This window comes from Gymnoscopelus braueri (assembly GCF_963280865.1).
Source record: "Gymnoscopelus braueri genome assembly, chromosome: 20".
NCBI classification, from domain to species: Eukaryota; Metazoa; Chordata; class Actinopteri; order Myctophiformes; family Myctophidae; genus Gymnoscopelus; species Gymnoscopelus braueri.
This window is the reverse complement of record NC_137622.1, coordinates 32653843-32797682: the sequence shown is the minus strand read 5'-3', so window position 1 is coordinate 32797682 and position 143840 is coordinate 32653843. Positions and strand designations below refer to the sequence as shown.

The 143840-nt window shown below is 40.9% G+C and overlaps 9 protein-coding genes across 17 annotated transcripts in view; 6 read left to right on the top strand and 3 right to left on the bottom strand.

The window, feature by feature from the left end:
* Positions 1-19545, top strand: part of xpnpep2 (X-prolyl aminopeptidase (aminopeptidase P) 2, membrane-bound) — a 20242-nt gene extending 697 nt beyond the window's left edge. Inside the window, exons 2-21 of the mRNA XM_080415844.1 lie at positions 2433-2491; positions 4985-5095; positions 5490-5553; positions 6596-6700; positions 7180-7260; positions 7435-7578; positions 8098-8199; positions 10615-10696; positions 11343-11544; positions 12415-12504; positions 13165-13274; positions 13664-13741; positions 14096-14167; positions 14722-14782; positions 15263-15332; positions 16500-16604; positions 17237-17296; positions 17622-17698; positions 17856-17945; positions 18984-19545. Of these exons, the coding sequence (XP_080271970.1) occupies positions 2433-2491; positions 4985-5095; positions 5490-5553; positions 6596-6700; positions 7180-7260; positions 7435-7578; positions 8098-8199; positions 10615-10696; positions 11343-11544; positions 12415-12504; positions 13165-13274; positions 13664-13741; positions 14096-14167; positions 14722-14782; positions 15263-15332; positions 16500-16604; positions 17237-17296; positions 17622-17698; positions 17856-17945; positions 18984-19184 (1964 nt within the window). The 3' untranslated portion in view covers positions 19185-19545. The remainder of the gene's footprint in view (positions 1-2432; positions 2492-4984; positions 5096-5489; positions 5554-6595; positions 6701-7179; positions 7261-7434; positions 7579-8097; positions 8200-10614; positions 10697-11342; positions 11545-12414; positions 12505-13164; positions 13275-13663; positions 13742-14095; positions 14168-14721; positions 14783-15262; positions 15333-16499; positions 16605-17236; positions 17297-17621; positions 17699-17855; positions 17946-18983) is intronic.
* A 3880-nt stretch (positions 19546-23425) lies between these two features.
* sash3 (SAM and SH3 domain containing 3) lies at positions 23426-42013 on the top strand. Its single transcript, XM_080416514.1, has 8 exons — positions 23426-23674; positions 26741-26842; positions 29245-29382; positions 30450-30594; positions 31608-31765; positions 38988-39200; positions 39627-39771; positions 40840-42013. The coding sequence occupies exons 1-8, from the start codon at positions 23582-23584 to the stop codon at positions 41121-41123; spliced, it is 1278 nt and encodes a 425-aa protein (XP_080272640.1). The 5' UTR covers positions 23426-23581; the 3' UTR covers positions 41124-42013.
* Positions 42014-42065: 52 nt separating this feature from the next.
* On the bottom strand, positions 42066-73938 carry zdhhc9 (zDHHC palmitoyltransferase 9). Of its 3 annotated transcripts, XM_080416512.1 has the most exons (10): positions 72935-73938; positions 64408-64568; positions 59892-60050; positions 55896-56033; positions 54475-54521; positions 53706-53810; positions 49768-49871; positions 48609-48708; positions 46186-46593; positions 42066-42613 (listed from the first exon to the last, which is right to left on the bottom strand). In XM_080416512.1, exons 1-9 carry the CDS (start codon positions 73099-73101, stop codon positions 46198-46200), a joined length of 1377 nt encoding a protein of 458 aa, XP_080272638.1. In that variant the 5' UTR covers positions 73102-73938; the 3' UTR covers positions 42066-42613; positions 46186-46197. The 3 variants fall into 3 exon arrangements, with proteins under 3 accessions (XP_080272638.1, XP_080272637.1, XP_080272639.1); XM_080416511.1 differs by having other exon boundaries at positions 42066-46593; XM_080416513.1 differs by having other exon boundaries at positions 42066-46572.
* A 3120-nt stretch (positions 73939-77058) lies between these two features.
* On the top strand, positions 77059-84181 carry trmt12 (tRNA methyltransferase 12 homolog). 2 transcript variants are annotated; one of them, XM_080415486.1, is made up of 7 exons: positions 77069-77198; positions 78983-79148; positions 79545-79743; positions 79832-79982; positions 80080-80189; positions 80493-80650; positions 81837-84181. In XM_080415486.1, the coding sequence occupies exons 1-7, from the start codon at positions 77146-77148 to the stop codon at positions 82212-82214; spliced, it is 1215 nt and encodes a 404-aa protein (XP_080271612.1). In that variant the 5' UTR covers positions 77069-77145; the 3' UTR covers positions 82215-84181. The 2 variants fall into 2 exon arrangements, with proteins under 2 accessions (XP_080271613.1, XP_080271612.1); XM_080415487.1 differs by lacking the exon at positions 78983-79148 and having other exon boundaries at positions 77059-77198.
* A 1822-nt stretch (positions 84182-86003) lies between these two features.
* On the top strand, positions 86004-97754 carry sytl4 (synaptotagmin-like 4). 3 transcript variants are annotated; one of them, XM_080415482.1, is made up of 17 exons: positions 86004-86335; positions 88467-88633; positions 89727-89942; positions 90330-90439; positions 90807-90918; positions 91031-91207; positions 91289-91403; positions 91527-91632; positions 91734-91834; positions 91993-92085; positions 92762-92940; positions 93610-93712; positions 94478-94639; positions 94894-94996; positions 95085-95193; positions 96173-96381; positions 96803-97754. In XM_080415482.1, exons 2-17 carry the CDS (start codon positions 88515-88517, stop codon positions 96949-96951), a joined length of 2163 nt encoding a protein of 720 aa, XP_080271608.1. In that variant the 5' UTR covers positions 86004-86335; positions 88467-88514; the 3' UTR covers positions 96952-97754. The 3 variants fall into 3 exon arrangements, with proteins under 3 accessions (XP_080271608.1, XP_080271609.1, XP_080271607.1); XM_080415483.1 differs by having other exon boundaries at positions 86005-86342; positions 89727-89786; XM_080415481.1 differs by having other exon boundaries at positions 86005-86342.
* Positions 97592-107484, bottom strand: srpx2 (sushi-repeat containing protein X-linked 2). 2 transcript variants are annotated; one of them, XM_080415484.1, is made up of 10 exons: positions 107228-107484; positions 103202-103288; positions 101797-101988; positions 101493-101669; positions 100417-100540; positions 100209-100330; positions 99442-99621; positions 98982-99115; positions 98714-98835; positions 97592-98606 (listed from the first exon to the last, which is right to left on the bottom strand). In XM_080415484.1, the coding sequence occupies exons 1-10, from the start codon at positions 107268-107270 to the stop codon at positions 98426-98428; spliced, it is 1362 nt and encodes a 453-aa protein (XP_080271610.1). In that variant the 5' UTR covers positions 107271-107484; the 3' UTR covers positions 97592-98425. The 2 variants fall into 2 exon arrangements, with proteins under 2 accessions (XP_080271610.1, XP_080271611.1); XM_080415485.1 differs by lacking the exon at positions 107228-107484 and adding an exon at positions 104989-105095.
* Positions 107485-109137: 1653 nt separating this feature from the next.
* On the top strand, positions 109138-115660 carry tspan6 (tetraspanin 6). Its single transcript, XM_080416034.1, has 8 exons — positions 109138-109399; positions 111766-111954; positions 112035-112109; positions 112192-112287; positions 114106-114261; positions 114674-114757; positions 114930-115014; positions 115194-115660. Exons 1-7 carry the CDS (start codon positions 109313-109315, stop codon positions 114996-114998), a joined length of 756 nt encoding a protein of 251 aa, XP_080272160.1. The 5' UTR covers positions 109138-109312; the 3' UTR covers positions 114999-115014; positions 115194-115660.
* Positions 115661-118549: 2889 nt separating this feature from the next.
* Positions 118550-120840, top strand: mid1ip1l (MID1 interacting protein 1, like). Its single transcript, XM_080415846.1, has 2 exons — positions 118550-118677; positions 119387-120840. Exon 2 carries the CDS (start codon positions 119465-119467, stop codon positions 119951-119953), a length of 489 nt encoding a protein of 162 aa, XP_080271972.1. The 5' UTR covers positions 118550-118677; positions 119387-119464; the 3' UTR covers positions 119954-120840.
* A 13148-nt stretch (positions 120841-133988) lies between these two features.
* The window catches only part of bcorl1 (BCL6 corepressor-like 1), an 18768-nt gene continuing 8916 nt past the window's right edge, over positions 133989-143840 (bottom strand). For all 3 annotated transcript variants that reach the window (XM_080415742.1, XM_080415743.1, XM_080415741.1), the window contains exons 3-12: positions 141518-143840; positions 141077-141206; positions 140321-140770; positions 139669-139856; positions 139114-139380; positions 138835-139001; positions 137716-137861; positions 137497-137574; positions 136237-136411; positions 133989-136054 (exon numbers count right to left, since the gene is read on the bottom strand). The exon at positions 141518-143840 is cut by the window's right edge and continues 275 nt beyond it. In XM_080415742.1, the coding sequence (XP_080271868.1) occupies positions 135688-136054; positions 136237-136411; positions 137497-137574; positions 137716-137861; positions 138835-139001; positions 139114-139380; positions 139669-139856; positions 140321-140770; positions 141077-141206; positions 141518-143840 (4291 nt within the window). In that variant the 3' untranslated portion in view covers positions 133989-135687. The remainder of the gene's footprint in view (positions 136055-136236; positions 136412-137496; positions 137575-137715; positions 137862-138834; positions 139002-139113; positions 139381-139668; positions 139857-140320; positions 140771-141076; positions 141207-141517) is intronic.

Here is a 143840-nt window from a genome sequence, read left to right as displayed (position 1 = left end):
CTCCCATTGGCGTTAGTCAAAGCCTCAGATTATGGAAAACAACAAAATATGTTACCATAGACGACACACACATTTACATAGCAATATCAGGACTATGGTCCAATACAAGCACCGAGTGAGTACAGCACAGATGTCAATCCAGGACATATACAACGGATATTGTGTCAGCAAAGCTCGCAAGCTTATGAAAGACCTTTTCAGATGCAGCCAGGTAGCAAGTGGCTTCGTAGCCACAGAGCCGCTGGCAGTAGATTGCGGACAATCAGACTTAATAACGGACAAGCCAGGAAAAAGACAAAATCAGTTTGTGAAACGCTGACGAACTCCCAGAAAACTGGAGGTCTGCTACAGTTATCAGTTCTTTTTTTATCAAAGCAGAAAACCTTCAAGATTCAAGAGGGTTTATTGTCTCCGCCAGGCCGAAAGGCATGGCGAGAGAGTATGTTTTACCCCCTGTCCGTCCGTACGTCCGTGTGTCCGTCCGTGTGTCCGTCCGTATGTCCGTCCTGTCCGTCCGTTAGCAGCTAATCTCCGGCACCGTTGGCCCAGTCGCTGCGAAACTGTTATAGGAACACATACCTCCTCAAAACCCACAAGGCAAAGCTTCGTACCATGGGCGACCGGGCTTTCTGCTCGGCCGCCCCCGAACTGTGGAACGCCCTCCCTGTCCACCTGAGAGCTCCACAGTCAGTTGATTGTTTTAAGAGAGGACTAAAGACCTACCTTTTTAGCAAAGCATTTTTGTAGCTGGTTTTATGTTTTAATAGTTCTCTTCTAGTTTCCTAGTTATTGTTTTCTTTTACTGGTGTGATGTTTCTGTTTTTATGCAATTGCCTTCTGTAGCACTTTGAGATTTCCTGTAAATGTAAAGTGCGTTATAAATAAAATCTATTATTATTATTATTATTATTATAGCGCCACCAGGAGGCCGATTTGTGCAAAACCCATTATTTCCCATTACTCCTACAGCTTTTAACCAAACGTCTTGCAAATCGGTACACTGTATCTCTATACTAGTCATGTGATCAACCCGGATCTGTCGGATTTCCCATATTCCATCCTCATTGGCTAAGGTTGGCTTCCAAAGTTTGCAGGATTGGTCCGTTTTGAACAAACTGCCTCAAATCATGAACACAGCTTGCCATTTCCATAAAATTGTACACACACATTCCCACTAGGCCGAGGAAGAAATGCCACTTGAAAATGTTCAAATCAGCCTCATGGTGGCGCTATAACAGGCCGATTTGCATTTTTAACTATAACTGCACGGATCTGCGTGAAACTTTGCAAGCATTCTCCCTAGAGGCCAAGGAAAAACCTTTGCCATGCATTTTTCACATCTGCCTTTTAGAGCGCCACCAGGAGGCTGACTTTTGGAAAACTATTTTTTGCTATTACTCCTTCACATTATGTCCAAAAATCACGCAAATCGGTACACAGTATCTCTATAGTCATGTAATCAAGATGGAAGTGTCCGATATTTCATATTCCATCCTAATTGGCCAACATTGGCTTCCAAAGTTTGCTGGATAGGTCCGTTTGAACAAAATGCCTCAAATCATGAACGCAACGTGCGATTTCTGTGAAATTTTGCACACTCATTCCCACTAGGCCGAGGAAGAAATGCCACCCTTTTCACATTGGCCTGTTATAGCGCCACCAGCAGGTCTAATTTAGCTAAACACATTTTTGGAACAAAATGCCTCAAATCATGAATGCAGTGTCCGATTGCCATGCAAGGCCTAAGAAGAAATGGCACCATTTTCACATTGCCTTATTATAGCGCCACCAGGACGCCACAATAACCTACCTGACCTGGTGGAGACCTGTGCTCCGAGGAGCACTTTTTCTAGTTTTTCACTCACACAGGTACAAGAAGCACAATGTTTGTTGTGGCATGCTCTGCAAGACAAATTCCTTTTGCACAACAATGTGCATTTTTGTTTATCTTAATGATTAAGCATTAATGTTTTATGTAAAGCACTGAAGTGACTTGTTGTTCAAATACACATTCACGGCAAGGCAATACGCATTGCCTTGCCGTGACTGCTGACATCTCTCAGTTCAACTTTTCTTTGGGACAGAAATTTGCTATCCTGGCTTTTTGCTGGTCACAATGGCAGGAAGATGGAAAGGGAAGGGAAAGGCACTATTTGCTAGACCCCGGAGAGGGGAAATTGCTAGTACAGTTTTACCCAGCAAATCGCTGCTCAGATGGCTATGATGAGCACATGGGGGCTATTAAGGGTTAAATGTCTTGCTCGGGGACACTATACGGAGTGAGCCGGAGGTCAAACCAGCAACGACAGCCCCCAAAAATAGAGTATAAGTTATGACAGTGGCGCTTCACTTGATCTGGGAATAATGCTTACCCAGCTCAGCTCAGGCGCGGTATTGTCACTTTTCAAGGTCTTTTCCTTGTTCCTCCCCAGGAAAGGACGCTGCTTTTGCTGATACGAGAACTGAGAGGAACTGCTCTGTCTCCCCACCGGTGAGTCCTGTGGGCCAACATGTGTCAAAGCACTGGGAAGGAATGGTGCGTGCAATCAGGCACGTGCGCACGTTATAGAGCCAACCAGTGCTTGAGCACCTGCCCCATTGCCTTCCATCTATGTCTACATACAGTGCACTGTCATTTTTTCTCATTTTCAGGACTCGATTTGCTTGGGCGGGGTGGGTAATGCAGGCGTCTGCTTTTGATGTGTAATTCTATGCTCTACTCTACTATGCTACTGTATATGATGGCTACCACCTTTCTTCTTCTTTCTTTTCTTTCACCTTTATTTATTCAGGAAGGACAATTGAGAGCCAGCTCTCTTTTCCAATGACGCCCTGATTACAGTGTACAAGCATACAATTTAAACACAATACATTATATTACATTACAGGATAATAAACATTTCAGAGTGTACAAGTACAGTTAGAGCTCAGAGTATTTCTCATAAGTAATTTAAAGCGATCAAGTGAGATCAGGTTCTCCAATTTTAGAACCGATTGTAGAGAGTTCCACATGTGAGGGGCATAGTAACGAAAGGCTGTCTTACCCAGTTCAGAATTAGCAGAGGGAATTTCTAAAATAAAGTAAACCTGAGAACGGGTGTGGTGATGGCCAATTTTGGGTTCTAATAGGCTGTTAAGATAGTTGGGTAATTTCTTGAGTAAGGCTTTGTAGATATAGATAGTGCAGTGTTGTTCTCGTCTTATAGCCAAAGATGGCCAACCGACCTTTTCATAGAGTCTACAGTGATGGGTAAGAAACCCATCTCCAGTTATAAACCGGAGGGCTGAGTGGTAGACTGCATCAAGTGGCTTTAGTGATGAGGGAGCAGAATGCATGTAAATAATATCGCCGTAGTCTAGAACTGATAAAATTGTGGCTTGAATTAACTGTTTTTTACTGTTGGAGTCAAAGCAGGCTTTGTTTCTGTAGAGAAATGCTAATTTTGGTTTTACTTTAGTGATGAGTTCTGAAATGTGAGTTTTAAAGGATAGTTTGTCATCTATCCATATACACCTGATGTCTGCAGTGGTGTAAAGTAACTAAGTACATTTACTCAAGTACTGTACTTAAGTGCAATTTTGAGGTATTTTTACTTTACTGGAGTATTTCCAATTTTCAGTACTTTTACCTCTACTCCACTACATCTCAGCGGCAAATATTGTACTTTTACTCCACTACAATTATTTGACAGCTTTAGTTACTAGTTACTTTTCAGATATACATTATTACATTATAAAATGTACATTAACCATTTTAGCCTTAATTTATACCTAGGCTATTTGAAAATAGCCGATCTACAAGCTCACAATGCGACGCGTTGTGAGCTTGTAGATCTGCTATTTTCAAACATTTTAGTACTTTTACTTTTGGTACTTTAAGTACATTTTGATACCAATACTTTTGTACTTTTACTAAAGTAAATTTTGCATTCCAGACTTTTACTTGTAACAGAGTACTTCTACATTGCAGTATTGATACTTTTACTTAAGTAAAACATTTGAGTACTTTTTACACCACTGGATGTCTGCATATATTTTGTAGCATTTGTCTATTGTGTTTGTGCTTTTTCTTGTACATATTGTAAACAATTAAAATGTATTGACGTTTCCTGTCTCAGTAGACACTCGTTGTAGTCACTATAGGTCTAGGTCTACAATTTCTTTGATGTTGACATGGCCTCTGTAGTACACTACATTTGGGACTACAATTCCCTTGATGTCTATCTAGTCACTGGTATGTTGGACACGGGTGTCTTGCATTGGCTATGTGATGACACTGCTCGAACCCTTGCATGCCTGAATGTCACGTGACCAAAAACTTTATTTTTATTTACTCATTCGTTTTGAGTGTGCGGCTGCTGTTTTGTTCTGTTTTATACTGTTAAGGGTTGCTGACATTCATTTATTTTTTTACAAATCGAACCCTGCTCAACTAAAGTTCTCCTTCTCTCATTCAATACAAAAGCTTGATTAGGTTGTTTTGTTTTCCCCACCTGATAAGAAAGAAAGAAACAAGGGAACTGGTGTCCTCAACTCAAATCCCCAAAGTATGATGTGTGCAAGCCCAAAAGCCAAACAATAGCAAAGGTTTAAGTCATCAGCACTCGCCAATAAGTATGTAACACTTTTAATAACACTTCAGCAGACGGAAACAGCCCTAGGTCTTCCTCAGTGTTTCGGAGACATTATGCACACCCAAAATTGCGATTTTGCTATAGTAGGTTCCATTGATAGGCTTTTTAATGGGTTAATCTGTAAAAAATCATATGCTTATCTATCAATCATTATCATTATTATCAGTTAGCTTTGTCTTTGTGTGTTGTGTTGTCTGTCCTCCATTCAAGCACAAGCTATTCTAAAGTGTTGTTAGTGTGTGTGTGTGTGTGTGTGTGTGTGTGTGTGTGTGTGTGTGTGTGTGTGTGTGTGTGTGTGTGTGTGTGTGTGTGTGTGTGTGTGTGTGTGTGTGTGTGTGTGTGTGTTGCAGTACCTCCCCCAAACTGTGGTGAACACCACTCTCAGGCTGCAGTCTCTAAGAGAAGCAATGCGGTCCCATAACATCTCTGCCTACATCATCCCTGGTACTGATGCTCACCTGGTATGACTGTCAGACAGACACAATCATTTAACCACATGAACCATATACTGTGTACTTTGTTGACCAGGCTACCCCAGGAGTCCATCCTTGGACCCCTCTTCTTTTTTTTTTTGCCTCTACACCATATCTCTTCACTGAATCTTCAAGCTCACAAAGCGTCTCACTCTCAACGCGGCATGTTAGCTTGTAGATCTGCTATTTTTGCCAAATTTTCACCTATTTTGACATGCCCAGAATAGGGCCGCTAGGGTTCAAGTGGTTAAAAGCATATCTTGTTATGTGGGTGCGTGGAGATGTGTGTGCGCATGTGGATTCACGCACGTGGGTGAGCGTGTGCACGTGTGTGTTTGTGTGTGCACGCAAGCGATACTGAAGCAGTTCATCTCTCTGACAGAGCGAGTACATTGCTCCACGCGATGCCAGGATGGCCTTCATGACTGGTTTCACAGGCTCTGCAGGTACAGTACACCTCCTCAAATCCTTACTCTTCCTCTTCTCCCATTCATCAGCTCTAGCTCACTCACTCACTTATACTCATGCAGCCATTGGTGGTATGACTAATGTCTGGTGATTCAGGGTGGTTCTGCTTCCACACAGATGATCATGAGATCTATTACGGACCGTAGTGGTGACCAGAGTAAATGATCACAGCTCTGCTCTGATACTCTGCACTCATGTAGTTGAATGGGATTTATGAAGACCGATCGCTCCCCATAGGCCTGGTGAATTGCTCCCGTGCACTCGCCCAAATGTTTCTAAGCACTTCAGTTGGCACAATCTATAAAGCCTCATGGCCAATGTATTCTCAGTCGTACGACGAGGTATATACATCATGCTTCATTTATATCTCGTTGTATGACGCGTTGCTTGCTAGCGATGTGTTGCTCAATGCTCTCGCTGATGTCACGACAACCATTCGTCGATGTTATGCAACATATAAAGGGTAGAGTTAAAAGAACAGGGAACTGGCTGACAGCGAGATTATTATTATTTTTGCATCATGTATTAGTTAGTCAGCATTAAAAGGAGGAATTGTGTGTTGGAGAAGGGTTGTGGAAAAAAGCATATGTACAGTATGATTGACTGGCACTTCAAAGAAGCTGAAGCGAGCTCAACTTGTCACGCAGTGACAAGTGTTGGACTTCAGTTTGTTACTGTATGTCACTGGCATTCCACTGTAAATGGCTTGTAGCCAGTCACATTGTCGCTGCTAGTGTAAATGCACCATCACAGTACAATAGCAAAGTGACAATATCTTGTAAGCAAACGACAAGCTCTTATAGAAATCCACCGCACATGGTTGGACCGCCAATATCCCTGTGTATTGTTCTTTAACCTTGCATGTGTCGCACACCCAAATTAACTTGCAGATTAGCCGGCCCCATCACGTAGCGCTACGTCAACTCTGACATTTACAGTCACTTGTAATTCAATGTCACTGCCCCACGCCGCCTACCTGCCAACCCACCATGATACAGCCCGCTGTCCTCGTTCCTCCAGGCACTGCTGTAGTTACCCTGACCAAGGCCGCGCTGTGGACAGACAGCCGCTACTGGGTTCAAGCGGAGAGACAGATGGACTGCAACTGGGGCCTTGAGAAAGATGGTAGGGATGTAACTAGTCATGTCAATTAAAGACACACCAGCAGGTTTGCATGGAATGATTATCTGGCCATCCCTCCAATATGGTGTCAGTGTTTTAATTAACATGAGTGAATAAACTGCTCGTGTAGATGTAAAATGTAATCAAATCACTGTGCTGTGTGGTTTGTCATAAGGTATATCACTGAAGTCATAATGACTAGTCACTATACTATATTTACCTATACATAGTTCATTTTAATATGATATTTGATTAAGCTGTTGTACTGGCCCACCGACTCTAATATCCACATAATCCATGCTAATTTGTGTGCTAATGTTTATGTGCGGTATTAATTACAATAATGATTATACTATACATTGTAAATTCAAGACACATCATTGATAGATCAGAATTCTGCACTGTAACATTCATAGCATCACAACGGGTGCAGTTGATAACCTGTCACTTTCTCTTAGTCTGCCATTTGTGATGTTCCACAGCGTCTACCTTGGCAGACTGGCTACTCTCCCAGGTTCCAGAAGGTGGAGAGATCGGCTTTGACCCCTTCCTCTTCTCCCTCAGTAAGGAAGCCCCGACCTGCCAGCCAGCCTGTCAGTCTAGCTTAGCATCAATAAAGTGCTCACCCAAGTAGATGGGGAAAGTATTGACACGAGCATCGGCCCTCTGTGCGGACTGTTTGCTCGCGATTGATTTTTGCTCCCAGTGCGTAATCGACGGCAATTTCCCCCCATTAGAAACGCACGAGCGCTACAGCATGGACCTGGAACCAGGAAACCGCATCCTCAAGTCCATCCCCGAAAATCTGGTGGACGGAGCGTGGACGGACAGACCTCCCGTCCCTCCCCATAACCTCACCCGCCTGCCAGACCGTGTCATAGGTGTGTGTGTGTGTGTGTGTGTGTGTGTGTGTGTGTGTGTGTGTGTGTGTGTGTGTGTGTGTGTGTGTGTGTGTGTGTGTGTGTGTGTGTGTGTGTGTGTGTGTGTGTGTGTGTGTGTGTGTGTGTGTGTGTGTGTGTGTGTGTGTGTGTGGTGTCTGCCAGTGTTGTGCCCCTTATCGGTGTGTGCTGATAAATACCTGCAAACTGGACAGAAAGCAGCCGGCCACGACACAAACACAGCCATAAACAGTCCATTCATTCATTTTCTTTTATGGCTGTTTGTCATATTAAGCAACAACATCAAGGGAATGGAAAAAGCAACAGATAGTGAATATGTCTGGAGGCACATTGTCTCTCTATCTACATATCCGCCTCTTTACCCTTTGTCATGGGCAGGGAGTAGCTATGTTTATTGTAGGTAAATGGAGAGGACCATAAAGTTAATGGTGTGCGTGTGTGTGTACGTACGTGCGTGTGTGTGTGCGTGTGCTTGTGTGTGTGTGTGTACACTACCCACAGAGCGGACCTGGCAGATGAAGGTGGATCATATCAGGACTCAAATGAAGGACAGTCCTTACCAGCCTACGGCCCTTCTGCTTTCAGCCCTGGATGAGACTGCCTGTAAGAACCCTGACAATAGAGTACCGCAGTCCTGACGTCACTCCCGCTGGGTCACGGAAGTATTTTTTTCTATTGAAATTCCCATCAGGAAATCTTAGAAATCTGAGAAGTCATATAAGAACTGCGTTCCAAAAATAAACAAATCAGCCCGGCGATTTTGTCAGCTGTGTGATTCTGTGTCGTTAATGATATTACATTTACATTTGATACACACGTCTGTGTTTGGAGATTTTTCTTTTTTCGTACTCTTTTGATAAATTAGTACTTTTTCACCGCCAGTTGATGCTTCATATCCATATGAATAAAATCGCCCGGCTGGTTTGTTTATTTTTGGAACACAGTTCTTATATGACGCGATCTAAGATTCCCCTACGGGATTTCTAATGTAAAAAATAACCTCTCCTCGGCAGTGTTGTCAGACTTCAGCGTTCTATGGTTGCATACAGTACGTAACTCAAACCCAGTGCTTGAGTACTCCTGGTTAAATATCAAATTTGTACTTGAGTTATAGTACTGGAGTACTTGCTTTAAAAAAATACTAAAGTATTCAAAAGTAGATGCTTTTAAAATATTCAAAAGTACAAATTACACATTACAACAAATATCAATAATAATCAAAATAGCAGATCTACAAGTTGTGAGCTTGTAGATCGGCTATTTTTACTCTATTTGAAATAGAGTGTAAGTGGTTCATTCATAATGCACACTCTCCCTTCCTGGAAGTGGAGTCAAAAGTATGTCTATTTGCCATTGAATTGTAGTGGAGTGAAAGTCATGTACGAATACTCACGTAAAGTACAGATACTCAAAAGATTTACTTAACCCATTTAAACCCGAGGACGACTCTAAAAATGCCTTCTAATAATACGTTTTCTGAAAAACGGAAACCGAGCAGCCTGTGTTGAGAGATGCTCACGTATGGTGTCTAAAAAATTCTAAACAAATTATGGTGCTATATATATATACTGTATATAGCATCAGCTAATGTGACAGAGAGGTGTTCCCAGCTTGAAAGGTCTAACAAGGTGTTCCAGGTCTAAATGGGTTAAGTACAGTAATCAAGTAAATGTACTTCGTTTACAGTCCATCACTGTGTACAACAACGTTTGTGAGCACAAATGATGCAATCATGTCCCTTTTAATGACGTGAATAAAAGTCTTGATTGCATCTGTGTGCTCCAGAGCTTTGTTTTTAATTCTTTGCAATCTCTCATTGCTGTTGAATTCTGTTGCTATATTAAATGTAAATCCTATTGTTCTATTGTGATTACATCATAATCTGGGGGGAAAAAACGAACAAAAGAAAAACACTTCCCAATGTGTTCAGTACGGTGTGTTGCCAGCTTACATAAAACGACGAGCTTCAAGTTCATATGCTTTAAAAAATACAGATTGCCTCTCATTGGCTAATCCCATGATTAGTTATTCTGCCATTCTAAATAAGGATTTAATGGCTTAGTTTTATATTATATATTTTATATTCTAATCACATCAAAACTGAAGAGGGATATTTCAGACAAGATACAACAAATTATTAAATATTTAACCATTTGAACCCCGGCATCCACATTCTGGGGGGGGTGGGGGAACCCCAGATCTACAAGCTCATGTGACGCATCGTGAGCTTGTAGATCTGCTATTTTTGGCGAAGAGATTTGGTGTAGACGGGAAAAGGCGATCCAAGTACAGTAGTAACTCGAGTCCGTTTCTCTAAGAATAGAGGGTTTAAGTGGTTGATTTCATTTTGCAATGCAATATGTTCTGCTGACGTCATGCAGTCAGGAGGAGAGGGTGTTTATCTAGGTCACAGCAAGAACGTACTAGGTTGAAACCCAACCTTAATATACACTATTTTACACACTATTTTACTATTTGCGTTTTACTATTTCGCATTTCGGCTTTTCAAAAATAGCTGATCTACAAACGCACGGCACGCCACGATGTGACACATAGAGACACATGGAGATCTGATGTTCTCGACAGATTTTGACAGATACCGAAAAAACTTCTGTACTTTTACTTTTTGTACTAAAAAGTATATTTTGATGCCAATACATTTGTACTTTTTGTACTCGCAGAAGTTATTGCACCTTTGTTCTGTTTGTTGTGTTTGTTCTGTTGGAGCTACTGTAGGTGTTCAATTGTTTTGTGGTAGTGGAGTAGGACATTTTCTGTCCCTTTTGTTAATACCACCGTTTATTAGGTTATAATAAACTAAACAAGAAAAGAGAGGGTGCATGTTATATTCTTTCCTATGCCTCACAAGAACACAGACTTTGTCTGTGGTCTGTGGAGCACATATGTGGGGAAGCATGCAGCCCTGTTCAGTATAGGAGACGGATGCACTGTAATAAATCATGTGAACGAGACTACGGACGGCTCCTGACAGCACGAGATGTCTGTGTTTTATTACAGGGCTGTTTAACCTGCGTGGCAACGACATCCCATACAACCCATTCTTCTACTCCTACACTCTGCTGACACTGGATCAGATCTGGCAAGTCCTTTTGTGCTATAATGTCATGTGAACTCTGGACAAGTGCAATGCAGATGGTTTTGATGAAGCAATTTCTGTTTAAAGCCAGATTTTACACTGCACGCTCGTTGGGTGCTTGAAGATCAGCTATTTTTGGCACCGTTGTATGGCAAGTGTAAAACATTTTCTGCTGTGTATGCTGTACAATTTAACCCGATTAAGACCTGAGGCTGATTAAAAAATAATTATTTTAAATCCAGTTTTAAAAGTGGTGCTCAGTGGTGCTCAAACCTTTTCATGTCAAGGACCCCCCAAAATGATATGTATTTGGCCGCGGACCCCCATCTCAAAAAAATTGTGCCAGGGACCCAGAGAAGCAAAGATTTGGGTTAAAAATGTTGTCTTTAAAAATATATATATTCAAAGATTTGCGAATCTATTTTTCCAAAAATAGCAGATCTACAAGCTCATAGTGCGGCACGAAGTGGCGCGCTATGAGCTTGTAGATCTGCTATTTTTGAATAGCCAAAGAATAAAATAAAATCTAAATCTGATTACTTGTATATCTTCTCAGAATTTTCATCCCATTCTTTGCCGCACTTGACTACTTTCAAACCAATGAAACCTTCTCCACCTGTAAATGTCCTTCTCCCCGTCCTTTTCTCAGGCTATTTGTACACACAGAGAGAGTCACGGAGGAGTTGAAGGTCTATCTGAATGCATCCTGTAGCCTGAGCATGTGTGTCCAGTTGAGAAGTTATGACAGTGTGCGGACAGTCCTCACGGATTATGTGGCTAAACCTGGAGCGAGAGTATGGGTTGGCACAGAGTACACAAACTACGCGCTATATGAGCTCATTACACCACAGGTAATGGATGGGATGGAGGTACAAATTTGACTTTAAAATATGGAATTTATTTAGCCCGGTGGGTTCCCAACCTTTTCCGGATCAGGGACCGCTTGACAACCATGAAAGCGTTTGCGGCCCACCCATCCAACCACTTTGTTCATTTAATAAGAAAAAGAGGTTGCGCATCAACAATGGGTTTTCTCAGTGGAGTGCTAGACCCAAAGTCCAGTATACATGGAATTAAAAAAAATCCAAAAGGGTAGCACATCCAAAACTTTCAATTAAATGGAGGATTATGCTCTGAGAACTCATAGCCGAAACGCTTAAGCGTTCATTTTATTGGTGTGCCAATAAAGAAAGTGGAAATGTGAGTAATTTGTCCTCCATTTAATTGAAATTTTTGGATGTGCTACCCTTTTGAAATTTGTTTAATTCCTTTTTTTTATATGCACTTTGTTAATTTGTCAGATGGGTGGGCGGGCAGAGTTGTCTGTTTTAATGATCTATCAATCAATTGTGTTCCGACTCCTTTAATCAGGAGCTTTGTTTGAAGTTGGAAAATAAGACAATATTAATTTACTTTATTTATCTCTGGAGGTTAGAAAGCCATTCAATTCATTTAGAGTTTTACCAGTTTAGTACGGTTCTAATAAACATGTTACGGCATCAGAATACTATACTACTAGTACTATACTGTACTATATACTATGTACTATACTGGATGCTGTCATTACTTGTGGTAAAAGCTCAGATGCAATTTTCTAGTGTAGATGCTATGAGATGATAGATAAAACTATTTTAAAGTAACATTTATGCATTCAAGGCACAACTGAGCAGGCGTTTCTGTTTCAAAAACACGTTTTTGACTCGTCTTTGTTCATGATGCAGGAAAAGCTGCTGACCAGCGACTACTCTCCTGTGCTGACCACCAAAGCAATAAAGGACCGAACTGAGCAGCGTGTGTTGAGAGATGCTCACGTATGATATCTAAACACACACACACACATGCACGCAAGCACGTACACACGCATGCGCACACACACACACACACACACACGCACACGCACACACACAGATAACACACATACGCATAAACCTTTCTGAAAACACTTTCAATTACTATTTATGAAGCCATAAAGTTCTCCTACTGGACGCCAATGCCTCCCATTATGTCTGTCTGAGAGCACCCTCATCCATCAGTCTATCCTCACTCCAAAATAGTGGGACTTTTATGAGTCCAGCTAAATTGTGCTGGCGTTGTCATTTATACATTGTACACTTTTAAAATATTGTATTAGCTAGTGAAGAGCGACAGGAAAATAAGTGGTGGGAAAGGTGAGATGATGCAGTATGCAGCAGGTCACAAGCCAGGAGTCAAATCAGGGATGCTGGAGTTATGTTGTCAGTGCATAAACCAGCTATTAGTGCCGTATTTAAGACCTAAAGCAAGACCGAGTCAAGACCGAGACCCTGGAGGGGTGAGGCCGAGTCAAGACCGAGACCCTGGAGGGGTGAGGCCGAGTCAAGACCGAGAAAATCACCCAAGGGTTTCATGCCCATTTAATGTCGATATAAGTGATTATGTTTGATGTTAATGGTAGCTGAGATGTGCATATGTGTCCTTCTGGCCCTGTATAGGTGAGGGATGCGGTTGCAGTTATCCAGTTCCTCATGTGGTTGGAAAAGGCCGTTCCTGAAGGCAAAGAAACAGAGCTAACTGCTGCGCAGTATGTTAATGAGCTTCGCAGGTGAGAAGCATGCTGTGCAGTATAGCAGAGTATTGAATGGTTTTCGTCAAGCTCATTTACCTCAGTTAAAAGTTAAATGTGTCATTATACTCTAACATTTAACCACATTATCCCTAGTGCCTCTATTCTGGGTCTTTTAGACGAACATCTGCAAAAATAGGTGAACATTCAGTGAAAACAGCAGATCTAAAAGCTCACAACATGTCACATTGCGACGCATTGTGAGCTTATACTGTAGATCTGCTATTTTTGCCTAAAAGTATATACTGTAGGCGGTATGCATGGAACTGTTTGAAACAAACCTAACAAAAATGCTAAAGAATAATGATCAGCGGAAAACAGAGTAGGCACCACCATCTAATGCATAGAAATGATAAACTTTGTTGTAGCCACCAGAAGGACAGTAGAGGCCCAAGCTTTGACACCATCTCTGCGAGTGGACCCAATGCTGCTCTCGCCCATTACAGGTACTGTATATCCATTTAAAAGTTATTTCAGCTATTCACAGCTTCATCTTTATTCTAGCACCATGTTTATTCATCAAAGTGGATCTCCAGCATCATAGAGCATCATATTGCTATCGCAATTTACAGTATATTACTATTTAATGATAATATTAAGCTTTATTTATAAAGCATTTATGAAAAAAAGGTTACAAATTGCTATAATTGCTATATTGCTGTACATAAAATAAAATCAGCAACAGAATAAAAACATGATGACATGTACAGTATAGAATATAAAGTACAGTGTGAAATAAAAACATTAAGGGAATCAAACAATTACATGTGTGTGTTTTGGTCATGACTTCTGTGTTTCAGCCCTACAAATGAAAGCAGCAGGAAGTTGACAGTTGATGAGATGTACCTGGTGGACTCTGGTGGCCAGTACCTGTAAGTAAATGCACTATTTCTAGTTTAGTAATTAACCACTTCAAACCTGGCATCCCTAGTTTGGGCATGTCATTAAATATAGGCGAACATTTTCAAACATTTTCCAAAATTTCAATTCAATTTCAAATCTTTATTTCTGTATTATCCCCCTCCCCCCTCCCAAAATAGCAAAAATAGCCCATCTACAAGCTCACATCGCGACACGTTGTAAGCTTGTAAATCGGCTATTTTCTCTATTTGTCATAAAACATAAGAAGGGCTTAAGTGTTTAAGATTTAAGCAGGTTGGAGAGGCTTATTGTTGGTATCAGCCAGAGTGCGGGAGTCTATCCCCGTCTCGCAATGCACTAGACCCCTGGGAGATGGATTGCTGAGATGGAACACCTACCATCAGCTCACAGTACTTACCGCATGACTTACCACACCCAAGCCGTGCTACTCATACGCTGAGTTGGAGGTGCCTGGGATAGTTCTCTACCGACTGAGCTACTGTACTGTACCCGGACACTAAACATTTATCTTGATTTGACTAATCCCTTCTGTCCCTGCTCTTAGGGATGGTACCACTGACATCACTCGAACAGTTCACTGGGGGACTCCCACAGCATTTCAAAGGGTACAGCTTTTCATATTTCACTCAAACATACGTAGTTATATTTGTTACTTTTTGACTTCACTTGAGTGCTCAGCAGTAGGAGTTGCGTTAGGGTCCGGTCCACACAACCCCTTTATATCCAACGCTTTCATCCACTTATTTACACCTGTAAACCTGTGAAGTTGAAGAGTGCTTCCAAAACGCATGGAGCATGTTTGTTTGTTGACCTTCGGCATAGAGGGGAGGGGATGACAGTTTACTAAGTATGTAGTCTTCCTCAACTACGATTGTTCGGTCTAAAACAGTGACATTCTGCAGCTAAAAAAAATACGCTTTCTATGGACACAGCCCCACATAGTGGATTGTGATTTGTCTTGATTTGGAAGATGGGTATCATGACTCCAATCAATGGGAATTAAACAGATATTTAAATAATGTATGTTTAAATGTGTATGTTTGTATGCAATTTCCTCATCGTCAGTCATGTGCAATGTTTGACAGGAGGCCTTCACTCGTGTGCTCATGGGAAATATTGAGATATCTCGAACTATCTTTCCCTCAGGGACCAGAGGTGGGTGAGCAATAAAAGCCTGGCTTGGCCAGACTAATATCATTGCGCAGAGCTATTTTTTTTATTGCTCTAGCAGATTTGTCTGGTTTCCAGGCTAGAGCAATAACACCCTAACACTCCCTTCAATTAAACTTTAGTAGAGGTTTGGGCTGTGTTGTTACCTTCCCATGACTTAACTCCAAATATTGTCAAGATACTGTATATCGTCGCTGTCGGGCAGAAACCAGCTATCTCCATTTTTCAACTTTTTTATTTATTTTTATAAATCAGTGCTATTGAAAAGTCTGTATGTGGGTTTTACAAATATTGAACCAATGAAAAGTATTAAAAAGTACTTCTGACTAAACCTCCTACGCAACTCCATTGGCTCCTCAAACTGTCTGTCAAACCACCTAATCTCCACATTAATAGTCAAAACTCCACTTGAGCAGTATTTGGGTAAGTGATGATAATATAAGGACACATTCAAGTATCTGACAATGTATAACGTCACCATACCAACTTTGATGAGACAGTATTGTGTTGTTCTTTTCACCTGAAAAGTTAATATTTTGGACATAGCTGGTTATTCAAGAGATATTCAACAGTTGACACTCTCAGAGTTTCATCTTTTTACGATGATGAATGTGGAAGAGGTACTATCGTAATTACAAATAACAAACCTGCAAACTTTGCAATAACAAACATCATGATTTTTTTCTCTGAAGCATAAGATACCTGCCAGATCAGACAAAATGTACCTTTTCATTTCCAAAAACTCGAAACCGGATTTGGATTTTCTTTTCATTGGCAGAATCCACTTAGTTCGTATTTGTTGGTGCTAAAGCTGCTACTTTGAAACCTGTTTTGTTTTGCTATGCGATGTAAGTCAATTGGGAGCATACAGTAAATTGGAATATTAATATTTAATAAAATGAACAACTATTGAGGTAATCTCACAAATATATCGCGTTAAATAATGGCAAAGTGTTGTAATTACACAAATCAAACCTCTACCAAAGTTTGATTGTTCTTTAAATCTAATGATGTTTTCCATTTAACCACTAGAGGACGCTATTTATACACTTGCCACTGCTTTTAATGTCTTTCCTCATTAAAACGGAAAGGTGTGTTTGTCATTTGCTGCAGGGTGTTTGACTCAAATCTCTCTCTTTCATCAATGAACAGGGGCCAACATGGAGATGCTGGGCCGCCGTGCACTGTGGGCGGTGGGGTTGAACTACGGCCATGGCACAGGGCACGGTGTTGGAAATTACTTTGGGGTTCATGAGTGTATGTTCTATTTTTCCACTGATTTTAATTAACATTATCTATATCGCTATTGTAAACCTTGTGTCTAAATAGTTAAACTTTGTATGTTTTTTTTTGGTGAATTAATTCCATACTTCATCATACTACAGTAGTGTCACACAAAAGTGGCAAAAAATTGCCGATCTACAAGCCCACAACACTCTGTCTGTCTGTCAGTTAGTTAAAAACCATTTGATACCCGTGGAATATAGTATATCAAATGCAGTTTTAAAGAAAATGTATTGCACTGTGCTGTTCACAGATCAGCACACATTTATAACTTAACAAATACGCTTTTCATTTTGTCAGGCAATCCTTTCAAATCTGACCATCCTCAAGCCATCCTTGTTTGTAAATGTGAAATCTTATTAGCTTATGAGTATTTATTGGTGGTGAGGTATAGTTACTGAATAAAAAAACAAAAAACAAACAGCCAATCCTCTATAATCCATCTACTATAGCCTACCTGTAGGACTTCGCTTAAGCACTTTAACATGAACACCATAGCTATGTCACACTAGTTGGCTGGGAATTACAACACATGTACAGTAGATTTCACGTTTTAATAGTCCTCTAATCCTCTAATACTGTATCTCTGGGATGTTCCCTTGCAGGGCCAGTTGGCTTTCAGAGCAACAACATTGGTTTCAGGGCAGGCATGTTCACCTCTATAGGTAATATATAACATTAACCACTTAAGCCCTATTTTATACTTCAGCTATTTGAGGATAGGATATCTACAAGCTCACAACGTGTCGCGTTGCGACATATTGTGAGCCTGTAGATTTACTATTTTTGAGTTTTCTTATTTTGTTTTACTTGTAACATTTTCGGCTATAATGACATGCCGAGAATAGGGCTGCCAGGGTTAAGGTTGAAGATAACAACACATCCCCCCTTCCATGTTTCCATTTAGTTCATGTGTTTCAGATGTGAGCTTCTTTTTCACATCAAAGAGTGAAAAATGACAGAAACATTTTTGTAACACCTTTCTCTCAGAACCAGGATATTACAAGGACAATGAATTTGGCATTCGGATTGAAGACGTTGCTGTGGTTGTACCCGTCCATACAACGGTAAATGTTGTTGAGCTACAGTATAAGGGGGATGCCTTAATGGACAAAATTAGATAAACATGACTTGTTATTGGTTATCATTGACTGTACCAGTGATCTATTATCAATCAAAGACTATGTGAATGATTTCTGGCCCCTTGTGGTTTTCTCTCCTCAGTACGGTAACAACTACCTGACCTTTGACACTGTGTCATTGGTACCATATGACAGAAAGCTGATTGACGTCGCTCTCCTTAGCCATGAACAGGTAAGATAAGAAATACGTGTATTTTAGTTAACTGTATTTAAACTCCATTTTGCTCCTGACAGCTTCTTATTTTGTATTATGAATATTAATGTTCTAGCCAGGGTTATTATCGTGAAAGAAAACTAAGATGAAAACTAAAACTAGCAGTGGAAAATTTTGTTACCTGAAATAAACGTATAAATGAACGTATAAATCTGAATAAAAACAATAAAACACAAGCTAAACCAAATTGAATTACAGGTCAAATCAGTTTTATTACCTGGTGGGGCTTGACTGCAGGGGCATAATTTGGCGTCCGAGGGGATGGCAGTTGCAACCCCCTAGCATTCACATTTAGTCTAAAATAACATGATTTTATGCATGTTTTTTCCACTGTTTTTGAAAAATAATCAGATTTTAGAACAGCATTGTAATGGCTGATTGATTAGGAGTGCCCCTGTGTTCACTGGTTGTTCCCATTACATTCTGTTTAATACTAAAAAGGTTTCTTGGGGAAAAGTTTACATTTCCTATTAAAATCCCCTGTGCATGCAGCGTCTTTCAGATTCTTGTCTCTGCAGCTCAAGCTAAAAAAAATCTTCTGAGAAAGTAAAACCGTGGTGTTAAATGTACTGCCAGTCCTTTGTTACGTGGTTCCATTTCAGAGAACCGAAGAAGGCAGGTCTTTTTACTATTCTCTATGTCCTAAATAATTATTTTTGCATCAGAAGCTACGAGTGTGCAGCAACTCGGTAATATTTGTATACATTTTGTGGAAAACAGATCATCTTGTCATGCATTATGCAACCCTCTCCTTTTGAAATTAGATTGCCAAAGCGTTTGTAACAGATGTACGTGTGTACATGTTACATCGCTTATTAATTCAGAGTAAAAATGTAAAATTCTTACTCTCAGAGTGAAGTTGATGTATAAATGGCTAATGCTGTGTATGCACGTGTGTACGTTTCTATTTCTGTGTGCGTGTGTGTGTGTAAGTGCACACAGCCAGCCACACGTGTGTGAGTTTCACTCTCACTTTCGTGGTCTCTCAACTTCCAGGTGCAATGGTTGAACAATTACTATGAGACCGTCCGTAAGGTGATGGGGCCAGAGCTGGAGAGGCAGGGCCTGTCCAGTGAGAGGGAATGGATGCAGAAGCACACAGAGCCCTTCCAAAGTGCTGGCTCTAGAGCCGTCCCCACGGTCCTCTCCTCGTCCTCTCTCATCCTCACTGTCATGGTCACTGCTCTCCTCTATTAGTTTCTCATCCCTCCATTAGTCTCACTCTTTATGGCAGAATTGCATAACAGATGTTGCCCTCTATGCAGTCTCTATTGACAGTAACTGAACCAGGTTGAAATATACAGTGGTTGGTGTTGTTTTTTTTCTGTTTTTTTTTTTGGTTTTGGCTAAGGGAGATTTGCATTAGATCTTGTAATTAGGTAAGTTTGCTTTTGTGTTAAATGTGTGTCAATTATCTTGTGATGGTAAAAGTATTTAAATTTGATTTATTTTTTTGTATATCCGCCTGAAAAGGGCCATTGCCAGTTGACAATACAATATGATTCATGTTTTATTAAAGTAATGCTCTTTTAAAAAAAACAAGCCACCGACTACTCTTGTCCTCGCCTGCTTGCATATTTTTTTTTAAGAGCGACTTATCACAGAAATTCACATATACCACATTCAGCCACCGTACATTTAAATTCTTTAATATTGCCCAAAACCATGATGATTTGTTTTTTCTGCCAGGATTTTGTCCAACAGTGCCAGGTAATTGGGGTCACCGCTGCATGCCGCGACCCAGCAGCCATCTCTCTCACCACCCGGTGAGAGAGAGTTTTAACATGTCATACGTGAACAAGCTCTTGAGGTTCAGCTCTGCCACATGAAGATCCGTGCCAGAGGAAACTCGGTTGCCAGGCAACTATTACTGTCAGAGCCGTGTGAAGGTGTGAAAACACTGTTGTTGGTTTTTTTTGTTTCTGAAGATTGAAGGTTCTTCTTTTCTCTCTGCGTGTGTGCACGCTTTCATTAACAAGGATGTCACTTGCAGCAGGAAACTAGTTAGTTTTTTACACATAATTAGAAGGCATTGCATCCATATGCCGTCAGTCTACATGTATGTGAAAGGTGAATTAAAGACAGAAAGCTGTTTAGAAATGGCATATTCAACCATAATGCAGGCTTACAATGATGTGGTTGTGGTAAAGAGGCCCCTAAAAGAGGAAGAATAATATGACTATTGTTGAAAATATGAGATCATTGTGCTGTGTAAGGAACAAACTTGTTTTCTTCCCCTTTGCATTGTTTAATCAGTTACTGTTCGAACTGTGTATCTTGGGGATCTATTAGGGGTGTGCCGATATATCGTCCCGCGATATATCACGATACGTTTTCGTGACGATACAGTATGTATCGTTTTGGGGGAAAAAAATATCGTTTTTTTTTACAATAATAATAATCAGGCATGCAAACAGCCCCGAGGTGAAAAGGGTGAGAACATGTTTTTTTTTCGGGTCAGGTGTCACTATTGCCCTATTTGGATTCAAAACGGCTATTGTAGCTGAAAAGCTACAAGTTTGCGTCTGAATTATATGTTTGCATTTGCTTTTTTTCTCCCCCATATATTTTCATAATAAAAAAGTGCGTATCGTATCGAAATCGTATCGAAGTTGTGAGCCAAATATCGTATCGTATCGTTTGGTGAAATTAGTGTATCGGCACACCCCTAGGATCTATGTACAAAAATGTAAGGCCTCCATGATGTCCTTATGAAGTGTCTATTAACTCAAACTCACCATGATCAACAATGTCACTCTGGTTTTCATCAAACAAACTGCTATACAACATTTTTCAGTTAGTTATCACCTTGTTGAAAGTCAAAGTTGTCATCAACCTCGAAAAGAGAAAGACAGGAAACTAAAATAGGGCACCGTCATTTCATGTGGCTTGCCACCACTTGAACATAACATGCTAAATTCATCTCACATTTCTACTTCCCTCTCTGATCAACTAATGTTTGCCTTGTTGACTAGAATAAGTGCATGCACATTTCTATGGGCCATGGCACTCAATTCACTGTCAGACTTTGCGTAGTTGCGTGCAATATCAGCAGGGGTCTCTCTCACTCTCTCTCTCTCTAGCTCTCTCTCTTTCTAGACAAAACTTGCATCTCATTTGGAGGGTTTGATTTGTATTTTAGCAAAAAACAGGAGAAGGGCGCACACCAGTATTGATGAGGTGTTGCTGAAATAAGTAAATAGGTCTAAAAGTGAAGAAAAGGCTGCACACTCATAGCCACGATGCAGGATCATTTATTAAATGAATACCAACATTTCTTCCAGGGAAGACCTTTCTTCAGGGATTGAATCAATCCCTGAAGAAGACCTTTCCAGGTCGAAACGTTGGTATTCATTTAATAAATTATCCTGCACCGTGGCTATGAGTGTGCAGCCTTTTCTTCACTTTTTGATATGTATATTAAGCATTAGTTTGGAGTTTTCCCCCCGTATATTGTGCAGGTCTGTGCTGCAGCTGCCCAGGAACCGTTGCTCGGTTTCTAAATGTGTCATTTTTCGATGTCTTTCACTTCACTGAACCATCTCATACAACATGAGTGACTACAAGAGTTAAGGTATTGCATCAGTGTTGTTACCCAATGGTACACCAAACTTGACTTCTGCTGAGGTTAAAATAATAGGACTGAAATATGTTGTAGCTGCAAGGTTTCTTTGTTAACATATTTAGAAGCACAAGGAATGAAAGCTTTTCAGCAAATTGAATGGTAAATATACAGTAGTCTATAGGAGACAACCAGTCTTATTTCTTGAATATGATATTTATTTTCAGGTAAAATTGTCAAAGCCAGTCTCCTCCAACATATCCAAGGCACTCTGTTGTAGAACATTGAATGCCTTTATTTCACATGGCAAAGTACATAGAAAAGGACCAATGCATTGGAACTTGCTCTGGACTAGTCTTTTCTTAATCTATTGCGCTATGTTGGTCATTTGTATTGCCAACGTACAACTTAATATATTCTGTACATATGGAAGACAAATTAAAGGAAACATTAGAACAACTGACTGGACAAACAAATAATGGATCTGCTTACACACAGGTGGACTGCATGATTCAAATAAGCAATTAACATCCTATAATGCTCTGTGGAATGTATACAGTACAAATGCTGAGCTGCAGGACCAGTTGACCTCAATATGCCAAGAGGAAAAGATCTAAGTGACTATGAAAGAGGATTCTTCATTGGAGCAGAGGGCATGAGCTGCTCAACTGGTTAGTGTTTCAATAGGATTTTGATTTAAGGGAAATGCATCAGTAAATAGGGCTGGAAATTGTGGTCAAAAGCTCACATTCAATGACCTTGATGCTCATGCATTAGTGCGATAAAACAAATGCATAATTGAGAGTTCAGTGGTGAACAAATCAAAGGCATTGGTATACAGAGATGTGGAAAAAAGTGATCTGGTCAGATGAGTCATCCGTCACCATATGTGGGCGAGTGCATTTGTGGCATATACCAAGCGAACGGTACAGGCATTAATGCTTGAGCCCTAGAGCAAGGGTTCTTTTCAGGCAGCGACCCCCAAAATAATGTTTGAACTGGGGACCCCCCCCACCCTGACAAGCACTTGGAATTGTAAGCATTACATTTAGTTTGACTCAGTTCCATAGATAGATATTGTGAAAATAGCCGTCACAACGCTACACAGCTTGTAGATTGGCTATTTTCACATGGTTTGACTCTTTCTTACGTAATATTTGACAATTTGGCCAATTTGGTTTTTAAAAGGTCTTAAAAGTCATTAAATTGTAATTTGAGAAATGGGCAGATACCCTGTATACACTTATACTGTACGTTGGTTTGTTTACTGTTGAATGAGAAAACAATGTTGCACATTAAGCTAATCATCTGGGGACCCCCCAAAATAATTTGGCGACCCCCCTAGTTTGGGAACCACTGCCCTTGAGAGAGGGCTCTGTTATGATGTACGTGGGGGGGGGCATTTTCCTGCCATGGTTTCGGTCCACTTCCCTTAGAGGGAAGGGTCACTGCAAATCAATACAAAGTTATTCTGAGTGATCACCTATCCTATGATGAAGCACTTCTATCCTGATGGGAGTCGTCTCCTCGAGGATAACAATGTCCCATGCCAGGAAAATGCCCCCCATGTACATCATAACTGTATTAAAAACCTATGGGGAAACACCAAATGATTTATTTATTTATTTATTTATTTTGCCTATTGTACTCATGATTACATAAGATTATCCAAATGGTGGCCTTGTGCTGACATACTTTTGAACTTTTGTGTGTAAGACTAAGTCTAACTGGCATGTAGCCACAGTGTTGAGAAATAACCAGCCCTGGGATGAGTGTAGACTGACGGTAAACCAGCAGACACAAAAAGTTGCTCCTTTACTTCCTGTGTGGCCATGTGACTTCCTCTCCGCTTTTATGCACCACTCCACTGCAAAAGGAAGGTACAGCAGTTCTACCTTCCTCTGTTCCTCATGACTGCAGCGGCTGTGACAAGAGAGTGACAGGAATCCTCGTCCTTCTATTTTGCGCCGGTGCCCGACACCTCCTCACTGTTTGACCGCCACCGAGAGCTGAACACCAACCAAGGAAGAAGATGTTGAGACGAAGACCCTCCAACGCCTCCGAGAAGGAGCAGGTGCAGAAGAAAGACCAGGCGCAGAAGAAAGAGCCGGGGCAGAAGAAGAAGGTGAGCATGAGCAGGGTTATTGGTTGTTGTTGTTTTGAGGGGGGCAAGTGGAGTGGGCTAGCCTGGATAAAGATGGGGTCTGTGGACTGCTGTTTGGGAACACGTCCAGTTTAACTTGCCACACTATTGCCCTCAACCACTTTAAGCAACAAACGTGTATGGATTGAGTGTGCAGCTGCCCTTCACAGGATGTGCTGCAAAAAACCTTTGCGGTGACACTGAACAAAAACAAAAAAAAAATCATACGGTGAACCTGGTGAACCTTAGTGAGCACAGAACACAACGCAACGGAGCTCTCCAAGGCAATGGGACCTTATAAAACAAATGTTTATGTCAGCCATTTGTTAAATTACCTCTCAACTTGAGAAACAGACTTGTTTTTGAAATATGTACTTCAGAGAAAAGACAAGTTCCTCTAATGTGGAGTGAGTCACTTGCTGCAGACGTAGTTTGGGTCTGAATGTTCTTTGTGGTTGTTTCTCACTGCGGTGTCTCTGGCTGCGTAAGAACCTCCTACGCTTCACACCAGTTGTTTTTCCATCTGCATCTCTTCTTCTGCAGTAGAAGCCAGGCCTTATCATTATGCATCTCATTACCTTCCTTTCCCCCACTATCCTTGACACTATATATTGGCAAAGATGATGACTGGGAAAGGTCATTGTTCCACTGGATGTGTCTGTGAATTGAAGCCAAGAAACGTTTGAAGACAGCTACTGTATTTCTTTTTTAGGGAGGAGAACTGTGATAATAATCATCATTCTTCACTAAGATTGCTTCAAAACGCTCGGGTGGCGCAGTGGTAAAGTCCCTGCCCACCACCATGGAGGCTGTGGGTTCGAATCCACTGTGGTGCATCAGGCTTTGTCGGGTGTCTATGCGATAACAATTGGCCCGTGTGCGGGGGAGGGAAGCAGGGCGCGGAGGGTGAGATAAGTCATTGCATGTAGAAAGAAAAAAAAGATTGCCTCAAAACAATTTTTCCTATTGGTGGTTTAATTCTTAAACCCTGATGCAGACACTCATCCCCCCATGTTGAAAAAATACAATATCTGCAATGATTGTTTGCCTACAGTTGCTCAAGCTGGTGTCTGCTTCCTGTGGTTCTGACCAAGGATTGAGGAGGATGCCTTGAGATAATATGATTTACATTAGACCAGTACTATGAGGGAAATCATATCTAAGACTTCCATGCAAACTGGTAGAAACAGTCAATACACACGCACACACACGCACGCGTGCGCGCACACACACACACACACACACACACGCACACACACACGCGCATGCTTATTGGCCAGATCTGTCTGTATATGAATGTCTTACATACTGAGAGAGACGTACTGTCACTACAAAGCGTAATTATAGACAGGCTACAGTACTTACTATGAGATACACATGTATACTGTAGACACAGTTCATAAATAGGAAAAGGAAGTTCTGTTTCAGTGACTCATTTGTGTTCTGCACTTGGTTGAAGACGCTTAGTTTGTGAGGTCAAATCCCCAACATACTGTAAAAGCATGTTTTGAGTCCTAGGGGAAAGCTAGAACCACTCTGGAGAAGTAGATCTACTGTAGTCTCTCTCTCAGTGTGATTAGGACTAGCTGAAGACACTCCGGTGCCTTCAGGTAACGTAAAAGTGCAAAGGTTGTGTGTTCAAGCCCTCCACCTTAAATGTGACCTTTGAGAGCCAATTTCGAGAGGAAAGCTTGAAAAGATCTTGAAGGGCTCACGTACTTGGCTGAAGATGATCAGGTTGTCAGTCTCAGTAGCTAGTACAGGTTATATTTGTTATTGTAAAATGTCTGCCCTTTTTTATTTTTGTAAAATATTTAAGGTTATTATTGGTGCCTTTTCAGCTGTATGTTGTACCTGGAAGAATGTGCTTCTTTTTGTCACATAATTTTTTATATATAAAATGTATTGAAGGAAGGCACCTGGCCTGGTCTCAACTACTGTATGCAGAAACACTATTATAACAGAGGAAAAGGTTAAAAACCCATTGGAACTGGTCAGCATTCAGAGACTTGATTTGCAACTTGCTTACAAAGACTCAAGACTTTAATTGTGGCCTGCCCTGAAAGACTTGAGACCTGAGAGACGAGAGACGTCTTGGATTTGACTAAAATGACTTAAGACTTGACTTGGATTGAAATGTACAATGTAGCGTATTCAATTATTGAACATTTTGAATGATCAAAATGATATACTGTAACACACCATTAACATAATTGAATACTTTATTAACAAGTTTGTTAACAGTGCAGTTAGTACAGTTAAAGGTTATGCTAAAAGGATAACACAAAAAGCCCCAGGTGGCTTTTTGCCGTGAGTTTCCATGAGTTGCTATCATCTGCCATCAAAATGTTATAGTTGCCACAAATGGCAGTCAAGTACTGTAGCATGGTCACAAACATTGCAATTTAGTCATGCAAAATTATCTTTGCTTTCATCGATACTGTTTCAATTATGAAAAAATAACTCCCTTACACAGTGTCGGTTGTGGACAGATGCAAATAGACTCATGCTTTTATGGTTAAAAAGAAGTCAGATCAATCTCTACTCAAGTCACAGTCAGATTCATCATAGCACTGTTTTCTTCCAGCAAACAATGACTATTTGCAATATGATCTCTCTTGAACTGCCATTTTGCCCTCAATCAACAAAATGTTTCCATGTCATATTGCATTTTAAAAGGTGCTCAGAACTTACCATATTATTTATAATATTGTATAAAAAATGTATACAAACGATAGAAATAGAAAACAATTACAGAAATAATCTGCAAGAGTACATGCAGCATGTACAACAGCAGATTTAGTAGTTCTGAGTAATCTAAGGATATGGAAATAAGGTCACAGACTGTGTTGCTATGAGATCAGTTTTATCTAACACTGAGTTTCAGAACAAGTCAGACTTTCACTGTCTGCATCTCAGGTCTGCTTTGACTGATTCTGACTTAATGTTTTGATCAAGTTGCATCATGGTGGTAGTGGGCATATTATTGTACATTCTTCAACGACTATGATTTAATTAAAACACATCAAATCTACAATGTGTCCACAGCTCAGTCTGCAGAGGTCCAGCAGCTTCAAGGATTTTATGAAACACAAGCCCACCTCTCCTGCGGTGTCAGACAAGGAGAAGGAGTTCACCCTTGATGAAACAGTAAGTTGGGCTTATGGGAAAAACATTAAAGCCTCACTACAGTATGTAACTTTTTTCAATGAATAAAATTAAATTTTGACCAATCTGTATGGTTGCAAAGTTACATACTGTAGTTATGCTCAGTGCTAAAATTATGTAATGAACACACTGGTTTTGAGTACACCCAAAGAAGGACAGTAAAGGGAATAGACACAACTCTTGCTTTGCCAGCAGAGGGTGCTTGAAGTGCAGTAAGTGCAAAATGGATTAATTCAATCTATGTTCACAAATCTATTCACAAAACATCTGTATTTAAGTAACACAAAACATTGTTGGGAGATATTCTTTTTTCAATTAAATCCCTTGATGAGACATCAGCCATACGGCAATCCAGGGGCTCTGAGGGTGTAACGGGACTGAGGGATGTTATGGAGCTGTCAGGTGTCTGATACGCGCTGATAGAGCCAGGTTTGACGAGGGTACACACTGGGCTGTTGGACCCTCATTGGTATCACTTATAGAACTGTATGTTTGGTATCCAAGGGTTGTTATACAGTATGTCTGATGGAAATAACTCTGAGACAATGTAATGTCATTTACAATCATCAAACAAGTTGATTTTGGGGTCCAACACCTGCCATGACTCATCATCATACTACAGTATAGTACTGCAGAGATGGACAATGTGATTGACTATTAAACAGAAGGCAGCAAGATAATTAACTAACTCAACTCGATAACGTTAGTTTACCACTGTGACAACTTGGTAAAGACGATGCCTCACATGTTTTGTGATAAGTGGTGGTGATTAGCTAGCCAGCTAATAAATAGCTATGACCACAATCATATTCCCTTTAGCATGTAATATTAAGTCATCATTTTCTCATAATACTACTGGGTGAGGGTGAATTGCACAACGTGAAGAAAATAACACCTTTAGTTGTTTTTCTTTTAGTTGATTAAAAGAGCAAACAGTTAGCCTACAGTATACAGAAACATGTTATACTGTATAAACACAGAAGATATACGTACATTATACACCAAGATTACAGACAAGGGAAATTGTACAGTTAAAAAGTCCCAATTGAGCTTTAATCAAAATCTCACTGTAAACTGGTTCTCAAAGTGGGGTCCGGGGACCCCCAGGGGTGCTTGAGGAGGTTCCAGGGGGTCCCCAGCTAAATTTGTCAATGCAGCATCACAATCCTTTTAACCCCTTTATCCATGTTTTATACAGTATGTTGGCTATTCAAAAGTTGCAGATATACAAGCTCACAGCACGTCACTTCGTGCTGTGCTGGGAGCTTGTACATCTGCTATTTAACACTAATCTTCTCTTCTGGGGGTCCCTAGCACAATCAAATTTAGGATGGGGGTCCGCAGCCAAATATATATCAATTTGGGGGTTCTTGGCACGAAAAGGTTTGAGAACCACTGACTTGGGACACTGATATTGTTTTCCACGCACTGAACAGTGGCCAGTGCACATGCAGTACAAACATTCACTCACAGATGTCTTGCTCGCTCCAGCACACACACCCAGACACCTGTTCTAAATGAGACACGTTTGATCAAACCATTTGGTTTTCCTCGACTGCACAGTGTTTTCTATATGAATCCAGAAACAGCCAGAATCAAAGTTCAAACAGAAAGTGACCATTACAGAAGTTCACAGATGAAGCTTCCTCAAAACCCACCTTACAAAAGACAACGTAATTATCATAATACTGCAATTAAGAGAACTTGAACTTCCCAGCAAGTTTGCATGGCAATTTGACAGACAAATGAGTAATGGGTTTTAAGATGAAGGGAGGAAGTCAAAAAGAGGATGAAATTGAGCATTTACAATGAAACCCCGTCATGCATGCTTATCATGCTGAGACTAAATGACAGAAATACTCAGACAGGATGTATTCTGGGAGTGCTCATGCAGAGAACCTCAGTCCTCCATCCTGTCTGTCTCACAGACAGTCAGGATGATTGACAGTCTCACATATTATATTTAATGAAGGCACCATCCTTTCACTTAGATTCTCAATCCACAGTCAGGGTTTTTTATAAAATCTGTAGTCTGAGTCTGTTTGTTGAAGTGTGTGTGTGTGTGTGTGTGTGTGTGTGTGTGTGTGTGTGTGTGTGTGTGTGTGTGTGTGTGTGTGTGTGTGTGTGTGTGTGTCTGTGTGTCTGTGTGTCTGTGTGTTTCTGCTTCTGCTTCTGCTAATACACTGTGCCCACTGGTCCACTGAGGAACTAATTTTTGTATGCTTGCATGGACACATCACACGTGTGGTGACTGAATGCTCTAAGCAACATTTCATTGACATCTGCCATGTGCCATTTGACGTTGCTTTATGAAAGCAAAAAAAAAAAGCAAACCACCTAAAATAGATATTAATTAAGACCATAATTATGCCTTGTAATCCTAGGTGATGGAAGGTTTTCCCGTGGAGGAACACGAGAAAAGTGGGAGCAAGCTGTGCAAGAAATCATGGCGCAATGTCATATCCCGTACCATGTCCCGCAAAACATCCAAGATGGTACAAAAAGCGCTTGCTGAGGAGGGGGTAAGGCTTGTTATACCAAAATACTGTGTCATGATACAGTCAAACTAGTATAGGTTATGCAAACTGACTGTGTGAGCAACACTGTATGCAGCTACCACAAAAGATTGAAAAGGCTTCCACCTAGTGGACATATGCATGAATTGCTTAGTACAAACACATTGAAAGTTCTGACTTCAGGTGTCTCAGGGACCTTGAGACACCTGAAGTCAGGGTTCCTGTCAGATAATGCTACATTCCAGGTTTTTTCTTTGGCATAAATAGTTCCCTTTAACTTATTTATAGACAACAATCATTATTAACGTCTTCATTAAGCAGTGGTGGAAAAAGTACTCACATGTTTTACTTAAGTAAAACTATCAACACTGCAATGTAGAAACACTCGGTTACAAGTAAAAGTCCGGTAATCAAAATTTACTTGAGTAAACGTACAAAAGCATTGACATCAAAATGTACTTAAAGAACCAAAAGTAAAATAACTCATTATGCGGAATGATATATCATATGTCTAAAATGTATACAAAATCTTTTGAAAATAGCAGATCTACTTTTGATTGATTGATTGAATATTTTATTAGGCAAAAAATGTAAAACAGCACAGTTACATTTAAAATACTTTGTCTAACAGGTCCGGTCCATAAAAGTCCTTGCGGACTTGTTTCCAATGAGGGCCTTGGTATTCAATTCATAGGCATATATAGTGGCACCACAGTTCAAATATCATTACAAGATAAACAGCAAAAAAAAACACTATACAAGCCCACAACGCGTCGCATCGTGACACGCTGTGAGCTTGTAGATCGCCTATTTTCAAATAGCCAATGTTTAAATGTTTGTAATATTAATCAACGAAGTAACTAAAGTTTTCAAATAATTTTAGTGCAGTAAAAAGTACAATATTTGCCTCTGAGGTGTAGTGGAGTAGAAGTAAAAGTACTGAAAATTGGAAATACTCCAGCAAAGCAGAAGTTCCTCAAAATTGTACTTAAGTACAGTGCTTGAGTACATGTATACTTTATAGTTACTTTCCACCACGACTGAAGCGTGCCGCTGTCCTTTGTGCATCACAGGGGATGAGTGGTGATGAGGGTTCTCTGTGTGGTTCTCCTGTCATTGGTGGGCTTCCAGATCTGCACGCAGGACAGAGAACCTCTGTCTGCTCCACGGGATCAGAGGACACCACACCCATCCCTGTAACCAGACAACTCTCCGGCAGTAAGTCACCCCTTTAGTGGCGTGTTAAAGGGATATTTCACTTTCAAAAAAACTTTTGGTCATTTTATCGTCTACTCAGGCTTTTGTGAGCCCCCCAGACCATTTTTAAGTTGCTTGATTTAGTATTTAGATATTTGATAATAATTTTATCAGACACGCCCCCTTCCTATACAAACCCATTATAACTTCAAACTCCATTTTTAACCTGTTAGATTCATCAAAAACACCCGTCCTTGGTTCTGCTGACTCACCCTGCCCTCCTAATACGTGAGGGGGCCGTGTTTTTTCGATTACTTTTTTTTTTAATGTACTTAATTTTTTTACATTTTCCAAAACGAATATTAAAAATAAAGTTATCAAAAAAACACGGCCCCCCCCCCCGAAATGTTGCGGTTATTGCGCGGATTGTGGCCGTTTTGGGGCGTTTCTTTGTTACTTTCTTTCGGTTTTAGGGTTAGGGTTAGGGTTAGGTTAGGCTTATGTTATTTAATAAAAATAAATAAAACAAATGGGTGCATTTTTCGGCCCCCCCCCCCGACAAGACATAGGCATTTGCCTACATTGCCTGTGCTTAAACACGGCCCTGGGCGCAGGGAATAAGGGTTAAGGCATAGTTTTGCTGAGGTTAAGTTCAGGAATAAGGTTAGGTGTAGGCATAGTTTTACTGAGGTTAAGTTCAGGAATAAGGTTAGGTTAAGGCATAGTTTTACTGAGGTTACGTTTAGAAATACCTGGTGCCACTGGATTTGACTGGGGGCGAGTAGATTTGGGGGTGATGTTTCTTGTATTTTTCTACCTCTCAGGAAATGGGGAAAAAAGTTCCACTCCTACTTTAGCATGAAACTGTGATACGCCCAAGTATAAAATAGGGCATTCATATGTGAAAAAAAAACATGAAAAGACAAGGTTTCTGCCCGACAGTGATCATATGCTGCTAACCCTTGGTCATAATGAAACAAAGTGTCTGCAATCATTGCATGCATCTCAGAGCCTCTCGTACCTGTGTGTCTCAGGTAGCGACCGGCAGAGCCTGGACAGTGGCTACAGCCAGAGGGACAGCATGAGACTAGAAGAGAATGGCCTTTCTTACACTGGACCGTTCTGTGGCCGCGCCCTGGTTCACACCGACTTCATTCCCAGTCCCTATGATGTGGAATCACTGAAACTCCAGGTGAGCCCCCTGGTGTCTCTGCTTTGAGTATTATTACTGTTATTGTCTCTGCCAGGCCGGACGGCAGAAGGCCGAAGACTATGTTTTCGCACCTGTCTGTCTGTCTGTCTGTCTGTCTGTCTGTCTGTCTGTCTGTCTGTCTGTCTGTCTGTCTGTCTGTCTGTCTGTCTGTCGGTCTGTCCCTGTGTCTGTGTCTGTGTGTCTGTGAACAGCTAATCTCCGGCACCGTTGGACCGTTTGGCACACATACTCCTAGGATGCCAAGGAAGAATCTCTGCCCCACATCACTGCAGTTATAGCGCCACCAGGAGGCTGATTTTTGCTAAACACAATATTACTCCCACAGATTTTGTCTAAACCTCTATGTCTATAGTCATGTGATCAAGGCCTATCGGTCAGATTTTTCATATTCCGTCCTGATAAGGGTTAGGGTTCTGGGCTCTAAACTCAATACAACTAAAACAACTATGAAATCAATTGGTGTGATTAAAAAACTGGTTCAATGCCCAAAAAAAAAGAAAAAGAACACCTTTGTAAGATCTTCACTCTGCATGTAGTATGCTGGCAACATTTGATGAGGGAAGTTAGATTAGAGCTATTCTAGTTTAATGTGCTATTTTCTTTGATTTTTATTATTGAAGCCACATAATATTGTTTTGTTTTTTAAGTATTAATAGTAGGCAAAGTTGTGAAACAGTTTCTGTAAATAAACACCTTTCACTGCATTCTTACCGATGCAGTGCTCAAGCCTTTCCAGTTTCCACCCAGATAAACTTAAAGTGAGCTATCTAGCCTACATAACAAAGAACTTGTAAGACGACATGAATCTTAGAGATTGCAATGGTGCAGTGGTAAAATATGTATTTCTTTAAGCAGAGGGTGAGAGTTCAAACCTCAGCCTCACGTTTTATCAAGTTTGCACTGGCTCTAATACTTCACTGAAAAGCATACCAGAATGCGAATATGCACAAAACGTATTGTGGTCGATTTTTTATTCCATATCTCTGTAGCACAATGGATGTGTTAGAGTTTTGTAAACACAAAGTTTGTGGTTCAAGATCACAGTTGGGAACATTTGCACTCTCAATCTAAATTCTAAAAGGTAGGGCTCATACGTTAAATCAGGGGTTTATAATCAGAAGGTTCTAGGTTCAAAACTCAGAAGCAACACACAAAAAACTGGAACATACATCAAAACAAAAACTAAAATGCAGGTTCAAAAATGCCTTACCAAGGTAATTGAATTAAAAAAAAGAAGTGTAAAAAAAAAACAGTATAGTTATAAATCAAATGACAAAAAAAAAACAGTATGCTGTCATACTAATGATCGGAAGCACTAAATAAATAGCGTGGTTCAAGAGATAAATTAAGGGTTCAAAAACCAAAGGCTTAGGGTTCAAAACTTAACTAAAACAAAAAACAACCAAAACAGCTTGCAAATCACACTAATGATGTATTACTATTGATTGATTGATGTACTTTATTTAGTAAGACATGAGAACAACAGTAGTACATGGAAGTACAAATTCACAATACAAGGTCTACTAAACTGGAAGACTCATTAAGCACTGAGCTTGTTTAAGATGAGATCCCCATGCACACAAATCATGATGACTACAAAACTTAAAAGTGCCTCAATAAAAAATTATAGAACAGTTATCAAACTGGTGTTAGGAGAAAAAAAGTGTTTAAAAAGAAAAATGCTGAAGAACATTTTTTACTCTAAAAGGTGGGCTAAGAATTATATTTTCTCTTGCATTGTCCATGCTAGTGTGGCTGAAGATATAAATCAGGGTTTTATCAACCGATGGTTTAGGGGTTCAAAGCTAAAAAAAAAAGAATTTATTTTTCATCTAAATTGTGAAAGGTGGGTTAAGTATTACATTCTCAGTTGCATCTCAGTGGCTCAAGAGATAAATCAGTGGTTTATAAACTGAAGGTTTAGGGTTAAAAAAAAAAAAAATTCACTCTCCATCTCAATTTTAAGGTGGGTTAAGTATTACATCCTCAGATGCATCTTCTATGCCAGCGTGGCTCAAGAGATAAATCATGGGTTTACAAACCAAAGGTTTAGGGTTTAAAACTTAACAAAAAACAACAACAACAACTGAAAAGACTTACAAGTGCCCCAATATAACACTAAAACAGCAATCAAACTGGTGGCAGAAAGAAAAACTGGTGGTATTAGTGTTCAAAACTCCTAAAGAACATTTTTCACTCTCCATCTAAATTCTAAAAGGTGGTTTAAGTATTACATTCTTAGTTGCATCTTCTGTACCAGTGTGGCTCAAGATATAAATCAGGGGTTTATAAACCGAAGGTTTAGAGTTCAAAGCTCCTGAAGAACATTTTTCACTCTCCATCTAAATTCCGAAAGGTGGGTTAAAGGAGGAGTTCATATCACCCAAAAAATGACTTATTTTCTACCAATTGCACACCCTATGAAGCCTTGAATTCATGGATTTATTTTTGTTTTCGTGGCATTCCTAAGCCAATAATTTGATGACCGGGTGTGTATCCGGTAGGAGACACAAATAATCTACTTTGTGTCTCCTACCGGATACATTAGCCGGTAGGAGACAGGAATCAAAGTATTGGCTTAGGAATGCCACAAAAACAAAAATAAATGCATGGATTCAAGGCTTCATGGGGTGTGCAATTGATAGAAAATAAGTCATTTTTTGGGTGAACTACTCCTTTAAGTATTAAATTCTCAATTATATTGTCCATTGCCTGTGTGGTTCAAGATATAAATCAGGGGTTTATAATCTGCAAGATACGAGTTCAAACCTCCTAAAGAAAAATGTTCACTCTCCATCTAAATTCCGAAAGGTGGGTTAAGTATTACATTCTCAGTTGTATTTTCCAGCCAGCGTGGCTCAACAAATAAATCAAACGTTTATAAACCAAAGGTTCAGGGTTCAAAACTCAACTAAAACTAAAAGACAACTCAAACAACCAAAAGAACAACAACAACAAATCAAACTGATGATGCAATACAAAAAAAACTTGAAAGTGCCTCAATACAAATCTAAAACAATGATCAAAATAATGACAGCAATCACTAAAACAGCAATCAAACTGGTGGCAGAAAGAAAAACTGGTGGTATTAGTGTTCAAAACTCCTAAAGAACATTTTTCACTTTCCATCTAAATTCTAAAAGGTGGGTTAAGTATTACATTCTCAATTGGACCTTCCAATGCCAGCGTGAGATAAATGTTCCAAGAGATAGGAGGTTTGGAGATCAAAACTCCTACAGAACATTTTTCACTCTCCATTCTATAAGGTGGGTTATGTATTATGTTTTCAGTTAAGTATTACATTCTCAGTTATATTGTCCATGCCTGTGTGGCTCAAGATATAAATCAGGGGTTTATAATCCGCAAGTTACGAGTTCAAAGCTCCTACAGAACATTTTTTTGCTCTCCATCTAAAATCCGAAAGCTAAGTATTACATTCTTAGTTGCATCTTCTGTACCAGTGTGGCTCAAGAGATAAATCAGGGGTTTATTAACTGAAGGTTGAGAGTTCAAAGCTCCTGAAGAACATTTTTCACTCTCCATCTAAATTCCGAAAGGTGGGTTAAGTATTACATTCTCAGTTATATTGTCCATGCCTGTGTGGTTCAAGATATAAATCAGGGATTTATAATCCGAAATTTACGAGTTCAAACCTCCTAAAGAACATTTTTCACTCTCCATCTAAATTCTAAAAGGTGGGTTATGTATTACATCCGCAGTTGTATTGTCTGTGCCAGCGTGGCTCAACAAATAAATCAGGGGTTTACAAATCAAAGGTCCAGGGTTCAAAGCTCAACTAAAACAAAAAGACCACTCAAATGACCAAAACAACTATCAAATCAAACTGATGATGCAATACAAAAAAATTGAAAGTGCCTCAATAAAACAATAATACAAATGTCGACAGAAAAAAAATCCACTAATAATATCAAAATAAAAAAAGAAATTGTTAAATAAAAACAATTGCTTTCTTAATATGTAAATTTCTTAAGCTCCTCCCTCTGGAGGTGGGCTCCATCCATGCCCCTCCCTCACCTACCGGAGCTAAAAGAGAGCAGGGGAGGGACAAAAATAAAATGCTTAAATAATTAATAATAATAAGTACGTTTCTTAAGCTCCTCCCTCTCCTACCAGAGCTAAAAGAGAGCTTGAGGAGGGAGTTGGCTGCCTCCATGCTCCTCGCCTTAAAAAGACCAAAAATAAGGATTTACCGGGACCAAGATTCAAACCCCCAACCATTGGCTTGTGAAGCGTCTCCTTTTCTCTTATGCCACCAGGCCTTTCACACTAATGAGGTGCTCGAGGTAATATTTGTTGTTTAAGGGAGGGTGGCTGGTCAAAAGTTGAAAATCCACAGCAAACACCTCTTCCCCCGACAGAATGACTGAATTTACAGATACACCCTCTGATGACACATCTGAGAATTAGGTTGTTTAAAACCCTCTGTTAGAGCATTTTTTCTCTGCACCCAGATTTACACTTTCATTGAAAGCAAACAGAGAGATATTTCGTTTTAGCCTAAGTAATGTCATTAAAATTCATACCCTTTTTTATTACTTCTTTAACTTTCTAATGATCAAAACTATAGCAGTTTTAAACAAGCAGTCCACTAGATGTTTAATTTCATTAAGTTAAATTAAGTAGGCTACATTTGCTGTTCTCACTTACAGTGCTGTATTATGACCACAGCTCCTCTTTGATTAGCTCAATAAAGTTTGAGAAAATACAATTTTACACTCATAGCATGCAGCATATCAATCAAATCAATAATCAATTATAGGCCGAGCCCCAACTCTTTTGAGCTATTCTAGTGAATCGGGGATAGCAAAGTAGGTAAATTGAATCCAACCACTTCCATTTCATGTATTTATTGCAACAAACAAACAAGAATGAAATACAAAATCAAATAGCTGTGCAGTGAACAATTTAGGCTAACAACAACAAACTATTATGGCATTGTATAACTTATAACGTTTTTATTTTATTTACTGCATGGCATGTTTAAACTAAAGTATTGCATGACTTCCATTTTTTTAATGACATAGTATGGTATTTTGCATGTTCTCCATGAACCCAATTACATTCTGCCTCCTGGAATTAACATGCGACTACCACACAAAATAAAACTTTATTTTAACATTCACATTTCAACAGTAAAGTCACATCAGACAATGAGCATGAGCAAAGAAAAGTTATCCTTGACTGGGCATCTCCTTGACTGGGCGTACCTGTGGTGTGTTGCTCTCAGGAGAACAGATTCTCCTGGGAGCAATAAGCAGCGATGGGGAGAGGAGTGAATGACATGGTGGAATGAGTTTCAGATTTACTAAAGCAGTTACACCGTGCAACTACAGATAATGACCGCCAGCCACAAATAAAACGATGCAGCTACAGATAACCGCCAAATGACCACACACGCACACCTTCTGTTATCCCCATTGATATGACCTTATTCTCAATTGATATTATCCATTGATGGCGGATTGGCTGTTATGACCTTATATGGAGTCTAGAGGCTAAGGAGTAACACAATGTACCACAAACACAGGTAACGAAAAAAAGTGTACATTTATTACCAACCAAAGTTGAGGTTACAGAAATTGGATAGAAAATATAATATAAATAGGGAAAGCGTCAAACTTCAGGGTGACCAAGGCCAAAACAACAAACACTCCACCCTACCTGAAAAGGAATCAAACTAAACTACACCAACCAAAACAAAAATGACAGTCTACACCTAACACTCCCCAACTAAACATAAATATGTTCAAAAAGGGTAAAAGGAAATGGCAGCACACCCCTCGCACCAAGCATAAAGGTTTGGCACACAGCCTACACTCAGAAAACCTGAATAGATGCTACAGTAGCTACACAAAAAGGGTTCAGCACATGGAGGTGACGGATGGCAAAAGGGATGAAAAAGAGCTTCTCCCCGGGTTTTATCCTGGCTGTGGCTGATTTAGGAATGAGGCCCAGGTGTGTCTCCAGACACCACGCCACTCCTCCAATCTGTACTCGACCCTCCAATTACCATGGGGCACTGAAAACACTTATAATATTGTGAAAACACAATATGAGGCCATGTAGGGCCGTAACAATGGCTAATAAATATTGTGAAACAAGCACAGTTAAAAAAAACTCCTCATTACGCAATTATCTTATGTGTACGGGGTGTGTGGGCATGTGTGACTCACCATGAATGCCAGACTCCACAGTAGTGGCAAGGAGCTCCTGGTTGTACAGGTTTACGGGATGCAGCCTGTGCTGAAATGTCACACACACTTTCTTCTCCTCCAGGTTCTTAATTTGGTGACAACATTTACCAGATTATTGAATTTATAAGCAGCAACACATAAATAAACATCACTGTTTTCACCTGTTTCTCTCACTCATAACCTGGGGGTTGATTGACACCTGGCCTGGCCCCCCAATGATATTGTGTCCATGAGTTTGGTAAAAGTGTAACATGTGCAGTATAAGAAACCAGTCTGGATACTAGTGGCCACTTAGTGCTGCTGCCTGTGATATGAGAGATCTGGGTTCAAATCCCCATCTGCATGCTTGTCTTTGTTGTTTTGAAATATAATGAATGTGTCAAATCAAATATTTTTCCTCTCGTTCAACCTTTTTTGTCTCTATAGGGAACTTGTTTATAGTCTTAAGTAGAGTATCATTCATAGTTGCCCATTTAACCACATCCTTGCCTCATAGGCAAACATGTGGCAAAAATAGGTGAACATTCAGCAAAAATATCAGATCTACTGTACAAGCTCACAACGTTTGTAATTCGGGGACCAAGTATAGACCCCTGGGTTAAGTAACTTTGGGCTGTTTGATCGCTGAGTAAATTACAGTAGGCTATCTGATTTCTCTAGTAGATGAGTCAGAAGAACTGCACACAAGATAGAATGATACAATAACATAATATTATCAAAATTATATCAGTTGGAAATTTTGTTCAAAGCGTGGTGAAAAACGAACAAACATATTTGTTCCCTAGCATCCAAAATCTGACTACAGTCAACCAGGGGGCTTGTTAATATTTTGCTAACAAAGGGGGAACCATAGAATCACTTCCTCAGTTTAGTTCCCTCATGCCGCCGGCTTTGAACTCACAGGGTTTGGATGACATCATACTAATGGATTACATCACTATATAGTCCAGGTTACAGTATTCAGCATGATGTCACCTCTGTTCCAGAAAGGTGACGTCATCCACATCATTGACAAGCCTCCGGTGGGGACCTGGACAGGGAAGCTCAACAACAAAGTGGGCTCCTTCAAGTTCATCTACGTTAACATTCTCCCTGACGAGGGCCCACCGGCCAGGAGGAACCGCAGTCACAGTAAGACCCACCGGGGCGGAGGCAAACCCAAAACCTTGGAGGAGGTGTTGGAGACCATCGGCCTGAGTGTAAGATACATTCAGTTCTAATGACATACATACTGTACAATGTATGTATATACATACATACTGTACAATGTATGTATATACATACATACTGTACAATGTATGTATATACATACATACAGTGTGTTAACCCGGGGTGTTAATTTAACTCTGAAAGGGTCCATTTTCACAGGATCTTTGGAAAAAGTTGTCAATAAAAAATGTATTCATTCATCCATTTATTTATTTATTTATTAATATTTTTAACACATTTTCTTACACATTTTCAAAGTTAAATTAACACACCAGATTTTAATGTGTTTACAGTATGTTGTACTATAGAAACTGGACACTACTTTGACCTCTTTTGTTCATTCAGCATTATTACATTGATTGATTATAAATTAAGCTGTATCTGTTAAAAAAACGTGTGGTTTTGCTGTGCTGTAGGAGCTCTGCTCCCTGCTGTCCATGCATGGCTTCCAGACCCTGGAAGACTTTGGGGGGCTCAAGGAGTCCCACCTGAACGAGCTGAACATCACCAACGCAGACCAGCGCGCCAAGCTCCTGAACGCCACTGAGCTGCTCGGAGACTGTAAGTCCAAAATGAGAACAATTTTTTTGCAATATTGAAACAATACATGTTTATTAGAAACTACAAACTACGATGACAACTCTAGGATTAAACGTTTTAGTCATATCGTGGTGCTCATATATCAGATTGTATTAAAGGACGACTTCACCCATTTTCAATACATCTTAGAATTTTTTTTTATCTTGTTTGAAAAAAAGCAAGTGTCCACAGCTCTCCTATGAGACACAGTCTCAGAGTAGAATTTTCTTTTACCATTTTATTATGAACATTAGTGAGGACCAATTATCTGAAGATACGTTGAAAATGGGTGAAGTCGTCCTTTAAAGCATAGTAGTCATAGTAAGATAAATAAAAGCATCTGTGGGGATAATTTGATGGTGTCATAAACATGAAAAAAATCAGTCACAATGCTAATTAAGTACATTTGATATGGGTTATGTTCCATTCATCTTGCAGATACTGTATACTCACTGGCCTACAGGAAATTCTATTTAGTCCTCAGAGAGCCTTTGATATACGAGCTCTTTTCCCTCAAGACAGATCATTAGCTGCAATTTAAACACCTTTCCTGTAGCGTGAGCTGTGCTTTGAGTAGAGTTTATGAATACATTGTATGCCCATTAGCCCTGGAGCTACTATGCTTTCCTGAGCTAATTAGAATGGAACTTCTTACAACTGTTTTTCTTTTTTAATTATTATGCTTGTGACTTTGTAATACGTTTTTCTTAATCATTTTTTTTCTTCTATACTCTTTTCTTTTTTATCTATTTTATGAACTGCCTCTGTGTAAATGTGCTATATACAAATAAACTTGCCTTGCCTAGAAATGACTCCAAGCGAATAAACACTACAAGATTGGTCATGACGAAGACTAAAAAATAAGTAGCTATGTGAATGCTTAACAGGATTTAAATATCAGATCTGGGCAGAATGACCAAGGAAGATAAGTCTTATATATACACACAACCTTGAGAATATATCTTGAATCCAGGCTGGAGGCCTTTTGAATTATTAGTGCATTGTGGAATTACTTAGTTTCTTACCACATCTGTGTTTGCACCTGTTCAGCTGAAGACGAATCAGGCCCAGACGAGGAGGAGGACAGATCGGATGCGTCTGAGGAAGATAAGGACAAGGAACCGAGGGATTCAGGCTGTTTTGAGAGCTCAGACAACCTGGAGAGCGGCCGCGGCGAGGAACCAAAGGCAGAGGGAGAGCTCCAGAACCACACACCAGAGGAACAAGACCAAGAGCCTGGCCAACCGAACGAGGAATCTGGGGAGCAGGGGGAGAGCGACACAGAGCAGCTGGAGTCTGTCCAGGAGCAACTGGAGGAGCTCACTGTGGACTGACGTCTTTTACGAAGTGAGGGAACAAAACTATATAATATGCTAGAACATCATGCATTCCTGGTCCTCAGTTAAAAAAAGCAAATTGTGGGGGCCCCCTGAGGTTGGGGGCCCGTTTCAATTGAAACGGGTGAAACATAGGAAAGGCCGCCACTGCACACACATTCAGTATATAAACATTTTTTTGTTACTTTTTCCGTCGTTTCTATAGACAGGACAATATACAGAAACAGGAAATTAAGGTTCATAGAGGGAAAAAGACTTGCAACATAGGCCTCCAGCCAGATTTAAACCGGGCTCAGTGCAAGTATGTTGTTGACACACTGTCCGGTCAGCTACTGAGTGAATTATATTTTATATTGTATGGACTATGAACTTGCTACCCTCAATGCTTACAGAGCTATGATAGATATAACAGATGTGTCATTGTTTGTGGTTGCTACTGGCATGACCATATCAGAGTATAGTATTTTCAGTGAATTACATTTTTATGTTGTATGGACTATGAACTTGCCATCACTTTTCACGGAGCAATGCTCGATATACAGGATAACAGAAGATGTGTCATTGTTTGTGCTTGCCAAAATATCCCTCATCTCATTGTTAAAATGTGTGGTGTGTAATAGTATCTCTCGGATCTCTGATTGTAAAATGTTTTCATTTTTTTTTTAAATATATTCCTGCTTTAGTAGATAGGCTACAGTATGTGTAAGTATAAATTCCTTTGCCATGTGTATATATTTTTCTTTTTCAACAAATGCGATTGATGATTGATGATTTACATACATTTTCACCGTTTTTGCAAGAATATTATTTCATTTGTTCTGTTGTTCTATGAGTGAGGAAGTCTTGTGACTTTGCTGTAAATACAATAAAGAAAAGTCTCCAAAACATTTCCTCGTTGTAAATTTAGTGTCGTTTAGGACAACAAGTCAAGGTATGAAATAATAATAAGACAATATTGTTTATTTAACAGACACATCGATCATGTAAAAAGAAGTGAGGGAATCTGAATGAAATACATGTAAATCACAGTGTTATTACTAAACAAAGTGAACATAAATAAGAGTTCCATCAATGGTATAGTACTGTAACTGTATACTGTATGATGCAACATGATAGACTGAACAGGGAATTCAGATCTGACCCCGACATGTTTTAACATAGAAATCAACATGTTAAGCAAATTTGGAATTTCCTTGAGCTCAACATGGTAACAAATAGTCATCTTACTAAACTGTAAACTGATACAGGTAATATCTACGGTCCAATAGTCCCACTAAATTTTTACTTTAAAACCATCATACACGGGATTCCAACATGAACATCCCGTCTTTTACAGACAATCACTTTGTGCGTGCATTCCAGTTTATCTGTGACAGCAACGTAGACTGAAGCTGTCGTCATTATACTTTACTTCTGGAGAAGGCAAACTCAACAAATCCAACTTTAAATATGGATCTTGGCTTGGGACAGCTTTAGATCATGAAGAGCTGCAGGGCAAAATAAAACATTCCTGTTCAAGCAAACGTTGAACAGTTACACTTCCCAGACACAACACTGCCAGCCAAATTAAAGCATCTTTCAAAAGGAAAGATGACATTCTTCTTTCCACTGTCTGAGAATAAACAAAGGAAATGTGCATCAGTCTGACATGTTTTCTGAGTGATTCACTCAAATTATAATAATTAAAAATAAGATACATACAGCTGCCGTGTCTCCCAGCAACTGAACTTAACATTGCATTTTTAGCATTCCGTTTGTTTAGAATTAGGTCACTAGGTCATATAATATCCTATTATACAGTATTTATGGAGACCATTTTTAACGACCAACGTTACAATGAAAGCAAGACACGTCTTGGGCAAGTATCAGAGTCTAATCAATAGTGAAGCGGTTGTTATACTAGAATCTCTATTTCTAAGTTTAATGCACAAACATTTACTCTCTTGCATACAACACAATGACAAAAACACAAACTCTCTAATGGCTAGCATCGAATCAACAGCAAATGTCTTGGCCGTCTCTCGCTTCCTTTGTGAATCCTGTCCCTTTGAGTTTATGTGACCTGAAAGCAGTGCTTCAATGAATCCTGCACTCCGTTTGATCTGGAAGCACAGATGTGTGAAAAGAAGGAGAGATACTCGTCTGATGTGCGTCTCACTATTCTGGGTGATAATGAGTCCACCACGGACAACTTAGATCAGTGGTTCTCAAAGTGGGGTCCGGGGACCCCCAGGGGTCCTTGAGGGAGTTCCAGGGGGTCCCCAGCATCCGAATCAGTTAACCACTAGAGCAACGAAGTCTGACGTCACTGCCGCTAGAGGGCGCTATCCCACTGGGTTGCAGCGTTATTTTTTGTGTTGAAATCTCCATAGGGGAATCTTTGATCGCCTCATATAAGAACTGTGTTCCAAAAATAAACTAATCATCCGGGCGTTTCTGTCAGGGTGGTAGCTCTGCATCGTTTATGATCTTCATTCATATTTGATACAGCCTTTTTACTGGAGAAAATTGAATTAATTCTGCCCTAAAAAGTCTTAAAAACTACACTTCCGTCGTCTGAAATCACTGTCCCTACAGCAGCCGCATTCATGGGAAATGTAGTCTTTGGGTCGTTTGACTCATTTCTAGCGTTTATTGTGTTATACTCTTTGGGTAAATTTGTACATTTCCACCTTCAGTCGATGCTTCATATCCATAATGAGTAAAATCGCCCGGATGATTTGTTTATTTTTGGAACACAGTTCTTATATGAGGCGATCCAAGATTCCCCTATGGGGATTTCAACACAAAAGATAACACCGCGACCCAGGGGGATAGCGCCCTCTAGCGGCAGTGACATCAGGACTTCGGTGCTCTATACACAAAGGCATAAAAAAATCTTGGATTTCTTTTGAAATGTTTGTAATATTTTTAAAACATTTTAACAACACAAATCTTGTACGGGGCCCCCTGGCAAACGTTTGAGAACCACTGCCTTAGGTAACAACTACCTATGCCTTGGGCTTGAAATACCTGTTACAGCAAAATAGCAGGCATAAAAAAAGAAAGGGAGACAAGATAAATACGATTCGACTTAAAAATCAGTGGGTTGGAGTTTGGAGGGGTTAAAGGGCAACAGTAAGAGGAAGGATTATAGGAACAAATAGCTCAGCCCCTAGGTCAGCGGTTGGACTTACATTATAGTATGGTGTTTGAGCTGACAGGCGGAATTAACACTGGCACTTCCTTTATCAGTTCAATGGGAGGTTTTTAGTATCTACCCCAAACATAAACTACAGTATGTACAATCGAGCAATGGCTTCGTTCTCTCTTTTTTTTTTTTTGCTTCCCGTAGTCTAATTGGTAGTGTATAAAAAGTGACATTTCCCATCAAACACTTGTTCAATGGGAATGTAATTGTGTTTAGAAGATGGCATGTAACTGTGTTTAGAACGGAATCACAGGGCTTCTTCTGTGGTTGACCTTTGCTGCATTTGATAGTGCAACTGTTAAAGATAAGGCACTGTTCCTAGTGTCTGCTATCAAGAGCCATCAGGCCTTCCTTCGCACGCACTCTTGGACACTGGCGAAAGCATCTTCCTCTAGACACAGAATAGCCCTGGAGACAATGTTTGACACTGTTTGGATCCTCAATTCCACTGTTTAAAATCAAATTCTGAAGTGATGGTCTTACAAATATATTATACATGTTTTGAAGTGTGCGGTTGCCCAATTTCCACATTAAATCTTACTTTAAAAGAGTCACACACAGAGAAAATAAAAGTTCTGTTTCTGATCAACTGCACAAGAGCATAATGATGCCATTTACATTTTGAGGACACCTAGTTTTGGAAGGTGCTGCCCACGGACTGCCTGTATGAAAGTTATTATTATTTTCACTAATAATAATTATACTAATTATCCAAATACTTAATAAAACATGCTAGGGCTGTTGATCAGAAAAAGGACTTTGAATATTCTCAGCAAGCTGGCAAACAATTCTAAAGTAATGAAAATTGGGCAACTGCACACACTTCACACAACAAATGGATAATATGTATTTATGTATTGATACAAACCATCGATTCAGAACAATTCAGCAGAACGGCACTTCCTGGGAAATCTGCTAGTGGAAGAATATACTGTAGGATTGCTCCAGGACCCACGGTATGTTACGTGTCAAACCGTTTCAAACTCCAATTGGGTCTCCAGGACTAGACACAGAACTGTATTGGAGGTACCCTGCGAACAGTGTCTGAAATCATTTCAACTGACTCAGAAAACTGATGCCGCTCTGCATATTTGACAGTATAAAAATGGAAGGACGGTAGCTTGATTCGAATTAACCAACAGACGCAAATGTACCACAGCACTGAATGCAGCAATATCAGATTACCAGGTAGACATCCTCTGAGATCGTACTTGTCTCAGAAGATGGTTTGCATGTTATCCTCTTATGTAGCTATTACTGATACACATATGATCCTTAACCAGCCGCGTATGAATTGCATAGGGCGTGTGCTGGAGAAACTGAAAACTGATCGAATGCATGATAGGAGATTTACAGATGTCCAGAAGAAATATCGTCCTCTGTTTGTCACTTGCAATCCTAGGAGTATATTTGGAGGAGGATTTGGATGATTTTTTTTTCCCACAATAAAAGTCTTTACAGCTATATTAAATAAAGACAGAGTAGCATCAACAGAACAAGCCCATGGGTAGCCTGTGGGGATGTCCACTACTTGGGAGTGTTTTTTGTTTTGTTTTGTCTTTTCCATGCAACGTTCAGGGGATAGAGGAAGCATCTGAGTTTCTATTAGATTACACCCCATCCCCACAGAGGGGTTTAGTGTCAATTACACGATGCCGCATCCACAGGTTTGGAAGAAAGGGGAAGAGAAGGAGGATGCAGTATCTCCGCATTTGTAGTGGAATGTAGGGCAAGAGTTCAACAATAACTGAGTCTCCTCGCGCATTAATCGGACACTGATGATTCATGTTCCACTTCCTGACAATGCAGGGGTGTGTGTGGGGGGGGTTAGGTGGGCAGCAGCTGCCAGACGAGCCAAGAGAGACTCACGCAGGCATGCAGCTAGTGGGTCTTGTCCTTGGCGATGGACGTTTCTGCGTCAGTCTCGGGTGAGGCCAGGGGTGGGACTTTAGACGTGGGCGGCCTCTCCTCCTTGGGGGACGGGATCTTCTCTGTTGAGGATGCAATGCTCTTTTCTGTTGAGGATGCAATGCTCTTCTCTGTTGAGGATGCAATGCTCTTCTTTGTTGAGGATGCAATGCTCTTCTCTGTTGAGGATGCAATGCTCTTCTCTGTTGAGGATGCAATGCTCTTCTTTGTTGAGGATGCAATGCTCTTCTCTGTTGAGGATGCAATGCTCTTCTCTGTTGAGAATGCAATGCTAGGTTTCACATCATCGGGGGTGTGCTCGTTAGGGATGAGTGGGGCAGTGGATTTCTGTAGGCAGAGAAGTGAACGCTGAAAAGAGGAAAACATAGCAAGAAATATTTAGGTAATTCTGAACCACACTAAAGCCATTGCGACATGGCCGTCTCTTTTTTTTTTAACAAGAATTACCCTTAAATATGTCATTATTTAGACTGTGTGACTACATGTAGAATAGGACCATTTAAGATAATTAGATTCTTTACTATCTGTGAATCTCTGTGAACTATAATTGTCTAACCTAGGGAAAGGATATTGAGGGGCAATTATGGATATTATCTCATCCTGTCCTGTGGGTCAAACAGCTGTTCCAATATGTCTCTCCTTAATTGATCTGCACTGATTAGAGAATGTAGACCTACTGATGGTGTGTACCTGTTGTTATTGAACAGTTTTTACGTTTTTACGTTGTGTTTTAGGTGTATTTTTTTTTATTCTGCCTTGACCAGGACCTGGGTAACAAATTTCATTCTGCATGGAATGACAATAAAGCTCCTTACCTTACCTTACCTACCTGGTCCCTGACTTAACAGCCTGACTATTTTATGCTATTTTATGACAGCACAAGAGGAATGACCAACCCTCTGGATGGTAAAAAAGGGACTCTGTCCTCCTACCTAACTCCTACATCTCCTTCAGAGGCAGAGAAGACACAGCGGAGGCGTGAGGCTTAGGCCGGGCGGGTTAAGCTCTCCTACTGCTTATGCTGTGATCCTCCTCAATAAAAGACTCTGTATGTTTTCACGCTATTGCACTGACTGTACCATATAATATCGTCTTGGCTGTCAATGGGTACAGTCATTCAAGTCCTCCCAGGTGAGCATTGACATAACCGCAGGGCAGAGTTGTTCGTCCTCCATTTTAAACTAACCTTACTAGCAGCAGAGGCTCTGAATCAGTAGTGGGAAGAGGCTTTCTCAATCAAATCAGAAGACCACATGGCGGAAGACTAATCAAACTGGCTAAACAGTTTGTTTGTTTTGCCCCAGCTCCAGACATTTAACTATGGAGTGTTTTATTCATTTCCTCTTAAAAAGGGAAAATCTTTTAAAAGGTTTTAATTTATAATAGCATTATACTTAATTTTTTACAATTGATTGAAGCTTCCCTAACCAACAAGACATTTCATACTGTATTGTAGCTGGTGAATAAGAGTGTATTCTTCCATATATACCCATGCAATCTTTCTGAACCCATTGTTTTTCGAAAGGGTCAAATAATGTTCCAGTGTCTATTGGCTGCACAGGGGATAGAAAAACTATACAATTCATCTCGAAGCATGAAAATGGGTATAGCGTGGTTATGATTCATGACCAATTCACAGGAACGGACCAAAAAGAAATCCAATGGCAGCCGTGCAATGAGATGCACCAAGTGGCTCCATGTCAGTGCATCACAAGGTGGATTATTAAAAGAAATGGAATATGGAAAGCGCTCACACCTCCTGTGCTCGCCCCTTTCTCCCTGCTGCTCTCTATAATTGGTTTAGACTCTCCTTCATGCCTGCTCACTGCACAATAGTCAGTGTCTGGCAGGCTGGAACCATTTTAGTGCCAGACACACAAATATGACAGGGCACAGTGTGTGTGTGTGTGTGTGTGTGTGTGTGTGTGTGTGTGTGTGTGTGTGTGTGTGTGTGTGTGTGTGTGTGTGTGTGTGTGTGTGTCACAATTATTACATAATCGTCTAATCGCAATTATTTTTTGCATAATCGGCATAATCGTTTCCATGTTGAAAAATATTCCCATTTTCAAATATAATTATTAAATATGTCAACAATGTATTTGTATATTTAAGTTATTTGTTATATCTGCCCAGTGCAATTTTTGATTAGGAAGCCTAAAAGGCAAAACAGAAAAATAAAATGTATTTACACGTTCCAATGTTCAATGCCGAACACAAAATGTAATTGTTAATCGCAATTATTTGAGTGACAATTAATCGACAACTTAAATGTGTAATCGTGACAGAGCTGTGTGTGCGTGTGCGTGTGCGTGTGTGCGTGTGCGTGTGCGTGTGTGTGTGTGTGTGTGTGTTCCTTGGCTCACCGTGGTCTGTGGCACTGGGTTGCTGCTGTCGGAGGAGGGAGCAGTGTCGTCTGCGGGAACAGGCGACTCCTCGTTCATCAGTCCTCTTCTGTCCAAGACACTGGTGAGTAAGACAAGGCTGTCAGTCACTGAAAGCACTCTGTTCTCTATTCACCATAGAGGGACGGAGAGAGATGGTGCTTGGGGAGCAGCAGAGGAGGGATGCTAGCAGTGAGGTGTTCAGATAACCGACTAGAATTTCGAATTAACCCATTCAATCCGGGAACACATCTGTCATTTTCGATTTCTTTGGCTTTGCTATTTATTTTAAATCGTGAAGATCTTTGTATACATATTCTACTAATGTCTTCTAAATCCTAAAGTTTAAAAAAAACATATGTTGCTATATCAGTGGTTCTCAAACTTTTTCATGCCAAGGACCCCCCAGAAGCAAAGACTTGAGTTAAAAATGTTCGCTTTCAAAACTGAGCTGTTATTTTTGAATAGCCAAAGTATAAAATATGGATAAAGTGTTTACACAGTATTTAACCCCTTCGAACGGTGAACGCATCACCCTTTATGTCATATAAACACCGAGTTGTATCACAGAGGATACAGGTTGAAGGTATATATGACATTACCTTATATAACTTAATCTTATTTATCTCCATTTTTACTTAAAAACATAACTAACTTTAAATATGGTTTCATATTGTCATTATTCACTGTAAATGCACCAACGTTACAAGACTTGTATTGTGCAGATATACCCCAGGACCCTCATAAATCCTTGAGGGGGTTACAAATGGACTCTGGTCTTTAGCTCAGAGAGTGTACAAATGGTTCCATTTGTAACTCTTATGGTGCGTTCACACGGGCAGATTAAAAGATACATACATGCCACCTTTCATTTTCAACGGAAACCAGCGACATGAAGATACAAAGATAGACCTGATGTTTGCAGCTGTAGCTCTAGTGACAAAGATACAAAGCTACACATTCAAGTTGAGCTGGGTTCAACTTCCAGATACAAAGATTAAACTACAGCTGTAGTTTAATCACACGTATATTTTTGTATCTTTGTAGCTTTTAATCTGCCCGCGTGAACGCACCATTAGAGTTATGGGTGTTTTTTTTTAATTAAAACGTTTGAGAACCACTGGTCTAGAGGGACGCTTACCTGGGGTACGCAGGCCCACACAGCACCTCACAGCAGTTCTTGATGAAGTTCTTGTGGCTGTAAGGGTTCTGAATTCTGTTCTTACCCGACCACGAGCCTTTGATCTAGCCAACACAAAAACAGTGGTCCATTATAAGAGGGCACATTCCATACCAGGGTTATTATAGTTAACTATAACTAACAATATAACTCAAATTAGAATGGAAAAAGAAAATGTAATGATTTTAGTTAACTGAAATAAAAATAGAAAAGAGGCTATACAAAACAATTGATAACTGACGGAAACTGTATTGTGTGTGTACAAAACTAACTAAAACAAAATCAAAGACATGTTTTTGACCTAGTTTCAGTCTGTCACTTTATCAGTATCAGTTTTTGATATCAGCATATTACAACAAAAAATATAACTAACACTAAAATAACTAATAAAAACTAAACTAAAACATAGGTTTTTCACAAAATAAAGACTAAACTAGCAAACCCGCTTTAAAAACTAATTAAAACTAACTGAAAATGATAAACAAAGTAAAAATGAAATAAAAATAAAAACTAATTAAAAATTCAAAACTATAATAGCCTTGATCCATACAGGGTCTAGCCATTCCAAACCACCGCCCGTTTTCAAAGTCAACCCCTTAAAAATATATTAAGCACCCTCAAGCACCATAACTGCGTACAATCTTGCTGAACACAGCAGATTGCCTGCCACGTCTTCTGGGAGAATTTTCTTACACGCTACAGTATATGCTTTATGCGTTATTCAAAAGCACAGCACCAATTTTAGATGTTACTCCCACAGGCATGTGCTTGACCTATATAAAGGGCTGTGATGATTCCTGGTTTAAGATTAATAGTATGTGGGTGAAAGCATGACAACCCTGGGAGTGACTTTATTAATTCAGTGAATAACAATTCAAAGAAACTGTGTAAAAGAGTCCTCCATATTCCTACATGAATAACTCTTTCAAAAATATGTATACTGCCAAGTCACGGTAGCCATGTTAGCTGGACCACACAAAAGGTAAATTCAATTTAAATGAAACCCCTACACAGTATATCTCTCCATATAGTAGATTATATGATCAGTTCATGTGTATGTACGTATATTGAGCACAGCTCAGCCCTCAGAGAGGACATACCAGTATATAGCAGGCCTGGGGCAGTATGGATTTTTAGGTACCGCAGACAAAAATAAATCACAGTTTTCGGACCACACAACTGACAAGTGTCACGACTGTGACCGCAAGTGAGAAACTCAAAGTGGGTAACGTTGAGCTGTTTAAAATACAATGCAAATATCAGCAGGAGTTTGGATTCACCTGGCTGTCATCCTCCTATAATTAAGGAAACCTCTAACTGTCTGTCTGTCTGTCTGTCTGTCTGTCTGAACGAACATGTTTTTGTCCTCAGTGTGTTGAAAAATTGATCTGAACTTGCACACAGGCATACGATCATTACCATGTGCAGACAGGAACGATATTTTAAACTTTTCCCAAATTCAAGCTGTTTAATAGCGTTTTTTGGAAACTCTGTGTAACTCTACGGCCACAGTTTTCGCCGTTACTGCACATGCGTGGCCACGTGCAGCCGTGGGCATGCATGCTCGGCCACAGGGTCTGTTGTCACGGTCCCCCAGGCTATGGGATGTACTGTTAGCTCTTAAAAATAGAAATAAAGAAAGAAAATAAACGAAAAGAAATAAGTAATTGAAAAAACACTGCCACTTAGAAACACTTAGAAGGACAATATCAGTCACCAGAACCAAGGACGGGTGCTTTCAATGCATCTAAGACGGTTTAAAATGGAGTTTGAAGTTACAAGGGGTTTCTATAGGAAACCCATGATAAAACTAGAAAAAGTTCTCCTCGGAGCACAGGTCTCCGCCAGGTCAGGTACGTTATTGTGGCCTCCTGGTGGCGCTATAATAGGCCAATGTGAAAAGGGTGCCATTTGTTCAAGGGCTTTTCACTGCAATCGGACTCCGCATTCATGATTTGAGGCATTTTGTTCCAAAAATGTATTTTGCTAAATTAGACCTGCTGGTGGCGCTATAACAGGCCAATGTGAAAAGGGTGTCATTTCTTCCTCGGCCTAATAGAAATGTGCGTGTGAAACTTCACGGAAATCGCAAGCTGCGTTCATGATTTGAGGCATTTTGTTCAAAACGGACCAATCCTGCAAACTTTGGAAGCCAATCTTAGGCAATCAGGATGGAATATGGGAAATCGGATAAATCCGTGTTGATCACATGACTATAGAGATACTGTGTACCGATTTGTGTGATGTTTAGACAAAATCTGTAGGAGTAGTATCAATAAATGTGTTTTGCACATATCGGCTCCTGGTGGCGCTATAACAGGGCAATCTAAAAAGTTTGGGCCAGAGGTTCTGAATTGGCATCAAGGGAGTGTGAGTGCACAGTATCGCAGCGGCCGGGCCAAAGGTGCCAGAGATTAGCTTCTAACGGACAGGACGGACACACGGACGGACGGACGGACGGACGGACGGACGGACGGACGGACGGACGGACGGACGGACAGGGGGTAAAACATACTCTCTCGCCATGCCTTTCGGCCTGGCGGAGACAATAAATATCAATTATCTACTGACTGAATCAAGCAAATTAAAAACTGTCTGGGTTGCTCACAAAAGCGTAAGTAGACAAGCCATCGTATTTTTTTCGACAGTGCCGTCAGTCGATGACTGATGGCAAATATGAAAATATAAGAAGAAATTGCGGTTATGAACTCGACCCGCGGTATGGCGGTGATGCAGTTATCGCCCCCAGACCTAGATAGATACCAGCCATAGTTCAAGGTGCCCTCTCTCTCTCTTTCTCTCTCGCTGTCCCTCATCACCGTGACTACGCTCTCTTAGCTGCTCTCCACTTTCCCTCTCTCTCGCCAGCATTGCTGCTCTCCCTTACTGCCAGACCAGCATGCCTGGCAGCTTGCCAAGCCCCTGCAGGTATTGACGTGCCTATTATTAGGCCAATCACAGATATAGATAGAGCCAGGCTGACAGCTATTGTTCTAACTAACCAACAGCAGCGTTATTGCTGCATTCACATGGCTTATTACATGTTCAAAAACCAAGCATGCCGACCCTGAGGAAATAGAGAAAAGGAATGTTAAATTAATCATTACAGTAAAGTATGAGGGAGCGCTCTGAAGCTTTCAACAGTCGTCTAGAGCCTCCCATGACCACTGCTGTGCTTGTGCACTTCTTGCCAGAGCCTCTGCAGTCAAATGTGAGCTAGCAAAGACTCAGATGATCTATGTATGCCATTACCATGGTATATACAAAGACAACAAGAATTACTCCTCCAGTGGGTTTGTCCAACTGCACTGGCACTAGATGTCATCTGCTTTCCATCAAGCGTGTGTGTGTGTGTGTGTGTGTGTGTGTGTGTGTGTGTGTGTGTGTGTGTGTGTGTGTGTGTGTGTGTGTGTGTGTGTGTGTGTGTGTGTGTGTGTGTGTGTGTGCATACTTTGATAGAATAGCTGGCCAAACAACAATGGTTGAATTAATTTATACATTGTGATCCAATCCCTCACTGTAGACCTTATCTTCTCCCACACAGCCAGCCTGGGAAAGCTTCTTAAATCCAACTGAGAACTGAGTGAATTTAATGAGTTGACAAGCATCTTCTTGCAAGAACAATTTGTTCTAAAATGCACATTTTCTTCAACGTAAGGTACACACACACAAACACATGCACAAGTATGCATATACATAAACACTTGCAATGACAAAGACACATAAAAACTGTGTGTAGGGTGGTGTGTGTCTGCGTTTTGTGTGGGAGTTGTTATATAACCTGCACTACAGATACATAATCACACTGCATTATCATCATTGCACGATTGCGGCTATGGACATGGCGACGTTGGAATGCACTGTACTTGAGGGGGCAAAGGTTCAGACCATATACTTACATCTTCATTGGTGGTCTGGTTGAGAGAGATCAGGTACGTGTGGAAGCCAGTCAGACCCACCACAGACCACAGCGTGAAGAAGCACACGAGCACCTCCAGCACAGTGAACTAAAGAGTTAAGAAAACAACACAGGTGCGATCTGCCTGCCTCCGTGATTACTGAATTAACCACTTTCAACCTGGCATCACTATTTTGGGCACATCATTACAGGCGGAAATTTTTTTAACACAAAAAAATGTTTGCGTAAAAAGGTTAATTTCCTGTTTTTAGCTTTAATTTTCTTTTTGAAAATAGTGAAAATTGACAACCTACAAGTTCACAACACTTTTGTGTTGTGAGATTTGCTGTGAGATTTCTGTATTCCTTGTACAACAAAGTATACAGGGCTAAGTGGTTAAACGGCTAGCACACTTACATACAACCATTTCATAACCCAAGTGGTCCACAAAATCAAAGAAGGAAAGGTCTAATTTGAGAGAACATGGTAGATGCGGGCAGTCAAAGCCCTCCTAAACGCACCCTTTAGCTGACATTTTGAGAGAGTGCAAAAGGAGCATGAAACAGAGCGTGAAACGGGACGATATCGTTTCACTTGTGGTGTCATAGTAGTAGTAGTGGTTTGAAGGTCTTTGTTAACGACTTTGGGAACTTTATTATTATTTTTGTCCCAAGAGCAGGGTAAAAATATCATGCACACACGCATGTAGGCATGCATGGCAGCTGGGGGTTTTGTAACTTGCGGAGGTCAGTGTGTTGGAAAGGATATGTTCCAGGTGTTTCCTTCAAAGTGTTCAAAAAGCCAGAATCCACTGAACCTGTGAAGAAGCACACACAAGAGAGGACTTCAAAAGAGAGAACCTCTGTAGAATCTCTGCACGCATGCACACACACATATCCTCCCCTTCTATACCTCTGTAGAATCTCTGCACGCATGCACATACACACATACATATCCTCCCCTTCCATCTGAGATGACAAGCGCTTGCATATTCTCCTTGTTCATTCTTTAGCATGACGTTCAAAGAGTGGTGCGGCCCTCAAATGAAGATCGTACGCCCATGAGGCGATAATGATCCTGACTGTAATGTATTCTCCTGGTGCCCATGGCTCTGTTCTCCCGCCGTCTACATGCAAGAGAATACTGAAGCAAATGCGATGATGAGAGGGAGAGGATGTGATGTTAGATGTCAAGTTACGCTCTAGTCTAGGGAATGCCTTGGGCCAAGCTGTGTGTGTGGGTCGGGGGTACTGTAGTTAGTTAGTTGTTCTCTGTGTGTCACACAAACTGCCCCTTCCTGTTTTGTCACATTCTGTTAGCAATCAGCGTGTCACACTGATAGATGTTGCACCAAAACGAATGTCAGCCTAGATTTCGGAGAAAATGCACAAACGTACATGCTGCACAACAAAAATACTGAGCGTTAAAATGGACCCGTAAGTGCAAGAGTGTGACAGTGATGTTGAACTTTGGTAAAACCTTGGGTTGTTGCGATACAAATATTGTCCATCATCTTTATCCGTCGTTTCTGTGCTCTGTGATCGAGGAACCAGTAGCGAGTAGTAGTAGCGATACCACTCTCATTGTATGATGGACAGGTCTCAAAATCTCATTTTAATATATAAATGAATGGAAACTAAGTCAACATATTAAAAAAGACCTTATGGTGGCGGCACTTGCGTAACAAATAATTTTTGTTGCACTAAATAACTTTAGGTTACAAATTAGGTACCAGTACTATTATTCATGTAAATGTGCTAAAAGTATGATTTTGAAAACTGTTTGGCCATATACTGTAGTGACAGAATGGAATCACTTCTGGTTCCTTGACCACAGAGTACAGAAGCAACTGATAAAGCAACTGATAAAGACGATTGGCAATAACTGGACTTCTTTCAAACACTCTCGTCAAGAAGAAAGCTATTTATTGCAATGATACTGCATTGTATTTGGCTCTGAGATCACAACCCCCCCTCTCCCCCCCCCAAAAGCAGCACCCTAAATATTAACAATTATTACATGGACATGATAATAGACATATCGTCGCTGTTGCGCAGAAACCTTCAATGTCCAAAACCATAACTTTTTGGGAAATGGAAAAAAGGTAGATTTACAACTCAGGGTTTTGCTGCGTTACCTACAATATGCAACACACACACACACACACGCAATCTTTCCACTGGATACTTACGCATGACAACGTGGACAATGTTGAAGGTGAAGATGTAGATAGTGAGCAGGGAGAGCGACAGGGTGAACAGGTAGAAGTATCGGTAGTTCCTCTTTCCCACGCAGTTGCCAACCCAGGGACAGTGGTGATCAAAACGGTCTGGAGGATGACAAATGAGAGCACGTGTTTAACTACTTTCAACCTGGCATAGCTATTTTGGGCATGACATTATAGGTGAATGTTTAAAAAAGAAAAGATCAGAAATGTTCAGAAATAGCTGAAATTGACAATCACGATGTGATGTGAGCTTGCAGATGGGCTATTGTTGTCATTTTAAAATACAGAATAGGGCTTAAAGGTATCATGACATTCATTTTCACTTTTTTTATTTTCAATGTTTTATTTGGGGTTTTATGACCTCAATTACACCCAAAAAACCTGAACTTAGAACATTCAGTGGATTTTCTGTGGTCTGGGGTTTTCTGAATAATTAGGCTGAAAAGTAATCTGAGCTTGGCCCTTCGACAGTGAGGTCACAGTCGAATAATCCCGCCCACTCTCCTCCTCGCCCCTCCCCTCCCCTATCCTTTCCTTTGGGGGGGGCGGAGCAGAGGCGATGATTGACAGGCAAAATCCCTCACCAGCGACACCCGCAGGCAAAGATTTCTTTTTTCATTGCAGTTGAAAAGGCTTTAGAAATGTGAGAGAAAAACACCTGCCATGGATCACTGGAATGGAATTTTCACTTAAAACTTTTTGTACACTTTTGAAGGACCAGGACAAAGACTTTGAATGTGGTGTAAAAGTGAATGTCATTAAACCTTTAAAGGAACGCTTCATCCATTTTAAACTGCATCTTCAAATAACTGTCCTCGCTCATTATAAGATGGCACCGTTCACTCTCCATTTCAGAGGTTGGCTGTGGAGATTTCAGAAACCTGCCTACCAATAACATCATTGGTGGGGATTCCAAGCTAATAGAAACTACAGTCTCTCTCTTCCTGGAACGTTAAGCATGCTGAAATAGAAGCCATTGTTCTTGCATCAATACAAAATGAAGTTTGAAATTACCACTGATTATGTCATCGGTAGGCAAATTTTAAAACCATCCACAGTCCACTTCTGAGACTTCTTATGCGTGCATAGACAGATAGAGCCCGGTGCCACAGTGAGCATTTTGTGAGGTCCCATATACAGTATGAGATGATGTTGAAAAAAGGTGAAATGTTTCTTGAATACAAACACAAGTTGAGTCAGTGGACATTCACACAGACCCTCCTACAGCAACACATTAGAGCTTTAAGCAGGCTCAAGCAAGTTGAGCCAGACAAAAATTACATACATTTTTTAAACACCAACCCAATTACATGACATTCGAACTGACCCGAACCTGTCAGCTCTACACCACATACTGCAGCTTTGAAAAGAAAATACGTTGTCTTGAATTTGATCTTTTTTTCATTCTTTCTCAAAGACACAGGCAGAGCATTGCAGGTAATCAGAGCTGTTTTTCTATTCCTAAAGTCTAAATATAGGAAGACGCGTCTCCATGCCTGCCCCTCCATTTGGACCACTGCCAGATGAGAGCGGACCAGGGTCAGGCGGCCAGCAGAGGTGAAACATCTTGCTTTACACGTTTCCCCGTGTGTGGCCGACAACACTGTACATCCGGGATGAGGTTTCACGACAACATAAACATCACAGACAAACAAACGGGAGGCGCTTCAGTTTTGATTTGAGCCATTTCGCTTTGATACGTACAGTAGTCTGTCCAATTGTACATCGTCGACCAAAAATGTATCAAGAATCCACAGCAAATATGTCAATTTTCACTAATGATAATTGTATGTGTAGATCTTCACTTCATATTGTATGACATAAGGCTGATTAACCACAATCCTTGCCACATTTCGCAGTACAATCCCCAAAATCAGACGTTTGTCTGTCAGGTCTGCTGAAGCTCTTAACTCATTGAGTGCCATTAACGTGTTTCACGTGTTTTAGCGCTATGGTGCAACGTGCCATTAACGTGTTTCACGTGTTATTGAAAAAAAAAAAAAAAAAAAAAAACAAGATATCATTATCTGAAGATTTGCAGCTCCATCCACTCCTTGTTTAACTTATAACTGAAAAAGGCTGTATCTCGCTTCCTAAGCACTTTTTTTTTACTTTAAAATAAATCGTACTGGCCAGAAATAGCCAGAAATAATTTGGGCATTCAATGAGTTAATATGATCTGCAAACTAGACATGGACCATGTCGGTTCTGTTGCCGCAGGTGAGAGAGATCACAGCGACAAGAGATCCTGTCACACTGGACAGCACTGCTGTGCTAACGCACCCAACCAAACATGAATAAAATATATTTTGTATCCTTTTCCTTAAAACATCCAGATCACTGACATCAACGCATTTGTCGAGAGACAGTTTTAAATGATGGATCGATCAAAGGAAACGCTGCAGTTTTGATCTCATCAAAAGCAAAATACAAGTGAAGGAGAACTAAAGCTGTACATGTCAGGAGTTTTACACCTCTGTAACCTACTGTACTAAAAGAGAATGCTGTCCATTCCAATAAGAATACAAGTTCCAGTACCAAATCATCATAATTCTTCCTTTCTTGCGTAAGATGCTTGTTTTAAAGCCTGTTTTTAAACCCGTTAGAAATAACATAAGAAATCATCCATACTTGTTTACAGGTAAATAATTAAATGTCAAATCTGAAATCCAGGCATTTAATAATGGATTTTTAAATAATAATTATTACACACACATCTCCATGTCCTGCGATGTACCATGTTTTGCTGTCCTGCAAATTATCTGCCTTGATCTGGTAACCGTACAGTTGAAATTCACAAACATATATCATGAAGTAATTCTTGGTGAAACTGATCTAGCTTTGACTATAATGACATGCCAAAAATAGGGAAGGCAGGGTTAATGTGTTTCAAACAATGGAAGGTCAACATGGCAAATATTTATTATTTACAGTAAGATTAAAACAGGCTGCTGGATCATGCTCTCTCTGTGTGCATGCACCTGTGCACGTGTGTGTGTGTTCGTGTGTAGCAGGTGGACTTCACACAGATAGCCCAGTGTTCACAGTGACGGTGCATACATTCCCTCACTGTGCTTCGCCTGTTCTACTCATATCAGCTATGACGCTACGCTGCCTTCAAAGGCATTCCTCAATCACCAGCAGCCAAAATGACCATTCTCCAAGACTAAGATGACATGGCTCTGTATCCACACAAACATGCACAAGCATGCATGCACGCACACACACAGCGAATGCACACACACAAAACTGCGGTCTGTGTAGCTATTCACCCATACAGTAAAGTATTTTGTCAGCTTTTCATAACTTATTTTATAAGCCATCTATTTACTCAATTCAGCATTTTTTTCTTAAAAACTGTGACGAGAGAGAGAACTGTTACAGAGAGGAGAATGAGGTCAGACTCCAGCAAAGAAGCACCCATCGTCGCGTCAATATGCCGCTCTTTACCATTCCTCCGGCTCTCAGAAAAAGTTATTCCTGATTTATAGTTGCACACCAGTGTCGCACGCCAAAAACAGCAGGTCTACAAGCTCTTGTAGATCGTCTATTTTCAATGTGTGCGACACCCGCACACAACTAAAAGGTCTACACACCGGGGGCATGACGAATAAGTATTTTGCATCAAAACCATTCATACAGGTTGATGCCTTTATTTGTGGTGAACACTCAACCTTGCTCCGTATAAAAATGTATCCCCAAATAATATTGTTTATGTTCTCATGAGTTATGAGACAAACAGTTCGAAATAACATATTTTCAGCCTAAATAATGGCACAAAATAAACACCCCAGGTGTGCAAGGTGTAAGGACCTTAAGTATAACACAGGCTTTACCCTCTCTGTTTCTGAAAATATTAAATGAAACCATTTTACTGACTTATAAAAACATTTTATCTGTACTATATTTTACCCCTACAGTATGTCAGCTGAGAAGGCATAGTGAAAAGCGGTTTCTCACCAACACAGTTGTCACAGATGCTGCAGTGAGATGCACGAGGTGGCCTGAAGATCTTGCAGGTGTAGCAGTACTTGAGCTTGACTATCTGGTTGTTGATCTGGACGTTGCGGATTCGAGGCGGCGGTCGCTGTCCCGCGGGGACGTTCCCGTTGGCAGCCTCTGTGGAAACACAACACAATGCAATGCTGGCCTCAGTCCATGTAGGATGTCTTACCACTACCACACATACGCCTTATTTAGACAATCTACAAGCTCACTATGCGTTGCACTGCGACACATTGTGAGCTCGTAGGGCAGCCATATTCGGCGCGAAAAGTATAGTAAGTCTGGATCATGTCTACAGTATGCACAAATTGCACACTGATATAGCCTTGTTCCCAGCCTTTTCTGATCTCAGAGGAGAAAAGCCTGGTCACAACCTAATTCAGAGTGTGTCTATAGGGTGGGACTTCCGTCGTGTGTACTTCCACCGGACACGGTCTCTTTCGACTAATCACAACACGCGTTTCATGCACAGAGAATGTAAGCAGATCTGTAAAGCCTCAACATAACTTCCTTGGGTGGTACTTCTGCCAAATTCCAGTACTTCGGTTTAAACAGTCAACAGGCTAGGTCTCGCCTAGCATGCACTGATAACACAGCTATGAAGTAATAACTAACTGCAGTGTGAAAAGGTACAATTGAGGCGACTGGAGGATGGAAGATGAAGGACTTGAAAGCATACACACATAAATAAGGCGAGTTGAACCTTGAGAATGTCAGTGAATGACAACATTGAATCAGTCTAAAGTCCCATACAAGACAACCCGTTATTTATGATGGTCTGTCAACGCTTGGTGGACAATAAGATTGAGCTAGACCCTGATGCAAGGTATACCCTTATTTCAGTGTATATCGAATCACACACCAATGAAAACAATATATTGTATATATTTGCGAGAAAATATCTTATCTCTGTCAGTAAAGGTGTTTAGTATCACCAAATGAAATGTCTGTACATTTATTATATTTATTCCTGTATTTGATTTGATTTGATTTTATTAGACGTTACACACGAGAAAAACACATGTTACACCATGTTCATCATAGAAACGTCAAGGATACAGACACAGAAAAGTCTTGCGACTTGTTTTCATTGTGGTCCTTGGTCTGAGACAAACAACACTGCAACAAAATACATACAGGTAAACAGTACAATAATAAATAAAACAATCAATTACTACACTACCTACAGCATAAATACATATAATCACATTGCTAACATAAGTGACCCTACTATTCGGCAACGTTTTCTAATAGCCATGCTTTGACCCTTGTCTTAAAAAGGAGATGGCTGCTGGTGCTCTTTATGGTCAGGGGTAGCGAGTTCCAGTTAACTGCTCCTCCAAATCTAAATGAGCGTTTTCCCATTTCAGTGGTGAACGTGGGCATGGTCAGGTCTGCTATGCTGGCTCTGGTTAGGTGGGAATGGGCTTCGCTACGCTTCTGAAAAAGATTACATAGGTACACAGGGGCGCTGTTTATGTAGATGTTATGCACCAAGTTCAGCTGTAGTTGAACTGACCTGGCTGCCAGAGGGAGCCAACCCAACTGCTGGAAATGATGTTTTCCAACATGGTCCCTTGCAGACAGCCCCAAGACAAGCCTGACCAACCTATTTTGAGAAACCTGCAACTTCTCTTTTAGGGCTTTGGTTAGGCCACCGTACCATGAGCCAATGGCATAGTCAAAACAACATAAAACCAGTGAGTTTGCTAATAAGCGAAGACTGGCAGAGTCCAGAAACTGCGCTTTCCTGGCTAAGAATTTGGTTCTACCCTTGGTTGTACATTTATTATACTTATTATACTTACTATACTGATTCTGTCATTTATATCTGGATACGTTTCTGCATAAACGTCCAGGCTGGTTAAAACATATTGTGCAGTAGGTGGAATTAATGTCACACATATATCTTGTGCAAAAGGGCTCGTATCAATGTGCTGTGGTGTATATTGCAAAAGGTTTCCCTGCCTTGATACAACAGTGAAATTAACACAAGATTGCTTAAATGCCTGTGTGGTAGCCATTTGTGAGAAATGGGCAGATCAATATCTGGAAAACAGTGAAAACGGCTTTATCAGATTGTACCAAATCCAGGACAAGAGAAATATTGGGTAATATAATTGCACAGAATATCAAATAAGTGGCTTTCAGGGCAAAAGACTGTATAAATATAAATATAAATTAATGAGTCACCACTCACAGGGAATGAGGCCACTCCCTTGGGTAACGAGGATGGTCTGCCAATGCTATTATGTATTCCAAGAGGATGCCTCTCCTCATATTAGCATCCCCCCCCCTGGAGGCAGCCACTAACTGGCTGAAGTGACAGAGCACCAAGGCAGACGAGGCTTTATCAACACATGCCTGAGTTAGCCGAGTCTCAACAGCCTGCCTGCCCTGAAGACCGCCTGGTTTCTGTGAGCACACCTACACACCACACACCACTGTTTTAGCAACGGCACTTAGCTAACCAAGCATATTTACACAACGTGTAACAGATCTCAGTGAGGGATGGGGGCCATTGAAATAAATACATTGTCTTTAGCTGCTGCTGCTGCTGCAGTAGTGCATGCTTCGCACAGCTGTGTGGCCCATTTTAGCATCAGTGTGATGAATGCTTCGCTGTGGCGGAGACAAAGACAGTCCCAAGGTGTAGAACAAAGCAGTATAAAAATAGCTTTGTTCCGGCAGCAATCACTCAGATGTACAAGACGTGGCAACATTCCGCAGATACTATAGAAGTACGTTTGTTTATCGATAGTTTTTCCTGCATTACCTTATTTATTCTACTGTTTTTATTTTTTTATTTTTAAGTCTATTGTCGGTGTTGTTTGTACAATGTCTCTCAAGTTTGATGCCTTGTCTGCCACAAACCAAATCTACCTACAGGTACTCATAAAGTAACCTGAACCGGAACCTTTGCCTGAACCTGACCAAGCCCAGGCTTGCTGGCAGGTGTGTGAAATGGATGCCAAAATGGCATGAGACCGGAAGTAGGATACCACTGAGGGGTATTTGAAGGCTACCGTCTAGTCTGTGGTTCACCATATGTTAACCGAGGATAAGGGACACGGGGTACTGGACAACATAAACAAAACTCAATCTGCGCGGCACGTGTGCGCATGCGAATCCACGTGCAGCAGGTGCGTGTGGTTTCCACAGTGTGATTGAGAGGCATTGCTTTAACCAAGTCCACTGCTTCCTCATGTAAGCACACAGCTACGACTCTCCACTCGAAAAGCCATATCCAGTCAGTTAACCATTTAAACCATAAATATATTTAGTTAAACGGGTGGCCCAGGGCTTGGTCCACTCCTTTTTTCCCTCTACACCAAAGTTCCTCGTGACAATTGCCGATCTACACAACACTTCTCAATCTGCTATTTTCTGTGAATGTTTGCCCCAGAATAGGGACACTGGGTTCTAGGAATCATGTGATTGCCTTATTTTTACAGCCATCCTCTGCCTAAATGCCTCTGATCAGCTGCCCCCAACTGGCCCTATTGCCCGGAACGAGAGAGGGCATGTGATGGCTGAAGGACACGGTGCTACAGCACTACAGTGCTGCACAAAGACGAGCCGCCGCTCACAATGAAGGCAGGGATCAGACAGGAGGGAGGGAGGGAAGAGTGGAGAGGCAGGCGAGGATGTGGCAGAGATACTGCAGACCGGCTTATCCCTTCAGAGTGGTACGCAGAGTCTGGACAGCCCAGGAAGTGGTCATAAAAAATCCATTAAATACGAGCATAACAAAACATGTTCTTTGTGTCTCCAGTATCCAGGTTTATCGTCATTACTAAAACATATGGCTTGCTGTCAATGACACAACCAGAGCATTTATTAGGAAAACCCAATATCCTTTGTGTGTGTGTGTGTGTGTGTGTGTGTGTGTGTGTGTGTGTGTGTGTGTGTGTGTGTGTGTGTGTGTGTGTGTGTGTGTGTGTGTGTGTGTGTGTATGTGTGTATGTGTGTGTGTGTGTGTGTTATAGATAAGACTTCAAAAGCAAACAGGGACTAGTCTCATCAGAGCATCCACGGATGAACAGCCCCAACCAAAATAAAGCATAACAAACATGAATAAACCAAAAGGACTGCTACCTTGTCCCCATTGCTTAGAGGAACTCTAAATTTGCACCAGGGCGCCTCATCTTCAAATAACAGAAAGGGGTGGAAGATGAATCTGGCACACAAACTACAATAACCATTTAACTCTGTGAAGTAATGCTTGATTAGATGAAGATGAAGGATTGGTGGTTGTTGGCATTACAAAGTTACTTTCTACTGTACAATGGTAAACGTCCCCCCCCCCCCCGCAATTTTCCAATAAACAGACAAATCCAAATATAAAATAATAAATGTGAGTATAATTAGAATGAATGGAAATACTTGTGCGAAGGCTTTCTTGTTTTCCACTGAAACCAGTTTGATTTGATACATGATTTTAGTAGCGTAAAACATCCCTTTAGCTTACCAATTTCCATCTCGATGAAGGTGGCTTCCTCTGGCAGGGCCCGTGGAAGCACCCCTGGGTCACTGAAGCTGGTTCTCAGCAACATGGCAATGACGAAGAGGAAGAGCACAGCTGCGAAGACTGGGATGGAAGGGGACAGATGGATAGCCAGGTACGGGCATCTATAGAGGGGAGGAAAAGAAAAACCTTATAGCTTAAAAATTCAGTAAAAAAGGCTGGACAAACTGTGACAAATTCATTCAAGGAAATTGCTCTTCCTTCAGTTAGCAATAAACAAGGGCATATGCAATATCTAGGTGCGACTAGTAAAACAATTACCTCTGCTTTGAGCTGTTAATTATGGGCACAAAGCAATCATGTGTTGACCTGGTTTAATTCCACAAACAAATACTCGCTATCTGGTTTAAACATTTATACATTATTTATTTCTTTGCTACAGAAAATCCACTGAAGAGATAACAGCCAGAATAGAAACCGCTCCCTTTCAAATAATCAATGAGAGACTAGACTAGACTTCAGTGTTTTCTAATTGTCAAACAAACAGGGCAGCATGTGCAGCTGGTGGATAGGAGAACAATATGATACACAATCTGTAGTGGTGTACTCTGCATGAGGTCATGAACCAGCCTCTGTCAGACACTATGCTCCTTGATCTGACCTGTTCTGGGCTAAGCTGGAGTGCATGGTGGTGAATACACAACACTTTTGGTGGGGCGACTGGTGGTGAGACACGGTATCATCACTCCAATCGCCAAGCCCAGCTACAGCCAACATTGCAAAAAGGCCTAGTCTTCATCAATGGTGGCCCGATGCATGCTGCAGCACAAAGCATGGCAACACAGACTGGAGGCTTGTGCATGCAGTTATTAATAGATAAACTACACAGTCCCCCCCACACACACGCACGCACGCACACACACATCTGCATCCCATGCGGAGGGATCATACATTCATAATGCAATGCTAAATAGTGCTACGGGATTCGATCGTACTGTGCCATAGCCTGTTGTACAGTATATGTGACTAACTGGGTATCGCATGTCATACATGCACAGCTGATATCATCGTCAGAATACACTAAGCTGTGTGATATGGGGTATTGTGTCTGACAATAATTATGTTATGTGAAGTAAAAATGTTGTAAAAATGCAGATTTGAAGATACATGCTATGTAATGCAAGAAACAAGAAGAAGAATGAAACTGTCCTCGTTTGGTTATCAACAACGTTTTTGCTTTGTCTTGTTTGGATGGCGTTTCCTGCTTACACCACAATACATACAGCTCAGAGGAAACGTGGAAAAGGAATGGGAGTAGAGAGAGAGGGGGGGAAAAAACATAATACAGGATGGAACGAAGTCCAACTATTCCTAGTACAGTATCGCAGCATCTAGACAAGCCAGGTAAGTCAGCATACCTAAGCATACTGGCACAAATGGCTCACTACACCTGCCGGACGGGTCTGATTAGTTTTTTCCAACGGATGCTTTTTCACACCAACGGGGGGAAAAATGTCAGCACAGATTAAATCGATACAAACCTCCACCGCTTCAGATCAAAAGAATGCTTGTTCCATTTGTTAGCATAGAAGACAGCAGAGGACAGCCAGTCAATTCAGACAGAGAGGGCGGGGCGGGGGACTCGGCCTATGGGCCCCGCAGTCAGTCGGTAATGTGTAATTGCAGTCCTGATGACTGGGTAAGTATTCAAAGCACACTCACATCATCGCTTCCCATCAGGAGGACTCGACATCCTTCCTGGACGTGGCCGTTTCCCTCAGGGTGGCAGTGACACTGTGGGTGTTTATCAGTCACCGCAGCCGTGACAAAAAAACTCCAAATATTGGAAGAGGCCCCTTTCCCCCACACAGCGAAATCTGTTTCTGCCAACCAGGCCATCAATCAGCCCTCAGGGAAATTATTTTCTCTAGTGTCACCTGCCTGAAACTATGGAGTAATGAGTACATTTCTAAGGCATTCTTTACTTTATTCTTCCCCTGTTTCTCTGACCTTGCCATGCAAATAAAGAAGGCTGTGTGATCTATATTTAGCTCAGACTTAATGGACTGCCACAGCGACTGCTGTAAAATCATTAGACAGTGGACTTTCGTCATATCCCAAGCATGAGGCCTACTCCTAAAATGCAACCGTATGTGTCTTCTTTGAATAAACAGAAGAGATAAGATGACCGTCACTTTTGCTATATGCAAAGTCACCATCACGGTCTCTGCCATGGGACATTAGGTAAATTATGTGGGGTGTAAAGTTCACCGCAAACTGTCTAGTGTCTAGCCTCTGGGGCAGAGGTGGGGATTCTCAGTAAAAGGTCTGCATTTCCATAGCACCTTTATCCAAAGCGCTTGCGTTAGCTTCACATTCACACACCGACATCAAGAGGCAACCATGCAAGATACCACCCTCATCTGGAGCAGTTAAGGGTTCCGGGTCTTTCTCAAGGACACTTTGACGCAAATCCAGGAAATAGCCAGGATTTGAACTGGGAAGCTTACGGTTCCCAGGCGGCCACTAGGAACCTCTAATCTACACTTTGATCTGTGGGATTTCCCTCTCAACACAGCATGATACAAGCTTGGAGATAGGAAGCTTCTGAAGGATTCTTGCCGAATTCAAATCATCTCTATTGTAGTATGACTAAACCCAAGAGCATATCAACGTCAGATGTAGGCTTATTCCTGAGCAAATCCTGACTCTTTGCACGTGTTGAACATTTCATGCTCTGCCTTTTTACAGGTGCAAGCCATTGGAGATCTGTGAGAATCAAAATGTAAATTAATTATGCACTTGCTGTGTAAGCACACAGAGACACTCTGTAACTTCCCTTTGTTTTAACAACATCTGAATTATCTGTGAGTCACGCTCCCTTTCTACGTAGCAAAACAATAATGTAACTTTGTTGTAGAGCACCGCTTACACAAATGCTGGAAATGTAATTTAGTTCCCCACCCACAGCAAATTGCTCCATCCATAACCCCAGCAGAAATTCTGATAAAAAGCTAGCTTCATCCATCCCTCTGCGGCAGATATTCCTTCTCCCCTAGTCGGATGCATGCAGACCACTACTGTAGCTACAGTATGAGCAGTTTAGCTACAAATATCTGGTCAGAGATACAACATTTTTACCTCTTCAATACCCTAATCCGGATTGCGAGTGCATTTCTGAATGGATGTATTAAAGCTACAATCTGTTACCTTTAAATCCTATCCTATCTTTATTATGCAACACTTAAATACTGTATGATATAACTGATGGACCAAGTACTGTGCCATGAAATACAGGAATCATCAAGCAGCTGGGATTAAAGAAGGTTACATCATGAGCCTGAAACAGCTGAACTGCTAAATACAAGGGCAGAATGAAAAATAATAGTGAATCTGATGAGAATGATTTGATTTCAGGCGCATGAAACACAACACCAGTGGCCTGGCAGCTAGAGGGAAGGGCCACATAATGCGCTTATGGAAAAATCAATACATGCATAACAACACATCCCAGTACCACAATTATCTACAAACCGAGTAGAGTCCGAAACCTTATGCCCCCTCCTAAAAAAATGAAATAAATAAAGACTAGATATGCAGTGAGTGCACACCAGTGACCCTTATGAGTCTATTTTACTTGAAATCGTGTACTTTGTTGACCGGGGTCCCTCAGGGATCTATACTTGGCAACCTCCTATTTTCCCTCGACGCATCTTTGCTGAAAATAGCAGATCTACAAGCTCACAATATGACACATCGCGACATCTTGTGTGCTTATTTTCACAGAATGTTTGCTTATTTTCGCCGAATGCTCGCCCATTATGACATGCCCAGAATAGGTACGCATGTATGTATGGGTTCATCTGGTTAAGTGAACACCCCAGAATTGACTGTGTAGAAATTGATTCCCTACCTGCAGGGCACATGATAATATGGGTAAAAGCATCTCTTCCTCACCAGCAACAAAAACAACACACCCTCTACCAGGGCAGCTCGCGGAGAACAAAGACAGTATATCATGGTTATTGTAAATGGGGCATGTACTGTCAGCTGGGCATAAATCACAGGTCCTGGCTGGTAAACTGCAGCCAGGAGCCGCTGTTTGACGGGCTGACTGGGAGGCAGGGTGGGGTGGAGGTGGCTGGGGGAACTCAGATCTCTGTTACCAGATCTCCCCTATGGCCACAGACACTCTGCATGGTCAGCACTGCACCTCCCCTCCTTACAACCCCACTACTGGAGGAGGGGGCCACTCCATCAGCAACCTTACGCACACTGTGTCCTCCACCTTATGACACCATAATCTAATAAAGCACACACACACACACACACGTGGCCTCGTGAACACCTGCACACGACAACACACAGACAAAACATGCAGTCTTCCTCACTACATGCATGCACCTTCCCTGCTGGCATGGCTCGTCATCCCAGGTGACACACTGCCAGTAGACTCCTGTTCCTCTGGCTAAGTTTCATGGACGCTAACTACTGCACGCACGCACGCACGCACGCACGCACACACACACACACACACACACACACACACACACACACACACACACACACACACACACACACACACACACACACACACACACACACACACACACACACACACACACACACACACACACACACACACACACACACACACACACACACACACACACACACACACACACACACACACACACACACACACACACACACACACACACACACACACTTTTGATATCGATACTGTGACGATATCGTACTGTGTGATGATAAGACACATAATGCCATATCACGATTCCACAATATTAAGATATCTAAAATCCCAGACGATATCTAGTCTCATATAACACGATCGATATAAATGTATATTAATATATTGCCCAGCCCTGACACAAACATAGAGAGACACACTATGTATGTACTGTATGTGTTACATGTACTGTGTGTGTGACATAGGATGTGAGTAGCTCTAAGGGGACATCAAATGCAGAATATGAGCCAGAGGATAATCAAGCCTTCTTCCTATCACAGGCAAGCTCCCGTTTACAGCATACAGTACAGTAATAGTCATGTAATGAAAATATGTGAAATCCAATTAAAAATAGAATCACTGCTGAGTAGAGGGGGGGCAAAACACAATCCTTGAATTAAATCTGCTGAGCAAGTAAGAAAACAGACTGGGTACACCAACTCACACACCCATTTGTTTGGCCTTCTGTCTGATTGTGTATTCGTAGCTCATTTCCGCAATTTAGCGCTAGTTCTTGCATAGTGCCGCCTCTCGACATGGGCTGCTGATGCCCGGCGATAAGAATGAGACGTCTGCTTGGCTGTTGTTGGAAGTGCTCCAGGCTACGCTGACGGACACTGGTCTCTCTGTTCTTCCATCTGTGCCCCAGCGCGTTACGGCTCACCCTGAAGCCAACACCAAAGCAATGAATCCTCACATTCAGAGAGTAGTGCTACAGGCAGTGCGTGTGGTGGAGCTAAGATGATGAGATAAGAACGCATCATCAGTACTTTGCACGGTCTCAAACAAATTGACTCGCTGGAATCGCTTTAGAAAGACCAGCGGCTCAAAGAAAGCAAGAGGTTGGTTCTCCTCCAGGGATCATGGTTATAACAATAGTATATCACAATAGTGGTACTTTTTTCTGACAGATAATTAAGTCCTAATTATAATATAGGGCTTAAGGCGTTAATATAGAGGAAGTCTATTTGTCACACAACAACATATATAGTACTGCTACTGCTATATGACAAAAAGACAATCAAACTTTAGAAAATGTTGGAAAATGTGCCCAAAATAGCGACACCAAGGTTTATGAAAATTAACATGCTTATCTTCATTCTTTATCTTCAAAACAATGATTGTTTGTACCATTACACCCAAATAATAATGGTTACATATCACAAGTAAGACGCGCGAACGCGGTAAGCGAACGCAAAAAAAGAAAAAAAAGAATGAAAAACAATATTAAAAAAAAAGTAACCAATAAAAAAAAAATTTTTTTTTTTTAAAAAAAATCTGCGTTAAAAGGAGCATCTTAGAAAAATACAAATTCACAAAAAAAAAACTTGGAATGTTTTTGAACAATTCAACAAAGTGTTTGAAGTGCCTGTTTCACCCACTTCCGGGGGGCGGAGCCAAAATCCGAGCCCGATGTATTTGTTCGTAGACCCCCACTTAGGGGGGGTAGAAAAAGTTTGGGAGCGATTCGGGCACTTTTCATTTAACATGGGGTTTCAATGGGGAGTTTTTAGGAGCCTTCTCCGGGGCGTGGCTTCCGGGGGAAGGGGCGGGCTTAAACGCAACCTTGACAGGTGTGTTCAGTTTTCAAAGACCTTTCATTTGATGTATGGTACGTCTAAATTGGACATTTACTTATCTCAGAGGAGCTGCACACAGGCAGTGCACACAGAGAGACAGACAGACAGACAGAGACACAACCCAAGCAGGGTTACATAGTAAGCTCCACTTGGTCGGAGGCGCGGCTTCGCCGCGCCTCCTCCCGCGTTCGCAAAAACATAGGGGTTGAATTGCTATTGGTACAACTAACCAGTTGTACGATTTTTTGACAAAAATTGTAAATATAATAAATAAAATGAATAATAATAATCATGTATATTATATAATATTCTCCTGCTTATTTGCCCAAAGGCCTATTTAACACAACACATTTGCTTATTGGTCTGGTACAGCTACAATAATTATTATATCAAATGTCAGCAATGCATTTAATTCATCATGCATTAGATGCATCCAAAACTCAGAGCCTTATCGCAGAGTATGGCCACACTCTGTCACGCAGGGGTTTCAAATCAGATAACGTCTCAAATTGCCCTGTAATGGTTGAGTTTAGGATTACCCCACCCCTCCACCCTGATCCCTTCCTCCCTCTCTGGCTCAATCTCCATGTTGATATGTATGCCCCTGGAGAGATCATTCTGGGCTGCAATATAAACGTATTGTGCTATCGAGCCTCCAGCCAAGAGCCACTGCAAGGCCTCCCGGAGCCCTGGCGCTTGGTATCAGTCTCGCCCAAGCCGGACAACAGCTCCTTCTGTCCAGGCTAAATAAGAGGAGAGCACACTGCCATAACAGTACAGAGGAGACAGGGATGGGATGGGCTTGTGCTAATGCAGGAGCAGCAACTAGCTGGCCTGGCATTGGCCAGACTGATAACGTGGATTCACTCTCACGTTCCTTCCCGGTATCTGGACTTCGGCCCATAGGGAGCGAGTATGAGAAATCAGAAAATGATCGGGCCAATCAGTGACTGCGTTTCAACATGCTGTCCGTACAACAGTGAAAAGCATTTAAAAAAATCTGATTTCTCATCCTCGCTCCCTATGGGCCGAAGTCCAGACTGATACCGGGGGGGGAACGTGAGAATGAATCCACGTTATCAGTCTGGCCAATGCTAGCAACTAGCTGGTTCGTTCAATTTGTGCCGGTAGCTGTCGTGTGGCCCACCTATACTCAAAATACGGTTACAGTGCCATGACTTTGATTGTGCCTGATGTGTGGGATTGTAGAGTTGAGAAAAGGAGAGGAGGACAGAGAGTAAAAGGGAAATGGGGTGGGTGGGATCATGGGGTAGCGTTTTGTTGAGAAATTGATGGACTATACTGTATATTGATAAATAAAAACAAGTGTTCTCTTAAGACAAAAAGACAAATCCTTAAGAGTAGTTTGGGAAAACACATGCTGCAAATGGTGAGCCGCTGATGGTGTGTGTTCTAATGGATCCATTGGGTTGTGCTAGTGGGTTGAGATAGATAGGAGAAATGCTGAGACAACAAGAGGCCCTTTCACAGAGCCAATTAAATATTAAACACTACAGGAGTAGTCAATAGTAAATCCCTGCTGTCCCTTGGAGTGAATTTTGAGCGAAGAGTACTAGACACAGACCACAATCCGAAACGGTCCATATTGCTGACCATGATGGGGACATAATATTGGGCTCCAGTTTGAGTGTCTGACAGAATGTGCCTTTATGAATGTAGAGCAAGCATCAGAATAAACAAACAATAGTCTACTGATGGAAGACATGCTACAGGGCCCCTTCAGCAGAGCTGCTGGTGTGAGTGGGTCACAATAGCTGCACTATTTTGACAGTAAGCCGCTATTGACCATCCACGACCAGAGATGTAAGGCAGTGCAGTGGTTCTCAACCTGTGGCTCTGGACCCCCAGGGGGATCCCCACATGATTTTGGGGGGGTCCCCAGATGACAATTTAAGGACTTTTAATACCTTTTGAATACCTATAAAATGAAAATAGCAGATCTGCAAGCTCACAATGTGTGAGCTTGTAGATCTGCTATTTTCACAATATTTATCTGTGGAACTCAGTCAAACAAAATGTAATACCTCAACTCCTACAATTCCAAGTGCTTGTACGGGTGGGGGGTCCCCAGTTTAAATATGATTATTTTGGGGGGGTCTCCAGTTCAAATATGAATATTTTGGGGGGTCGCGGCCTGAAAAGGTTGAGAACAACTTATGTATGAATGACTGTCACTTACTCGAATGCAAAGAAGAGCGAGCAGGTGCCGACGATGAGGAACATGGTCAGATAGAAGACGCCCTTCTGTCGGGCCATCATCACTCGTCCATCGCAGCAGAACGTGTTTTTACCCGGGAGCTTCTCCCATTTTCGCACCTTGCGCGTTATCATCATCACCGCCGACATGGTGATGCCTTCGTTCGGTTTCGGGCCAGTATATAGGTGTCCTTTTTTGCTAAATGACAGGATTCATTAGCTTTAAGATAAATACAAAAAAAAATGATCAAGTGTAGCCTAAGCCTTGTCCATTCCGGTGGTGGTGGTATTAAATCAGTCCATGATCTAAAATAATGATAGGCCAATAAATCGCTGAAGATGGTGTGGTCGTACAGCCTGGGGTAGAGTAGACTAACAAATACTGCTGAATAAGAATGTCACACAATCCAAAGACGCATGACAGGTTCAATAACAGCCCGAATATAAATGTATCTCAGCGCGACGAATGTATATAAAGCGTCTTTATCAATGTATGTATATGCGTCGCGGTCATATCTTCACTAACGTTTCATCCATATTTTTTTAGACAAGTGCTTCTCTTCTCATGAATGCACCAGCTCATTCCGATGATATCCAGCTCCCATGCCTCGCTCTATTAAAAGCTGACAATCTCGATTCGTTGCTGCTGTCCCTTGAATATTGTAAAATTGTTGTTGATTGAAATGTATCCAAATGCTTGCGGCGGATCTTTTTGGCGACGAGAAAAAATATCCAGTCGTGGTGGTTCCTGCATTTGAAGACTGGACCTTGGCCAGTTGACATTCATATCATCTCGATAAATCATAAATGATCAAACAGGCGCAATGTTTCATGTTCCAATAAATTATAAGGGAATGAGATATACTGGAAGATGGCGCATAAGCCTGATTCTTTACGAAAAATAATAAAAGATAATTCCTCGTTTCGATTCCGAGCAGGCAAATAAAAATAGTCGTTGGCCTGTATGATAAGGTGTATTTTGCTGTGCTTTCCCGCAGGATGCAATGCTTGCTTGGTTTAGTCAATGGTAGCAGGAAACACGCCTAGATTGAACTGTCTAATCTTAAAGGGACAGAACAGGTAAAATGAAATAAAAAAGAACAAAGGAAAAAACATAACATGTAAACCACATTCATCTAATAAAACAACTTTGTTTTCTAAAAAAAAAAAAAAAAAATGTAATCAGCTACAGATTTTCACATTTTTCTGAGGTTATACCCTCAAGTGGTCACTTTAAAGCCTATACATTCCAATGACAAGGGAATATTTTCCAGTTATTCCTACCTTTCGTAACAAAACTACACTAGTATATGGTACATGACTGTTTGAACAAATTCTGATTTATTGAATTATCTGCATCATATAATTGTTATCAGTCCACCAAATGCTGGGACCAAATATTCCAAAGTATTACCACTTATATAATAAAGAAAATGACAAATTAAAAGCCACATTCTTTAGCAATCATCAGAGGTGGCTTTTCCAAAAATCAGCTAGTCATCTATCCATCTTTAAATTCACAAAACCTGTGTGTGTGTGTGTGTGTGTGTGTGTGTGTGTGTGTGTGTGTGCGTGTGCGTGTGTGTGTGTGTGTGTGTTCATTCTCGAGGTTGGCTGTACTTTTTATTACAGCTTAGAGGAAGCCTTCCTAACCAAAGTGCTAAAATATCATCAGCTAGAGCAGACCATCTCACAGCTAGGCTACAGATGTAAACTTTAGGTTTTTATCTTTGGTAGCCTATAGCCCTATAGGGCACGCACGTGCACAAGTTGGTTGTGAGGGGCCTTCAAATGCCTGGCCTCTCCAAAAGGAGGGCCAAACAGTTAGCCGCTCAATTTGGAGGAGGCGTTGTTTCCTTTACCCATGATTGTTGTCTGCTGTGTTTGTCGAGTATGCCAACATTATTGTATGTACAATGTTCTGCCTTACATGCACTTTGTAACTGGCTGTTTTCCCATTATCTGACTGCACTTCTGCACTTCTGTTTATGTGGACATAAATATTTCAAATGTGTGTGTGTGTTAGTTAGCCTGGAATGGCCAGACTAATATCACTGCATTGTCCGGAATCTCTGTGCTTTCTCTCTCTGCATTTCCGGACAATCCGGTGGTTTCACGGATTGGCCGAGCTTTGCTTCACCTTGTGCTGCTGCACCAAGTGCTAGTAGCGTGTACAATGGAACTCCATTCGTGTATGCCCATGCATGTACATCATCAACACAACGTCTGCAGTTTTTGACGACATCGGGGATACCCGTATCTCAACGTTTAGTCGATCGGTCATATGGAAGTTCAAGTGGGTACTGCGCTGGGTAGTAGGCTACAACGGATATTGCATAAATGGGTGGGGCATGCATTGCAAACTTGCATCGTTCCCAACTTGCATCGTCATGACCATAAAACATTTGATTCTGTGTCAAAATATTTGAATATTTAATTATATTATACTATATTTAACTTTTTTTTGCAGTTTAAGTATTTTAGTATTTTTTTTACACAGAATCAAATGTTCAAATGTGGGCGTGGATTCCCAGCTTGCATCGTTCCCGATTTACATCGTTCCCAACTTGCATGGTCCCCGAGTACGGGCACCAGTCTAGTAGTAACAACAAGAAAAATAATAATAATAATAATAATAATCAACTAGTTTTTATGTTTAACACATGCATATAAATAATGTGTGGGGGGGAAATCACCTATTCTCATACTTAGCAGAGGCCTTTTTTGCACTTCTTGCTTTTGTGTACTATGTCTGGGGGCAGCTCAACTGTACTATTCAATGAAGCAGAAGTTATATGTATATTTGTGTGTAGGAAGATCAGATCCAATATAAATATCAATATATTAGACTAAGTCATAACACTATAAGTAAAGTATTTACAACCAGACGGTGTTAAGAAAAAACGTAAAAAGGAATATTATGAGAGTAAAATATTTTTGTTTTAAGGGTCCATTTTTATACCTTAGTGTGCACACAAAGGACTACACTAATTGATGACATGTACAGTAACATTACCATGAGCAGCAGGTTGGACAAAACCATAGATGACCCAGAGTGGATAATAGATGTCCTTTCCACTAATGTACCGGAGGCTGTAAAGTAGTAGATATAAGATAGCACACATCACTCACCATCAGCTGGAGTCTCGCTTTTTACATCAATACCCACGGAGGGCCATCAGTGATTAAGGGCTTGTCAGGCGTATCCTCGGCTGAACCGTGAACTCAGGCTGAATGCCAGGTGTACTTGCAGGTAAAAGTCATACATTTGATATTGTGTGCCACTTTTATGTGGAGTGGATGGGAATAGGTGATTGAAGTAGTTTTTTTAAATCTCAGGTCTGAAATATAAATAATAAAAGCTGTGTGAGGAGAGCTTGATGAATCCAAAGTCAAGTGTGTAAATGTTTCAAATACTAGAATCTTAAAATTCTGGCTTCAATAACTAACAGAATTTTTAGTTCTGCCTCAGAGCCTAGTCTAGTGGTCATCACATGTTGTTGGACAGTGGGAACAGCTTGCCTTCATGCCCTTCATTTGAGTATTACAATCATAGTGAATTTGTTTTTACTCCATTAGATTTCCGAGCAAATATATTATGTTGTTAATACATTTAATAAAGATTTTACATGTTAGTGCAACAGGTTCAGCATACACACACACCGCTCATAAACAAAAAAAAACATTTTTAATTTACCATAAATTAATTTACCATGTGAGGATGTAATTCATACAGATCAGTGCTTTGAAGAAGGAATTGCTCATATCACGGAAATAAACGTGGTTTAGCTTTTATGATGTAACATGCCATTATTAATACAAGTTTGTGATGAATGTAATCTTTTGGCTTTGTCTCCACCTATTGGTACATGATGATACCTTCATCAACAGAGTGGCCGACTGGCCGTGAGCTTGGGATATAATTTAGTCGCTGAAGTGATGTCCCATTCAATTTTTGCATTTAAAAGGCATCTTTGTTTGAGATTCTTATTTGCAATCATGGATGTACACGACCTACAGTCCATCATAACTTGTCTGTTTTTTTTACAATAAAGTTTTCCTCTTCAAACTGTCCGGTCATAATAATAGTCCGACAGGGAACATGTTTAAGATTACATTGCAGGTCTTCTTCCTGATATCCTTTTTTCACGATTACTTTTGTTTGGTCAAATATTGTATTCGTGGGCCGTTGAAATGGAACACGTCCCGTGCGTCCGTGTCCCGCAATGCCATGCACAGAAAATGAGGTACCCCGGTTGAGAACGTATATTTGCTTAAATATACTGTAATTGCAACGAAATCGCTTAGCCCTAGAATGTCTGTGATCTTACGGTACATACATTTGGAATACAGTAAATTAATGTAAGATCATAGACATTCTGGGGCTACGAAATCGCTAGCTGTGATATCACATACATTTATATACACAGCCATATATCTAGCCTTAGATCAAGACAATCGTAGATGTATTTTATCGAGTCTGACTTTTACTTTCTTATCTACGTGAGTAAGATACTAAAGTTTACCCAGGAATGTCATCAGTAAAGCTCGTATTTCTCCAAACATGTACAAATGCAAAATATAAGGTGCTTACCCGCTTGCCGCAAATGTTCACTAGGTGTCCGGAGTATTTGTGCAATGTATTAGTCCATATTCTTCAATAAAGAAGTGTTTTAATCCCGTCTGTCGCCGAACGCCATTTCCCCCCCTCTTTTACTTCCTGTTTACATTTAGTGTAATTCTGGCTTTCACCGGATGCGCCCCGCCACTACCGCCCATTGGGAACTTCCGACAGAATTGGCTACAGACGGCATTAAAACTCTTCTTTATTGAAAAATGTGGACTAATACATTGCACAAATACTCCGGACACCTAGTTAACATTTGGGGCAATATTGCATTGTACATTTGTTTGGAGAAATACGGGCTTTACTGGTGACATTCCAGGGCAAACGGGGGGGGGGGGGTCGCTAAGACTCGTAGATATAAAAATGACAAAACGATCAAATACATATACGATAGTCTTGATCTAAGGCTACCATTGATCACTCCTCCTATGCCCTCCTGCGTTGGCGACTCATTCATAGCGCCCCGTTTGTACTCACCCAATAATGAAATGCTGGGACTTGGTTGCCAGTTGCCAGTTGCCACTTGACTTGGTTATTGCGGGGTAATTAATATCACCTGTCGATTTGTGTGCCCCATATATATGCGCTCACTGCACTGGAAGAAATGTATGGAATACATGAAATGTATGTCATATCACCAGTGGTGGATATAGTACTCACATGTCTTCCTTACAAGTATCAATACTGCAATGTAGAATTATTCTGTTACGTAAAAGTAAAGTAAAGTAAAAGTACAAAAGTATGGTATCAAAACGTACTTAAAGTAACAAAAGTAAAAGTACTCATTATGCAGAATGTCCCATTTCAAGTTTTCAAATGTATAAAAATCTTTTGGAAATATTTTCAAATGGCCGAAATGTACAGTATATAGGGCAGAAGTGGTTATTGAGTTTTTGTTTTGTAATAATCTAAATCTATTAAGTAGCCTAACTAGTAACTAAAGTTTTCAAATAAATGTAGTGGAGTAAAAGTGCAATATTTGGATCCGAGATGTAGTGGAGTAGAAGTAAAAGTATTGGAAATTGGAAATACTCAAGTAAAACTTTACTTAAGTAAATGTACTTAGTTACTTTACACCACTGGCTGTGTATATCGAATACATGTATGTAATATCACAGCCATTCTAGGGCTACGAAAGCGCTACTTTGTTTAAGATAGTTTAGGTGATCTTATGCCCATTGCGATTGATTGATTGATTGATTGAATACTTCATTAACAGTTTGCAAATAGTACAAAGGTACGATTTTACAATGATTATTACAGGGATAACACAAAAATAATTCCTAGGGGCTTGTTTCCATTGTGATCCTGCATACAGACGGTTGATTGGTAAACCTTAGATCAAACAATTTATTTTGAAATTTTGTTTTCTTTTACTGTTTGTTTATTATTATTATTTCATAGGACAGATTTGCAGTCCCAAGGAATTCTAGACCTGAGATTCTGTCTACAGAAAAACTATGATGGGAGAGTGGCCCTGCCCATCTTACCTTCTTGTCTATCAAACCTTCTGCAAAGCCTCAAAAACCAAGTGGCTTCCAATGGTATCTGTGAAATTGTTTGGAGTCAGGTAATGGAGGCTGTTGTGTTGGAGTAGTACTATTCAGTATTACTACCTACAGTAATAGCAATGGGTGAATTGGTTTGTTTAGAAAACAATAAAATGACCGGCGTCTACACTTGCACATTAAGGACAACTTTATTTAGGCAAAGTTTCGGTCAATAGACCTTCAAGCAACAGATGCCTGAAGAAGGTCTATTGACCGAAACGTAGCCTAAATAAAATTGTCCTTATTGTGCAAGTGCAGACGGTGTGTGGGTCATTTTATTGTATTCTAGATGTATCCCTGTCTACGCACCCGTCTCTGAGCTGATCAGGTGTGCATAAGACCTTGCTTTTTCCTGTGAATTGGTTTGTTTAAAAATGCAGTGCATTTCACTCTGTTTTGTCTTGTTTCTGAAACAGGCACTGCAAAAATCAAAGAGGGAGAGGGGAAGGACAACTGGCAATAAACTAATTAAAGTCCTGCAGGATCTGTTGGAATCTTATGGAGAGAGCTGGACAGAGGATCTGAAAGGGGACATTCCTCACAGCTACCAACGTCATGGAGACTTGGTAATACTGGCAGACAACCTTTTCTCTCTGCCAGTGTGGAAGAAAATGGGTAACAGCCTTACCTTTCGGTTACACTTTGCTTTCATCAAGAGGTGTGCCAAATATTCAGTTACAATACATTATACTTACTGCACTAGGTCAAGAGCTGTGGCCAGCCGTCACCGAGGGGCTGGGTGCAAAGCGCCTGGCACAGATGAGCCAAATCTCCAGGGATGGTTTTCGAACACCTACGGTGACCATGCTCTTAGGAGAACACAGCTGGGTGACACATATAGACAATGGAATAAGGTGAAACATAGGCCTAATCAATCAGCACTGTCTTTTTATGTTATACATTGTCCCACATATGAAGTTGCATCTGTTAAAAGTCCTATTATTGTTTCAGGTATGACTTTGATGTTACCAAATCCATGTTCTCAGCTGGTAATATCACAGAGAAGCTCCGGGTAGCTGCTTTTGACTGCAGAGGGGAGACCGTGGTGGATCTATATGCAGGTAGGAAAACTATACAGAACCATCATCTGTAAATAAAATATATTTTACACACAGGAATCTGTGATTCCATCTTAAATTATCTGGATTATTATTGTATTTAAAAAAAAAAGGTACCACAAAATTAAATCGGTTATTGGACGAAATTTTTATATCGTACATCGCTAACTGAAACTAGTTTCCATGTTTTCACCCACTTCTTATTGTATACATACATAGAGGAATCACATATTTTACTTCACAATCCCTTTAAATTTAGTTAATAAGTACAATTAATCTCAGGTATAATTAATCTTTTTGTCTCAGGTATTGGATACTTTACTCTCCCATATTTGGTGCATGCAGGAGCTAGCCACATTCATGCTTGTGAATGGAATGCTGATGCAGTGATAGCACTGAGGAAAAACCTTGAGGAAAACAAGGTATCAAATCGCTGTACTGTTCACTATGGAGACAACAGACAAGTAAGAAGGAAACATCTCTTTTTACATTTCATAGCATTAATCATTCATTTCATAAGAATAAATAAGACACTTTACACCTGAAGAAATTAGTTTAGAGCAGTTGTGTAAAACAAAAAGACATGTTGAAGGAGTTCCACACCCTGCTGCAGCTTGTGATGAAGGTCTATGACCGAAACGTCGCATTAAACTTTTAAAGTTTATAAGCTGTGCGGGACTCCTGTGTGGGACTACTTCACTCTTCAACATAAATCATCATTGACTTACAATGACTGAAGCTTCCCTCACTTAATCATGCAATAAACCATTAAGCACTTAATCCTATTTAATACTATGATTGTATGACGGTGTTGCATGAAAATGGCTGATCTAGAAGCTCACAACATGTTGCATCGTGATGTGTTGTGAGCTTGTAGATGTGACATTGGAAAATGTTTTCCTATAATGACATGCCCAATAGAGATGCCAGGTTCAAAGTAGTTACAGGAATGCTCCACTGTGTCAGTGTTTAGCAAATGACAAACAAAATGAGTAAACGTAATGTTTTGGAACATGGCACTTTGTTGTCTGGTCCTACAATAACCAGAATTCACTGTGAAATCTTGTTTCTCAAGGCCATTGCAGAGAGTGGAAATTGGCTGTAGTTTTGATGTCTGCATGATTATGCCATCCACGCAGACAACCTTTCAATTTCCTGCTTCTGCAATAAAAATGTTTACTTTTCCATCAGAATATGGAAATGGTCAACACAATATATCATACAGTAATACAGCTATTAGTTAACCAATTAAGCTCTATTTTATACTTTCAAAAACAGTAAAATAAATAAACGCTGAAGTCTGGATATTTTATGATTGTGAACCTACTTGATGAGAGAAGAGAAAATATATATATACTGCTCAAAGAAATGTAAGGGATCAAAGTGTTCCCTTAATTATTTTGAGCAGTGTATATATATATTTAATAAATAAATAAAGCTGATCTACAAGCTCACAATGCAGTGCATTTTGATGTGTTGTGAGTTGTAGATTTTTCAAATGTTCGCCTACAATGGCATGCAGAAAATAGGAATGCCAGGTTGAAAGTGGTTACATTTCTGTCTACTACAGTAGTACAGCTATTACTTAAATGTCTTGGGAGAACTCGAACACCATTTACTGTAACAACCAATCTGCTTGATGATTCTCAGCTCCAGCTATGTGATGTTGCAGACAGAGTAAACCTTGGACTAATACCAAGCTCTGAGGAGGGCTGGCCTGTTGCCTGTCGACTGCTGAAGAGGAAGACTGGGGGTGTTTTACACATTCACCAGAATGTTACCTCACCAGTACACAGCCCAGCAGTCAATCCAGCTACCAGTGAACTAAACCAAACAGCCTCTGTTAAGAAGACCCACAGAGAGGTTTGGCAAGTCTGGGCTGATGACACAGCACACCGCATTGCCGCTCTATTCAAAGACATCACTTGTGGACCGTGGACAACAAGTATCCAGCATATAGAGCATGTTAAGTCTTATGCACCTCATATTCACCATGTGGTGCTGGACCTGGAGTGCAGACCACTCTAAGCTGAACTGACTGCTAAACTACGTAACACTACAATTTAGGGTGGCAGTGGCTCAGGGGTAGAGTGGCTGGTAGAGCGGCCGGTTGGGTACCGCGAGGTTCCCAGTTCGATCCCGGCCCCCCAGAGTTAGTGTCGAAGTGTCCTTGGGCAAGACACTGAACCCTACATTGCCTCCAATGAATTGGTCGGCGCTAGCTTGCCACCATTGGTGGGAAAAGTGAGGACGCTGGTGTCGACAGTTCGCCCCTTCACCTCCCAATGCCCCCCCCCCCCCCCGTATGAATGAATGAACCATTGTAAAGTGCTTTGAGCACTTGGAAAAGCGCTATAAAATGCAATTCATTATTATTATTTATTAATTCCAATGATGGTTATAAGTATAACACTGTATATCCATATTGCATCTTTTTATTTCTTTACTTTGTTGCACAAAAGTAGCAAAAATGGTCCATCTACAAACTCACAACGCATTGTGAACTTTTAGATTGCCCATTTCACTGAATGCTTGAAATGGCAACCCAAACTCATGTGTGCTCAACATACTGTCTCAACTTCAAAGTACCGCTCTACTATGTTCTGTAATGAGATATTATTCCACCATATTTACCGATATCAGCACTGAGCACACTCCTTAGTTATCTTACTGTAACCTAGCAATGGCCCTGGCCAGCTGTTAAGAACAAAGTAACAAATCCTTTAAGCCTTGTTTGCAAGGTTATAAATTGTATTGTTTAAAGAGAAAGGAAAACCTATTTATACATTTTCATGATGCTGATGAATAATTTTTAATGTAGAGAATTCGCAGCAGTGCTGGAAAAACTTGATGACAGATGCTGTCAAAACATATTCTTTCACTTCTGTGTACATATGCATTGGTGCCTGAATTTTAATTTAAGTGTCAAGACTCAACTGGCAATATGCATATATTTGATATTGTTGTAAAGATTAACAAAATCTTTCATCTAATCAGCTTCCTCCCCATTTTCAGAACATATTGTAAATGAATGGAAATCTTATAGAACTGACATTCACCTTGTCATTTTACCTATTTTAATCCAAAAACATGCTATTTTTTTGTGTAGTCTAATGTTGAATGCTAAAGACTACGCAAAAGATAAAAGTTTAAAATGCTATTGGCACCCTGACAGACTGCATACAATACATGGATTTTGGTTTATATGTACCTTCATGTAATGCAGGGGTTTTCAACTGGTAGTCCGTGGACTACTGGTGGTCTGTGAAGGGTGAAGGCATTGCATGTGGTCCCTGAGCCTGACTATGCATTTAGTAATGTAGGAAAGTGAAGTTTTTTTTTATCGACCACTAGTTTAGAAACAGTGCACTAAATTACTGGGAAGTCGGACGTCAAGTACTTCCACAGAAAAGGGAGTTAGAATCAATCGCATCCCATATAATCAATCGCATGTGTCTCCTTACTCATACATAAGTTGCGATGAATCAGTTAACATTAAAGTTTATTTAGACGGTTAAGAGAACAGAATAAGGGCAACCATGGGTAAGGAATAGATCAGTGGTTATCTTTTTTTTAGCTCTGGACCACTAGCATATCTCAGTTAAATAATGACTGTTAAGGGCTTGATTTAATTCACCACAAATTAACAAATTAAATTAAGCCATTAACCGTCATTATTTAACTTCAAGCTTCCCCCCCACACACACCATGCCCATATCCCCCCTCCCAACACAACATTGGTCCCCAGGTTGATTCTTAGACAGGGTGGTGGTCCCTGGTTCATAATCAGTTCAAACCCCTGATGTAATGGATTAAGTGATTCTGAAATGAGAGATAATTAAGATCTGTCATTTATCCTCAGGGTCTGGGTGTCACAAGTGCTACCACAAAATAAGTTTATTCTCACACATGACTACACTGTGCATTCCAATATTGGTTATCAGCTATTGTAGATTGTTTATTTTTGCTACTTTTGTATGTTCTTCCTGCACTATCTGAAGATATTAAACCTGCTGTTGAAAATGATAGTCCAGATTTACACAACCATCATTGAATCGTCCATCCTCACTGCATCCACCACCATCTGGTTGGCTGCCTCGTACTGACAAGGACAGACTGCAGCAGCAGATGAGAAAGTTACATTGTAATTGTAACCTAGGTTTTCTGAGCAGAGAGACTATCTCTCCATCAGTCTTGATATGATAGAGAACATCCAGTCAGCCAATGTGGTCATTGGTTACAGCCGAAGCGAGCAGGAGAGAATATTGCCTGCCAACTTCTATCAAACACTCTGTACACTTTAAACATGTATAGTAATTATATTAATTTACTGTATCTCCAGGTACCTATGCTACTACACCAGCCTCTACAGTTTATAGTGTACATTGTATTTGTCATTATGTAGTTTCTAGCATTTTCAGCTTATGTTCATATTTTAAATTAAATAGTTGTAAATTGAAATGTTTCTACACTGTTCGACCGTTGCTTCAGTGTAACCAAGACAAATTCTTCATATTGAGGAATCGTAATCATATATATATTTGTTGCAAAGAGTTTCCACATATTATGCGAATACTTGCAATACAAAATTGTGATGATACTGAAAGTCTAAGCCCTCTCTCCATTATTTTGTTGATAAAACTAGACACTTTCATCTTAAAAGTTGTAAATGGTCCATTTGTCTTGAAATATGTTATAATTTTGTTTCAGTCATTACGCATAGATCTAGATAGTTAAGCCGCTGAGGTCAGTTCCATGGATGGGTTTAAAAAGAAAAGTCATCACTAGCCTATAGAAAATACAGATGCTGTGATTTGATATACTTTCCAGGGCAAATGATTTACCATATCCTTATGTAAATAACTGGTGTGAAAAAAACGTTTTTTGTGAAAAAGTTAGAAAAAAGTATATCACTGTTATAGCCTTTGTGTAGGGTAGGCCTGGGGTCTCTGAAAATAAATTCATTGAATTTTTTTCATTGAACTTCAAACTCAACAATTTCCTATCAGGAGAGAGAACCCATTTGTCAATTTCTATTAGTGTTCCAGTTCCCATTTTGTCAGCCACTTTTTTGTTTTTGTTTCATAACGTTCATCACACGTTTTGTATTTAGTGCCTGATGTTATCACACATCAAAAACCACCATGAAACCACTTCCCCACCAATGCAGCCACGGGATGCGATGACGCTTTTGCAGCAAACGCCTTACTTACCAAGTATTATAATACTGACTCGACGAGGACGGGTTGAGTAGATCTCTCTAGAAATCAACAGTGGTGGAGTAAGTAAGTAGGCCTACTACATTTTTGAGCGGTGATCAACAACAGCTGCAACACAAAGATGCAACCAGTTACACTTATTAAACACAAACAGTAGACAGTGCGGCGCATGCAATGCGCCACTTAAAGACATGCACAAAGACTGGCTCAGCACATGTGTGCGCACACACACACACACACACACACAAATGTAAAAGTGACTAAAAAGGCACCACAGGGGGTAAAAAGTAATCAAAGTGAGTAGAACATATTTAAAAGTATATGAGTAAAACACTTAAAAGTAAATAAATTGAATAAAACACACCTTAAAGTAATGCACATTTGTAAAAAAATACTTAAAAGTAATACAAGTCAGAAAAAGTAACTCATTTAAATAAAAGTACTTAAGTACTTTACTGAGTAAATGTACTCAGTTACTTTACACCACTGGTGAAATCAACAACTGTTGCAGAATTTCAATAATGGCCCGGATTTTCCACATAGACGGTGAGAGAGGCAAACAAACAGAGCCAAGAGGTAATTATTATACACCTGTCATGGAAAATGCTGAGCTGCACTTGAGGAGGTAGAACCACTAAGTTTCCTTATCTTCCGGGTGCTTTGGAAGCTTCCTCCACACGGAGCGGAGCTCAGTGTGTGTATGGACGGCTTGGCGAGACGATCTGCACCGCAGAGGAGAGGGAGGTCATTTAATGGATCTGTTTACATCACAACAACCACACCAACATCCGTGTAAAGTCTAGGTATCATGAAAGTACTTGATCATCCTGAACACGTTTTCCTATTACATCTGCGAGATTGTCCTCCGCCGTCCCGTCCGCAGTGTGAGAGGAAGTTCCATTCTATCCCGGAGGAGACTTTGAACAACAGGTGTACAGTATGTCAATTTTTGTTTCAGTGATATGACTTTGTGCAGACTTGTTATCCGTTACCTTTTCACAAGACTGGCTGCACAACTGCATCAGTGCACGTTTGTTGACTGAATATCGATTTTGCGCGTGAATGATCAGTTATTACTAGCCATACAATGACTGCTATTACATACTTTGCATGTATTCCATACATTACTGTATCTGTAAAGTAACTAAATCTATTCACTCAAGTACTGTACTTAAGTACAGTTTTGAGGTATTTTTACTTTTAGTATTTCCAAATTTCAGTACTTTTACTTCTACTCCACTACATCTCAGAGGCAAATATTGTACTTTTACTCCACTACAATTATTTGAAAACTTTAGTTACTAGTTACTGTAGATTTAGATGATTAATACAAAACATACATTAACCCTATTGTCCCTATATACATTTCGGCCATTTGAAAATAGCTGATCTAGAAGCTCAACAATGCATTGTGAGCTTGTAGATCGAGCTTGCAGATCTGCTATTTTCAAAAGATTTTTATTTAGTAAAACATGCGAGTACTTTTTCCACCACTGGTATCTGTCAACATCTCTGTCTGTCTGTCTGTCTGTCTGTCTGTCTGTTGTATTCACATTCCTGTCTAAATTCATTAGAATCGCCATAAGTAAACTAGAAATGTATATTTGTGCAAAGAAAACGTACACTATGTCTACTGTTGTGAGTTTGGTGAAGAGGAAATTAGTTGGTGCAATTTGAGACACTAAATGTAGCTTGATATTCCTAACCCCATACGTCTCATGCCTGTTTTTTTTCTAAAGATTATTCTAGTTAGTGCAATATCCTCACTGTCATCTCTTAATGACGCATGCATGCGTTACTTTCTTGAAGGTTATAATTCCCTGAAGTTGCCTTACTGGTATTTTACTGTGTGTGCTCATGAGCCAGACGGAGTCGGGTGGCCTGAGGCATTCAAACAATGAGGAAAAAGTTTCCTTATTTGGATGTGTGTGGAAGACAATCAGCACACATCTGATGTGTTCAGCCAAGCCTTCTTTTTCTCTTGTTTTGTAACTTATTTTTTATTATTTTGCTGATAGATCAGCCAAAGCCTTTTAACTGACTTTCCTGTGGACACGGCAAGAAGAGAAAAAGCACACATCTGAACACTCAACTTTTCCCCTCTACTTCGTCTTCTCAAACACTTGGTTTAACTTTCCCTAAGACGCTTCAAATGGAGCGTGACGTTCAGATAGGAACATGGCCAATGACAACCTTCATAATTATCAGGATTAAGCAGCTGAGCTCCACCCGGCCCTCTGTATCCTTAGAGGGTGGGAGCCCTGTTAGGATAGGTTGAGCCCTTGTTGTTTTTGCCCGTCCTGTTCCCACTCTCTCCACAAGTTAACCTTTCACCCTGGCCGAGGCGCCCTGCAGGGTTTTAAGTCTCAGACATCCTGGTCGCTGGGAGACTTGAATCTTGATTTATTGATTTAAGAAAAAAATAGGCCATGTTATGTATGTCCTCATGCCATACTTCCTCTTATCATATGACACAGTGGAAATGTGGCTCTGACTAAAGCCCAGCCTGGTGACTTAATTCTCATGGTCTTTTGATAGTCACATGACTGGTGTGGGTATGAAATATTTAGATTTTAAATTTGGGGAACTCGTTACTTATTTTGGAAATAATATGCTTGTCAATAGTGTCAATACAATTGGAATTCTTGGCAAGTTATGTCATTGCATACTAAGTGATGCCTTATTTGACTTCCCAATCTGCCCTCAGTGTAAAGTGCTGCCTCAGGCAGGTGTCTACCTGTGATGTGTGTGTGGTCATCCTGTGAGTGTTATGGCAGGCAGTGTGCCCATTGTGCAGTGTACCCCTTAGGGGTAGAGATCACTACCAGTCCTTTTAGTCAGAGCCCTGTCTCTATCCATCTCTGTACACAACTCCACAGTAGCTAAGACGTTCAATGCTGTGACTAACAGTAGCTTGGCCCAGAGGTGCTGTGGCTTCCATTCTTATTATTCACTTTCTGAAGATCTGTAAGTCATGAATAAAACATAATTCACCTTTTTAAATGACTTCTAGTAAAAAGTGACTAGTCAGTATTTGATCAATGTTGTCCCTCTTTTACAGCCCCTGGATCGGGCTGGTTAGCCTGTGCACAGGACCTGCGCAGTGACGATGCCCCAGGCTGCAGACATGATTAACCTGGCCTTCCTGACTGACAGTGAGCGTGAGGTGATCCTCGAGGTCCTGCGTAGGGACGAGGAGCTCAGGCAGGCTGAGGGGCAGCGCGTACGGTGAGAAGAACAAGCTTTGTATCCACTCCACTGACATAATGAGCTGCTTAACGTACGGAACCCACCAGATGCTTGTCCACACACACACGCTTTGTTGTGCACGACTGTTCTCACCAGCAGCGACCAGTGAGAACGGCTGCATTAACTTGGGAGCGGAAGTGAAGCAGTGTCCATGCGCTTACACTTGCACATTTGGTGGGTTCCTTTTTACCTAAAGTTTAGGTAAAAAAGGAACCTTCCCAACTCACAAGTGTAAGCACACAGACCTTGGTTTAGATCCTAAACCATTATGATCTCTAGAGACATAGTGTAATGAAACAAGCACTACTTTGACGGGGACTACCTTTAAGTCACAAAGGTGGCGTCTAAACACATGCAAGTGTCACGGCTCTTGTTCCATCTACTTAGCACTTTGCAGTCATCATGGATTAAAGTTCTCAGTCGCCACGACTGATTTCAGTCATTTGGATTCCATAGAAGCCACCATGTCTTCTATGGAAGCATGTTGCACAATAGAAGCCAGCATTTCTTCTATCGAAGTATGTTGTGCAATAGAAACCAGCATTTCTTCTATGGAAGCATGTTGCACAGCGAAAATAGCCAGTCTACAAGCTCTCAATTGAGAGCTTGTAGATAAGCTATTTTCGGTTATTATTTTAAGATGAGAGCATTTGAAGTGGTCAGACTAGCAATATGTTCAGAAGCATCTTCCATAAAACCCTAATGGTCTCGGATGTTTAATAAAAGCAAAGGTTAAAGCCTCAATCTGTGATTTCACCTGCCTGTTTGGCAGTATGTAGAACAGCATAAAACATCATCATTTTACATATTGTGCACATATTGTTTAGGAAACAGCACTATTGTGGGGGGCTCCTTTCACACTGTTTCACAAATCTCACATTAGGACGGCCATACAACATTTTTCAGTCGTGAGAGTACATTTTTGCTTTATACATGAGTCTGGTACTTACATGTCTGCCTTATTATGATCTTTCTAGAATCACAGGGCTGTTCTCTGTGTGCTAAAACTAAGACCCTTGTCCTCAGGCTAGCAATGTGTTTTGCAGATGAGTTTAAGTGTTTCTTGTTTCAGGAAGCTGAAGGCAGAGATGCTGGACATCAAGAGGAAGGGGGCCAAGCGCGCCAGTGGAAGGTACAGTCAACGCAGCTGTGGCCGCTGCCAGGAGCCTCTGAGTCGCCTGACTCTCACCTCTAGCCAATGTAGGGCATGTAAACACCATGTGTGCCGGAACTGCCGAACACCCCAGCCCAGTGGATCCTGGCTGTGCAGTGTGTGTGCCAAAGAGTCGTAAGAGACTCCCTTTTTTGTGTATATTACTTGACTGACCATAGTCTCGTGTAGCCAGACAATCAGAGATCTCCACCTACGTCTATTAACATTATTAGAAAGACTGCTTTACAGAACCAGTATAACGACTTTAGGGTAGTGCTTTATATTGTGATGGTATCTGGATTGGTTTCCAAAGCAGTGGGCGTAGGTTTGTTAACAGAGGTTTTCTCCGCTGTTGTAGCCCCTACATTGAATTTGGAATGTCACCATATTATCGGTAGACTAGACGGAGATCTCCGGTGGCTACTACGCAAGAGTTGACTGTGGCACCATCATCACTCGCAAATCCTGCATCTGTTTAAGAACCTTCATTGCAATAATGAAGTAAATGATTTTGTTTTGTAGGGATATAAAGAAAAGCACAGGGGACTGGTTCTATGACCAAAGGGTCAACCGTTTCTCCACTACTCCTGGACATGACCTGGTGAGAAGCTCCCTAAAAAAGAAACCTCCATGTGAGTACAGAAAGAGGGCATATACTGTTCAACAAGGAAGTTAAACAGAGCTCTGCCTGGGCCGAAAGGAATGTCTGGGTCATTGGAATGTTGTCAGAAATAAACGGTATGCGGAAATAGTACAAGGAAAAGGAAACAAAGTAGTCATTCCTTTCTGCGAGTAGGCTCGTGTGATTTAACCGCTTTAAACCTGGTGTCCCTAGTTTGGGCATGTCATTACAGGTGAACATATTCAAAACTTCCCCCCAAATTCTAAATAACAAAAGTGGCCAATCTACAAGCTGATCAGCTATTTTCTCTATTCGTCTTATGACAAAGTATACTGTACAGGCCAGGGCTTAAGTTAAATATTTGTCTTGTCACGCAGTGAAAAAGAGGGAGACAATGGGAGAACTGCTGTTAAAGAATCCAGAGTTGAACCCCAGCCTCCCCACCCCCGTGCCTCGACCCAGACAGAAAGATCAGACAATGAACAAGAGGTGATGAATCACATGAATTTTGTAATTGAATTCCTGAAATATATTCTACACTAATGTTTGATTTGTGGATTCATGAAATTTCCAACCAGTGCTGACACATTCTCCTTGACAGTCCACCACCAAGTGAAAATTCTGGATCTGTTGCGTCGAGGGAGTCTTACACTGCGAAGGAGCATGTTGAGTCGAAGGACCCGCAACAACGCAGCGACACAGAGTCTGCAGAAAAAGCCAGTCTGTGCAGTGCTAAAGCGGAGACCGAATCTGGTCGTGGGACGCCTGACCTACCGAGGTAAATTAACATACAGAGGTACAAATGTAATAGCGCTACATGCTAGTTTGACAACATTTTTAAATTGATATCATCTTCCAGGGAAGAGAAGACTGTGGGTCGATCAAGTCCAGCTGGATCCAGTGCTTCCAGTCTGACCGCCCCAATCAAACCTGACAGAGTCAGCATTGACAGCTCCAACTCTTTAGCAAACACTGTGAGAGACCCTACTAAACGTGCATTTTGTATACTGTAGCTCGTTCAATAACAGTTTGACTTCACAGTTGATCTGTACCTGAAGTTAGAGGCCGACTGTAACTTAATTTACCCCTTACTGTAGGACTCAGAGGCTAAACAGGTCAGTTCGAGTTCTGAGGCCCATGGAAGTCCCATGGAAGTCGATGGACTTTTCAAGAAGAGTATCAAACGCAGTCCAAAGCATCCAGGTAAGCGTACAAAAAGTTGTATGCCTTTTTTCCCAAGCATTGGAGAATTCTGGTGTCAGATTGAGCTGTGTTATCTAGGCTACTTTCTTATGTTTTAACAGAGCACACGTCAGCCCTGGACCTCCGTGAGGAGGGAGGTGGCAAGCCATCACAGGCCTCTATGGGCAACAGGAGCCATTCTGTGCCAGGCCTTGATTTGCAGGTGAATATTTAACCTCCCTTTCTCCTTCACAATTTCTAATCATGGTATCTGTCCTATTTGATCAATAAATCATCCATCAGTCCAACCAACAAGGACAGGTTGACGGGGAAAGATGCCGTTGTATCCATGACTTATAATTGTTTACTTTACTACTACAGGAAGGCGAGGAGGAAGATGAGGATATTGATAACTTGGTTAGCATTCATAGAAAGACGGTGAACTCAAGTACCTCCAGTCTGGCCAGTTCAAAGGTAAAACTAACTGTTCTGTCATTGATCTTTCTCCTAATGCTGTGTTCACACACTAACGAAACAACCAAGCTTGGCTAGCTACATTGCTGCCTGGTCGCCATTGAAGCCACACTGCGTACATGAAAAGGGTAACGTTAGCACCGGGAACTGTACGTTTTTCTTCCTTTTACGGAACGGAGCAGGAATCGTGGAGAGAGAAGGGGAGTTTTTTTTTTGCATAGCACAGCATCATGCAGTGACAAGTGTCGGGCGTTAGCTTGTAGCTTCATGTCCCTATCTTCATTGAAAATGTCTTGTAGCATGTTGCCTTGATGGCGTTTGATCACAGCATTGCTGAACAGCAAACGACAGCAGTGTTGGAGCTTGTCAAAATGGAAATCTATGTTGGATAAGTTTCACAGTCATTTATTGTGTCACCAAACAGGATGTGGTGTGAAGTTAATGTGACATTGTCTAAATATGTTTCTCTAGTTACCAGTGCACAGCCTTAGGGAACCCAAATCTAAAAACTAAAGCGGACCAAGTACAGAGCCGACACCGGTCAAGTTGACTAAGTATAGAGGGTTACATGATTTGGTTTAAAATCTCCTTTTTAAGATTGATGTGTGTATGGTTTAAAGTAACTAAGAATTATTCAACAACAGTATCTCATCCCAGGTCTCTCATGTTTCTCCAGGGCACGTTGGGCAGTATGATGAGTATCTACAGTGAGAATGGGGACTATGACAGTGTAGAAGTGAGTGGGGACATCATCTTCTCTCTCAGCTATGATGAACATACCCAGAGCTTGAATGTCTTCATCAAGGAGTGCCAGCGGCTGGCCCATGGGGACTCCTCTCGGAAGCGCTCAAACCCGTAAGTAGACACTAGCTAGCACTCCACTGAGCCAGGTTACTGTGGGGATCGACCAAAGCACAGCAAAAAGTGTAACTTTCAGCATAGTGGAAACCCTGCGTGTTGAATAGCCTTCTCTTCTTATCCATAACACTGTTCAGTACTGATGAGGTGATTCAAAGTTACAGCATTTAATTCCCCCATATATGGTCATTTATTTGCTGTATAGCTGTTCCAATGTCTGTCATTTCAACCCTTCAAACTAAAGGCTGCAGAAGTGTTGACTCAACACAACGTGACTCCAAGAAATCTTTGTTTACTCCATACACACCCCTAACTTGACTTTGATCAACTTAGATAAGGGGGCTGCTGTGTTTACATAATGACTTCCTAGAGGTGATTACTCGAGTTCCACAGGAAATTGAAAGTCAACAGACATTTTTTAATCCCATTTATTTGAGAAATGCAGGGATTGCGGAAGGTTGTGGTGGGTTTGCTGCACCAATTATAAAACATTTTATTAGGACAATTTAACCCCCTTTTTTCCCCCCCACTTATTACACAGGACCTAAATAGAAACAAGCCCTGGGCTTATTGGGTTATCATTTTAGTATTCTTTTGTATAAATCTGTGCCACAGTTTTTTGCCAACTGTTAATAAAGTAATCAATCAATCAATATTGTTTTTCAGATATGTCAAATGCTACCTTCTCCCAGAGAAGACCCGGCAAAGCAAAAGGAAAACCAGTACCAAGAGGAACACGGTGAATCCCATCTTCAAAGAGACATTGAAGGTGATTAAACACCTTATATACTTCATTGATTTGGGTCCCGCAGGGGTCTCTACTTGGCCTCCCCACCTTTTTTCCCCCTCTTCAACAAATCCCCAGCCGATCTAGCTTGTAGATAGCCTGTTTTCGACTAATGTTCGCCCCAGAATAGGGATTCGCTAAAGTGTGATGGCCAGAGGCTGTGGACTTAATGACACTCCCTGATTACTGATCCCACTCCATGTCTCGTTTAGATAATGACTCCACCTACAGAGACCTTTTAAGATTGATGTTGACATTGTAGACGGCAAACCAATATTGATTTTATTGCCGTCTTGTTCGTCCTACAAATGTATAGAAGAAACTTAAATACAGTGGCAGAAGGCATAAGAATGAATAGCCTTAACAAGCTCTTTCTATCGTTTATAAAACATTATATAACAATATAACATTACAGGTAAGAAATTGAGTGAAATGGTTGCAATTAGTGCCTCCTGAGGATATGTATTTGAAACTGTGGTCATAATAATTTCAGTTCAGTTTTGATGTCAATATTCAAATAATGTGCAAATAACTATTGCTTTCTATTTAATAACAGTTGTGCTATTTGATTTAATCTGGTTTAACACTTTATAGTTCAGGAGGTTGACACAAAGTTTGACAATGTTTTATCATTAAATTGAACAGTACAATAAATTCTTCTGTTTTCACATAACACCTGTAGTGGCTTTGCGTACCTCCCATTTGAGAAACACTGATTCCCATGAGACACTCCCTGTCCTCTTCCAGTATACCATCGGTCGTTCACAGCTGCCGACCCGTTCCATTTTGCTGTCGGTGTGGCACCACGGTCGCATCAGCCGCAACGCCTTCCTGGGTGAGGTGGAGGTTGCCCTGGACTGCCAGGACCTGGACTCTCCTCAGGAGGAATGTGTTCCACTCATGGGCAAGGTATGTCACGGAATGGGCTTTTAACTTAGAAACACTCTATATACTTAGTAAACTTGACCTGAGTTGGCTCTGTACTTTGTCCTCAAATTTTTCCCTCTACACCAAATGTCTTTGCTGAAAATAGCCGAGTTAGAGCTTATAGATCTGCCATTTTCAACAAATGTTAACCCCAGAATAGGGATGCTCGGATTCAAGTGGTTAATGGTGCCTGTTCTCATTGTAATCTAGTAGTAACATGGTTCTCTTACATACAGGCAGTGCCTGCCCAGGCTTCCATCTTTGCTCAGTACAGAGGAGAGCTGGTAATCTCCTTGAAGTACATCACACCCAAAAAGCCAACAGATGACAAAAGCAAAGGTAAGGTACTACTTGTACAAGAGCGTAGCAGACACGCACAATCAGCTCTAAGCTGTGTTTTAATGCGAGTGTCGATGTCTCCCTCTAGGCAAAAAGGCAAAGGCTGAAGAAGGGGGAGAGCTGCACGTCCTGATTAAAGAGGCAAAGAGTCTGACGGCAATGAAATCTGGGGGCACATCGGATTCCTTCGTGAAAGGGTTAGTGGCAAACCTCGCACCCTTAACACATTGCATGCCAGTCGCGTAGATCTACGCGAACCTATTTAAAGCCGCAGCGTGCCAGTCGCGTAGATCTACGCGAACCGCCGATTCCCATGTTAAGTGCCCCAGGTGCACTTTCCGAATTTTTTTGATCCATTTCCGTTTCCGGTTTCCGGTCGGAAACGGAATTATTCAGGTTCCGGTTTTTTCGATCGTATCCGCTTCCTGTCTGGGATCCTGTTTAAAACTCGATTTTCTCTGGTTGTTGTTTTTCTCCTCGCTGATCACTGTTTACCGTTGATCGGCTGTAGCTTCAAGATGGCGGCACGGATTTGGAAACTGTTTTCGCTGGTTGTTTCTCACGGATCCGCTGTGTGTTTAGAACCAAATGAACGCGCACTTTTAACTTATTTAGCGAGGTCTGTGGCGACATGAAAAAAACTAAAAAACAACAATAAAACGCTGGCACTGGTGAGTACATTATGAGATTAAACTCTGGCATGGAATGTGTTAACGGTAACAGGAAGAGTGGGCACTAAGGAAGAGTGTGCACCTCGATGTAAAATTGGCTATTTGGCCCAAAATGTTAAAACTTTTAATATAAAAAAAATGGTTAAGTAATGTAAAGTATTGTCAAATTGAGCATTTGACAATTAGGGTCTAGTATTTATTTTTGCTTCAAATTGCTACAAAACCTGTATATCCAATCATTTTGGGCATAAACAATAAGTTGAAGGGTAAATGTAAGTCTGATAACGATTTACCGTGCATCTTCAAATCATGTATACTTTACATTACTTAAGACCATTTTTCAAATATATATATATTTTTAACATTTTGGACAAAATAGTACATTTTACGTCGAGGTGCCCACTCTTCCTTAGTGCCCACTCTCCTTGTATCCGCCCTTAACATGTCAATCCGTTTTATAAGCAAATGTCACTTATCTAAACACTCATTTGTTCTGCCACCACAGATACTTATTACCAGCGAAGGCCAAGTCCACAAAGAGGAAGACCCCAGTGGTGAAGAAGAGTCTGAATCCTCAATATGACCACACGTTTGTATACAAGGAGCTGAGCCTGGAGCAGCTTGGAGACATGTGTCTGGATTTGACTGTGTGGGACAGAGAGGCCCTGTCTAGTAATGACTTTTTGGGAGGGGTTCGCCTCAGCACTGGCACAGGTACGTATATCATTTTGAACATGAATGCATTTGTCCTGCTAGTTCAGGGCCCAAAGGACCATACTGGCATCAATACATGTCATTGTCTATTCACGGCTTCAGCCATACACAGGAAAACAAAATATTTCCCTGTTTATGGCTTTATTTTTAGACCCCCCCCCCCTCCATAGTCATTAAAATGTTTGCCTCTTTAACCTGTAGAAGCCATTTAGCCTTTGTAGAAAGGCTAAATGGTATTATCCATGTCCAAATGTAATAATTTTTTGTCAGAGGAGCAGGTTACGAATTTCCATTACAGTAAAGCCTCATTCAAAGAAAGGGTTTTTACCCTGCTGAGAAAAGGTCTTTCAGTAAAAGTCAGTCACCATGCCCAATAGCAGAGTGTACACATTTATTCACTACGTAATTTCTGCCTCTGCAGGCATTCTGACAACTGGGAAGGAGGAAGTGGAAATGGACTCTGTTGGAGAGGAGATTAGTCTCTGGCAGAAGATGATGCAGTACCCTGACTCATGGGCAGAGGGTACTCTTCTGCTGCGCTCCTCTATGGGTAAGACCCAGGCCAAATGAGGACACAACTATAAACTCCAAACTGGAACTCAAAGAGGTGTGTGGACACCAAGATGGGGACATGCTGACAAGAGGCAATTTGTGAGATTGACTTAAATTAATTTGCAAGCCAAGCTGACCAGCTTGGCTTGTCTGAACAAACATTAATATTATTTACTGTAAGCTAACAGATGGCTTATGTGCCTGCTGAACACTAAAGCTCATGACGCATGCCTCTATGTATGACACAAATATTTAAAGTCTTAAAATAACATTGGCCATATTCACACAATTATGTCAGAACAGCATGGCTGTCATGTGAATAGTCAATTGTCTGCCATTTGGGCCTCTTCACAAAGCACCAACGTTATTGCTGGAATTCATTGTTTTCTTGTCACTGTTGAAAATGTGCCATAAGCATTGCAGCCATATGCTCTTGCTTTATTTTATTTAAGTGCCTCAATGCACTTTAGGGTTGGTTTCAACTAATAATATATTTTTGCAATTCAAAAATCCCACGGCATTCATAAAATAAATGGAGTAATGTTGCATTATGATTTCCTACTTGGCAAACTGATCATTATACTGTAAATGTTGGTGTTTAAAAACATGCAGTACTAACGTGGTCCATGGTAATTCATTTTTTGGCAAGCTTCATACATTTATGTAAACGTATCTTGTATTTATAGAATTTGCACAAAATCTATATTTTTTATCAAATTAAATTTTTATTTGTAGACCTAATCTGAGTGTCCATCAGCATTATCTAAATGTTGGATTTAAATATTCTATTCTATCTAATAAAAACATGACAAACAGGAAAATGTCTGCATCTGTTTTTAACAATGTACAAACCAGCTGGTTCCAAAGACTGGCTATCTTCCAGAATGTGTTTCCTCTATAATTGTAGCAAGGTCATTTGGTTTTGTCTCCACAGCCATTTCACCATTTTAATTCCAGTGCTAAAACGGTTCAATGAAAGATAACTAAAAGCTATAATTTTCTTCTTGTATTTTTCCTAGCAATGTGGACTATGAGCGTCCACTGCAGGTGAATCAATGTACATGTAACCACTAACGGCATTGTTGTATAATCATGATGACATTTGAATGGAAGGAACTGCATTATTCTTTGGTCCTCATCTTCCATGTAACATTCTGGGCAATGTAACATTCTGGGCAATATATCAATGGTATATCAATATCATGATATGAGACTAGATATCTTGGGATTTGGGATATCATATCAGGATATGTCGTATTACTTAAGCCCTATTTTATATTTTCAAAAATAGGAAAATAGCTCACACTCACTTGCGAATATATATATATATTTTTTTACAATATCCATAGGTATTTGGTCAAGGTATTTGGTCAAATACATCATATTTGATTTGGTCAATATCACCCATATTTTATCTGTACTTTTGCCATCCACGTCAGTCACTAATGGTGCTGATCAATGTGTTCCTGTAGCTATAGGGAGCTCTGTTCACCTAATCACAGAAGTCTCTGTGGAGCTCCAGTCTTTCTCGCTCCTCTTCGTCCAACAGGGAGTTGTCAATGTATGAAAAGAGCTCCTCTGAGGTCACGGTGGTCCTGAATCTCTCTCGGTCTATTCCACGTTCATCCAGCAGCACCATGCTGAAGTAGGATCTGGTGATTCTGAAGATTTGTCTACGCCACAACACAAAATACAGTTAGCAGCTCATTTGGTTAAACTTAATGAGCTGCATATTTGAGAGTGAACCCTTGAGTGGTTCAGGTTGCCAGCCACCTGTTACCTCAGGCCCTCGATAACTTCAGAGTCGAGCTGTTTCTCTTTGATGCGACCGTGCTCCCGAGGCGGTGAGTCGAGGAGTTCAATCACTGTCACATGTCTCAGATCTAAGCCACAGTCTAATTTCTAAACGGGGTGCAAAAATTAAACAATTTTTTTAGTGAGCGTGCCAAATATGTCATAGCAAACTTGAATAAATGCACTCTTTCTCCAATGACCTTTTTGGTGAATATTTTCTGAGAACGCCCTCATGGACGATGTGTTTTTCTCACCTGTATCATAATGTTCTGCATCTTGTAATCTGGGTCAGTTATGTCGGGTGCTGATACAATCAACAGTCTCCTCTTTTCATAGAACTGATCCAGTAGCGCACCGGCCGTCTTCACATCGGTCTTAAATTGCATTGCTGCACATACACGTTCATACAAGAAACTACAGTAAGGTTTCTCACACCATCCTTGATGCATCGCAGCTTCATAACCATAACATCATTCAGTGGTTTTCAAACTTTTCTGGGGCCCAAGGCACACCAATGGGCAAGTCGAAATCTCAAGGCATACAGTGTGCACAAAGCACTGGCATCGTAAATGAAAAAAGAATAACTTTTTGTATTGTTACAGTATAATTGTGTGTGGTTGTCACAAAATCTCTTGTCTCCCAGCACGCCAGTGTGCCTCAGCACAGAGTTTGGCAACCTCTGACAAATGTAATTTGATTGTCATCAATACTTACAAACGCATTGAGCAGGCTCTCCACTCCAGTTGCGGTTGGACTGGCACACTCTGCTAGACAAGCCCTTCCTCTCAAATCCCCCATCACAGTGGTGCTCGCACACCGCGCCATAGTTGTTCCCATCGGAGTCACAGGTCAGGTAGCCATGCAGAGGTGCTTTGAGTTCATGACACCTTCTCACTGGAAGTAATAATGCAACTTTGTCAATAGTAGATTGTATTCACCACATAGGTTTAACCCATTAAGACCGGGAACGCATCTGTGTCATTTTAGATTTCTTTGGCTATTCAAAAATAGCAGATCTACAAGCTCATAGCGCGGTGCCGTGCTACGAGCTTGTAGATCTGCTATTTTTCAAAAATCTTAAAGGTTTGTTTAAATCTTTGATTATATGTATTTTTAAAGCTAACATTTTTAATAATAATAATAATGAATTGCATTTTTATAGTGCTTTTCCAAGTGCTCAAAGCGCTTTTTGGTTCATTCATTCATACAGGGGGGGGGGGGACATTGATTGTTTTTTTACTCAAATCTTTGCTTCTGGGGGGTCCCTGGAACACGCGGCCAAATACATCATTTTGGGGGTCCTTGACATAAAAAGGTTTCAGGACCGCTGCTTTAGAAACATAGGTTCTTTTCAAAAAACTGTTAGGATTTAGAATACTTTTTGTAGAATCGGCCTCAGGTCTTAATGGGTTAATATTTTAAATACAGCATTTTGTTTTGTTTTTGTTTTTTCAAAATTATGAAGCATTTTTGTGCCTTACCTTCAACACGGACAATGAACTTGCAGGCAGCCCTGTTCCTGGCTTGGTCATAGACTTTGTAGCGCACAATGTTTGCTCCCTCTTTAAAGTCGGTGTCTGGCCCCTGGTCTACGAGTATCACACTTAAGAGACAACAAGACAGATGTTTCACTCCATGTCATTTGTAAAGCACAAAGGAGAAGGACGGGAAACTGCAGAAGTGACATACTCAAGTGATTTATCAGCAGTATCCGTGGCAACAGGGGGGTCCCAGGTTACCCTGGCAGTTAGTTTCCCAGGTTCCGCGACCTTGACTCGAGATAAAGGGCACCTGATCTTTGGTGGATCGTAGTCTGGATAGACAAGAAAATCTATTCGTAAATACAATTGCAACCGTTTTCTTTTTCTTATATATTCAAGTAAAAAAAGAAAGAAAAAAAAAGTAAATGCCACGAGTTGTGTATTAACATCCACTGTTGGCCTGTGGGTTAATTGCATCAATTCCTTTTTATGGAGAGGGGAATTTGTGGGCTGGGAGATAATACCCTATGGTGCTGGAGGCAGTCAGAGAACAGAGGGGCAGGAAATATGTGAAAGACAGAGCTGCAAGATGAAAATGTTTGTTTTATTTTGTGTGGGTGGGAGACGGCATGCTTGGGGCGCTGGGTTATAAAAGATTGAAAGAACAACAGACAAATACAGAAAGCTGCAGATGGATTGAATCGTGTTCCTCAGTGGAGCATTAAACGTAAACGGTCGAGTTGACAGTGGTATTTTATAGCTGATGGGGAAATCAATTCAAACACTGCTTACTTTCAATTTCGAACAAGATGTTTTTTTTTTTATTTTTGATCAGCGAGTCTAGAGCACATCTTTTCAAAGTGGGGGATGCTTGGGGGTCCAACTTGCATCGTTACCGAAAAGGCATGTGCCCAATGGGCACCAGTCTAGTAATAATAATCATCATAACAATAACAAATTATAATAAAAAATAATAGTAGTAATACATTAATTTAAACAAATTCATAACGTTAGTAATTCATATTCATAACTAGTTTAGCCACTTTCAACCTGATGTCCTTATTTTGGGCATGTCATTATTTTTCAAACATTCAAACATCTAGCAAAAACAGCAGATCTACAAGCTCACATAATGCATTTTGATGTAGTGTCTATTTTGTCTTTTTTTCCCTGCTATTATTTCTTGTTATTATACAATAAGGGGGCCGCATCCAGAGGATAGCTATTTGGGGGTCCTTGGCATGGAAAGGTTTGGGAACCCCTGATCTAGAGCTTGACATGTACCTGAACAAACGGGTTCAATCCCACTCCATGACCCTGTAACCAGACAGGTGCGTGAGTGTACCCCTTCAAAACGGTAACCAGGCTTACAGATGAAGTCACACCTGGAGTCTGCCACAAAGCCTTGGGTACAGGTGTACCTGCCATGAAAGATCAGGGGTAGCACATGGCAACGCACCTCTGAAGAAACAAGTTTGACGAGTAGAGATTAAAACAATTTTGTAGCATTGCGTCACAAGTGTAAAAAAATAAATCTACACAGAAAAAGGAGGACAAAACATCTTTTGGATTTACGGCTTCCACTTACTTCGGCAGTGAGCCGTGCCGGACCAGCGGCGGTTGGCCAGACACTGAATGGAGCTCTTCCCCAGCAGTCTGTATCCACGGTCACAGCTCAGTTCACAACGGGTGCCCAGTGTGCTGCGGTAGTTTCCTCCGCGAGGGGAGTAGCAGGTCACCTCCCCATTGGGCATATTGGGAGAATGACACCAATGTGGGTCTGTATAATAAAGGTAATATGAGTCTACCAGAGCACAACAAACATGTCCTCATATTAACCTTGAACCCTCATTATATTACAGTACATTGAAAACAAATAGTAAGTAGCTTAAAGTAATACTAGGTAACGTTTTCAACAAAACTAAAGTTAAATTGTATATCTTTTGTGAGTGGCAAAAGTTTCACAACACCCACTCCATGAATTTCACCCCCGGAAGCCTTTTATTTATATATTTTCTATTGAACGTGGACGGGGGGGACTTTCCCGGGAAAATGACGTTCCTGGCCAACGTCATGACGTCGTGGCCGACGTCCTGGCCGACGTCATGACATCGGCCAGGAACTACCGCAACGGTTTCCTGTTTGGCCAGGAACTACCGCGCTAATAACAAAAAGGAACCTCACGCTGATTTTAAGAGAATGTAGAATTGGAAGATCGAAAAAGAACAGAAAAAGAAAACACAGCTCATGGTAACTAATGCTCCACTGGCTAAGAGAAACGATCCGTAGATAGTATAAAACAATTAAAAGATCGCTTTTTGAAACGCTTCCGGCTTCCGGTGAAAACGAATGGAATTCTGGGTAATCGAGGACTACGGAAATTGTATGCAGTGACGGTAGTGACCAGCAGAGGTTGCTAAAAATCGTTATTTGTGATTCTGCATTGTACAACTTTAAAGGACCATACCGGCATCAATATGTGTCAGCAAAAGCTTTGGCTTTATTTTTAGATGCATGTTTACATTTTTGCCATTAAAACATGACCAAACTTGTGTCCAGAATGTTGCGGGGGAAGGGTACACAGCAGGGGCCGAGGCCATGAAAAGAGGTTTAAAACGAATTACCAAACTTATCTAAATAATTGAGTCAATGCTGTCTGAACCTCACTGCATTAAAAGAGCACTTCACCCATTTTTAACCTTATCTTCATTTAATTGGTGCGCACTAATACTCATTATAAGATAGCACAATTTCTGTCTACTTGTTCTGCGTCTTGAGGGGTGAGCTGTGGAGAGTTCAGAAATATGCCTAGCAATGAAATCATCGGTAGGCAGGTTTGGTCATTTCAAACTAGATTTCAAACTGATGGCTAACGGAACAAATGACTGGCCATGTCGCTCAGTCTTGTGCCAGTGTACGATGAGCCTGTCGGTGAAGGTGCTCCTCATCCCTGCAGGCATACACCTATAATTAAGGTGTCCTCTCTTACTTACTATTGTAGTCTAGTCTTGGAGTGTAGTCCTCCTCTTCTGGTTCCAACTCATTGTAGTCGCTGCTATCATGTGTGGTCCCAGAGATACCTAAAACAAACAGACGTTAATGTATTTAAAAATGAATTAACATACTTGTGCTCTTGTGTGCAACTATGCTCCTTTTCCCCCTTTTTTTCCCTTTCTTTCTTCTTTTTTGGGGGGAACGGTATGGTCTAGCATTGATGCAAAGGATTTCCCCATATAAGCTAATTTCCACAAACTTAATTCAGGTCCCTTCACTGAGCAGCTCAATAACTTTCCACACCAGACACCTGGATATGTAATCTGTGAAGCAGACTGCAAGCCCACAGGGAGCTCCCCAGGACTATGGGTTTTAAAGCATACTCGACACTATGCATACCTACCATAGACATAGCGGCTACACTTTAAAGGAAAGGACACACCAATGTCATAAAGTAGGCTTAAATTAAACAGTTTTGGTGCTTCAAACATCACCCTTCCTACTGCCCCTCATTGATACATAGTCATAGTTGAAGCATGTGGTGCATTGGTTATTTCACCAGCATGGTGACAGACCAGTATGTCTTCATTTGACACTTTGAATTTGTTCCTTAACAAGTTCCCAAGTAAAAATGGCAAAAACAAGAGCCCTATAAAATCTGCACTGGCTGAATCGAACTTTCCGTACAGTGAGTCTCCCCGACCACCATCCTACTCAGCATTTGTGGTTCATGAACGCGATCCCTCTCCCTTGAAGATCTCCAATGACTGCATGTTTAGAGATGAGTGCCACGCAGCCTGAGACTTTCCAGTCCTTAAACCTTCACGCAACCCACCTCAAATCAGATTCTTTGTAAAGGGCTGCTACACTAACTTTAACACCCAAATGAAGTTTATCTGAATAAAGTTCCAAATTATGTCAGTGTCGGCACATTCAACAGTCAGCGGGTGCCCCCTTTGGAAAATGTTCTGGAATGTTCCAGTGATTTTAGTATTTCACCTCATCAGCTTTTTCTTAATGACTTATGTGTTCCATATGCACTGGCATGTTCTCAGACTTAACGCTCATGTCTCCCTTAACAGCAAATTAGGCACAGAGGAAATAAAGAAGCTATAAGATCAACAGCCCTATTCTTTCTGATATTACTGTCTGTTTACAAGAAAAGGCTTAAGTAATGTGATACAAGTGAAAACTACATGTAGGCTTTGCTTGGCCAGATAAAACCCAGACAAGAATGAACTTGTATAGAATACAAACGTCCTGAATAAGTGTCTCACAACCAATAGTGGCTGCCCCTTTTTCCATTACACACACAGTAAAATCCTTAGTGTTCATTTATCTCTGAAACTGCAAAAAATGGTCCTTTAGTGCCTTTAGTGATCAGTTTTTTACACGTTTAGAGTTAAAAGAACACTCAGGGGTTTGCAGTGTAGACTATACTGAGGTAGTCTTGTTGGAGGGGCTGAAGAATAGCCAGACTCTGACACATCATGCATCAGAAAGACCAGGCACTAATCCCACTACTCTCAGGACTGATGCAACCAGGAAGACACACATGCAGGGAGAGGGGTGGGGGATGGCGGACCAGGCAACTCCGCAATTAACTGCTGACTAACATGTTTCATTTATCTTTGAAAGGTTTAAAATGTCATTGCTGAGAATTTATCCTTCAAGGAGGACAGTAGACAATCTGACAATGAACGTGAGTAAAACAACAAGCATTAAATCCTGCAGACACCTTATCTGGGTGGATGCATTTGGGTGGATCTAAGGTCATGTCACTCACTTGGATCAAATGATGGCTCTGCCACAGCAAGTCACTAATTAAGTAGTAGTGATCTGTGTTGTGCTGTAATTATACAAAGATCTAAGGGGGACAAGGACATGAATGTTCAGAATCGGAAGAATCACCTAAACACACACACGCACACGCACACACACACACACAGAGAGCTTTGGATGTATGTAGCCTATGTATATATATTATTTTATTCCATTCCAGTGTGTGTGTGTGTGTGTGTGTGTGTGTGTGTGTGTGTGTGTGTGTGTGTGTGTGTGTGTGTGTGTGTGTGTGTGTGTGTGTGTGTGTGTGTGTGTGTGTGTGTGTGTGTGTGTGTGTGTGTGTGTGTGTGTGTGTGTGTGTGTGCGTGCGTGCGTGCGTGCGTGCGTGCGTAGATGATGCTCTGTGCTATATACTGTTTCTGACTGTTCACAAGCACCTGCTGAGGAACTATGGATAGCTAGTAGTAGCTAAACATGGTAGCCTACAAATAAGCATCTTTACTCTTTGTTTAAGAATAATGTAGGCTATTCTGTAGGGTATCAAGAAGACTCACTCCAAAACCAACTCACCCCATTGCTAGGAAAACTCACTCCGGAAAACTCACCCCACAGGGTAGGAAAACTCACCCCCAAGATTTTCGGGGGTAGGAAAACTCACCCCAGGACCTGAGAAAACTCACTCCGGAAAACTCACCCCAATGGTTTTTAACTTTGTGAGCTTTCCATTTTCACAGAATGCTTGGGGTAAAACTTTTTCAGTCATCCGCGGACTTCTTTTTTTCGCCGATAAAGTATAGTTTTGGACCATGACGGAGGCGCGCCGACTCAGCAGACCTTGAGGCTGAGGAGTTGCGCCCGAGCGCCTCCAGGCGCGAGTGCCCGCAACGACCAGCCGATGGTCTGCTAGTCGAATCAGCGCCGTCCGAGTTATGTACCGATAGGGACAGAATAGTAATTTCTTTTGGTGGGGACTGCGTTTGCCCCACTGACTGCGTTTGCCCCAACTGCCACTCAAAGTGACTACTGGCCAATCACAGTGCGTCTCCCCCGGGGTGAGTTTTCCTACCCCCGGGGTGAGTTTTCCTACCCCCGGGGTGAGTGTTCCGGAGTGAGTTTTCTCAGGTCCTGGGGTGAGTTTACCCACCCCCCGGGGTGAGTGTTCCTAGCTCCGGGGTGAGTTTTCCTTTTTGAGTTGGGGTGAGTTGGTTTTGGAGTGAGTCTTCTTGTATTCTGTTGTAGGCTACATGGTCCCAGTACAGATAGCCTACAAATAAAATGAATAAACAAAAAAAAAAAAACATCTGTGACATCATAGAGTTAAAGGTTGTGAGTATCGTTTAGATTGAGTCCAAGTAGGCTCTTCAGTCCTCAATCGACTGCTCCACGTGTCTTCTGAAAACAATCTGCACATCTGTATCTAATACACTGCAGCTGGTATTTCCTCTGCGCGCACAGGGAAAAAAGACAGAAAATGAAAACATCTGCATTCAGGAAGACTATCTCAAGGCTTTGGTTTGCGTAATACAAAAGTATCAGCAGCTTTTTGTGTAGCCAGTGGTGGAAAAAGTACTCAGATCTTTTACTTAAGTAAAAGTATCGATACTGCAATTTAGAAATACTCTTGTTACAGGTATAAGTTCGGCATTCAACATTTACTTGAGTAAAACTTAAAGTACAAAGGCATTGGCATCAAAATGTACTTAAAGCACCAAGTAAAGTAAAAGTAAAAAGTACTCATTATGCACAATGTCCCATTTCAAATGTTTTCAAGTCTATAAAGTGTTTAATATTTCTTTGAAAATAGCAGATCTACAAGCTCACAACACATCACTTCAAATTGTCGAAATGTATATAGGGCTGAAGTGGGGTAATGCATGTTTTGTAATAATAATCAAAATCTACAAAGTAACTAGTAACTAAAGTTTTCTAAAAATTTGTTGTGGAGTAAAAAGTACAATATTTGGCTCTGAGATGTAGTGGAGAAGTAAAAGTATTGAAAATTGGAAATACTGCAGTAAAGTAAAAGTACCTCGAAATCGTACCTAAGTACAGTACTGAAGTAAATGTACGTAGTTACTTTATAGCCACTGAGTCAGCAGCTTTTTGTGTAGCCTATCCTATCTATTCAATTATTATGTGTGAAGATCTGGTGAAGGTGAATAAAATGCCATTTGCAAATACCATAAGAGAAGTGAAGAGACAGGCTCTTTTCTTACCGTCGTTGTTAAGACCCAGCAACTCACCTGTGAAATATAAAATGAATACAGCAATCCAGTTGGGTGACATGGTCAAACTTATTTGTCTTCAAGCACACCAGAGTAATAAATTATTACTAATAATGGCTTCATTTGATAGATTTAAAATTGTGTTATCCTATTGTGCAGAGGCCAGACTCCGAGATGAAATAAGTTCATCCAGAGTTGACAAACTACGTATTTTATTTAACCTAATAATAAAAACCTATGCGGAGTCTCTTCTAGTCAGACCAGTGTCTTCGCAGTTTTCGACCCAAATGATGATCAGCGTTGCCAGGTTTTGTGAGAGAAACAAGCAACCAGGTCTAGACCGTCTAGGAAAACAAGCCCAAACGAAACAACTTTACTTGGGTCACATCATGAGCACTTTAAACCTACGCGTCGGCTATATTAAAATAGCCGATCTACAAGCTCGTGACGCACTGTGAGCTTGTAGATCGGCTATTTTCAAAAACTCTTGCAATAAAATGTGGAATATTTGGAATGTTTTTGAAACATTCTAACAACACAAATGCTGCCTGGCACAAAACATTTTAATGAAAATATTTGAGAACCACTGGTTTAGATAATAATTTTAAAAAAATTGGAAGAAAGCCTAAGCAAGTACAGGTTAGAAACAAGCCAAAAAAAAACGCATTCAACTGTTAAGTAGTCAATCAATCAAAAGCTAACAGAAAAAGAAGTCCAAAGTAGCTTATAATAAGCGGACATGGCAACACTGATGATGATCCTTCTTTCTACTTCGTCAAGAAAACCCAATTCCGCTTGGTGGCGCTGTGACACTTCTAAAAAAAACAACTGTTTAGGTTGGCTGCTACCTCCCATATTTCCATGAAGATAAATATAGCCTATAATTAGATATTTATCAAACTCCACTCCTCCAAACAGCACTTACTTGTACAAAAGCCTTTGGGACTCAAATGAACAAATGAAATCAAATAATGCAACAAATGAAATAATAATAATGGGAACGTGATAGATTCATTTGCCCAATCCACACTACAAACATGATTGTCATATATTATATGATAGTCATAGATGATCTTCAACCTGAAGTTTGCACTTTCTCCCTTTTTGGCCCAAAGTCCTCCTTACCCCATGGCTACGGATGTTATGATTATGTACGGCCTATCAGAAGTACCCGTATCTTCCGTATTGTTCAATAAAAAGCATTTGAATCCAATCGGTGGCCATTTTCTTCGTACTTCCTCCATATGCGTTCAACTACGTAACCCTATCGGTTTGGAGGTGTACTGCACTCTGATCATTATAACTATGATAAAAGATGGCCACCAATCGGATTAAAATGCTGTTTATTGAACAATACGGAAGATACGGGTACTTCTGAGGGTCCGTACCGAATTGTAACATCCGTGGCCATGGGGTAAGCACTTTATATTTGAAATCTGAACGTGTATGTAGATGTACGGGCCAAAAAGGGAGAAAGTGCAAACACCAGGTTGAAGTTCATCCATGACGGCCATGACAGACGACCGTCGAGTGATCCATGGCTGTTAGTGGATAGCCTGCCCTCTGTAGGCCTACTTAATCTAGTAGTTTTAGAAAGTCTGGATAATTCTTAGATGCCGGGCATTGGTTGGGCATTCATTAACAGAACATTGTGTTAATCTGTTGCAACTAAAAGCTGTGCTTCTCTCCTCGGACAGTCAAAAAATCAAATGTATTCAATCAATCATCCTTGTCAAAAGATCAAGCGACACCGTCGTATTGCACAGCATGGCGCCCAGGTTTACACTTCGCCCGGTTTGTACGACTGTGTCGCGCATCGAAAATAGCCGATCTACAAGCTCACAATGAGCTTGTTGATCGGCTATTTTCGAACGCGCTTCAGAACGAAGCACGGAAGCAGTCCCGTCCCCCCAAAGCAGTTCCCTCAGGAAAGTGATGTAGGTTAGTGACGACACTTCCCCCGTCTCTCTCTCACTCTCTCTCTCCTTGGATTTTTCGTCCAAAGTTTTCCTCTCCCCCACCGACAGACAGACAGTCATCCAGGTCGCATTGATTCAAGTTTCTCTTCTTTTTTTATTAACAACCTAACAAGAAAAAGCCACGATGTCTCCGCCGTCCAGGCGGCTTCAGACGAAGCCCGTGATTACATGTCTCAAGACCTTTCTGATCTCTTACAGTCTCATATTTTGGGTAAGTTGTTGCAGCCATGGGGACACATCATATTGGGGGGAGGACAACAAGCTAAAGAGGTAACAATGGGCTTAGCAGCAAGCGGCGATGGGGGATGCCAACTGGTCAAGCCAAAATTATTCTGTAAAATATGCATAAATGTCCCTCGTTTAAAGTAAACGAACGTGATTTTTCTCTCTGGAGGGAAGAACACTTGTTGAAATGTCGACCCGGCGGTTATTTTGTAGAGGACAACAACACAAAAAAAACAGTGTGAACTGTGCTGCTGTTGTTGCATTTTGTCATTTTGTAGCAACACGTAGGCTACGACAAACAGAACCGTATGGTTGTTTTTTTCGCTTAAAGGTCGATGCTTTTATCTGTCCATTTTATTGCTCTCGGTTGGATGAGCTGAGGCTCTTATCATCAGACTAATGACTTGTGTAGAAGAGAAAGAAGCAGCGGTGTGAACGCAACTATAGCCCCCTGGCTGGGGGTTAGTGTTTGTTTACCTTAGGTTGTGTTTGCCTAAAATCTCTGCTGCATAAATGCATGACGTGGAAAACGACTGCATTATGGACTGACATCAATTTGCCTCAAATCAAAGTGCAGCTGATGTGGCTGTGTTGCATCATTGGTGGCCCTCTGTAACGTGGCTGAAAATATTGGTATCCTCGGCTTTGACCTTTATTTAACCACCAGTTTCCACAAAATTAAGTTGAAACTGACAGAAGTGTTCTCTATTCCACATTGAATAGAAACTTTTATTTTTTTCAACTTAACATATTTAAAATAAAAACAAATAAACTGCATAATGGACACAAATATATTTCACAACGTAATATTCTTCAGCAAGCTGATTTAGTTTTCTCAGTTTTGGGTGCTGTCTGTCTTCCAACTGCAACTTTCATCTCTTTCCACAGATGTTTAGTGTGATACAGATGTTTTCTTCTCATCTGTTCTTGGATGATTTCTGATGTATGTTTTGGATAATGTTTCATCCTGATCCTGCCGGAAGACCCATGACTTGTGATTCAGACACAGCATTCTGGGCTGTACATTTCACTACAAAATACCTTGTACTTTATACCATCCCCAAAACATCACTTAGCCTCCATGTTTCAGTGTAGGCATGGTGTTATTTTCTTTGAAAGCTTAATGTTGTTTTGTGTGAAAATAGAGTTGGTGTGATATTTACCACAACACTCTAGTTTGGTTTAATTTGTCCAAAGTACATTCTCCCAGAAGGACTGTGTATTCCATGCATTTGGGCAAAGTCCAGTCTGTATTTGTTGTGTCCCCCTATAGAAGGGTCTTCCAGGGTCTTCTACCAGGAGCCATATAGTTTTCCTTGGTTCTTTCAATCTTGAGCCAGATTTTCTCTTGCGCCCATATCCAGAGATATTGGCTAATGACTACAGTCTCATAGGCTTTAGTCGTTTCTGGTGACAGACACAGTGGACAAAGTGTGTTCTATCTCTGTTCATCATGAGTTAATTGTGTTTTTAGTCACTCAGAGAGGGGCTCTTAACTCACCCAGTAAACCTTGTTGCCTTGCCTGCAACCGTGGTGAAAACTGTTCAATGAACAGATTGATTAAGAGAAACTAAGAGAAAGGTGATGAAAAATATATGGAGATGGAGTGTCCAATTATGATGCGAGTTAATGTAACTCAGTTCACTACATTGTGGTAGAGAGAGAGAGACCAGCGTAGAGTTAAATTAGACAGTACTCCAGCCTGCAGATTGATATTTATTGTTTCTATTTGTCCCAAATAAACATTTTATCATCTCTAAATACCTAATCTCACGTATTTTAGTCACCTCTCGTGAGTATTAAGTACTGTACCGGTAACAGTGGGAACCGTCACATGATGGTACTTGACTGTAAAGGGAAATAGAAAGTCTTCTAAGCCTAGCCATTTCAGTAGTCTGCTATCTGTCTATCACACTTTATCACCCACCCGCACGGGTGTGGGCATGCAACTAGCTGACAGGCCCAGGCCTGCAACTAGCTGACAGGACATCTGACCGGTGGGGGGGGGGGTTCGTTTTCCTCCGGGGGCCCGGCCTCAAAGGGACCCGGCCCCAGCCTCCTGCACCTGAAAACTGGGCACTGGTTTCTCACATGTACTGTGACATATATATATAATTTCAACACTTGTCAAATTGCACATTAGTTTTATAAAGTGCAAATATTTACACATGCATATATTCATATGGGCACTAGTTTACACACGCTGCAAAATCTCAAAGAGCTTCTCTGCTGTTTGACGTCAGGGAAAATGATGGATGCGGTTAGTAGGTATGTTATTTAGTGGCCGGGTTTTGAGCCTTAAATCATATGATTGTGTCTAAGAACCAGTCTACCCCTCAAACCTCTTCCAGGTCACAGGAATGATCCTGCTAGCAGTTGGCGTGTGGGGGAAGGTGAGCCTGGAGGCCTATTTCTCCCTGGCTTCTGACAAGACTACCAATGCACCATATGTTCTGATTGGGACCGGAGCCACCATCGTTATTTTCGGATTGTTCGGCTGCTTCGCTACATGCCGAGGAAGCCCCTGGATGCTTAAACTGGTCAGTGCAAAAGTCAGTATTCCCAAGTACCCTTCAGACATGCCCTTTGTATATAATCTCTACTTTGTTTGTTCCTTCAGTATGCTATGTTCCTGACCTTGGTGTTTCTAGCAGAGCTGGTGGCCGGAATCTCAGGCTTCCTCTTTAGACATGAGGTGAGGTTAATATTATGACATCGAACACAGAATTACAGTAAAATGTCGCAAAATATAACGCAATTTCTTTTGGATTGGTCAGATCAAGGCCATATTAAAGGATGCCTATTCAACCGCCGTGGATCAGTACAATACCACCGACAGCCGAAGTAACGCAGTTGACACCATTCAGAGGACTGTAAGTGGGAGCTTTGCAATCACTCTGCTTTATATGATTTTTTTTTCTTTTCAACAATATGTTTATTTATTTTTCCTTTCTTTTCACAAAATATTTCAACATAATATTACAAACAAAACAGAAAACGAAATGGACAATTACATTAAAACATTACAAGACAATCAATGAAAAAACAAAAACAAAAGAAAAACACACATTGACATCAGCACTACTCCTCTCCAGATTCTTCCATTAAATTTGGCAGATTATTGTTTTCCATGTACTGAATAAAACAACCCCACACCTCCTGAAACATCTCTTGTTTGTCCCTAAGTATATATGTGATTTTTTTCCAGAGGTAGGCATAAAGACAGTTCCCTGAACCACTGTGCAATGCTTGGTCTATCCGGCCTCTTCCAGGTCAATGCTATTACTCTTTTAGCTTGTAAAAGACAAATATCTATGAATATTCTCTCATTGCGCTTTATTCTGTGTCCAACTGGATAGAGGCCTAGCAGAAATAATTTAGGTTCTGGTACAATGTTAATTAACAGTATCCTTTGTATTTCCTGCCCAATCTCCCTCCAAAAGTCCATCAATCTTGGGCATGACCATAAACAGTGGAACAATGTGCCTCTATCTTCACCGCATCTGGTGCATAAGTCCGGAATATTGTTATTAAACTTATTAAGCTTCACTGGTGTGATGTACACTCTCATAAGCCAATTGTATTGAAGAAGTTCTAGGCGTGTATTCCCAGTCTGGGATTGAGCCATTTTACAAGCTGTACTCCATTGCTCCACTGTTAGGTCCTCCTGTAAATCTGCTCTCCAGGCATTAAGCCTATTTTCAGAGGATTCCGGAGAAAATGACCTTAACGGGTCATAAAATTCTGATATTATTCCCCTTCCGAATGGATTTTTAACCAAAACTCTCTCCAACACAGACAAGGGAGGGGCCAGCATGGAATGATCCTGGTTAGCTCTAATAAAGTTCCTCAATTGCAGAGTTCTTCAAACGTCAGCATACTCCTATTAACACCAAAAACATCCCTCAATTGCCCCACCCCCCTATCAGCCCACAATTTCAAACCCCCATCCGCTCTTCCTGGCATAAATTGTTTATTACCCCAGATTGGGCTAAAGCGGGAGAGGCGAGATGGTTCGCCCAGGTATTTGTTTACCTCGTGCCAGACAGAAATTATTGTTTTAGCTATAGGATTGTGTGTATTCTTCTTTAGGTTTTTATGAGTATCTGAATAGATATACGTAGGGAATGATAGCTTCAAGGAGCTTGACTCCATATCCTTCCATGCTGGCGCATTCTCCACCGTAAAATAGAACATTAGAGTTCTCAATTGGGCCGCCCAGAAATACCACAACAAGTTAGGACACTGTAACCCTCCCCTATCATAGGGTAAGTAAAGTAAGGACAAATGAAGTCTAGCACGTCTATTATTCCAAATAAAGTTTTCTTGGTTCTAGAATTTTTTTTTGAAGGAGGTGATAAGGGTATGTTTTGAAATAAATACAATAGCTTGGGAAGAACATTCATTTTGAGTATATTGATCCTGCCAACCAAAGAGATTGAAAGGTTTGACCACCTATTAATCGCTTTATATGATTTTAGTCTGTTTGTTCCTCTTCCTAGGTAAACAGTGGCTGTATTACTACCAGTAACTCCATTTATGTTAGGACTCCATTTTGAGCATTATATATATTCAGCAGTACTAAATAGTTTGATCAGCTAATTTCCGATATAGCCCAACTAGCATGAAGATATACTGTATATATTTATACTAAATGTTCTCTTTTATTCTTTTTTGTCTGCACTGTTTAGCTCCATTGCTGCGGGGAGACAAATTACACTGACTGGTTTCATACAGACTACTTCAAAGAGAAGGGTATCCCTATTAGTTGCTGCAGAGACTCCTTTAAGTGCTCAGAAGATACCCTTAAGGACCCTAATAAGGCTGGGGAAGAAGTCTTCAATAGGGTGAGGTCATTGCGGAAGCTTTGTTTGTGTGGATTTAAAATGGCTTGTGTAAATTAAGAAAATTAATTCTCAGTTAATTTTTGTATTGGGAAAGTTAATAGTAATATAGTAACAATTATCTGTCTGCACTTGGGAACAATTTGATTTAAGCAGGGTTTCGGTCACATAGACCTTCTTCAGGCATCTGTCGATGCCTGAAGAAGGTCTATGTGACCGAAACGTTGCTTGAATCAAATTGTTCCTATTGTGCAAGTGCAGACGGTGTGCGGGCCATTTTATTTTATTCTCTACGTTTGATCCCTGCCTACACACCCAGTAGTCTCTGAGCCGATCGAGGGTGCATAAGACTTAGTTTCCTGTTCAACAATTATCTAAATAGTTGAACATGATCTTATCTTTCTATTATGTTTAGGGTTGTTACTTACTCGTGACAACAGTGATGGAGGCCAACCTTGGAATCATTGCAGGGATCTCCTTTGGAATTGCATTCTTCCAGGTATAATTATAATACTTACAGTACATGTTCTTTGGATAATATGTCCTAAAACATTATGTTCCAATAGTGCTGATTGTGTTTTTAAATCAGTGAAGAACTAAGATTTATTTTGTCTCTTGTGATCAAATTGTTTGTGGAAGTCATCACTGACCATTCTTTTTACTGTGCACAGCTCATTGGAATATTCTTGGCTTGCTGCTTGTCAAGGTACATAACCAACAACCAGTATGAAATGGTTTAGCAGCGTTCTTCCAAAGGTACTACTTTTTGTTCAATATATACAATCAAACACATTCAATTGTCATTTATTCTTTCCAATAAAGGCAATATAAATGACTGTTATTTGTATTTTTGTGAAGCCCTTTGTTGTGATGAGAGTTGATAACTGATTATTATTGTTTTATTTTGAGTCTACCATGTCGTTTGTCCATTACAGGTCACTGAGGGACAGCTCTTGATTCAAGCTGAGCTAAAGGAGCCTCCTATTATTTTAATATTGTATTTGTGTCTGTTGTATTTTAGAGAAACTCTTGCTTCTTCTTTTATGATCCCATTTGTATCACCCAACCAGAAGGGAATAATATTAAAGGAAATCACAAGGGACAGTATTTTCTGTGTAGATTGTGAAAGGGAAAAATAGCAACTATATGCTTTTGTAGTTAATTTTGTGTTCTTGGGATTTGACTTTTTTGTTTTTGTGTTACCATGAGTAGTCTTCATGGTTTCCATGTTGCCATTCTGATGTATTACCTTACCATTTGAATTGATGGTGTACTGTGCCAATTTGTAACGATTTCCACTTCTCTCCAAGGAGTGTCTCTGGATATTGTGGCATTATTTTGTAATCTTTCTCTACAAACCCACGTATAAAAATAAGCTGATAAAAGTTTGAATGCTCTGCAATGCTGAGTGAACTTTTGTGTCTGTGAAACCAATATCACTGAGAAACCAAAAGCAAGATTGAGGGTCAGATGTTGGCAGTAGTATAAAAGTTGTATTTTTTATCAGGGTGTAGCTTTGGCCTACTTTTAAATGTGCACTCTCACATCTGGTAAGAATCCAGATAAACAGAGTCCCAAAGATCTGAAACAAAATATGTACTTGTAAATGGACTGGTATTTCCGTATAATGGACCTATAGGTTTAAATGGCCAGGTCAGGAATGGGAACGTGCTTTGATTACAAGGCAGTGTGCCTTGTAATCATTGCACGTTCCCATTCCTGACCTGGCCATTTAAACCATAGGTACATTATACTCAAGCCATGTTGACACAGTGACCCAGAAAGTCCAGGATAAGTTTCCCCAGTTACACTGGCCAAAGTTCATCCATTTACACTGTCTGGCCAACGTTCACCCAGTTTCACTGACCAAAGTTCACCCATTTACATGTGCCAAAGTTCACCCAATTACACTGGCCAGGTCAAAATGTGACACCTCATATATGACTTATAATAGTTAAAGGTAGGGTAAGTGATATTATTTGGTTTAAAAAAGCGTTTTTTGTTAAAATATTAAATCACTATATTATTTTTGTTATCAAGTGTTTTTATTTATCATATCAGCAATACAATTATGCCAGTACACATAGATGCATTATAAATAAAAACGAAACAAAAACTAGATACAAATACGTACACAACATAAAAACAACACAAAGGTTCAAGAAAAGAAAATAAGCAAACCCACCCACCCAAGGGTAGGATTATGTGCTTCAGAACTGTTGGACCAGAATGAAGTTCATGGGTCACACCAGCCGTTCTACAGTAGGCGACATTTCAACAGTAAATAGTGAACTTTTACTTCAGAATGACACCCCTGGGAAACATTGCTCCATTCATTGTCATGTCAATAGTGACTCCAGGGAGCTTCTTGGCACCAGAGGGTAGTGTGGTCTACTTTGGGAGATAAGAGTTTATTAATGAATTGAACTACTCAATCTGAAGAGATAGGCCATGTTTGTTGTTAATTAAAGCAGAATTCACCATCATGGTGATTTGTTTATTGGGCATTTATCTTTCCCAGCATTTTGCAAAACAGCTGGTAGTAGTAGTAGCAGCAGCAGTAGCCTAGTAATAATAGTAGTAGCAGTAGTAACAACAACAACAACAACAACAACAACAATACAAGGCCTAATAATAATAATAAACCTTATTTGTATAGCACTTAAAAAAGCAAAGTTGGTACAACGTGTTTACAGAACAGGATGTCATACTTCTATTATAGGTCACTGAGATGACTCGAGTTTTGCGTTTCAGTCTTTTTAGTTGTCAGTGGTGGGCCTACCCACAATGGAACTGTCGTTTTTTTTTGTGGGGGGGGGGGGGGGGGGGGGGTAATCAATACTGTATCTATCTTATTTGTGTTGGTCGGTAATAGAGGGCAATGACAGTTTAGGCATTTAGCAGCTATGCTCTTATCCACAGCTACTTACAAAGTGAGATTTCACATATATGAAATAATGACAAGAGCGTTTTATTATTATATTTTTTTAAATACATTTTAATTGGGTTTTTTCCTTTTTAAAATACAGGACATAGGCTACATAGACACAATTATGATTATTATCATGATTATTATTTCACTTTATCATTTCTTTCCCCCAGAGGCTGAACTGGTGATGCAGCCTGCTATATTAATCAATGGGTTAGTCTAAACACCAGGAGGCAGTACTGTGTAAGACATGTTGTCAGGGTGATGAAACCCCATAGACTGGTTACAGAGACTAGAATGATAGGGATGTGTGTGCACAACTAGCCTGGTAAACCCTCCCTCCGGGCTAGTGCACAACGATCAAGTCGCACAAGTTGAAACGTGCAACAACTAGCCTAATAAGCCTATCTAATCAGACTGGCAGAGTGGCAGCTGCTGTTTTATTGCGTGCATTGGCAAATGATAATTAAGCCGTTTATTATTGGAACGATCACGATCAGACCCGTTGAAAGCTCCTTAAAAGAATGCATCCATGTTTCACCAAATGAACGTGCTACTTTGTAAAAAAAAAAAAAAGAAGAAGAAAAAAAAAAAGACTCGTGTATTCAGCATTGTATTAGACGTTGGTTGCACAGTGCACACGGGGGTAGAGGGGGTAAAAGAGGGCAAGTATGCAGTTGCGAGCGGGGCACAGTGTTGACAGATTTTGTGAGAGAAATAAGCAACCAGGTCTAGGAAAACAAGCCCAAAAGAAGCAACTTAGGCCATACCACATTAGCACTTTTAAACCTATATGCATCGGCTATTTGGAAATATCTTCTACAAGCTCACGACGCGTCGTTTAACAAATGTGGAATATTTTTAACAACACAAATCTGTTACACAGACACGGGTCCATGGCACAAAATATTTTCAGTCCGCAGAGAAAAATACATAATTAATTTTGGGGGTCCTTCTCCTTGACATGAAAATGTTTGAGAACCACTGGGTTTGATCAACAATAGGAAACAAGCACAAATAAGCAACTTACAATTTAGAAACAAGCACCAAAAGCCGCAACCCGCAAATAACCAATATTAAATTACAAGCGACTTTACAGAAAAACAAGCCGCTTATAATAAGCGGACATGGCAACGCTGGAGTGGGGCCGTGGGCTAACGGCTGATCGCAGACAAACCCACAACAACATATTGATTGACACCGATGATGTGGTCTGTGATTGGTTCCCTCGTGTCAGACAACGCGAGGGACCGCCCATAGTCACCGGTATTATCCAATAGCTGGAGTTGTACATCGGCCAGGGGGCGGGGCGTGTGTCAGTGTAACCCGGTGTCACTGGTATAAAAAGCGTGTTCCGCCCGTCAGCGGGTGGGGAAATTGTCACTTTTCTTCCCGGCGGGTGGTGTGTAGCAGTCAGAGGAGAAGCTTGAATTGGACATTTATGAATCATCAAGAAACCACTTCATCGTCCAACAAGCCTCGTACTCCAGGTCGGTAAAATGTTCAATGCCATCTCCGAGCTGTGTGTTTGTTTACTCACTCCAATGTCAAGGTCAAGTTGGATGTAATTTCAGCCTGACGGGACTTGTTGTCAATGCGGCAAGGTGTTGTCTTTCGGTTGTCAACCTAGCTTAGGCTACTCCCTCCAAATGCATGATGGTTTCCACACAGCAGATCAGGAAGTCGTGCTGCTTTAATCCGATATATTATAACGCTATGCTTTAATCCGGTTAAAGGCTGAATACGCACTGAATTACCCCCTAAAACATGTTAATGTATACCCTGCAAACTTCACTTCACGCTATAGTTCGGTCGATGTTTTGGATATTGATTGACTACTTTATTAGACAGAAATGCAAACGGCGCGAGTCATTTCTGTCATACACTTTGTCTAAAAGGATAACCCAAAAGTCCTGTGGACTTGTTTCCATTGAGGTCCTATGTATTAAATTCATCAGCATAGCATAAAAAATGACACTATAATATAACAAATATAAAACACTATGTACAGAGTAGAAAGGGGGGGGGTAGACGTTTATGTGCGAAACCTTGGCATTAACTAGGCACACTTTGTACAAGGCCTTCTATACTCCCACTTGTTACTTTAGTAGGCATGATGCAGATGCTAGCAAGACTGATCAAATGCTGTAGTTGACCTGATGTGCATATTAGTAACGTTTTCATGTCGTTCCCTTGCAGAGTGAAATCTCAACATCAAGCAACTCTGCCTTACTGCAACAACCTGCTGCAATAAATAAGCCAACAAAGCCTTCAACCATGATGCAGATCAACATTGACCCAGCCAGCAATAAGCACTCCCTCCTCAACATGATGCACCGCTTTATAGCTGCGGCCAACAATATGGATGAAACCATCATGGTACCCAGCATGCTGAGGGACGTGCCACTGGAGGGCCAGACCTCTGCCCAGATGGAAACCAACAACAACGTGCCGCCATGCCCCAACAAGCAGAGGGACATGTATGAGCATTACCTCCTCCTCAAGTCCATAAAAAACGACATGGAATGGGGCCTGCTGAAAAGAGAAATGAGCAGTGGGGCCAGCTTCCTGGAGCTGGCAGTCAAACAGGAGGAAAAGCAGCCGGTAACCGGGGACTTTCCTCTTGATGACAACTCAGACCTTGAAGATCAGTTCCACTACCACCTGAGGGGATTGTTTGGAGTGTTGTCAAAACTCACAGTGCAAGCAGACCACCTCACCAGCCGCTACAAGAGGGAAATCGGTGGCGGAAACTTCATGAGATGAGATTGGCGCCTCAAAACCAGCCCACTTTTTCTTTTTTTTTTTCTTTAACCTTTTTTTTTTTTCTACCTGGACTGCTTGATGCACATGAGAAGCCCCCTCCCCCATCTCATCTAAATGCTCTCCTGTGAATGGTGAGCGTACCAGGGCATTTGCCTCTGAGTAGCAACACTCCAAGTCGCCCAGCCTCCTTACCCACTGGTTTTATGACTCGAAAAGTGAATGATACCTGCATAGGTCATTGAGCATGGATGAAAATGATTTTTGGAATGTAAGGTGAACTCATTGTCAATATGAGAGTGGACACTTTAAGCCTGTCACCTGAGTTTACTGCTTAAGTTCCTGATGATTCTCCGCTCTGGTAGATATTTAGAAGCTTCCCCGGTCTTTCATTTCAAAGTTTGTCAATGAAACCAGGTCTCTGTGATGGCTTGACTACAAAAACAAAACGTTATGATTGAATGAGAATTTGGAATGCTGGTTATTCTGTCCCTCTTCAAATAATTCTTTAACGCAGGGTTTAAGGCTAATTATTTATACTTTGATGTACAACTGCGTCACTTGCCAAAAATAACTTGTCAATCTGTTATCATGGGAGTGACACGGCTGTCCGACACTGTGTGATCTGGGCTGTAATGGCCTTGATTTAAAGAATTTTATACATATTGTTCGTCACTGAGTGGTATTCCCGTGTAACATGGTGTGCCTTGAATTTTTCTATAATTCATGCCCTGTTCAGTTGCCGTTATCTCTAGTCCCCATTGTCTGACTGGTACAAAAGATGGTAAACAAGGTGGTGTGTCATTTCTATGTTTTCCTTGAATATTTCAAGAACAACTTTTATATTGAGCAGAAATGCAGTAAGAATTAAATAAAGAATTTAAAACGAATGTCTTTGTCTTTAACTTTGTCACCTTACTAGTTTACTAAAGTAGCAATTTTGGTGTATCTGAATACTAACGCACATTGTGTGACATGCTTGAGGGGTGGGATTTATGAATTGAACTTGGGTTTCCTCCACTTCATGGGCTATTTTGTATCTGAGTTCAATAACTTAATACATGTAATCCTTTAGTTAAAGGTAGTCTGTGAAATGGTCGTTTTGAGTCCAGTGCCTCCCAGATTTTAACAGCTCGCACTGAAATGGGTTATGAAAACAACCAAGTGCTTATTAAACACAATTGCCACAAGATGGTTAAAGGACGACTTCACCCATTTTCAACCTATCTTCTAATAGGCCCTCACTAATGCTCATGATAAAATTGTACAATTCTTTTCCTACTTGGTCTGTGTCTCTGAGGAGGACTGGACAGTCCAGAAACCCGTCTACCAGTGACATCATCAGGCAGGATTTTTTTTTTCCAAAAAGATTTAAAACATTATTTAGATCTTTATTAACGCGAGAACAATGGCTTCTTTTATTGCATTGCAACTTTCCAGGAATACAAAGCCTGCAGTTTCTATTAGCTTGGATTCCCCATCGATGATGTCACTGGTAGACGGGTTTCTGAACTGTCCACAGCTCTCCTATGAGACACAGACTGAGTAGAAAAACATTAGTGAGGACCTATTATATGAAGATAGGTTGAAAATGGGTGAAGTCGTCCTTTAATGTTATACTACCTAGCTTTGTGGAACAAAATCCAGAGTCACTTGCAAAAACTATGCATATTATTGCGTATTACAACTAAAGACATTAAAAGCTCTTTAGTCACATTTGGTGTGTGTTCAATAAATCTTTCCAGAAAAAAATTTCACCATTTTTGCCATCTCTCAAGACGACTGAATGGGTTCGCAGATTGCCCCATCTCTAATGTTCACATTCTAAACGGACACTTAAGACCAAAACTTGAAAGATGACACCAGATGGAAATCCCGATAACTATATATATGTGCACACCCAAACATGCAATGCATAAATTGTTAAACATACAGATGAATTCACACAACATATGAAAGGGAAATGCCCTCAAGCTGTCTTCTTATGACAAATGAGAGGCTAGCTAAATCATATCTATTCTTGACCTAATAACCATTTGTTACCTAGGGATAATTAAATGATACCACAGACACCTGCAGTTCACAGTCCATGTCATATTTCACACACTGGCAGCACAGCTGTTAATTTCAAACAAGGTTATAACAGGTTAAAGACAGCTATAAAGAAATCAGTTACCCTGCCTAATCAGACATGACAGGAGATAAGAATGTATTGGGTGGGAGACAGCTAAACCAGGTCATTACTCTGTCAATGAGAAAACATTTCAAATATGAAGGTGATTTCAAAATTACAGCACATAGACATTAATAATTTCTGCAAAAACCTATTACAATACAAATTACAAACAATATATTAATATACAGCTAGCAGTTAGTTTGCTCAAAACGTCTATCCTCACCAGCTCCATCATTTCCTCAACCCCTCCCCTTAGCAACAGCTCGACCAAGAGTAGCCAATCCGGTAACAAAGGTTTTTTCCCCCCCTCTCTCAAAGGCATAGCAATGATTAAAAGATTGGAGAGTAGTGAAGGGCATCCGGAGAGAGTGGAGGGCATCCTGCATGCAATGCAAGGTGAAAGAACTATGGTCTTCCGACCCAACTAGTAGCATGCTGGGACTAAGAGCTTGCATGACAGGCTCAAGTTTTGTTTGTGTGAGCCTATGGTCCCTATTTCATTTTCCTTCACAGTGGACCATATATAAATGGCAGCAAATCAAAACCAAATGACTGCATGGGTCAGTCCTTCAGCACATTGAAGTTAACTGGGTTAATCTTCAATATCACAGACGACAGCTGGTGGTCAGACAGTTAAATTAACATGAATTTAAATGGGGTTTCCTTTAAAATATGCCATGTAATCCAGGACCAGTGTTTATCAGCATTTGCTCATTCAGTATCACAATAGATTTAATTGCATCAAACTCAACATTTCCATGAAACATCGGAATTAATCTATGGTACATGAGGGTGGGTAAAAGCAATTTAAATGACAGTTTAGTCAAATGTAATAATATTCTAAGGATAAAATGCATTATCCAATACAACTACACTGAACTATTAAAGGTCAGTGACAGTGATATTTATTGTAATGCAATAGAGAGGTGACTGGACAATTAAAAATGAGCCCCTTCCCGGCATATACAACCACTCGTTGTAGTCAAGACTTTAGAGTTCTCCAGATATTGCATGAACGTGATTAATTTCAACCTGCTCAGCAGTTGTTAGGAAGGAGAGGGACTAAGTATATGGCAACAAAGTCCAATACTTGGGACACCTGCACTATTCTAACACCAGGTGACATGTTGTGCTCGTTTCAAGTTATTACTTTTGATAGGCCTACTGTAAATATAATGAAGATGATTATGTCATCCAATGTTTTATTGAACATTATTGTCTCATCCATTGCTGTAATGCTGATATCATTGGTGTCAGTCTTGCAGTTGGGTGGTAATCATTTCACAAAGGGCTATAGGTGCAATGCAACATGTTCATGGGAGATTAAGAGTCCAGAGCTAAGGACATACTGTAGAAGACGGGTTGATGTTGAAAGGCCTCTCATGGTTTTTGCAGTTTGGAAGTCATGATAGCACACGACGTGGCCACTCCATGGCCACTCTGTGGCCAGCAATAGACTGCGTGATCACAGAGACGAGACTTGGCAGATATTAGTTATGTCTTACATGGCATTTCATTTCTGTATTTCTGTATTGCTGCCCAGGTCATCCTGGCCACTTCGTTCCATTTCAACATGGTTGGAATGGTAATAAAATATTGAACTTGAACTTTACTTCACCTCCACAATCTGATGAGGGGGTGCCTGATGGCTGTAACACTCTCACTTGGCAGCACAGAACCAGCCAGCAGACACAGACCTAGAGTGGTATCTTTATGAAGTAGGTCAATTTCAACATTGGATAGGGCAGTATAAGGGCTGATACACGTGACTTTAAATAAGGCCTTTTATCTAGTAAAGCAAATGTAGTTTGATATTCCTGGTTGCCACACCTGTAGCCTGTTTTACAGGTGTGTGTCTCCACCTCGCTATGGCAACAACACTGCTCCCAGAGTAAACACCTGAATCTATTGACTATGTCTTTTGCTTCTATGTTCTCCTGGCATGTTTAAATAAACCACTGGAGTTTGCAACCTGTGATTCAGGCTCAAGAAACAAATGGGCAACCAATTTTCCATTCTTTGATATTTTAAGTGAATGTTAATGTTAAAGATGTCTAAAACAAACAACAAAATAAATATTATTTATATAATATAAATAATTGCTCTTTATTAAGTCGACGTTTCGGTCGTTAGACCTTCATCAGGACAGACATCAATCAAAATAGATAAATAATAAATGTTTGACTTTATTAACTGGGGATATGAAAAACAGGCTATTCCAAGTTGTTATGATCAGTAATGTATACTGCTTGCATGCCTGCAGATCAGTGTTGCTAGGCGCATTACCATTATGTAAACATCATCTGGTTTTAGAGTGGGTGAAACTCCCATCACAGCACATGGCTTAAGCTTACAATGAACCGCCTTGTACTGCACGGCAAACCTAATGAGACCCGACATGCTCAATCAAATCATTAGTAACATTTCTGCAAACATGAACAACTAACTCTTGAACTGAAGAAGAGCAGCAAGACTATTGAGAACTGAACTACTGCTGTTTGCCTCCCAGAAGAGAATTGTCCTTTTCTGGTAGTCTGAGTTGTATCTACTGTTTGAGGAATCTGTCCTTGAGCTTCAGTACTAGATTGATAAAAAAATAAAAAAAAATAAACAAAGTGTTATTGTCAGAACATAATAGAAATCTTGGCCTGAATTCAAATTTTTTTACTCAATATAATACAACCCCAAATTATCTGTGGTTGTTGACATAAATACTAAAGGAAGAAGTGGAATTATTTGTTCTTCAGCCTTTGATTGTCACTGTTACCATGTTCAGTTTGTACAATTTTGTTTTTTCCCATCTCCAGGTCAAGGCAACATTCTCAACAGCAATATCAGTATAAAGAAGGAAGCGATCGTCCATAACTCTTTTGTCTTGTCAGCTTCTTGGACGCAGCTGTGAAACCGGGAACACTATGTTCTCTTTTGGGCAGATGCTTTCGCACTGAGCTCCTTCAACACGGAGCCAGCACTACCCCCCCACCCAACCGCACCCCGCTCCCACCCTTCCCTGATCCCTATTCCCTTTTCTTTTTGATAGGGGCTGGGCTGGACTGTACCAAGCACTCTTGTTCTTGTCCAGTCCCCTCAAATGAGCATGTCAGAGTGTTGAATTAGCCTGGTAAACCCACATCGTTTTGTGTGTTGCAAACTGCTGTCTTGGCTGTATGAATTCAGTCTGAGAATGACACGACATCTGTGAGGATCTGGCGCAAAGCAATAGCTACGCGATACGTTAAGTCACACAGTCCTGATGTTTTGGCCACCATTGCTGAAGACCACGCAGGCATCATCAGCACGCCGGCTATGTTCAGAACATACTGTATAGAGGCGGAATGTATGCAGTTATGTAACATTCAAGGGGGCGTGGAGCCCTGCCGGAGACGCCTGACACAGACTGCCTCTCAGAGCAAGACAAATGCTCAGTCTCACTGGGCACTTACACATGCCTCTTGCATTGTCTCAGCTCAATCTGTGCCATTTATGTAGGTCAATGAGGCCTTCTGTCCATCACTGCAAATGTGCCCCCTCAGTCATTCTCTATTAAATCCTAAAGGCATCAATCTGTAGTTATAGCACACAAGAAAATAATCTTGCAACTGTTAATCATATACTATTGGTCCAAAATCAGGATGATATTTGCATTTGATCTGTATATCAACATTTTGCGTCATTTCCTAGTTTATCACTGTGAACAGCTGTATATAAAAGCCATAGTGTCCCTCTAGGAATCAGTTTACTCTAATTATCAGGTTGGTAGGTGATAACAATCAGGCAAATTCCTTGTAGCTGAAAAGCTGTGTTCTCAGTCACAGAGCCAGTGGGAATCACAGACAGATAAAGAGGTGAGTTCTCCACAGGTCAGCGCCTGTATCCATCCTATGCCAGCTATTTCATTTCATCTAATCTGCAAATCAAGGACTACACAATGGCGTGACTGTGTGTGTGTGTGTGTGTGTGTGTGTGTGTGTGTGTGTGTGTGTGTGTGTGTGTGTGTGTGTGTGCGCGCATCCTTGTGCCTGTGTGTGTTCACTATGCAAGTCAGCGATTCCACATTCGCTTACAAGAGGCCCATCTGTGTTGTCGCCGGAGCCATTGGAAAACTATACAGTCCATAGAAAAACACATGGACTGTATAACAGAAAATATTATTATTTACTTTTTTCAACCTAATCTTTACATTAGCTACAGAGGCCTTAGATTATCAAGTGTTTTTGTGACCTGGAATAGAAACCGACATAACCCCAACCTTGATAGAGGAGAGAAAACACACTTTCAGATACCGTAGTTTTAAGCAATGGTGTACTAAAAGTGTCTAATGCGCTGACCTTGCACTGTCATGGCCAGCATTTAGATGTAGCATTTAGTCTAACAGATTCAGTTGCAATTTACAACTGGACCAAGACAAGTCTTCTAGCTTGCCAAAATAAATTACCCCCACAGTTTTTCTGTACAGTAAATATACTTGTACTGCTCCTAGTATTGATTATCTCTTGTTATAGTATTGAATTGTATGTCTTGATGAGTTGAATACACAGGGCCACAATGGAAACAAGAAATCAGGGCTTTTTGTGTTATCCTTTTAACATTATTGTATACCTCTGTACTTTTAGCAAACTGTTAATAAAGTATTCAATCAATCAATCGATCTGCACATACCCCACATACATCTGACATTTAACCACTTAAGTCCTACTTAAAATGATTAAAAAATAGTAGTCAATCAACAAGCTCAAAACATCATGACGCATCGTGAAACATGGTGATGTTGTAGAGCTGGTATTTTAGAAAGAATATGCTTTGAAAATCTTCACCCACAATGACATGCCCAAAATAGGGCGCCGGACTTAATGTGGTTAAATATAATTATTAAATTCCGCCAGAATAACAAAAAAAACAGGGCATGTATGATGGTCTTTTTCCCTTATGGTTATATTTATAACCAGACTTAAGTCAGAGATAGAAAGAGATTAGACGGCATCAGAGGTCAGGATATTAATAGCAGCCAAGAAAAGATTGGCCACTAAAACAAACATTTCAATGCTCATGCCAAACAAGTTCAATGCAGGGCATTGGGATAATGCATCAATGTGATTGATACAATAGACAAACAACAGAATCCTGCCAACTTCCCCTTCTGTACTGAGAACAAGTTTATCTAAAATCTTGCTGCACACAACAAAATCACCAATAGACTGGCAACTCTCATGGGATGGAATTAAACTCCTTCCTTTTAAAAATGTCTGAAAAGGCCCCACAGAATAATTCAGGGCGTTGATTACACCGTCTACTTTGGTGTGGTTAAGATTCTGGTCAACGCTTGACAGAGTGATATGCTCGCTCGTTTTCAATAGGAAATTGAAGAAAAGGAAGTATCTAGGCTGCGCTGGTGTGGCAAACCAAGTGAGCGGGGACCTCCCCTTTGTGGGTTTCTCAAAGAACAAGAACGCTGTTATGTAAGCCAAGCAAACGGCTGGTACAAACACAACAGCAGAGACGGCCTTGGTGAACCCAGTGGAATGGGGTGGAAGGGAGGGGTTTTGTGAAAGTGCATTGACCTTAATTTGCATTTCATCGTACGATCATGTCGCTCACTTGAAATAACAGATTTCAGTTAAAAATCTGTTAGTATTTAAGTGCAAGCATGTCAATGTGAAACTGCAATAAAGACAAAGTCAGTTAGTATAAACTGGACTTTAGAGAGAAATTCATCAAGACGTTAGGAAGAGCAGCTCATTTTCATAACAGAAGAATGATGTAGCTGGACAATTTAAAAAACAGGACCAATCGCATTCTTATTCACAAAATGTTCGTTGAGTACGTTCAATAATAAAACAACCAGTCTTTGGCAATCTATTCTATATACTAATGGCCCTCCATTATTAAACAAACCAGCTTGACAGAAACGTCATAATCTGTTGTATTGTCCTTTTGTCCGTTTGTGCAGGAGTCTGCATTGAACAATGCAAAACTGCCCAGCTGCACTATCTTCCCCTTTTCCATGTCAGTCAGTCAGTAGGTCTGCTTGTAGAGACTTGCCCTCATTATAAGCCAATCACAATGCAGTTCCCCACAACAGCGGTCCAATGAGCACCTTCTGCACAGGGGCTTGGTGAGTGGGCGGACCAGTAAAATATGTGATGTAATGAGTATGAGGCTTTATATTACAGCGCCAACAGTCAGGCTTCCCAAGAATGCTTCAATGCTATTGCCCTCAAATGACCATGATTAATGTAGAAACTGGTGAAAAAGTTACTGGGCATCATTTGATAGAGAATAACACTGTGCATTTTCTTTTTACTTTGTTACACTTTCAATCGTTGTGAAAAGTAAACTATACAGTTGTCAAAGTACTTGTGAGAATCTCACTCTGACTCTTCACTGCAGATTACATTTCTAGACTGAGTTTAGATCAGGGCGCAGTCACACCACCAGCATGTGATGAATCATGTCTGCAGTGACTTCATGTAACCTCACGGTGCCTGCACAGGTTTCAGTGCTGAGACCATCTGTAGCATGGGGCCCAGTGAAGGGCTGTTTGCTCTGTCATTTTTCAGCACAATATTGCTCCCAGATCTATTGAGTAAACACTCTCTTCAGGAAACACTACCCTTCCTCTTTGCCTGGCCTACTTGTTAACTAGTTGTACGAACTCTTGTTTTATTTTTGTATTGTTTTAGTGGATCTTGTTTAGTCGATACACTTATTTGTTTTAGCTCGTGCTCATTTGATTTTGCTATTTTGTCTCATCTGTTTAAGAAAGTAGGTAGCTGATATATTGCACTTTTACCTTAGCGCTAGGTATACTCTTGGTTGCTTGTTTTTGCAGGAAATGCACTTAAGACTTCTGGTGATTAGTAGTTTCGTTCCCTACCTATGTTAAATGCACTTATTGTAAGTCGCTTTGGATAAAAGCGTCTGCTAAATGACTGTAATGTAATGTAATGAGTTACACTTACAGTATGCTCCACAACAGCTTTTTTCCGTAACAAGGCGAAATATTATACAAGGCCTACAAGACTGATCTTTGACTTGCAGTCCTCCCCAGCACAGACTGTAGATGGAACATTTATAGAGAGGTATCCCTTTTTCATAACTTGCTGCACTGGAGCAGCCAGTTTAGCCAAGTTTACACTGATACATGTCTGACATCTGCTGCTAAAGGATATCTCACCTGCACATGAGACTATACATACAAGGGACTATGTTTTGTTTTAATCTGTCATTTTATAGTCTCCGCCAGGCCGGACAGCCGAAAGCTGGAGACTAAGTTTTGTGCTCCTGTCCATCCGTCAGCACAAATATTTTGGCACTACTCTTACAAATGTCGTCCAAAACTCGGTACACATTTTCTCTGGAATCATGAGATAAAGATGAATCAGTCAGAGTTTCTGATTCCATTCCAATTTTGACTATGACTGCCTTCTGTAATATGTGGGCCCTGTGCAACCCAGCCTGACAAAGACAGAGAAGCACACTTTATAGTTGGCACTTTTTTTTAAACTGTGTACCTTACGTATTAAATGTTACTATATCAGCTCCTATTTTAACTACCTCATTGCCATTTCTTTTAACCATGCATCTTACTTTATTATTATTATTACTACTAATATTACTCTACTTTATGAGTAATATTTGACATATGTGACCTGTTTCCTAGTTTCCTGTCTATCTCTACTCCTTTTGCCTTTCTTGAAAGAATGCAAATGATGGGTGCTTGTATGACAAAGAATTACACCTGTATACCTGTGATGTCTGATGTGACAATAATCGTTCATAATGGATAAAGATGCACCGTTTCCAATACCAGCTGAGTGCATGGCTATAGCCTCATCTGCGTTTTGTGGTTGAAAGCTACAAAGTGGCTTTAATTACGACATGCAACATATCATTATTGTCCAGTTACTTTAATTGTTGTCAGTGTAATAATTCCAATTTTCCATAACATGCCCTTTTCACCATGCAAAACAGTAAGCTATGCTCTGTATGTATGATCAAATACAATGAGTGAATAAGAAACTGGCTGAGCTGTCATGAATGCAGGCAACAGTTTGTTTCAGTGGCTTGGAGACTTTTTTGTAACCGAGTCGTCTGCTCCCCCTAGTGGGGGATCAAACCTAGTCAGAACTAGTCTCACAGAGAGTCTCTTTGAGGAATATGGCATCTATGATCTATAAAATTGATTTACACACAACCATATGGGAAACTTGTGTAATAGTGAACCCTGATCATGGATGTACAGATTCAGTCATTCATCTGTCAGGGAGAGTGTTGTGTGCTGTAGATTTTCATCTTTTGACCTGCCACCTCTCACTTCAACCTCAAATATGCCCTAAAACATCTTGTTGATGTGAAAGGCCTGGTGGCCCAGGAGAAATGGAGATGCTTCACAATCTGATGGTTGGGGGTTTGAATCTTAGTCTTTTATTTTGTGTGGTGGTCACATCACATGTATTAATGGATATAATTAGGTTGGTTGAGACCATGCAGCCTCAGAAATCCCCGTTTGTTTTTTCTGTTGTGTCCTACTATACTATGTCATAAAAAATGAAGTCATGCAATACTTTAGTTTAAACAAAATGCCATACAGTACTGTTAAAGTTATACAATACCATAATACATGTACTTTTTAGTCTAAATTGTTCATAACACAGCTATCTGTTTTTGTATTTAAGTTTTGATTGTTTTTTGTTGCAATAAATAAGTGGTTGGATTCAATTTATGTAATTTGTTATCCCTGAGTAACTAGAATAGCTCAAAACAAAACAATGCAGTTCAGTTCAGCCTATAAATGATCATTGATTTGATTGATATGCGGAATGCCATGAGTGTAAAGTGGTATTTTCTCAAACTTAATCTGTAGATTCAGTCATTCTGTCAGCCACAGAAATATGCCCTCAAACATCTTACTACTGTGAAAAGCATGGTGGCCCAATAGTCCATGAGCCAGAGCCCCAAAATTGGAACATGATTATAAAATGGGTGGTCAAATCTAGGTTTGATTTTTTTGACTAGCTGTACATCTGTACTTCACAGTTTGGCAAGGGGAATTGATTAGAATGGTTATTTTACTTCTTCAAAACTTCTATATATGCTTAAATGGCCTTTTAATGCAAGATTTCGCACACAGATATAATCATTTTAAAATAAGGCTAGTAAATATCCCCATTTTGAAAGTGTGTGCTGAGAACCAACATGTTCCTAATGGCTATAGAAAACTGCTCACCATTCTAAGCTTTAATTTGAGTGGTAACATGTGGTTGTAACTCTAGAGATACAGTCAGAAACACTGTTATGTTAATGTGATAACATGGGCCAGGGGCATAAAATTGAGCCATGGTTATCAAATGGGTGGGCAAACTAGGTGTGAGTTTTTTTTTAAACTTGCTATACATTTCTACTTCACAATTTGGCATGATAACCATTGCAGACTAGTAGCTTAGTGGTAGTTATCATGCATTGAATTTGTGGACCCTATATTATCACACGCAAATTGTTACAACAACTTTTGAGCCATTATTGTGTAGAGACCTATGAGCACACTTTTCTGCACAATTCAAGTATGGGGAATTGATTGGAAAGGTTATTTTACTTATTCAATACTTCCATATATGCTTAATTGGCTTTTTAATGCAAGATGTTGCACACAAATCGAATAATTTGAAAATATGTCTTGTAAATATCCCCAATTTGAAAGTATGTGCTGAGAACCAACATGTTCCTAATGTCTATAGAAAAAAAGAGGGCCTGATTATCACAGAGGCAGAAACCCTGAACCTTCTCCCTGCCACTTCACTTATACCCCTCCCTTGGCAGGGAGGGGTATAAGTAAAGTATAAGTAAAACTGAAATGTTCACCAATGCAACAGCCTCCATCTGCCTTCTGGGTCCCACTTTCTGTAAACATTTCCACATGACTAACTCATCTTACTTGATAAACTGATCATTTGGTCCTTTGGTGTATAAAAAGGCAAAACAAAAAAAACAAAAAACTAGAATTTGGCCACCAAAACAACAAAGCATAAAAGTATGCAGTATTTTCTTATTCATGGAGTGATATATATAGATATTGAATATTCCCTCGTTAAAAACCTTTGACACAAAATGAAATAAGAATGTTGACTCTGGCTTTATCCAATGTTCCAATGTTGATTCTGGAATGTTATGCAAATGTGGGCATATTTTCCTATAATACCTAATATGCATATTTAAATATACAATTTCAGAAAACTTGTGATACGATAAATCATTGTCTTCATGTAAGTAATCAACTGGGGAAGTTTCATGGTGATAACTATTTCAATATTTTTTTCATCCTATTCACCTATCATGTATATAGGTGAAAATTACAACTTGTGTGATAAATATGAAATGAAAATGTTACTCCTGTGGAAGGGTTATCATATATTAATTTACTTATAATGACCGTATAAACAATTTAATATAGGCATGGTTTTGCCCACTCATTTCATAATGAAATCTTGTCTACCTCATGGACTACAAGAGAAAAGGAGAGGCTTCACAAGCTTTGGGGGGTTTGAATCTTGGTCCTGGTAAATCTGGTAACATTTGCTATGCATCCCATGTCTACAGTATACATCCCAGAGATCCCACTTTTTCTCAACCAATGGTCCACAGACTACTAGTGGTCCATGGCATAATTAGGACTGCAGGTGGTCCATGGGAAAATGTTTTAAAATGTAAATACATAAATAAAATATGTCATAATCAAATGTCAGAACATTTTTTAATTAATAGGCGTGGTGTAGGAGAAAAAGCTTGAAATTAAATAATGACTGCTTGATTTCATTCGTTGCATGATACTACATGCAACAAATTATATCAAGCCCAGGCATTATTTAACTGAAATATACGAGTGGTCCAAAAAAAATAGGTCACCAGGTCATTAGTGCACTGTTCCATGGAACAGTGCACTACATTACTAAATGCATGGTCACTTTCCTACATTACTAAATGTATGGTCAGGGACCACATACCTTCACGGACCACCAGTGGTCAACGGGACCACCTGTTGAAAACCCCTGGTATAGAGGGAAACAAGTGGTATTGATGCGCTCCCTCACTTCTAAAAGTAGCACTACACCCCTGGGGAAATTATATAGCCTACTGCCATCATCACCATGCAATTATGTCACATTTAACAGTCTTACCAAATGATGCAGCTTTGGTCAACTTCTTTAGCTGGTCATCTTTTAAATAAAAATGGCTCCCACTCCTTGAGAAGGTTTTCTTCCTTGGTAGCACTTTAAACGAACATCCTGTTAATAAGCATTAATTAACAGTTAGTAATGCCCCCCAAAAAGAAATAGGCCTACAATAAGCAACAAATACAATTTGAACATAACATAAGGGCTAATGCCAGATATGTCTCACCCAGGTACCCCCCGACATCAGGGTCACGTGTGGTGGGGAAACACACATGCATTTTGGAGTGGTCAGCTGATTTGTTCTGTGTTAAACTCATTTCTGCTGTCCTTCCACATAGGGTGGGCAGGAGAAGGGGGCAAGCCCTCTGCTGAAGAGCTTTGTCCCTTCCAATGGCTTGGTCAGTTGTGTCAGGTGTGGACTGGAGAGCAGCTGATGAGCAGAGTGGGATCAGATGTGTGTGTAGGTGGTGATCAGGCTGGGACCTTAACTCAAGTCTGGTGCCCTCCAGTGGAGGGAACGGGGTTCCATATGGTGCCCAAAGTCAGCATTAAAGTATGACGGACGAATGAATGCATGGACGAACAGACAGAGACCAATCTTCCCATTCCACTTTCATGGTTGGAACAAAAACCTATCCCATCTCATTTAATCTCAATAGAGCATCCAGATGTTACCCAGAGATGAGAACAGACAGACCTGGTTGTTTGGTTGCTGTCTAGGAGATAAATCTTCAATATCCACTTAGTTAAATTATCATGGGCGCATAACGCGCATTGATAAAGAGGTCAAATAAACCCATCAATTCACAATCATGCTTTATTCTTATTGATTTCTTAAAAAAAGAAATAAGAATCAAATTAAAGGTTCTTTCCTGCTCTCAAACAAGCTGCTCAGTGTCTTTTCTTTTAAGTCTTGCTGTATGTATCCCATTTTCTTTAACTAAACTATACTTTCTTTACATTTCAGACTCTTCATCTTAAATATTTTATTAGTTTGTGACTTCAAACAAAAAAACTTCATTGATTGTCAACACAAAATCTAGTTTAGCACCAGTACAATAAAACTGTACTTTAGCTTGCTGAAACACTGTTTTTGAATCGAGGGACAAAAGTCTCAGAATAAAGGGATCCTAATGAGTACATTTCAAAATGAAGCACCAACCATTACAAAGCAATTTCCATAAACAATTTTGTCAAATAGATAAGGTCAAATATATTAATGGCAATTAAATTAAGCACAAAGACAAACAGTGTAAAATAAACATTTGCAACACAAAGCACAGTTGGGGTGGAGAAGGTGGTCCATAATCGTAACGCCATGAGGACGGAGGGACGGTGGCTGCAGTAAAGAGGGCATGTGGCTCCCCATAGAACTGGTCGAACACGGGAGCAGGCCCTGGACTCCAGAGATGGTATTTACTGTTCCTCTGAGGGTGATCTACAGAATTCTCTGTCCGTTCAGGAGTGCGACCTGGGGAGTGGAGAAAACTACAACGGGACCTTGCAAGACTGTGCAGTTCTGTAAACATATCCTTTGTAAGGTCCAAAAACAATCTATCATCTGAGCAGTGCCCAGGGAGAACCAAGATATCACATAGTGAAATGTGCACAACAAATGGCAAAATGCGCTAGGAAATAAAGCATCAGTACAAGCTATATGAGCTACATATCCATCCAGTTACGAGCTGGTGAGATGGGAATGGGTGTTGGGGCATGGACTTCAGCTTCTATGCTGGGTGGGTATATGAATTCTTGTTTGCGAGTAAATATATGTGCCATGGTCTCTTCTCTCCAGGTCTCCCAGGTTGACAGAGAAACCATCTGGGCCAGTGGCCTCCCTGACTTCGTTAGCTGGCCATAAGCCTCTTAGCTTTACGCAAGAGTTCACCAAGATAAAAGCCTTGGATAATCTCCCATTGAAAAATATTCGCTTTCCCTCAGGAACAAACAAACTAAACAACCAAAAAAAAAAGAGTCCTCAACATAATCAATTCCTTGCCACGAGAATACATTTATACAACCAAATGTTTTAACCCTGATGGCAAGATATACATATACACCACCATGTACATACATAATTATTTAAAAAAGGTTTTTCTCAATAGTTTCTCAGGTACGCAAATATACCGCAAGATAGGAACCTGAATGCTGCTTTTCCAGCACTGACCACTCCAATGTGCCAGTCCTGGAGGTGGTGCTGCTGTGACCACGCTAATTGCCTTGCGGCTGAGGTCAACATTTCATAATCGGGAGTGTTAACTCATTGCTGTAGCTGGAGTTTATAACCCTCATTACAATGGACGGAAAGGTCTTCCCTTAAACTGGGGGTTGACACACTCAAACATCAAAAGGGGCTATAGGTTCAATGTCTATTCGGCAGAGCGGCAGAGGGGCTACCGGCCACGTGGTTTGCCTATTTTTGTTGGCACCACCGCCTCCTCCTCCCCCTCCTCCTGCAGAATGTGGATAGAGGATCCCAGTAGTCTTTGAAGCTCCGGAACACAACGCACCAGCTCCACCAGCCCCTCGTCATCCTCCTCCTCCACCTCCTCCTCCTCCTCATCTTCCTTGTCCTTGTCCTTGTATTTGTCTCTATGGGGTGTTGCCAGCACTGAGCTCACCTGGCTGACCGACACTTGTCTCCACAGCTCCACCCTTGACAAGCTCACGACTTCCAGGTGTGGGTAACGTGCCCTGAATATCCGCGCAGACATCTTCAGACGCTTGAGGACATCCGTCAGCAGGAACCAGTTGCAAAAGCTGCCAGAGGAAAAAACGTGGTTTGCATTAGGCAAAGGTGTGTGCACGAAACAAATCAAATGAGATTTTCAGCGGTAGATTACAGATTTAGCTCAGAAATGAGTGTGTAGACAGACATTACTATAAATGTATGCAAATGTAAGCAACCTGCACGATAATCACTTTTATCTTTGTCAACTCACCCCTGGGTCAGCGACACCTGGACATGGTAGCAGGGTAGGAGGGGTTCGGAGGAGAACTCAAATAGTAGGCAATCTTTGTCTGAGTCTCTCTCCATCCTCCCCAATCCCTTCTCCTCCTCCTCTTCCTCATTTTGCTCAGAGAGCAAGAAGTCCCAGCACGGCTCATGGTCAGTCTCTGTGAAGAAAGGTTCGCTGAGGTGAGCAGGGGAGTGCAGGGACTCCTACGGATCTGAACTGCCAATAAGCTGCTTCTAAGAGAAGGCTTAGGACACCCCCTAGTGGACAGTCAAATCATACCAAGCATAGTACTGTACTTGATTCATAATCACTGCTGGAGATGATCTGAGTAAATAGCGGTGACTCATGTGCAAATCAGCATCCTGTGATACTGAGCTGCAGTCTTGCAAACCAGTACTATTAAGACGTATTTCTGTTCTAACCGTGCAAGGACATTTTACAGGTTTACATTAAAAGTTTAAAACACAAATCTGAAACATAGTATAGGAATAGATCAGTATAGGAGCGATGTTTGACAAAATGTATATTAAAATAAAAGGTGGTGCAGTAGCAATAAATCACCCTACGAACATGATTTAGTCCCTACATCTCATTTAGAATGCTGTGGCCCACCTTTCCTAGGCACCACGATGGTCGTTCCTGCACTGCCTCGCTGGCTTCCTCTAACTGCTCATATCAAATTCACACCCCTGATGGCAGAATGGAAAACCACTAAAGGAGCCGCACCCCTGCACCTCCAGGCAACATTCAAGTCCTAGTCCTACATTCCAGCCTGTGTCCTGTACCCTACTACCACCTTAGTTTTACCTTCCCTGCAGCTACATGACCATTCTTCCACCTCCCCACCTTGCCCTATCATGAATTGCTCTCCCTTAGCCTCACAAAGCCAGCCTAAATCGCACATGCTAGGTTTTTGCTGCAAGATATTTAGCCTGGGAGACATCTACGGAGAATAGTTTGAGCCCAAAAACTGGAAGGCGGACCAATCGGTGAACTAGGGGAAATAGCTTAGAGATGATGATGACAATGAGAAGCTCCATATCTAAAACAGCAGCAATGGCTGCAGTTGAAGAGGTTAGTCGATGCTGCAATATAATTAGCTTAAAACCACAAGAAAACACAAAACAAGTATTTACTATGAACTACACAAGTTGAACATAAAAATATGAACATAATGAGAAATATGAGGTGGTAAGTATTGGGAAAATCAATAATAAATACATAAATTTAAAAGTTTCTCACCAAACAACGAACTGCTGAAGAATTCCCAGGGTAAACTAGGATCCTGTTCACCACGGCCCTCCAGGTCTGTGAAATATTCTGTAACACATGAAGGAAACATATTGTATGAAATTCTGACCGGAGGCAGGAGGCAGAAAGAAGAGACATTTCTCCATAGCAATTCAACTTGTAACACACCACACTGCTCAACAAATACAAAAGGTGTGCAGAGATGATTACCTTTGAGGAAGGTCTTCATGTCTGGACTATGGGCCAGCTTGACTGCGGTCTGCCCAGAGTAGGTGGCAAGCGTGGGGTCGGCACCATGATTGAGCAGCAACCAAACTATTGGCAGATTATCACTTGCCACTGCGTCATGAATGGGTCTGAGGAAACATAAAAAACAGAAATAATATACCTACAACAAACCTTAAAAAAAGGTAGGGTAAGTGATTTTCATTGGTTAAAATAAATGTGTTAAATAGCTCTATATTCTGATAGTACTCATCGCTATAGAGTGTTCAGTACCAGGAGTCTCCATGTCTCTCTAGCTTTTTATTAAACAGAAAATGTATATTTAGGTCGTGATACAAATGTTATCCAATCAGTATAGAGAACTCAGACAGGATACAGTATAACAAGTGGAATTGAAAGTGATGACACAAAGAAATGAGCAGGCAAAATTGGAACTGGAATACTATTAAATGAAGCCTGATAGATGGTGACTCTCTCCTGATTGGCTGAAATTGTGTCACCCACCTGAAAATATATTTTCTGTTTATTTAAGAGCTGGAGAGACAGGGAGACCCCTGTTACTGAACAGACACGTAATAGCAATGATTACTAGCAGAATATAGTACTTTAACCTTTTTTTTTAACTTTTTGTTTTAACCAAAACATATCACTTACCCTACCTTTAACTACATTATATGAATTCTGTTGGAAAGTATGTTCAAATATAATTTGTCCCAGGCTTGTAAAAGACAAAACATATAACAAAGCCACATTTTAACATTGAACAAAATATAATTCCAGGAATAATGCCCCATTTCAATGTGTACAATAACATGTTGAATAATTGCTTTTAACCACTTAACCACTTAAACCCCAGCATCGGTATTGTGGGGAAAGCTTTTGCTGAAAATAGCAGATCGACAAGCTCGCATCGCGTTGTGAGCTTGTCGATCGGCAAAATTTCAGCGAAAGCTTTCCCCACAATAACAGAAAACAGAAAAACACTAGAATTGAGCCCTGAGAGACTCCGGTTACCCATGTGGGGTTTAAGTGGTTAATAACAATGTACACACGCTGCCATCCAACCACTGTGAAATTTCGGAATCATACTAAATGAATCCTCACCGCGTTCCATCCTGGGCACTGCAGTTGACATCAGCCCCGTGTTTCAGCAGTATCTGGACAATCTGAGTCCAGCCTCGGGATGATGCCTCATGGAGAGCTGTGTAACCTGCATTGTCACGACGATTGACCTCCCGGATATCCTTCTCAAGACAGTAGAGAACTACATCCTAAACAACCCAGTAATAAACAGATAAGTGGTGTGACATTTACATGTTTGTAGAGGGTAAATCAATGCGCTGGTACCTATAAGGTGGCGTTATTAACTAAATAAAATGTTACCTGGTAGCCTAATCGGGCAGCTCGTTGTAACAGGGTCTCCCCAGCATTCTTGTTAACAATCAGGCGGCGAACCTCCGGTGGGATAGGCCTTCTGGGAGGAGAATCGGATGCAACGCCCTTTCCTGATGAACCTCTCTTAGTTGATGGAGGAGACGGCAAGCCCTTTGGAGAGACTGGTAGGCTGGCTGGTTTCTTTGCATCAGGGCTATCGTCATCTAATGCAAATGAGGCACAGCGCTTGCCCAAGCTGCCACGTTTGGTCTTGAGCTAGAAGACAGATTTTTGCAGAGTAATGAGAAAGCTGTGTGCTATGGGATCTCACTGAGCGCAATGGAAACTCAGGGCAATCGGCTCCACACTCCAGGACTCAGTTCAGTGCAAAACCAGCTGCCATCGTGAGCAATCAAATAAACAGCCTTAATCAGTAAAGCCACAAGAGGGCACTGCAAGCTAATCTATTTGCAGTATGATGCGCCTACTTTCCAACAGGCTCCATCATGTGAAATGCACTGTGAACAGAGGGACCACTGGCAATCATCATGTATTGTATCCTACCTTCTGCTCATCGCCATCACCCAAGTGCTTGCTTTTGAACTTCCTCTTCCCTGCAGGCTTGTCGTTGCGTTCTGGAGAGGCCTCACTCTCCTGGTAGCGAACTGACCCTGAGCGGGTGAGCGAGGGCCTTCGGAGAGCAGGCTCTGGGCTGGAGGCACTGAGACTTGGATACTGACTCGTCTGTGAATCTACAAGAATAAAAGATTTTATTTTCATGCCATAGCAAAAGAATTAAGGTATAAATTGGTTTTACTTGAGATTTACTTGACATTAATTTCAGTTAATTTTCAAAATGTAGCTGTAGATCAGGGGGCAAACAAAGAAAATATGTCCAGTACAGTTTCACTATAAATCCCTATATAACATAAGCTTAGATGCTGTTGAGCTCTTATAATCATAATATATATTCATACCATATATGCCCATATATGGACAGATCAACTTCAAACTCGCCGTGCTTATTGCAGAGGGCCCAAAGGAGTGATGTGCAGTGCATGTTACGTCTGAGACGTCCAGTAACCACCGTCGACCTAACGTCGACCAAGGCAATTTTAATATAGGATATCATAAACTATGACCCATACTCAAGAAGTTTTTGTACTTTCTTCTAACTGCATCTAGCAAGAAAAACCTTCTTGTTAAGATTAAGTACCTGGTGCTATTTCAGTGTCTCTTCTTGGGGAGTCAGGTGTCTCGTCCCTTTCTCTTTCCACCACCTTGTCCTTCTCAGTGATGTAATCCCCAGTCTGATACTTCCTGCTGCGGCAGCGCCGGCGTTTCTTGCGAATAGATGCGTCTCCTTCTGCACCGGTTGTCTTGACCTTGCCCTGATCAGCCTGCTCCCGCAGCGGGTTGGAGCGAGGTCTCCCTCTGGGCCGCCGGGCAGGGTGGGTGGGAGGGGGCGAAGGCGGCGAAGTTGGGGTCAGGGGAGAAGGGGTAGAAAAGCCCCAGGGGTCTAACTGAGTCTCGTCTGCTCGCCGTCGGCCCCTCCTCAATCTCGGAGTGGAGCTCTCTGCGGCTTTAACTTCCTTGCGCTGTCTGCCGGAGCATTTGAGGGAGACTGGGGTCTCCAGACTGTGAGGACTGCTCACACTTTCTGTAACTGATCACAACACACACATTATATTCAAGTCACAAAGTACGATAGATAGATAGATATCTACAACAATGAGCAGCCAATGTTGGTGACATTTTCTGCCCATTTAATTGTAGTACCACACACACAGGAAGACTGCAGGGGATTTGTCCTGTGTGTTAGTGTCCACAACATGTGCAAACTCTAAGCACATGTTATGGCTGAGAAAGACGAGATATGTACAGGTTTTTTTTTTTTCATTTCTGAACACAGAGAGAAGTTCTGTTTTAAGGGCATTAAATGTCAGAGTATTATAAGAAACAAAAGACTTACGTGGTTTGTTGTGAGTTGCCTGTTCCACTTTGTGGGGACTGCTCTTGTCCTTTGGAATCTCCTCTTTAGTCTGCAGGGAAAGTTTGTCCATGGGTAGGCTCTGCTCTAGCACAGGTGCACATTGTTTCTTCTGTTGAAACACACAGGGGACAGAGTGAGCAGACTATATGGGGACACTATTGATCACAAAGCTTTCATGGTGATGGAGAGCGCGTAATGGAACAAGACTCTATAAAGCCCTTTGAAGTTTAATAATCAGTCACGTAATACACACACAAGTAAATACTTATAATTATGAAATGTATCATTCAAACGCTTTAAAAGGCAATAAATATAACAACCATATTCCTTGAATTACCAAAAGGGGTGAGTAAATGCACTAAAATTAGCTTTGACATTGGATAGATTTTCCACAGCAAGCGTAAAAGTAATCTTCAGTACCTTTTTGGGGCGTGACGCTTTGGTTGGAGTACTTTCCTTGTCTTTCTTTTTCTTTGTAGTTCCTGACGGGGCCTGTGGTGGCTTCTCCTTAGCTGGCTTCTTGGGGCTGGGTTTCTTTTGTTTGATAACAGCAGCTTTCGCTTTGGTGGGAGATCGCTCTTTGGTTCCGTTTGTTTTCTTTTCAGCGTCGTTGTTGTCCACCCCCACACACTGACCAGTAAGTATAGACAGAACTATGCCCTCCAGTTTTTCATTTGGAGGACTATCTAATGACCCAGTTTCTTTTTTCAATTCGTCCCCCTCTAACACCTGGGCTAATTTGCTCTCCATCCTGTTGCCATTTGTTGATGCATTACCTCCAAAGATATGAGACTGGACAGAAGGCTTTGAGGAGCATTGCTTCTCTTGCAGTGCTATATGCTCTCCCAGACTGCTATGGATTCCAATATTATTCTCCCTAGGCTCATTGGCACCAGCCTTCTCAATCTGATTCATCATTTGACCCGAATCCCCTGGAGGTATCAAACTAAGCTGTTTCCCATCTTTCTTCTCTATAGTCCTGAAAGGAGGATATCCAAAAGCAGATGTCTGTTTGGACTGAGTGTCGTGGCTACCCAAGAGCGGATTTACATCAGCTTTTCTAGGTGCAACAGGTGTAGGCTGAGCATATCCTTCACCAGTCAACACTGTTGTTTCAAGAGCTTTCTGTTTCACAATTGACTCGAGGTTAGATAAGGGGGACATAATCCTGTCCCAATTGTCATTGTCCATTCTTGGCAGGTGATGGACACTCTGCAACTTGGAACCTTCTGCACTTGCAGAGCCCCTGGCCTTTGGGGATCCTTGCGAGACTTTTCTCTGAAGAGAAGTGGCTTTGTGAGGAAGAAGAGGTGGCTTTTGCCATGCTGGGTTGACAACAGTGGCAGAGTATGGCACTGCTGCTTTGCTAGTTCCACACTTGTGATGAGTCTGAGCACTGGCAGAGCCCAACATGGCCGCTGGGGCTACTTTAGATGGACAGCTCTTTGTTATGGCTGTACTGCTGCTGTTCACATGTTTGACTCCGTGAACATGCTGGTTACTCTTCATCAGATAAGATGGCTTCTTTCCTTTTGAGGCCAGATGCTCTCCTTGATCAATGATTGATATGAACTCCTGCTTAGCAAAATTCTGAAATTCATCAACAAAAGTCCCCTTTCCATCCTTGCCACGCAAAGTAGAAGCCAGTATAGGGCTGGCCACACCAACATAAGTTCCAGGTATGCTTTTTATGGATTCTTGTGAGGATCCTTTGCCCCAGGATGACTTGGACTCTGCGACCTGGTGATTTGCAGGCCTATTTGATTGTTTTTGATGAGATCCATTTCTGTGGGTACTGGGTAAAATAGGGTATTGCACAACTGAGCTATATGGGGTAGCCTGACTCCTTTTCTTATTAAGGGAATCTCTCTGATTTGATTCAACATGGTGATGCTCCACTGGAGGGTCAATACATTTTGGACGTTTTGACTTGGCAGACAAATCAAGAGGCACATCCTTAGGTTCAATGGGGGAAACGGCTGCATGGTCTTCTGCAGCAGATGGGGGCTTGGGTTTTAGACAGCCTACGGATGTTTTGTCTACACTGTGGCCTTTCTCCACATGGTTCAACAGTCTGCTCTGAGTGGCGATACCGGCCAGTGCAGGGCCACAGCAGATGGCAGCGGTAGGAGACAATGTGAAACGTGTTGGCGGGGCAGAACCTAATGCTGGGTGCTGTAACGGGAGTGTAATAGCTGGAGAGGCCACCACCGATGCTAAGGATTTATGCTCCCCTACTGATTTTGAACTCTTACTCGATATTAGGTTCGATTTAAGTTTAGACGTGCCTGCCTTTTTCTCTGGCACGGCGTTCCGGCCCACAGAGAATGGGTATGGGTAGGTACGTAGTAGTGGTGTCCCTCCAACACCTGAGCTTTGAGGCTGAATCTCATTCTGAAATTGACTGGCTGTGGCCTCTCTCAAAGCTGCGATCTGACCCAGTGCTGGTGGGAGAGTGATTTTACAAAGTGGAGAGGAAAAATTGGCGGTGGGAAGGAAGGCAACAGGCTGGCCTGGTTTAAATAAGGTGGAGCACTGAAAACCAGGAGGAAGACTTATGACTGATTGTGTCTGTGTATGAGATTTCTTACTGGATGTCACATTGCTGTGGCTTGAATTGAGCGAGTCCTCTGGATTGACTCTTGCGCTGCTAGCCCACTGAGGTGTGGGAAAGACTCCTGTGCCATCGCCCTTGAATTTAGGGACCTCTGCCCTTTTGTCCTGTCTTTTGTCAGAGCTTGTG

Bases quoted from the DNA above. Each gene is read 5' to 3' on its own strand.
- sash3 (XM_080416514.1), top strand. From the start codon at position 23,582: ATGTTGAGACGAAGACCCTCCAACGCCTCCGAGAAGGAGCAGGTGCAG. The intron at 29,383-30,449 runs GTAAGGCTTGTT...TGTGCATCACAG, and splicing joins AAGCGCTTGCTGAGGAGGGG to GGGATGAGTGGTGATGAGGG. The intron at 30,595-31,607 runs GTAAGTCACCCC...TGTGTGTCTCAG, and splicing joins AACCAGACAACTCTCCGGCA to GTAGCGACCGGCAGAGCCTG.
- zdhhc9 (XM_080416511.1), bottom strand. From the start codon at position 73,101: ATGTCGGCGGTGATGATGATAACGCGCAAGGTGCGAAAATGGGAGAAG. The intron at 64,569-72,934 runs GTAAGTGACAGT...TCCCCTCTATAG, and splicing joins TCGCTCTTCTTTGCATTCGA to ATGCCCGTACCTGGCTATCC. The intron at 54,522-55,895 runs GTAAGTATCCAG...GCTTCTTCACAG, and splicing joins CATTGTCCACGTTGTCATGC to GTTCAGTGGATTCTGGCTTT.
- trmt12 (XM_080415486.1), top strand. From the start codon at position 77,146: ATGGAACACGTCCCGTGCGTCCGTGTCCCGCAATGCCATGCACAGAAA. The intron at 79,983-80,079 runs GTGAAACATAGG...TTATTGTTTCAG, and splicing joins CATATAGACAATGGAATAAG to GTATGACTTTGATGTTACCA. The intron at 80,190-80,492 runs GTAGGAAAACTA...TTTTTGTCTCAG, and splicing joins CGTGGTGGATCTATATGCAG to GTATTGGATACTTTACTCTC.
- sytl4 (XM_080415482.1), top strand. From the start codon at position 88,515: ATGCCCCAGGCTGCAGACATGATTAACCTGGCCTTCCTGACTGACAGT. The intron at 89,943-90,329 runs GTAAGAGACTCC...TTTGTTTTGTAG, and splicing joins AGTGTGTGTGCCAAAGAGTC to GGATATAAAGAAAAGCACAG. The intron at 92,086-92,761 runs GTAAAACTAACT...ATGTTTCTCCAG, and splicing joins CCAGTCTGGCCAGTTCAAAG to GGCACGTTGGGCAGTATGAT.
- srpx2 (XM_080415484.1), bottom strand. From the start codon at position 107,270: ATGTCACCCAACTGGATTGCTGTATTCATTTTATATTTCACAG. The intron at 101,989-103,201 runs GTAAGTAAGAGA...TTTATTATACAG, and splicing joins TCCAAGACTAGACTACAATA to ACCCACATTGGTGTCATTCT. The intron at 99,116-99,441 runs GTAAGTATTGAT...GTGTATGTGCAG, and splicing joins AGAGCCTGCTCAATGCGTTT to CAATGCAATTTAAGACCGAT.
- tspan6 (XM_080416034.1), top strand. From the start codon at position 109,313: ATGTCTCCGCCGTCCAGGCGGCTTCAGACGAAGCCCGTGATTACATGT. The intron at 112,110-112,191 runs GTGAGGTTAATA...TGGATTGGTCAG, and splicing joins GCTTCCTCTTTAGACATGAG to ATCAAGGCCATATTAAAGGA. The intron at 114,758-114,929 runs GTATAATTATAA...TACTGTGCACAG, and splicing joins TTGGAATTGCATTCTTCCAG to CTCATTGGAATATTCTTGGC.
- mid1ip1l (XM_080415846.1), top strand. From the start codon at position 119,465: ATGATGCAGATCAACATTGACCCAGCCAGCAATAAGCACTCCCTCCTC.